The following is a 137,626-nucleotide window of genomic DNA, read 5'->3' on the forward strand; positions in this document are numbered from 1 at the left end:
AGCACTTTGTTCCGGTTGCCGTCGTTAAATTGCTCAAGAAATTACCAGAAATAAAGTTGAGTTGCGTGGGGAAGGCTATTATCGGGTTTTCGGTGCTTTGGGCGCTCTCTAGCGGCCGATTGTGAGAACGCCAGTTCAGCCACATTTTAATTAATCCATCTTTAAAACCACAGATGCGATGTCAAGTACAGCATTGCATTATTTGTGGTCCAAATAGACCCCCCGAAAAACGAACCCCCAAACCACTGGAAATCGCCCTCAAACCGGAAACTTTTACTTTTATTCTGAAAATATTTTTTATTACGACAGTCCTTGGGAAGAAGCGTGATGTACTTCCGTCAGTTAGCTTCACAATAGCGGCGCTGCTGGTGGTTGTGGTGCTGGTGCTGCTGCTGCTGCTGAGAACGAAGTAGGAGAACCTCGTCCCCGATGGTGTTTGACTGATCCCTGCCAAAACCCGGCACCAGCACCCGCTCGGGCCACACGACAGAATGCCCCGGCGACGTGTGATGTGAAGCGTCGACGAAGCAAGAAGGCTTAGTCAAGTCGGGACTTTTTTTTTTTTTTAAATAAAGCGGCGACCTTCCCTAAAAATCAAAATTAAAAAGGCTCATGATGTTGCAAGTGTTAGCTTGTGGAGCCGTAGTTTTCCCCGGCTTGTTCTTCGCCTTCAGGAAGATCCTGCCCCGAGTTTTCAAGCATTGGAGCGATGCCGACGTGGTGCTCGTGAGCGAAAGGTAACGAGGCGAGGGGGAAAAGGGAACAGCATGCGTTTATTAGGTCGCCAAGTGTGGAGTGTTTTCTCGCTTCATTCATTGCGAGGCTTGTGGTTGTTGTCGCTGTCCAACGAGTGTTCGCAGCTAGCTTGATTCTGCTCCATTGTTTTGGGGTTAAACGGCGCCGTTATTTAATGTTGGCTTTTAAGTCTGTCCATGCGTGACAGTTGGCATAAAAAAAGTTATTTATGTGACGGTGTCTTTGCATACGTCAAAGACTTCAAAGAGGGTAAATAGACAAGTGTTAGAAGCCCGTGGGCCGTATGTGGCCCCCGATGTAATTTCGATACAATATAACTCCAGCTTAACTGTTCCACCAGAAGTGGGTGGTAATAAGAATAATTATTTTAATAAGTGAATTTGGGGGGATTTATTATTTAGATGGGGAGTCATACTTTTTGATGAGTACATTTTGTAACGGTTTTAAAAAAGTCTTGTCATTTTTTTCCCCAACTAGTGTTATTGTATTCATGTTCTTGAAACATTTAGCAGACTTGAATAAAACTGCCCCCAGTATGTTCAGTGCCCATTGTGAAAAACTTTAAAAGTAACCTTACTGTTTTTTCATTAGTTGAAGTGACCAGTTTGAAAATGTAGGGGGAAAATATATTTTAAAAAAAATATTGCACTTATTTTTCTGTTGTTACTACTATACATTTTCTTTGAATTTAGCCAACATAGTTAACATTGTGGTATACGTTTTGATAAATAATCATAGATGGTTCACATTTGCCCATGAACATTGTTTGCAAGTAAAAACATCAACAGAAGGGTTCAAGTCGCAATAAAAGTCAGTATGAAATGTTTTTGAACTGGTTTAATGTGATCCCGGATATATGCAATCAAACAGGATCTTGTCACGATCAGTCCTTTAAAGAATTATCGTCGAATGACAGGCCCTCATATTGCACACTAGTACACTTGAGTGCTCATTGGTTCACTGTCACCCCGCTTTAATCCTCTTCCGAGCCTAGCCTGGGCTGACTGCTGCTGAGTTAGCTGTGCCCTCCTCCTCCCTGAATAATGCCTCCCTATTTCCACTAATGCTCATCTGACGGGAAAAAGCTCTCTTGCCGAGCGTTGGCGCCGCGAGCCATGTCACGCTGCTTGTTTTCTCAGTCGAGAAACAAAAAAAGAGAAACGTTGCCCCACGCTGAACACATCACGTGCTGTGCTGAAACCTGCGGAAGGATTGGACTGATAAAGGTTTCCCCGGAGTCTTGATAAATGTTAACCTTAACAACCTTGCCTTGGACACATCATGTGCTTTGCGACAAATCCGACTGATGGCCCCAACGTTTTGACAACTTTACAGACTGGACAAGCCATAGGTGGTTCTTGTGTAATCCTGCTAACAAACAAGCAAACAAAAACATGGTCTCCTTGGCCTATGGAGTAAACATCTCTGATGGTGCAGTCTTGGTCTGAAATTACTCAATTGAATTACTCAAATAATGTGACTTCAAGTAAAAGTCCATGCAAAGTCTCTGCCTCAAAGATCACAGCGGTCATTATTCCCATACGGTCTAATGTTGTAGCAATACGATGCCGCAATGGCACCAAGGGAGAAAAAAAAGAAAGAGTCCATAACAAAATCAGGCTAACGAATGAACCACTAGGGTTTGTTCCCGATTGCCAACACAATGTATCGATGTTAGATACTTATGTATCGGCAATCACTGCTTGTTAAAAATTCCCTCACAAGTGCTCAAGAATAGACCCAGATACCAGTACACTTTTAATCACTTTATTGAACAAATTATTTAAAAAAAAAAATAAAATAAAATAAACAGCTAATAAGCATATTCATACATGAGCGTCTTCATCTACAATGGATGGCCAGCACTCAATACACAGACAGTTGACCGGGAAGCCAACTGCTAACTTAAGCTCAACAGCCAATTAAACTTGGTCACATTCATGGACACCCACGTCACTCACCAGCCTTGGCGATTAATTTATTTAGGTGGCTGGCCAAATAAGTGTCCAGGCCCTAACCTAATAGAGCATGCATTTCATTTTCTGAAGAGGAGAGTGCAGCGAGAACCCCCCCGAAACAATCAAGAACTGAAAGAGGCCGCAATAAAGGCCTGGAAAAGCATTTCAACCCAAGAAGGCAACAGTTAACGGTCCACTCCACTGTACTCTCATTTACTTTTTGCTTGGCTGCATTGGCCACATCAAAACGGCGGTGACGTAGCTCGCCGCTGTCAGACGTCGCGGGTGTGACGGCACGTGAAAGCAAGCGGCCTGCCGTGCGCAAACGCGCCGCGAGTGATCGCCGAGCCGAGGTTTGCGTGGCAGGAAAGAGCAAATTGCCCGACGAGGCCACGAGGAATTCTTCCCCCTTTTCCGGTTCCTCTCAACTCTCCCTCTTTCTGGTCATGCCGGCGGCCTTTCAGGAGCAGCAGGAAGGGGAGGCTGGTGGGAAGAGGGGGCGGGGGGGGGGGGGGGGGTTACTGGCGGACACACAATAAGTAGACTGTGCAAAAAGAAAAGAAAACTGGGTCTTGTGACACTCCTGGAAATGTCTGTGGCGATAAGCGTTGAGGGTTAAACTTACACCCAAATGCGTGTTAAGTTTAGGTCGAGTTATTGTGTCGATGGGTTAATCTCGCACCAGATCAGGCTTGCGGTTTCGTAGTCGGCCCATCACGTGGCCACCTTGGCCGCCATCCAACACAGTTTTAACGGGAGGTGACGGCAGGTTCACCTCGCCGTAGCGCGACAAAACTCGCTCATTGTTTCAGCATCTTGCCATCAAGCCCACAATGACTCATGAATGCAGAATTTTGTTGTTAAAACAGCACCTAGACTTTTATTTAAGTGCCGCGTTGGGTTTTCAGGTCCATGTGACCTGGAATCATGAACTTTTGTTGGGAAAACTAACAATATTGTTTGGAATGTCGAAAATCGCCTTAGCTTGGCTGCTGAGACTCTAAAGACTGTTTGGGTTGTTTTTATCATTTCATTTCATTGTTTTGTTTTGTTTTTTTGTCCGGTCCTCAGATTGGTGTCTTCCATCCATGCCGTCATGGCAACCACAGCAGGAGTCGTCGTCGTGATGTCGTGCAGGGCAAACGTCATCGATGGCAGGTTAGTTGTTGAGTCGACCGTCCCTTGTCGTGAAACGGCTGTCTGTAATGCGACGCCTGTCACATGAATACGATTGCACGCCGCTCTTGCCGTGTCTGTACTGGGATGTGCTAGCATGGCAGTCGTCGCGAATTTGCAAATATTGCACTTTGAGATTAAGGGGATGGACCTCCAAATTTTCCAAGAAGGAAAAAAAAAAAGAAAATATGTATCTTGTATAAGCAATACAATTTATGCAGTCAAATTTGTCATTGTGATGTGTGCTCACATTTACATACTTAGATGCCTTCTTGGTACCTTTTCTCAACTTGTTGTTGCCGTTCACGGCTGGAAGTCGGCGTATCTCTAGCCTCCTAGTGTTTTTTTTTTTTTTAAGAAAGTGTGAATGTAAAATAATGCTAGTCTTGTTAATCCTACTGAGTCAGCGGCCAGACCCGGGCAGTCCCAGTTTCAGGCTTCTAATCCCCACAGGGGCCCTCCCTCTCTCCTCCCCCTCCCCTGCGGGCTTAATTCCTACACAACGCTGCTCAGTTCTGCTGCCCTGTGACGTGCACAAGGCCGGCGGGGGGCGGGGGGGGGGCGTTATCAGACACATGCTCCGCAGTTAGACCTAGGAATACGCTTAATACCCGGTCACAATCTGTCGCTGCCTCCGGCCTTTGGCGTAAGACTTTCCTCCACATCACAGTGACCACCAGAAAAAAAAAATACACAAATAGACCAAAAGGATGATTGTAAATAGCACAGGAGATGCATTTAGCTCGAAGAAATTGGTTACAGCACTTTCAGGCTAAGTTTAGAACAGTAAAACCTTGTGAAGACGGGATTGTGATAAGTTTACTGTCAAGCTCCGCCGTTCAGGTCTCCGGACCCCCAACGGAACGGTGCCCAAAATAAGTGCAGAATCGGTGTCCTATTTTGGCACCCTGAAGATTTTAGCAACATTTTGAGCCACTCCGAGGTTGTTTGTAGTTTCTTGCCGTCAACTATGCGATGTTGTGCTAGTTTTGAAGATGCAGAGGCGAATCAAATAGATGGAAACGCGTCAGACGGCGACAGTCTTTTCCAAACCGTGTTGTTTGTTGTGCCTGGCTGCGCTCGTAATCTCCACCCAATGACCTTAAGAGATAAAGAACCATGGCGGAGGTCAGAGGGTGGTAGACCGGCTCACCCCCTGCGGGTTTACTCCCCTCTGTCCACGTAATTAACCGTCGCCATAATCGGCGCTCATTAGGTCATCTGAGCTGTTTATTACGCTGCACTTACGTAAGGTTGCCTTTAAAGCCGCGGCAAGGGCACAAAATGTGCACACTCGAACCCCCCGATGAAATGTCAAGTTAGCGGCCAAGCGGCACACGTTTGCTCGCGATTAAAGTCACCGCGATTGACCTTAATGATGACAAGTGCTACCGAGCGTCATTCGATGGCAAATTTGTGTTTGATGCCCTCCGCCTCCCTCCTTTCAGGCACTGGCTGGCCACCCACTTTGTCATCTGGTTCGGCGTGCCCTACATGACGTATGACCTCCTGGCCATGTACCTCAGCCACTACCACCGCTTCCGCGTCAGCGGGCACGAGGAGTACAAGCGCCACTCGCTGGCGACGGTGAACGCCTTCGTCCGTCGGGAGTTCCTGCTGGTGCTGCATCACATGGCTCTGCTCACCATCCTGCTGCCCGTCACGCTGGTGAGGAAGGCGTCCGAGTTGTTATTAAGTAAAAGGCTGGGCACGGGCATCATTCAACATTCTGGGTTTTTTTTTCTTTTTCTTTTTTTTTGCCGAAAAAAACATGCGCGAATGATGCGCCAGTAGAAATGGACGTGTGTCGCCCCCCCAAGGAACGAGTTCGAAAACAAGAAATGACCTGCAACATTCGACTCCTAATTACTGATGACATTCTTTCAGATAACAAAAGCGCCAGCCTACAATTGTACATCCCCCGAGATAGATGCATAAAGAATGAACAGGAACTTGATCATCGAGAGGAGAAGCGATGCCATTCAAGGCTCTGAAGGCGGTTAGCGCCAGAGAATCAAAGCTCAGGAAAAAACACTTGATTGAGACAATTGAATGAGCATTGACTCATTTTCGCGGAGGGAAGCTTCAAGCCGATGGAAACCCGGCTATTTGCTTGACTGCGAAACAATAGCGGATCACATTACGCTACATAATTTACTCGCAGCTGCGGTCCTACTTTTCTCTGAGCGCGTGCGCCTGTTTTCCCATTCAAACCGGTCAAACTTGATACAGCTTCATTTGAAAAGTAAAGTCAACGGTTGAAAAAAAACAAATTATGAATTATCTGTATGAAAATTAAACGGGTTCTTCCTTGATTGGTGCTGGAAATTGTTTAAGTCGGCAGGCTTGTTGGTCACACTGGCGACACAGTTTTTGTTGAGTTTGGTGTAACTAATTTTCGAGTGCAGAATCCTAAACTCATATCGTTTTTCCTCTATCGCGTCAAGTTTTTGAGCTATCAAAAATAACGCTGTCTTTTACAGGCACTGTGAAAGAAGCGCCACAAATTACATCATTTGCGATGAAGGAAATGGTTTAATAACGTCAACAACCTTCAAAAATCCTCAAAATATGCCTTGCCCAGAAAAGGTCACTACAGAATTTTCCAAGCCAAAATGGGGTGTCTCGCTGGATTATTTTGGGTTACCTTTACTTCATTCAAGCGACGAAGGATTTAACAATCATACCCCGGATACCCATAAAAGGAGACAGATATAAAAATAGGTGTGTGCTTCGGTCTCTCTTTGTGAGAGGATTAAGCATGTCACGCATCTTACTGGCACGCAGGTTAACAAGCGTGGTGGGAAACCAAACGGACAGATGGCAAGCATCGCTCCGCAAATATCTTTTTCTCCAAGACCGCAGGCAAACTAGCTCATAATTAAGGGCGGCGCGTGCTTTTTACCGCTCTTCACAATGGTTGGACTGCTTATGACTGGTGGGGGTGATGGCAGAGATGGGATGAGGTAGTCCAGCCAGGTAGCTGCGGTGTTAAGTTCCCGGCAGTCTTTTCACTGGCAGATAACAAAGTGAGCTCATCCTTTATTCATTATAAGCGAGCTAGCTAGCCTACCAAACGAAAGCTTTTGTCCCGCGTCTCCGGACGGTGTCTCTAACCGCACTGGTCAATATTTGAAAAGCCTTGTTCAATTTGCGTATTGTTGAATGTTTGAGCCCTTTTTCAGGTCTTTCGCAACCTTGAATGAGCCGAGGTACTTATTTTGCAAGAGAAAATCTCTCGCAGGCACAAAAAGTACATGTGGAGAGGGGTCAAACGCACTTTATTGCAACCCACTTTTGAAAGTATCCCTTTACATCTTTTCTCACACTATTGCCAGGTGAGTTTGCTTCAAACAACAAAAACAAACCAAGCCCGCGTGTTTACATAGAAGCAGCCTGTCTTGCATCAAAGCAAGATTGGCTTCTCACAATAGTTCCCGGTATGAGATCTTGGATGGTGTCCTAATGGCCGAAGAAAGGTTGTTATAAACCCGCGGATGTACAACCCTCGTTACAAACTGAGCAGTCTTAATGGAGCCGAGATTTATTCGCCAGGATGTTAAACGCTTGATTCGAACAGACTTCCAGAATCGGAACGGAGAGATTTATTTGCAGCAGTGTTGCGTCGTTGAAAGGCTCAATCAACCATCCGTTCTGTCGTCAATCTCCAACTCTTACCTTCCATTCCGAAGCTTGTCCTTGGATGCCAGCTGTGTTTATTTTCCACCAAGCTTGTATTTGTTCCCCCCCCCACCCCCCCCAAGCCCCCTCACCTTGACTTTTCTTTCCATTCCCCAGTTCTTCCGCAAGGACCAAGGCGATTTCTTCATCGGCTGCTTGTTTCTAACCGAGCTCAGCACGCCCTTCGTCTCTCTGGGCAAGATACTAATTCAGGTGAGGCCGGCTTTATCTTCTCACAGACGACGAGTTGGAGAATGTGGCCAGTGCATTTTGAATGGTTTGCTGTCGTTTATGAGCAAAACTTAAAGCAAGAGTAAATATGTTGCTTTGATCAAACAATTGGTTGGCGGTTTCTGCCACACATTTCCAGCATGGTTAAATGTTCGAAGCACATTGTAGAAGGAGTCATGAGTTTTCACAACTATCGTCTTGAGTCTCAGTAGGCCGGAGAGCTATGGCCAAGTAAGGCAGACCGACGGCATGATCTTTGCTGACACCTACCGTTCATTTCTTTCACTGCCCTAAACATGTGAAAACAGAAAACATGACCGTGTGAGGTTTTCAGCAAATAGTTTGGAATGAGTTGAGAATAGTGACCCGCGAATATCAGCAGGAATACTGTCCTATTTTGAAGTGAGCGGCGAAAAAAACTGAATCGCTTTTCTCATCCACCAGTTGGGTCTCCAGGATGGTTGGCTGCACAAGTACAACGGCGGCATGGTGCTCCTCACCTTCTTCACATGCCGCATCGCCCTCTTCCCCTACATGTACTGGGCTTACGGCCGCCACTATGGCATCCCGCTCTACACCGTGCCCTTCCACCTGTCGCTCGCCGCTAACCTGGGCAACTTCTGCATCCTGGCGCCGCAGGTCTACTGGTTCGTCCTGCTGTGCCGAAAGGGCTACCGCCTGTACCAGCGCAGTCGGCGGCCGCCCGCGCCGCCGGTTAAGGACCAGTGATCACTGGTTGTCTTACGACGCGCCCTAACATAACTACTGTACTTCTCATAATCCGACCTCCCGCCATTGTACTGTAGTCCAGGAGGACCGCTGGTGTCTACCCCACCCCAACCACTGCACAATTTCACCCTACCAGTTTGGAATTTGATGCTAACGGCGGACCTCTCCCAAGAAACTACTACTGATTTTTGGCATTTTGAGCCTGGTCCGGCTGTGGATCTTACCGAGTGTTGACACCAACAGGAAGTGTAGAAAACGCGTGGTGGACACAATCATTCTCATTTTGCTGTGAAGGTCTTTGAGGGTGCGAGCAAGTGGCCGCTACTACAGGTATTTATTTGTGTTGTTTTGTATTTTAGTGGTGGTTCTGAGTCACTCATTTGATCAATATGTGTATCAATCGTTGGTTTTATTTTCAATTGGCTTTCCAAAAATGAAAAAGTGACTCATTAGTTTTTTATTCTGACTCAAAAAATAAAAATAAACTATTACAGATTTTTCAGATAGGCTTTGATCAAAAATACAAACCTGAATAGAAAATGAATCAAATATATAATATATAACACAAGATATGCGGCGTAGGAAATTAATGGCTGCAAGATATGTTAGCTTGTTCAACGCCCCAATCATTCAACTGACGCACAGAAGCAGTTCCTGTATTACTATGCAACAGTTGAAAAAAAAGAATGAAAATATTCTCGTTAATACATAATAAATACAAATACATAATGCTATATTATTGGTGGATCCCGGTCTTGTTCCGAACTGATTGTGGCGGCTAACAAAGTAATGCAAGCTAACGTAATTTGTATAGTTCATTGCCATCAAACAGTCTGGGGGCCCGATTTTGATATGTGATCTGAGCCTGAAACTTAATGATGAAAAATCTGTAATTTTTATTATTTTATTTTTCTAATTTAAAATACAAAAATATACAGTTTAATCGCACAGAAAAGAGGTTCTCTGAACAGTGCTAGGCAGGCAGTATTAACCGGAGACGACGACGTGCGAACATCCAGCGTACGGTATTAGCTCTGTATGCTAAGCACCTCCGTCGTCCATAGATTGTTACATAAAGGATAGTCGAATTTTAACGTGAATGATCCACTGGAAAGAAAGACAAGTTTTCACTCTACGGTCAGCTGGTGCCTCAAGAGACGAGCAATAAGGTGAGCTAGCGTTAGCCGGTTAGTACAAGTGACCGGCGAGATTTTGAGGGCTTTATACACTTTCAGGTTTTTAGAGATTTACATCATCGCAAATACATCTTAACATATAAACTACTTGACACAAGAGGAATTTTATTATTCTCAATCATTAGCCCCTTTTACCCGCGCCTCTACAATTCTGCGTTTTCCCGCCTTTTCACCCCCATCCAAGATGTTCTTCTGGAACTAGACGGTGATGAAGTTGACTCGGCAATGTTCCCACCTTCAAGGTACAATCGGAGCCATAAGAGAGCAATATCCTACTGGGTTGTGCAAAGGCAGATTATGTTCAAGAGGCTAGTAGCTACTGCTAACCATCGTAGATTAGAACTTTGACTTTCATAAGAATGCTGCACTGTTTATTTGTAACATGACCAAGACTCCGAGTCTGTTGTACACTGTAAAGCTTTATAGATGACAAACTGACTCAGAATACATTAGCGTGCTTTGTATTTCACTTAATTCCCTCGGAAAACTGGAATCTATGCAAAAAGATGGCCACGCTGCATGTTTACAAGACCGACGTCACGTTAAATTGGTTTTAAGTCCTGCCCCAGTGTGTGTAGTTTAGTGGTTTATTTGTTGACATATTTCCACTCCTCTTATCACATTGCATTCCAGGTGAAACATTTGAAATTGTTCTTAATGGAATCTGTTTGCGATCGCTAAGAAGATGGTTCAAGTAGCCATAGCCTTATTAACCGTAATATATGTATTTGTTGTAGGTTTAAATATTGCTGAAAAACATTTTTGCTTTGTACTTTTTTGTCGGTATTTAAAGCACGTGGAAAAGCAGAGCTGGATTAGTCAAATAAGTGGTGCTAACATGAAAATATAGATGAAATCGCAAATGAGGCTAATTTTTTTCCCTTCCACCTGCGTGACGATAATGGTGCACAGCAGTTTGACATTTTTATTTAACACATCAGGCCCTTTGGATTAATATTCCGAGTAGCCGTGCTCGGTGGGTATTACATTTCTATACTATGCACGTTTTTAATGTTACCTGGAACCCTTGTTTTGGTTTTTGTCCATCCTTTGACGGCATCGTTCTCATTGTAATAGTATTTCTTGATCTGTCGTTGTTTAGAGCATTATTTGCGGTTCACTTTTTTGGTGTACTGTCTGGATTTACACTGCGGGTCCCATTGCAAACTTCCAATTTAATGCCTAAACTCAATGGGGTTTTTTTCGTTTGTTTTTTTTGCAATGGTTATGTTGGCAGAACACACACACACACACAGACATAACATGCGCAGATGCCCAAATTATCTTGTAAATAAGTTCACAAATTATCTAAACATCAACAATTAACAATAGTACATCCATCATGAGAATATGCAATGTTAACATGGCGTAACCTTGGTTGGCACTTCACCCCATTTTATTTAATTTAGGGTAACCCCCACATCACTCCATTGTCCGCCATTGCGATTATTTTGCATATTTTAATGATGGACATGACCTTAATGTAGCACATAGAATTTTCTATGCTTTTGCTTTGCTTCAGATTTACAGCTGCACTTTTTCGTGAGTATTGGATGCTAAATTAAAATAAGCCACAAATAAGCTAATTCATGAATGCTGGACCACAAATATGCAGAGTTTCAATGTACAGGTGTATAAAACACAGAATCACAATATTTTACAGTTAATACACAAACACACACATACACACTTGAGACCGAACAAAATGGTAATTTTTCATATACTTGTCCCCCCCTGCAGCGTAAATCCAGCCTTGAGTTAAGATTGTCCGATTGATTCAACATAGCACGTGCAGATATTTGTATGAATTAGTCTAATCACTGACTTTAAATCAACAATTTGAATTGTGAAAGGCCCACAAACGATCATTTTGATCGTCTTAAGTTGATCCTATCTGCTCAGGGTTTGATGACGATTATTAGGAAGACGATGGTGTGTATCATGCCACTGTGACACAATGGCAACACATATTCTAAACTATCATCACACGATCTATCTTCAACTTCTTCCTAATATCTTTCTACTGGTTGGCAAACCAAAGACTGTCAGGCACTTTAGTTCATCCTAGCACGTCAGTAATGTGGAGACCATTGTCATATTTATAACAGTTGTAGTTTTTGTAATATCAGTAAACCATCTCTTCAAAAAGCTGCTAAACACACAAATGTTATTCTTCCCAAATTTAGGTGACTTTTATTTTCTAGATTCTTCCAATAATAGTTTGTGCGTGTGTTATTTATGTAAAAATTACCAGAAAAGGATGTCATTGGCTTTAGGGCAGCTACAGCACTATAATGGGTATGGCGAAGCTAGGTGTTAGCATTAGCATGTTGTGAAAATACTAGCTAATTACACATGACCTTTAGCTGATACGAGACTAGCCTAGCCTTGTCAGCTATCGACTAATCCTAACACCCTGATTCTGGGGATTTTAATTGTCAAGCCCTTTTGGTTCTCAATTATCCCCCCAGCACACGTTCTCGCGTCGCAGTCGTCTCCGAGCTAAAATGTTTGTATTGCTGCCCATGTGAGCGTGGCTACCTTCCAGTAACAAAAATTACAGAATGTGTTCATTTTCTGATTTTTTTCACTACGTTTGAGGGTAAAATGGCAACTGCGACTGTAGACTAACTGATGTTGAGCACTTTGTCGATTTAGCGAGGACCAGATAGACATATGGAGATGCTGCCACATGCTAACGCTCAAATCAATCAGGAGAGAGTACTCGGTTGTTGTGATTCTGTGGCCGAAAAAAAAAGTTTTCTTTCTTTTTTTTTTCTTTCTGCTAATTTACCAACTGAGGTAACCGTTCTGCTCATGTGTAGCATCTATTTTGAAGGTGAAAATAATCAAAGCACTTTTATTGAACTCGAACTCCCACATCTGAGGAGAACAAACCATCCATTTCAGTTTCATACTTTGATAATGCAGCGATGTAACACTTTTTTCTTTCTGATGTGAATGCAGATTTTTTCTTGAAAGACATGCACAACTATTTGAGCTGAGATGTGATGCTAGGGTGATTTTAATCAATGGACAGCGAACCAAATTGGGTTCCCGGTGCCTTGTGAAAAAGAAAATTCAGTAGGCGGTGTTTACAGGTTGTGGCTCTGTTTATCATCACCAGCATATCACGGAAGACCCATGAAGTTGGTAATCATTTTGAAAACATTTCAAAAACATATGTATCATTATTTGATTTTATTTGTATTTACCGCTTGAGCATCAATACAACTGATTCCGGTTAATTTATGCAACTTTAAGTTAAAATGACCTTTTGATGCATCTATTTTAAATGATGGGAATGATACATTCATACGCGATATGTTAAAGGCTTACATTTGGTTGCTGTGCTCCTGTTGGTGGTTTAGACTATTTTCAGCTTTCTCAGATTTGGCTCATGTCTCCCATACGCCTTTGCGGCTAGTCAATGCACCGCAGCACAATCTTTTTATCACTCCCCTTGCTTTATTCTTGATAGTGTCGTAATATTTTCATGGGTAAATAGCAGACTTTGATGGCTTAGGCCTTGTAGCTTGATATTTTTGGGGACTGGATTCTTTATGACAAAATATGCAGAAGACAAAAACCGATGTGAGAAAGTTTAAACTTGGGCACCCCTTTAAAAAAAAAATAAACTTGATTTGATAGTCTTTTGAACTTGTGTGTCTGTGTCATTTGTAATTCAAAAATCAATCCAGAAATCCCCAAAATTAAAAAAAAAGCAATATATTTAAGGATGTCCAGCTTTTGAAGTGAATTTAAATGTTCTGCTTACAAGTTTTGTTTTTCACTGTCTCCTTAAATTGTAGTTTGGCACCCCTGCCACTCAGAGGCGCTGTTGATTCAAAGTGAAGCTGTTGAGTAGTCATCCCTCAAAGCAGAATCAGAAATGCTGGACACACGTCTCGTTATTTAGTACACATCACATTATGTCTTTGGACAAATATATGACTTTTTTTCCCTGTTTCCACGTTGTAAAACAAAATCCAGGAATGCACATGAACTTCAGTGGAGATGGTGAGTAATCGTCAATCATGGTGAGCAGGAAGAAAACTGGGGGAAATGTTCCCATTTTTCACCTTTTGTAAGTATAACTACTAAAGTCCAAATACTTTTGTCCAAGTATCTTATCACTGGTTGCCAAGGGAGGCCCACAAACAAATAATTCAAGCCCCTCCTAACTATCCCCCCCACCCCCTTTATGTCCCAAAATACATAGACAAGCCTGTTGCTCTCAAACCCATATGGGACACTGAGTGTCCAGGGGTACGGTAGTGAAAGACTCGCCGGAAAAGATTCGAAGAGGATGGGACAAGAACCAGATCCTTTTGGAAGGTTTGTTTAATGTCTATCCCCGTTTACAAACTTGATCTGATTGCCAAACCTTGTCCTCCTGCCCGCTAACAGAATGTATGTATGTGCAGATTTTCCATTAGATGAACCAAGACGCAAGATCAAGTTCGAAGGGAAAGAGAAGACGCATGTTGAAAGAAGTCCAAGTTCCTTGATGGGACTTTAATGAGCAGCTGGTAAGGGCGCCTTGCGATTCCATTTAAAGCATCCATGCTGGATTATTAGTCTGGACATGCAAGGTATCTGTTGAGAGTTTCCATTGGGAAAGAAAAGACGTCAGTGAGAGAACTTTTTGTTTCTGGACTCGACCCTGGTACTTACTAGACAGCCATGGACCAAGGCGCAAAGGGTGCCGAAGAGAAAATGGTCAGCAAGGCCCTGGTGGAATTCAATGCCACCTTGCAGGCGGCCGTGAGGGAGGTCCACATAGACGTGAGCGCTTTCAAGCAGCGCATCGAGCAGCGCATCGAAGAGATGAGCGCCTCCAGCGGGCCTCTTGCCGAGGCAGTGGGCAGGCTGCAGGAGGAGAACCTGCAGCTCCATTCCAAGCTGGAGGCCCTCAGCCGCCTGGTCGAGTCTCTCGCTGGGGTGCAAATCGACAGGAACTTCCCCAGCACCGTGTCCAAGGGCAAGAATAAAGAGCAGGGTGCGGAGAACGGGCTTCTAGAGATGCAGTCTCGGAACCAGGAAGGCCAGAGATGCCCGGTGGGTCTGGCTACATCCGGATCCCTACCACCATGGAAAACAAAAGAAATTAACGTAAGCATTCAAAGGAGATCACTCTCACTCATTCACATCACCCTGAAATAACTAAAAAGACAAAATACTTGAAGATTTTGATGCAAAAAAAAAAAAAAAAAAATTCACTCCTACTTGAAATTAAGTGAAAGTCCTGATCGTTTCCCCCTGGTACTTGCTTTCTAAAGTGTATTTTGAGTTACAGTTCAAGGGTTTGCCAGTGCTGTGACGGGTTGTGAAAAGACAGCGGCTTCTGCCTTTTTAGGTATTGTTTAAAGCAGAAACTGTGATTTTTAGGCATGGTTCCGCAAAACCAGGGATAAGAATGAGGGTGCAGCCATTCTCTAGGGTTGCGAGGAACTATTGGGTACATTAAAGAGTGCCCAAAGCCAGACCTACCCAAAAGAAAAACTTTTCGGGTGCGACACTGTCTAACACACGACTCCGATGGGTTGCAAAATGTCTGCTTTAGTGCGAACAGCCCCGAATCGGAATCCCATTATTGCCAATTGTCAAAGCGGAAAGTCGGAGTGATCACGTAGAAATAATCTGGCCTCCCTTAAAAATCATCGTTACTGGAAATAATCCAAATGATCTTGATCCTAAACCCCTTGCAGTCATTTGAACCTGCCGTCCAGTCTGAATCCTGATCATCTGCCTTAGCTAACGTTTGTTTTCAAGAGTGGTTTCTGCAAAATCAAGGCTCAGGGACAACGGCGGTGAAGCTAGCGACCGTATTCTGTGGTTGCGACGACCTGACGATTCACCTCCTTAAGTGCGTTCATTGACGGTAACCTCTCATCACGAATATCATGTCACGCGATTATATCCTCACACACTCGCTCCCTTCCCTAACACCACTTTCCCCTCGTGGCCCCGCGATTTATTGCCACAACTATCACCGCCAAAAGGTCACGACTATTATTGGCGCCACGTTTTGCAGTCCGAAGCGGCCTCGTTGGTCCGGGCGGACATGTGCTCCATATCGGCTTTCGTCGTATTCCTTCCGAAACGCCGCCCATGCGTACGAATGCCAGGGTAGTGGGACTAACAGAGTAATTGATAGCTCATCATCAAGGAGCTCTGAAAGGGACCCATGCGTTTATAACAAGAGTAAAACAGTTCTTGTATCATGCCATGATGTAGTCACGCGGCAAAAATAAACCTCAAATCAACTCTCAAATCTCTTAATGGAAATTTGAATTACGTTGATTGGCGAGCTAACAATAAATAACGCCAGGAAGAAGTGTGATGATATCTAGAGAGTCCGAAATAGAACTTCTTGTGCCATAGACAAGTGTCTGGGGGTTTTCGTCTTATTTTCAATTTAAGGCGGAATTTTTTTTTTGGGGGTTGGGGGGTTGCCTTACCTCAGGTGGATGCTTGAGGACCCCGCCCCGTCGGCCCAACTCTTTGCACGCCCCTGACAGGATGCCCGAAAAAGACTCTAGGACCCCTGCTCGATCTTGAACAAGAAGACAGCCACTTTGGCATCGTCTTTCGAAGTCATCTACCAATGTGACTTGACCAATCGGAGATTCTACTGTAAGAGAAGGACAGTATTGCTGTAATCTTTAGGCCGATCTGTAAGAGGGGGCATGCTGGCCTTTGCGTGGTTCCAAGATGTTCCCGGAGGTGGACGGGGCTTCGGGTTTTAAATGGATTACGGGGGTCAGATGGAGTCGGACTGCGATATCCTACTGCGGCTATCGCGGCAGCTCCACAGATCACGCAGGCGCTAATCTCCCATCCCCGGTGGCGAGTTGACAGATTGGGAGTCTGGCTGTAAGAGTTGCCAGTCCCCCAGTGGAAATCAAAAGCGGTTTGGGGTGTTTGCAGCACTGTGGGGGTTTGGGGCAAATAAAGGCCAGGTTTCAGGGTGATATACTTAGGCGCTTCCCCCCTGATTTTGCTAAGCATCCATTTGGGGCTATATTGGGACAGAAGAACAGAAGGGAAACTTGCAAACGGGGCCCATTGCGACGTCTAAAATAGCCTCTTAGTGGGAACACACATGGCCTGAGCTGTCAATGAGGACAATCGTTCAACTGCTAAGCGACATTAGCCTGTAATTGAATGGGACACATTGGATTCGTTGGCCTTTGTATTCGCCATTTGTTGTTGTTGTTGTTTACAGCAGCATCCGGTAGCTCGATGAGCCAAAAACTCATCCTTTTAACGAGTAATAAGGTCAGTAAGTCACATCCTGATCTCCGACCAAGTTCCGTGGTAAATAGCGTAGTTTTACGCAACACGAACGTTCCATGACAGGCGATTGCGGGATGTCCGGCGGGCTACATTGCTACGAGTTTATTTTAGCGCAAGTCGGCTTAAAATGTCACTGTGGAATCATCGTCCACGATGACAGGGGATACACCCTGGAACGTACACAGTCAACAGGAGTCGCGACGTTGCGTTGCTAAGGCCGACACAAATAGACAGGACAACAGCTGCGCGGCTTTTACATCACCTCAGCCAGCTAACGGTAATATTGATCATGATCGTCCCTCCCATCATTTGGCCCGTTTGACGGCCCGACGGCCTTATGTGAAACACCTCAAAAATTTGACATGTCGTACTCTGCTGAAATAGGGAATGGGGGCCCAGGCAGAGAAGCACATTGGCTTCGTGGAACACCAGAGCAGGAAGCAAGGTGAGCAGACTTTTTGTTTATGTTTCCCGTGCCGTGATTTCGAAGTTTGTCATCGATTCATTTTGTCTTTTAATGCGTTCAGTCCAGGAGAAGTTTGACAGTCCGACTGAACATCATCTTCCCATCACCGCAATGACGAGAGTCAGCTCGGAAACCGATTCTGCCCATTCTGCAGCTCCCGTGGCCAAAGCGGCTACAGAAACCGCAATGAAATCATTCAAAAATATCAGCGGTGAGTAGTTGATTGTCACAATAAACTGCGGACAATCCAAATCATTTGTGATTCATTTGAAAAGTTTGCACCGGAAGTGAAAATGTTACCAAGCTTGAGGTTGTTGTTTGTAACAGATGAGTTAATTTTGGCTGTGTATTAGATAGAAAATTCTTAAAGACGTGAAAATAGTGCCATCTGGTGGGCCAGGTTGCTTCGATCGAGTTAACGCCAAGAGTTAGCGTTGAAACTTAGTTTTGAGACTCAATTCAGAACAAGGCTTGTAGGAGATCAGCTCAAGCAAGTCTAGACCAAGTCCTGTTATGTCCAAGAAATGGCCGAGACTTAGAAGAGTTCAGACAAGCCAAGTTGATACCAAGACTCGAAAGAGTTGAGACCAAGTGGCAACTTACGTTAAGACCAAAACATTGAGGAGTGAAGACGCAGTCAAGACGAAGACCTTGATGGGTTGATACGAAGTCAAGTCCAAAGCGTGAGGAGATATTCAAAACCAAAACTTTGAGGGACTCAAGACTGACTCCAGCGAGTCTTTAAGCAGTTGGGATGAAGTCACGACTGAAACTTTGAGGAGTTGAGTCCAAGTCCAGAAAAGTATTTCCTCTCGAAGGTGTACCTGGATCCAAGGACCTTGCATCCCAGGATCAATCGGCTTCTTTGGCACATCTTCCCCTCACAGATGTGAGCAGAAGCAACCCCGACGCTTCTCCGGCACCTCAATCTGTTCAGACTCAATCTTTGCCAGAATCCCACAACGTAAAACCAGGAGAGTATCCATTTCGACGCGGTGAGTCCTTTCGACACCAAATCAACGGCCCTATTCATTCGTTCTTGGGTTACCTTCTAAAATGGATCTCCTGATTAGATGTCACCGATGCCAAGCCGCAATCGGGTCTCTCGACCTCGGACAAAACCGCCGCCATGTCAACACCAATTGCTTCACCGGCATCCCCTCTTAAACCCGGTGAATACCCCTTTAAACGAGGTACTGTCCGTGCCAACCCGAGGTAGAGCGACGGTCTTCAAAGAAGGTCTGTCGTCATGCATACTTGAAACATGTTTTGGTTCCTCACTGCAGCTCCAGTTCTCAAGACGCCAAGTCCGATTCTAAAAAGAAGTGTCAGCTTTCCTCAACCGGCAGGTAAAAACAAGTCAATTCTTCTCTGATGTTTTCGATGGACATACATGTACATGCAGTTCTGCTCCAGTCTTGAGAACTCGGCCTTCTGGATCCATCTTGGCCGAGATACAAACGGACTGCATCCGTATCTCTTCGATTGTTTCTAATCTGAACAGTAAAGTATATACATTTTTTTATATCGACAGAAAAGTTACTTCCTTCCAAATCAGTCATAAAACCAGGTTTCTCATCTGGTTTTGAAAAGTAAGTCAACCGCGGGCCCTGATGTACATTTTCCTACGCTGGTCATTGTACCTGCGGTCGGTTTGAGCTGTTTTCCTCTCCCCAGGAAAGCCAACTCCCCTCCTGTGGAGTGCAAGCAAGAGCCGACCAAGTCCAACACTCTTCCTCGTGCTGGCGGAGCTCAGGCCAAACGTGCCCTCTTTGAGAGGATGAACTCCGACCCCGTCAAGTTCGTACCACTGAAGCAAACACGGCAATCAATGAAATTAATTTGAGCTTTTTTTTTCCTCTTTGTTTTTACCCCAGCAAAGGCTGTATTGTCGGTTGGCTCTGAAAATGTTTCGTGCCTGACTGATTTCCAGACACTAATGGGCATTTCTATTCAAAAGGCCGAAGGATTCCAAGCCCAAGCTGAAGCGCTCCCAGAGCTTTGGAGTTACCAGCGCCAGTGGTATCAAACATATCCTGTTGGAGTGGTGCCGCTCGAAAACCGTCGGCTACCAGGTACAAAAATTTGGCGTACTCCGGACTGGAACTTAAGGATCATTTGAAAGGGGAAATTTTATGGACTGATGACTGCTTAATGGCTTGTAGCCGAAAGGAATAGTTGGGTCTCTGCAACCCAATAAAAGCCCAATCGGTGATCCATTTTAGGACTCCACAAACCTCCGTTTCTTGGGAAACCTTGACATCATTTGTTTCATAAACGGATCAAATGCTTCCTCCCGCAGAACATTGACATCCAGAACTTCTCCTCGAGTTGGAGTGACGGAATGGCCTTTTGCGCTCTGGTCCATTCCTTCTTCCCGCTGGAGTTCGACTACAACACGCTAAAGCCCGCTAACCGAAAGCAAAACCTGCAGCTGGCATTCTCAACGGCCGAGTAAGTTTTTTATTTTATTTTTTTTGCATTAGGGAGAAGCGTTTTGCTTTCGATTTCGGAACGTGTCTGCCACCGTTCAAACCAATGGAGGCCTGGTCTTTATTTACTCAACTGCAGATGATCCGAGATCCTGCCCATTTAGTTTTTTCTGCTGGAGAATATTAGGAGTTGGTTGAACTTTTTCCTATTCTTCTTGAATGTGAATAATCTATTTGAAAAAGGTGGTTTATTTATTTTCAGTCAGAATTGATTCATGCACAGCATCTAATTAGAGGGATGGAAATGGAAAGTATTTCAGGAAATATGGCTTTTGCATCGGGGGGTGGTGAACTTTTATATTCGACAAACCTCTATTTGATGGGATACACGATTAATTTGCGACAACTTCCCCCGGTTGCCCTCCCGTGTCAGAACCCAGGCCGACTGTCTCCGTCTGATCGAAGTGGACGACATGCTGGAGATGGGCGACAAACCGGACCCCATGTGCGTTTTCACCTATGTCCAGTCCCTCTATAACCACCTGAAGACATTCGAGTAACTAACTGTCACTCTGCATCAAAGAAGAGTGCAAAGATGCACATTTTTGTTGTCATATAACCAGACCTTGAAGAAGAATTGTGACGCGAGTGTTCGTGCTTCGTGTGTCTCTTATGCTGTTGCGGTGTTTACAAAAGTGACTTTGGAGCTAAACCCCACGATTTAATAATATGGTTGTCACAACTGCTGATGTGGATGTGCAAAAACTACGTGTGCATGCTCCAGAATAGCCTGAGATGCATTTAGCAATGTGTCAGAATAAAGCCATTTTCTAATGTTTTCCATTCTAATAAATGTTTTCACCCATCTATCCATTTTCTATCGCGCTTAGCGTTTCAGTTGTGGAAGCGCTGGAGCCTATCCTTAAAAGATTCAAACCCAGAACTTAATCACCGTGAGGCAGACGTTGTTCCGTTGGAAGGGAATGTATTGTACAGGAAATATGCGGCCGATGACAGCGTGCATATCGTCACCTACTGGCCAAATTAAAACATTGCAATTTATACGAGTGCGTCTGACAGTGTTTGGAGTTGACAGTAGTGTCGAACTGTTTGCTATATTTTCTTTTACTATGGCAAAATATTCTTTGTTCGTTATTAGTACACATTTGTCGATGAAAATTTAGATGATCACATTTGTGGAACCACAAAAAAATCATGTATGCGTTATTGTGGTTGCAGCAGTGTTTCTTTTTTCCTTTTTTTAAACACTTTTTTGGTATTCATAAATTGGGCTAAGTAGTGAATATAGGGCAAATTATTAACCACCTTTCTCCATGACAAACAGATTTTCACATTTTTGACAGACAACAGCATTTATTGTGGTTATCATTTACAGTGGTGTAGTGTATAACTTTTTAAAATGTATTTGTTTTACCTTGTTGAGCCACATAAATGGAACGTGAAAACACTGAACATTGTTCGCATGAATTGGAGCAGATTTTTTACAGTTTTTAAAATAATTTTTAAAACACGTTTTTTCATTAAAATGTGATTATTGATTACATTTTTGTTGCTTGTCTCAATTAGAAGATGTAATTTATTTCCCAAAATATGTGTATTACAATTTTTTAAAATATCTTATTTTAAACAATTCTAAACAAAGATCAATTTGAACGCCGTATTTGTTGTTCCCCAACATTTCTCGAGGCTCATGAATGCACCTCTTCCCATTGACCAGGCATCCCTTCCGGTAGATGAGGTCAACTTTTCCCTAGATCCGCCATTTCAGTCCGGGAGTTTTCTCGTTGCTCACTTGTTTTGGGGTTTCTTGGCTTATTTGATCATATAAAACACTCGTCTGGAAGTCTTTCGTCTCTCTACGAAACGCAGAAACCCTCCCGGCGGCAACGTTGCTCGCGAGAACCCGCCTCAAGTCGTGATAGCACACCTTTTTTTTCCCAATGCCGGGGAGCGTCCCTGACCCAAAGTTTTTTGTATGAGTTGCGGATAAAAAAAAAGAGGCGAAGGGGGGGAACAGGGCCTCGAGCCTCGGGGCGTTCATTGTTCAGTCATGGCCGGTAATTTTGACGCCGAAGACCGCGCGAGTTGGTACTGGGGCAGGCTGAGCCGCCAGGAAGCCGTTTCTCTCTTGCAGGGACAGAGGCACGGCGTTTTCCTGGTGAGGGACTCCATAACCAGCCCTGGGGACTACGTGCTGTCCGTTTCCGAGAACTCCAAAGTGTCCCATTATATCATCAACAGCATCAGTAATAACCGTCTATCCGGCTCAGGTAAGGAATTATGTTTGTGTTTTGTGCTCCCAGTTCCCTGTTTTCTTGATCGTCTGTAACTATTTTAAAAATGCCGTCCGACTTGCTAAGGCTGTGGCCCCCGTCGCTCCACCTTCGGAACAAAACAGGCACAGTGGACGCTCCAATTTGACGCGTTTGACCTCATAATACCACTGGACTTCCGCAATACATTCGAGGCACTTGTGTATTATGTTTTCTAAGTGTGTGTTTTAGAATTCGGCTCCTGTAAATAGGCGTTCAAGCTACTGTATTTTAAAATAAAATAAGACGGTGTTGGTGGAAGGCTATGGTGCGTTTGGGACCTAGCTCGTAGGCTAAATAGCATGGCAGAAAAGAAGTGTTAATTGTACAAAATGTAACAAAAAAAATACAATAAATTGATATTGTGATCACCCGTACGTTTGAATTTGATATGAAAAACTGAAATCATGAGTCATATTTGTGAAATTTTGGTTTGAATCACGCTAAGGTTAAACTTCGTACTAATGTGGTCCCTTTCGATATGCAGTTTGGCGACTCTGGGCTTAACACCCCAGGAATCAATCAAGACTTTCTTATAAAATTGGCAGTAACCGTACACTTAAATGGAAGCTAAATAAAGGCAAATCACAAGTCTATTTCTACTATTATGTTTAGAATCGTTGTGTTAAAGTTAGACTACGTGCTAACGTGGGACATAAACACAGACACATGTAATCTGGTATCTTTGGACTCAGCACCCCACCTCGCAGCGTTTTCTAATTGTGATGACCTGTTTACTTGGGAAAAATAAGTCATAAAAAGTTAAACATTTGTCATACTAATGGGATTCTGTTTAGATTTATATTAAATTAAACTAGGTCCTAAATTTACTCATAAATACAGTTTTGCTTTCTTCCGAGCTGAACGCCCCTGCAACTAATCAAAAATTGAGTTTTAAATTGTGATCACCCATACACTTGAACCTGAAAAAAAAAAGCTAATCAAAAGTCCATCAATCCATTATTTGAAGCACTCAATCCTCACGAGGGGAGCAGGCATGATGGAGCCTATCCCAGCTGTCTTCGGGCAGTAGGCGGGGGACACCCTGAACTAATGCCAGCCAATCGCAGGGCGCGCATAGACAAACAGCCATTCACGCTCACAATCACAACTTCAGACAATTTAGAGTGATCAGTGATGATTGGCTGTTTATTAGGCAAGCAGCATTGGTGGTGTGGGCTGGTTTGCCTGCTCTGCTAAGTACTGTAAGCTTCCTCTTTCTTTTTTTTTTTTGAATGGAACTGGGCAGGCTGTGCTGTCACAATCGGGGGTGGGGTATGGGGGCGATGACTGGTCACATCGGCCTTCGTGGAATGTCTGTCATCCGGCCTGTTCGCGCGCAATGCACAGTCCGGCTTCTGCCTCTTTATTGCACAACCTTTGCCCTTTTTCTTGGCCGTCTTTTGCTTTGATCTGCTTTTACCACCTTGTTTCCTGTATGGCGTTTATGGCAAAGTAACAGGGAGAGTCAATGGGGTGTTCGCAAAATGTCTTTATGTTGCCTTTTCTGCTTCATGGTACAGACTCAGCCTGACACTGCTCAACTTGCAGTTGATGGTTTTCCACTGGCAAAACCTAGTGATGTAAACCTGTTGCAGTTGCAAAAAAAATGCAAGTACTGTAGTTGATTTCCCCTTAAAAATGTTTCTAATTTTAAACGGTAAATATGACACAAACTTTGATTTAAAAAGAACCTCACTCCCAACTACTCTAAAAATTGTCTTATGATTAATATGACATTGAAGAATATGAATTAAGCAGAAACATCTGCCTGTTTTTATTCATTTTAGGCAGCTACCATTTTGTTCCATACTACCACCTGCTGTCAACTGAAATCGACTTCACAGTGCCCACGGGCTCAGTTTGCTTACGTCACAGCTCAGCTTTTTTCCGGGTTTGGTCACGTCACGTTATGTTCTCAAGATGAGACGTCAGTGTCAGTTGGCAGCAAAAAGAGAGCAACAGTCATTGAATGGGACAGACGGTCAAGCACCCAAATACAAAATGAAAACACTTGCAAGAGGCAGAGAAAAGACGAATTATATGAGCTGAACTCGATAGTAAATGGACAATCAAGAGGCCCTACATCACTCATTATGCCATGGCCATAAGATAAGATCCGATATCCTTTATTTGTCCCACACTGGGGAAATTTACAATGAAACCATGAAAGATTCGTGAATGCGAATACTACTTTTGGCTTAACCACATCTTATAAAATGTTTTTTTTTTTTTTTTTGAAGAACGAATTAATGGCATCTCATTTCAAGACATCCTTGTCTAAATTAGTCCTTGTTTGAGATAATCAAGCCTCCGGTCTACGTTTTTCTGTTCCTTGTGTTTAACCAAGCATTCATTGATTTGCCAGGCGTGGCTCCTCCGCGGTTTCGCATCGGTGATCAGGAGTTCGAGGCCCTGCCGGCCTTGCTGGAGTTCTACAAGATCCACTACCTGGACACTACCACACTCATCGAGCCCATCGCCAAATCCAAGCACATGGGATTCATCAGCTCTGTCGGCGCGCCCCCGCAGCAGACCGAGGAGGCCGAGTTTGTCCGGGCACTCTTTGACTTCCTCGGCAACGACGATGAGGACCTCCCGTTCCGCAAGGGTGACATCCTTCGTGTGCTGGAGAAGCCGGAGGAGCAGTGGTGGAATGCCGCCAACCAGGAGGGGCGCGCCGGAATGATCCCCGTCCCATATGTGGAGAAGTACCGGCCCGCCTCGCCCACGGCGGCCGGCCCGGGTGCCACCATGGCGAGCACGGGACAAGGGGGTCAGGCTGGGGGCGCGGCAGCTGGCACCGACGGAACAGGGCCGCCCCAGGCCCTGGGTGACCCGGGCCAGTACGCCCAACCGGTAGTCGCCACCCAGCTTCCTAACCTACAGAACGGACCAGTGTACGCCCGGGCCATTCAGAAGAGGGTGCCCAACGCCTACGACAAGACGGCACTGGCCCTGGAGGTAGTGTTTTTCTTGTTGTTTTTCCCCACCCCACACCCTCCCCGCCGGGCCATCCCCGACATTCGCCGCTGTCCTCATTTGCTTCAGCCGAGAACGCGTCGTCCGCTAAATGGCCTCGTCACGCCTCTGCGCACTTGCACAAAAGTAGCTTTACAAATGTGAGCTGACGGCGTGCACGGATGAGCGTATGAATGCAACACTCTGTACATTGTAACGGGAGCGTCTCATTGTGCGGCCTAGCAAAGCATTGTGGGAGCTGATAGTTCAGCAAATTGACCAGTGATTCTCAACCACTGTTAATCTGCTTTTATGTTTACCCCATACAAATGTTTGCAATAAATACAATTGAACAAAAGAAATTCGGATACGTCGCCACCATAGGAATGAAACTGTCGTAAAACAGAGTACAGTACCCCCTGTCTGATTCTATTCCTGTACCTGCTTTGCATAATCCTCTCAATTCCTCATGTTGCACCGGCGCTTTATGAGCTCCGCGGTTGATATGATTTGAAGTCCCATGGCAGACTGACAAGTCAGATCATTAAATTGCCACTCGGTGACGTGTACTGTGGATTAAACTGCCCACAGATCGAGAGCGTAACTCACTCGGGTGGCATAATGGTGAAATCAAACACTGCTAAGTGTGCGTGGTCTGCGACTTAAATGTATTTAGGCTGCTGGTGAAATGATGCCAGCATGGCAATAATGTAGATTGACTGCAACCCGTCTCTGAGATCAGATTTATTTGTAAAAGAGTAGCATCAGCAGCACGAAAGCAGATGTTAAGACAGTTGCCTCGCAGTAATGTTGCTTGGTGCACGCTTTGCTTACAGTATTTGAAAAGCTATCACACTATGAGAATAATTATAATATTACAAGAATAGTCATGCCGAAATGAAAAAAAAGTTTCTCTCCAGTGTGACCCTACACGTAGCCAAACTGACTATTTTCGATCTGTCTACCTTTCTTGATATTTTCCACGTCTTTTTTTTTTTTTTTTGTATGGTTTCCCCAGGTGGGCGACATGGTGAAAGTGACCAAGATCAATGTGAACGGCCAGTGGGAGGGCGAATGCAAAGGCAAGCGCGGCCACTTCCCTTTCACCCACGTGCGACTGCTGGAACAACATCACCCGGACGATGAGAGCTGAGAAAAAGCTTGTCGCCGGCAACCCGCCTCTTGAGCATTTTCGTGTCAGGAAAGTGGAACAAAAAAACAAAAACAAAACAAAAAGATAATGACAGAAGCACACACACACAAAGCAAATTTACAAGCTAAACAAGTTGCAGGGACAAGCTTAGATTGAACGCCTTCTTTTTTTGATGGACGCCGGAGCTCATATGAACGACAACACTGAAAATATTCCAGATTATTCTGGTTGTCGCGGTTAACACTCAAACCCAAAACGAGATAACACCTTAATTTTTGTACAAGTTTTTTTTTAAATTGATAAGGTATATGAATGAATCTAGTTTATTTTTAGCTTGCGTTCTCCCGTGATGAATTTTTAACCCCAACGGCAACTTTGTTGTGCCTCTTATTTCATGTGCAAACCAAAAAGTGAATGTTTACACGTCCATCTTAGGGATGGGTGATCGATTACGTATTACTCGCCAATCAATTGTGTCTTGAAGCAATGGATGTGAACTGGATGCCTACACAGATTGAGAGAAATAGGCTGCGCTGCATCCATGCTTTCAAACAACGATGTTTGCTGCATTATTTTGCTTAATGCAACTCTGGCATTGAAAGAGCAATTCCGAACAGTCATACACATTTGTACAATTGTTACAGTAGTCAAGGAAACGTACTCAAGCTCGTGCTTCGTTGAGCTAAAACCCAGAGCATTAGCTCACGTTGCTAACATGAACAATTGGACAGTTTTCGACATTTCCTCATCTTTGTGATACAAAATATAAATCGTCTAGCCAAACTTCAGTCTTCTGTTTTACAATACGGTTAGCACCCAAACGGGCGCTTGCGACTTGTTAGCTAAAATGAAAGATGCGCAACAGACCTTGGCATTCGACGTTCCTTGTACATCAACCAAACAGTCTATTCCAATACCCATACTCAGTCTGGCCAGAACCCAAACAAACTACAATACAGTTAACTATCATAGCTAAACAAGCATTACCTCATTACGCTAATGTTAAAGGAAAAAAAAAATCCACTTTTCGACACCAAATACAAAAATCGGCAGCCAAACTTCAGGTGAAGATGAAAGCTGCGTGAACCAAACCTAAGTGTCTCCTGGCTTTGACTCGTATTTGATCAATAAAGTGTAGTTAAATACCCTTCCCCGAGTCAGCCCAGAACTCAAACAAGTCTGATTAAATATCCGAATGACCTGGCGTTGCCTCACTACGTTAAACGGATTGAACAAAAACCTGGCGGTTGATGCGTTGAAATGTAACATTTTGAAACTCATCCAAATGTCAGTCTTTCCTCTTTCAGCTGCTGTCTTCCACCATTTTTAATCATAGAAATGGAACGGCCATGCTTAGTCTAGCTAAAACTCAAACATTACAGTCATGATCCTAGCTTTAGCTTGCTACCCTAAAAAAAAAATCTGTTAAATATTGGTGGTTCATTGAGGGATGTAAAATGTATCTTCTTTGTGACACAAAATACGACACCAAACTTCAGTCCGCGTTGATTTGTATTTAACACCCAAATGTTGCTAGTGACGATGAGATGTGCGATCCCAAACAAGGAAAGGAAGTAGAATGCCAATCCCTTAATTGGCCAGAACCCAAACGTCGCGTTAACATAACCCAAAGTCGAGTTAACTATTCTAGCTACCTAGCGTTAGCTCCGTCAGCTAAAATGAACAAAAATAAAAATTGGGAACAATTTCCAAATGGTTCCTCATGGTTTGGTAGCAACGGTCAAACAAGCAAACTCGACCTCAGCGTCTGAGGCTACAACACTTAGTTTACTTCCTACCCAGTATTGTTCTGTATTCCTCACAGCTGATTTTCCTCAAGGGATTTTTTGTTTCAGTATGCGCGCGGACTATTTTTCACCCAACTATCAGAATTAAATCCACTCGAAACTGGCACAGCACTGCAGTTTTACACACTTTGTAGTGTCAGTTATTTTTAAGTCGCAAGCCTCTCATGAAAGTCACACTAAAAAAAGAAGTGCAAGATGTTTTCTGTCGATGGAACAATGCGATGTTTGCTTCCAGGCTGTGCTGAGAGGTTTATTCGAGCAAACTTTGTTAGCCTGTTTGAGATTTAGACTTATTTGCATAAGAACCAACGAAATGAGCGAGCGACCTTAATGACCAGCTGCTAGTCAGTATTTCTTTAAGAGCTTACCTGTTTGTTTAAATAAATGACCAGCCAATCTTATAAACCCAAACCTTTTTTTTCTGAATTAATTTTCATTCAGTGCCAATCACTGAAAATTATTTTTAATTAGGCCAACTTGTCCTAGGTCTGTATTTGTATTACTTCTGAAAATAAGTCTTCCGAGAATTAAGTTAAAATACTACAAAAGCAATTTTAGGAGAAAAAAATAATGAGAATGCGATGACAAAATTAGAGTGATCTTTCTCTTTTTAAGAGAAAAATCAGAATCTTAGAAAAATACAAAAAAAAAACCCCTATGAAAACAGTTTAACAATTACATGAATAAAAACACTCTTGTATGAGGAAAAAGGGTGCCAGTACTAAAATAGTCAAAATATTTCAAAAAAGAAAAAAAAATACTTTTACTTGAATAAAGTCAGAAAAATTCTGAGGTAAAATATGTCCTGAGTCATTTCTTGGCACAAAAGACGGTGCGAAAACAGTCACAATTTTTACGAGAATAAAAATAAAATTTGAATCTTTGTGCATTTAGTCTCATGACTCTTGGCCCCCGTGTTTTCCAATATAGAAAAAAATTGACTTGAAAAATGTTATAAATATTACATTTGTAATCTATGCTGAAAGTCTTCCTTTTACATGAAATAAGCCATATTGCGAGGATATACCCAATATTGGAAGAGTGAACACAGAATTTTAAACCGAAAGGCGTAACATTGTGTAATGGTCATTTTACAAGGGAAAGAGGCATTTCAATATTTGTTTTAAATTTCAACATTCTTTCTCTTTTTTTTTTTGTTACTTTTCTGAAAAAGTTATCCCTCGTGTGGCCTTATTACTGCTTTGTATATTTTAGACCAGAGGTAAACATGCTGCTAATTGCTGAAAGCGTTTTTTTTAAACTCATATGAATGCTTAAAAAAAAAAAGATGATTCCTAAACTCTTATCGTAGCCTTGGGTAGAACATCTTCAATGGGATTATCGTAACTCATGTGAATGCTGAAGAAACCATTTAGGAATCTGCTAACATGCACCTTAATCCCTTCACTCCTTCCAAGTATTTCAACCAAAAAGAAAACCCAAAACATTTCCTTCAGAGAGCTACATATTTGTGCCATTCCACACCACTGTTAAAGGACCACAAACAAGCAAAATGTAAGATTTTCCGTTTTATTTTGTACATTATGTCAAAGTGTTAAAATATATTTCAAGTTTTGATTTATTTTTCTGTATGGTGTTGTGTTAATAATATACCTAGTCAATAAAAATGTACCAATATATGGACAGTTTGAATTCGTTCTCCAAAACCCACTTGTGATGTGAAACTAGCTCTAACCCTTAACCCAGGAGAGAAACCCAAACTGCAAATTTGGCTAGAAACACTGACCTTGAAACCTACACTCTTGTTTAAAATCCTAACCCTGATTTAAAATCCTACTTTGTAATTCCGAAAAGGTGGCCTTGAAACACTTAACCCCATCTTCAAAATCGTACCCCTACCTTGAAATCCGAACTCTGGCTACAAAAGTAGAAACCCCCTTTAAAAAAAACGATTTGTGACGTCATAACTTGAGCAGGTTAATTGCGTCACGAAAACGTTTTCGCCGCAAGGAAGTGATTTTTACGAATGTTTACAATTTACTTTTTTAGTCTGACGCATTTAATGGCCGCTTTAAGGTCCGGTGTCTCTTAGAAATTGCCACAAATTGACGTCAAGAATTGTCAACTTCTTCCATGTCACCCCCATATTTCTGTGAAGTACGAAAGCCAAATTTTAGAGTTGCTTTGAATTCATAAGATGCATTCACTCATTGCGGTCTTTCGCCATTAAAACGACATTTGTCGCTTGATAGCGCATTTTTGTAACGCAGTCTGGTCATGTGGATGGCGGAGAGTGTCGCACTCGTTTCATGCCGAGGAGGGTGGAGACGCGCCGGGTTCCCGGATGCTGCTCCGACGCCATATTTACCGTGGGACCGTGGTGCTTGTTGCTACTCCACCGCCAGAAACCACCCAGTGGCCCGACAAGTCCTCTCTTTTTTTTCCTCTCTCTCCCCCTTCCGGGACTTTTCCTTTTTTCGAAAAGCACCCCCGCCCTCCACCACCACCACCACCACCGCTTTTGCCGAGCACCATGGCGGACAGAGGGGACGCAGTGTACCAGGCGAAACTCGCCGAGCAAGCGGAGCGATACGATGGTAAGTTTTTTATTCTTTCTGTATGGGGCTCAGGCCCCGCTAGAGACACGAACTCACCGGCTTCCCTCCCCCCAGGCCCCGGGTAGGTGCCTCTGTTCACATGGATCTGCGGGGCTCGGTGGAAACAAAATGGCGGACATATATTCATTGGAATGGGATATTTAAACGGTGAAAATGAATAGTTTGCGACTTGTAGGAGAACAACGTCACTGTCACATAAGCACCACACTCTTGGGTTGCCATTTAACGTAGTTAATCATTTCAAGCGATAAATAAAATGCCCTTTCCCTAGTCTGTAGCAAGCAGATTAGCCGCTAACCTAGCTATCTAATTAGCCTGCTAGCCTTTCTTCGTCCTCGTCACGCTGAACGCAGCTCACGAAATACGGCCACACGTTTCACCTCTACTGCGTCAAAAATACCGCACGCGTATCAAATGACGAGGCTGGGTTGATGGTGTTTTTTTTCTGAAAACGTGACCCATTTTGCCAGTAAAACGCACCGTAAGCCGTACCGCCCCCCATCAAGTGGTTGATCAGGGAGGGGAGGCTTCTTTTCGTGCCGCATTTTTTCGGGTTCGACGCGTTTCAACCAACAGAAGAAAAGAAATAACATTTTTAGGCGACTTCGAGTTCCAAATGAATGGTCTAGGCCGCTTTGTAACGTAGACTCTGCATGCTTTGAGCTAAACTGGAGACCTAGCATTGACATGCTAATTGGTGCCCGAATTTTTTTGGGGGGGGGGGTCTTTGATTCACAGCTCATTATTCGCATTTGATTGGACCCATAAACGTTTGCAGTCTCAGTTGTTGGGCAGCCCCCCAAAAGCCCCATAGTGGACCAAAAATCACGGAAATGCTTGATGACTTTAATTTTTACGAAAGCCTTACTTTGATACTTTCAAACCATAAACCTTCAAACAAATCCAATTCATTGACACCCTATTTTGTCAACTGTTACTTCATACTACAATAACTGAAAAGCTTACCCCTTGCTACAAATGACGTTGTCCTTTATTATGCCCTTTTTTCCCAACCCAAGTGTGTGTCAATGTCCTAAATGACTGTAATGTTAGTTAAAAACAAGTACAGTCATGTGCAGGTAGTTGACAATAAAGCGGTAGTCTGTTTAAAAAAAGAAATGACACTGGCTGCTGGCGGCCCATCAAAGAGCTCCTCTGAAGAGGAGAAAACTTAAATTAAAAAAAATCTGATGCCAGGTCCCAAAAGATGTCCAGCAGTGTTGAGTGTTGTTAATCGTGCCACTCCATCTCTGGATTGTGCAGCCATTTGTTGCAGTGAATCACCTTGAGGCAGTGAAACCGAATCTGGCTCGCTTCCCAGCGCCCCGTCAAATCCGTGGACGGCCGATGCGAGTGTAGGAGCAACTCGGCAGCTCCATTAATAAAATGCCCGCGTCGGCAAAAATAAAATTGCTGGGTTTGTAAACTCGCTGTTAACGGGAACGCCTCTGGCGCCTTTCCAGATCGCCGTGATCATGTTTGTGTTTGCGCGGCGCTTGATGTTATTTCTTGGATGAAATGGCCAAAACGGGCGCTAACGTGAGCATCAGCGAGTCTAGTTTGAGAGGCAAATGGACTGCCCTGACTATCTCAATGTGCGAAGCGGCAATGGCTGTCTTAAAGGCGTGGTTTGATCCTCGCGCCTTCGATGTGTCGGTTTACAAAGAGCGCCGTAAAACGGATTCTCCCGAAGCCGTTGCGGCTGGCGCTGAAGTCGCCGCCTGCAGCCGCGATGGCTGTGCGAATTCCTAAGGGTCGTCTGAAAGGGATTGTTGAATAACCGCTTGGTCTACCGCCTTCAATTAATTCCTTCATGTTCCTCCTCGCCACCTTCTGTTACCCCCTCGCTTGCCTTCGCTTTTCTCCTCGCTGCTTGTGCTTACCTCCTCCCTATCTTGGCTTACCTTCCAATAATCTCTATCTTCACCTGCCTCCTTAACTTAGTGACCTCGCTGCCTTCGCTTAGCACCTCACTCAACTCCTTCCTACGTGCTGTTCCCTCCGTTGTCTGTCTGCTTTCTCGCCACTTTCACTTGCCTTCTTGCTACCTTTGCGTAACTCCTTTCTATCTTTGCTTATCCTTATTTTCTATTAGCTCTTTGCTTCCTCCTTACTAACTTTGTTTGCCTCCTCGCTATATTTGCTTGGGGCTTTGCTTACATCTTTGATACCTTGGCGTATAGCCCATATTTCTTTAGCTTGGCTTGCTTCCTTGCGACCTTCTTTTGCCTCCATGTTACCTTTTATGGCCGGGCTTTGGTCACATACCTCTCTACCTTCACTTATCCTGAAACCCCTCTTCGCTTACCTCCTCATTACGCTCGCTAACGTCCTCGCTACCCATATCCTTCTCTTGTCTCCCGACTTAAGTTCCGCACCTCCTTGTCGTCACTCGAGGCGCATACGCCCCTGCCGTAACTGGTCCCCCGTCGTGTGCCGACAGAAATGGTGGAGTCGATGAAGCAGGTGGCGAGCTTGGACACGGAGCTGACGGTGGAGGAGCGGAACCTCCTGTCGGTGGCCTACAAGAACGTGATTGGCGCGCGGAGAGCCTCGTGGCGGATCATCAGCAGCCTGGAGCAGAAGGAGGAGAGCAAAGCCAGCGAGGAGAAACTGACGATGTACAAGGACTACCGGAAGCTGGTCAGCCCGCACGTTGAACGCTCGTCCCCCCCGACCCCTGTTGATGTTCGGTTTGCTTCGGCAGATTGACATGCTCTTTGTGTGTGCAGGTAGAGAAAGAGCTGAAATCAATCTGCAAAGACATCCTGGAAGTACTGGACCAGCACCTCATCCCAGCCTCCATCTCGGGCGAGTCCAAGGTTTTCTATTACAAAATGTACGTCAATTTTGTCACACAGCTCCGTCTGTTTCTGTGTATCTAATGAAACTCCTTAACTCACGTCAACATAGTCCCGTTGCAATAAGAGAAATGTCGGGCTCCAGTGTACTCCTGCCACATTTTGAGCAATTGCTCTGCATTGCCCCCTCCAGGAAGGGAGACTACCACAGGTACCTGGCGGAGTTCGCCACGGGCAACGACAGGAAGGAGGCGGCCGAGAACAGCCTGGTGGCATACAAAGCCGCCAGCGACATCTCTCTCAACGAGCTCCCACCCACGCACCCCATCCGCCTCGGACTGGCCCTCAACTTCTCCGTTTTCTACTACGAAATCCTCAACTCGCCGGACCGCGCCTGCAGGTACCTATGCCCCCCCCAAATGCCTCGGAGGAGGGTGTGACCGGCGTACTGACCCGCTTGCTAATGTCGGGGCAGGTTGGCGAAGGAGGCGTTTGACCATGCCATTGCCGAACTGGACGCTCTGAGCGAGGAGAGCTACAAGGACTCCACGCTTATCATGCAGCTGCTACGCGACAACTTGACACTTTGGACCTCAGACTTGCAGGGAGATGGTGAGATGCGCTTCCGCTGACCCCCCACCCCTCACCCCGCAATCCACTGATGGCGCAGGATCCACTTCATGTCTGTCCTTCTGGCCCCACCCCTTTCTAACCTATCATCTCTTCCTCGTAGATTCTTAAAGGGGACACGTCCTCATTCTCGCTCCCTCCTTAATAAACGTTGTGTTGTAAGTCTTTTCTCCTCTGCGTCGCTTCGACTAGCACTTCTCACCATCTTGACCGGTCGTCACGTAACACTAACTTGCCTCCTTCACTTCCTTCACCTCCTGCTTTTCTCTTGTCTCCTTGACTTTCTTCACTTGACTCCTCTTTTCCTGAACTTGTCTCCTTGCTACCGTCACGTAATGAAAAGGAATGACATGCCCTCTCTCTCGCTCAAATGTTTATCTTGCTATTTGTCCTTCACCCCCAATCCATTTACGAAGAGAAAAATGTTATGCACGCGTAGGAAGTTGTGACGTCACATCCCCCACTACCTACTGGGCCTCACACCAAACCAATGAAAGTGTCTTTGCTGTGTTTTACACAAAATGGCGAGAGCTGTGCGTGTGCCTTTGCGTGTGAGCGCGTGCAGCGGACATCAGCGCTAACGAGCTCCTGGATTTGTTCGTGCCAACCAATAATTTCTATTTTTTTTTTAAAATGCTGTCTCCATGGCAACCCTTTCCAAGCGTGTATGCATTACCCTGCTGATTAATGTCACAATGAGAACCTTCCACCAGTAGCACACGGTTGTTTATGGCACATTCACGCGTCACTCTGCACTGTGTGTCTGTCTCGCCTTTTGTCTGTTTTTGTTTTTCCTGTCAGTCTGTGTGTTTGAATTATCTCTTTCTTTTTCCCCAATAGGAGAAGTGTGATGTTTGCCCATTTTACCTTTCAGGTGACGAACAGAATACAGAAGCACCACCGGAAGCAGAGGGAGAGGCCCAATGAGACGCCACGAGCCCACAATCCTCGTTCAACGCCCTCCCTGCCTCCCTCCTCCCAACACTCCCTCCACTTCTCCATCCTTCGACTATTTCTCTTCCATTTCTCCCCTTCACTCCCACCGCCCTCATCAAAAGACCCCGGCGCGGGGGTTTAACCGTTCACGGCTAATTTTTATTTGAATTTTTTTTTTCCTCAGATGACTCTTGTTTGCAAGATTGTGCCCTTTAAGGTCCACGTCCTCTTTTTGTTTTAGTTGTATGCTTCATGTTGTTGCCAACTATGCTTGCCTGTCTTCGTAACACACACACATACAAACACACATGTAAGAGTTTATTTAAAAGGTGAGTGTGTGTGGTGTCGCCGAGCGCTTTGTTTTGCAAAGAGACAACAAAGGGAAGCGCAGAACAACTCAAGTGCCCTCTTTATAGAACCACCTCCGACAGGTCTCATTGCTCATTTTTTTTTCTTTTCTATTGAGGTTCTAATCATGACAAACGGCAGAATGTCGCCTCTCTGCTCTTGTCCGCTTGGACCAACTCGCGTACCAGGCAGGATTCTGTAGTTGCGCTAACTAGGTAATAATGTCTGTAGTAGTAATGTGGGAGGCCCAACACTCTTGATTGTATCATAAAACAGTTTTGCATGGGCACAGCGTCGAACAGGGATTAAAAAAAAAAAGTTTGGGAAATGGAGGCCTGCTGTATCTTAACTCCCCGCTGACCTCTTGAGGTTGACTTGTCTTTCTTCTTTCGCCTCCTTGTCATTTATCTCCTCTCTTCCTCCCGGTCGGTGTGTGTGTTACGTGAATCTGATTTGTACTACTGGATGTTGTCACCAGAGCCACAAGTACCATCTGTATTCTTACTGAAAACACGGCATGGAATTAACATTAAACTTCAAACTGAAAGAATGTCATGCTGACCTGTGCTCAATAGGGGGCGTCAGTCTGTCACTGTTGGATGCCTGTTTTGCTGGTGAATGAGCATGTATTGTATTGTAAAAAAGTCAAACTATGCGCTGACACAAGTTCGTTTTAGTCACTAAACGGGTCAAGTGCCAACAGGCGCTCTTCGTCCAGCACCCTTTTCGCTTACCACCGACAGAAACACGCTCCGCCTGTCTTGGTGTTTGTTCGCGAGGTGAGTGCAGCAGGGTTGCCAGATTGGACTGCATTGACAATGTATGGTAACGCTATGTGCTTTCTGTACAGTAGGTGGCAGTGTGCACAGAAGAGCTGTAACCGCCAACCAACGCCGTAGGAGGAGAAGCAGCAATGGTAGTGATGGCGAGTTGTTTCCACAAACATTTACGAGGAACGTTGATCCGCCAGGATTGTCCCCTTGACTACAATGTGACACTATAAGGTAAGCCATTTTAAACAAAACTTTGGACGTTTTCGGATTTCTAACAGCGGCAGACGACCACCAGCGTGCTCTCCTTGCACTTAACATTTCAATCGATTAATTGGCAAATTGCGGCTTGTAAAGCTCAAGTCAGTGTATCTCACTGTATGATGGAGATACACTGATACATCATGCACTCCATTTACCATTTAATTCAAATTGGAGTTGGTCGTTGTTTTGATGGACAATTTGTATTGTAGTTGCTGGTCACCGAGCATTTAACTCAGTCAGTACTAGCCAATTCTAGACCAAGTCTGAAAAGACGTTTGGGAGTGAATGAGTTAAAATACAAATCGTTTCGTACAGTAACGACAATACACGGCTTAGAATGATTTTTTTTTTTACTGAAAAAAGATTCCCCCCCCCCAAATGTACAATTGAAACCAGAAGACGTCATCAGATTTGAAGATGGGCGCAAGGACAAAAATGCAATGAGATTGAAAACGAAAAACACTGATCACCCCCCCAAGTAAATGTTCCAATACACACTTGAACAAAAGAATCGTAAACCACATTTAAGAGAGTACATGGCGATCTGTTGGCGTTATTGTTTGGACTCTCCACATAAAAACGTGACTAAAAGATCTACGAGGTTAATACGTCACCTTTTTTCCTGTTCATTTTTGGTAGAAAAAATAGATTAAAGAATGGAAAAAAAGTTATATTCCCACCTCACAGTTTATCTTTAAACTCAACACAGTGATGATTTAAGGAGAAGAGGGTGGACATTCATCTTTGAAACTGATCAATTAAAACGAGGCAGCTACCTTTTTGTCATGATTATTATTGCCGTTAGAAAAAAAAACATGGCCACTACACAATCCTTGTACATGGTTTAAAAAGCAAGCACAGTCGTCTTATGTACATCTAACTCAATATACATATTTACTTATGTTCACAGTTTCCTATATTTTTTGTCAAGTTTTGTTTTATATATTTTTTTTATTTGTAGTACGGATACAAATCTGAAATCGGGTGACGTTCCCACCTGTTGATATCAAGAGTCTTTGGAACGTCTCCCTCTTGGGAAAACGATCCAAAAAGCAGTTTTCATTATCATAAATACTGATATTTCCACATGTCCCCCTCCCCACCCCCGATTGCTTCCAGGCCTCATTGGGAGTTCAACAGTGTTGCTGCTTGTTTGAAGCAAAAAAAACCCCAAAACCCTTGGACAGTGTTCCCGGCTGGTCATGAGGGAACCCCCCCGCCTCCCCCCACCACCTGCTCCTGGAAATCTAAGGCACTTGAGAGGTTTTTGGCTTTCACGGGAGCTCCGAGGAGACCAGGGCGAGGCCTGAGCTCTGGCGGATTGGCGGCCCCGTGTGCACGGCCTTGGGGCAGTCCGGCGTCAGCACGCGGCCGTTCTCGCCCACGCTGCCCGTGATGGACAGTCGTGCCTTGTTCCTCATGGCTTCGGTAAACGTCAGCTGTGAAGAAAAAAAACCAAAAAAAGATTTGATAGGTGCAGATTGAAGTTGAAAGAAATAATCTTGAAAAGTAAAAATAAAAATCAGTTATTCTACATTAAAAAAAATGTCATTCTCAAAGTACACTACTCGTGATGTTTAGATATCGACCTTCCATTGCTGAGTTGCTGATAGTGTAGTGGTAAACACACCGGCTTTGTGTGCGAGCCTATAAACGCTTTCAACACTGTCTTAGTTCTGAATAATGGAGGACGGTAATGATCAAAATTAAGCAGTTACGTTTTTTGGGGGGCCATAATCGATATTGACCGACAGGGGGCAGCACACCACCGCGAAAGCGAACTACAAAGACCCACAGTTCTATGAAAAGGCCCCAAGAACAAAGCAATCTGAAATCTCAGCCATGTCGGTTAGAGAAGATGAACACATTTCAATGTAAAACTCCAATCTGCTTTCGGCATGAAATAAACAGTCTTCAGTTTTCAGAAATGAGAGGGTTTCTGGAACATTGGCATGTACGCATCATTGCACAGTTACAGACTGGGGAGGCAAAATTGGGAAGCTGACTTGGCGACAGTGAGGCTAATGAAGACGCCTTTCGGCTGCTCGATGAGGGACACAAAGACACACGCGGGACAAATAAACAGCAATTTGAAGAGTCTAACGTCCAATGAGAAGCACACGTCCAACCAATTTGTCACAATATAAACAAGGTTAAACTCAATGACATAACGAGTCCTTGCCTGTGACTTTGCTTAGGTTCCTATTAAAGTATTTAAAGGAGACAATTTATTCACCCCGCCCCCATTATTTCAAACAGTTCCCAGGCGCACAGACAAGTCAGACAAGAGTAGGGGGGGGGGGCACCACTAGTGCACCCTTGTTTGACTCATGCGCAGAAATGTCTTCCAGTAAAAGAGACATTTGTTCTTGTGCGCCCTCATCAGTCAATTCGTCTGGTAGGATATAATTAATAATATAATAAATGCTGAAACGAGATGCCACAGAAGCACACGGTGGACAAAGCCACTGGTCACCACAGGCACGTAGCGTAGCATAACATAGCTAGCGCAGGGTCAGGTTGTGTACAGGCAGGTGTCACTTACAGTCGCCTTGAAAGGGAGCGAGTGGGGATCAAAAGAGGTGAGAGGGGATGGGGCGTCTTCGACAAGAAAGCAGACTACTCGTTATTTGTGGCGGAGCCGCCGAACGCCTCGCTAAATTGGGCTAAGTCTGGGACGCTGGGCCTTGGGGTGGCGGGGCTCGGGGCGGGACTGTCGGAGGGGTGCAACGGGAGATCCACCTTCATTCTCTTGGCCTCGTTGCGGGACTTGTAGCAGAACTCGATGAGGGCCACCAGCATGGCCAGGCCCAGGCCCCCCACCAGGATGTAGAAGACCCCAGCCACGTTGCTCAGGCTGAGGGCCTGTGACGACTTGTCCTTGTAGTGGGACCGTCAGGTGGGGTGAAGAAGAAGAAGCACAGCTGTTAGCGTAGAAGCAGGGGTGGGCGGTCACGTCATGCAAACACAAACACGCACAGACATGAGAACACTTCAACACGCTAACCTTAACTGCATGTAGCCATGCTAGCAAGAAACATTCACACATCCAGAAATCCAAAGATCTGGCATGTCAATTTCGGGTCCAGAATGTAAAATCCCTGTCACAGTTTGGTTTCAGCCATAAGTGCTACTAATCAACCAAGAGGTAAACAAGTTGACGGAAGCTTGGTAGCTAGCTAATTGTTTTCAGGCCACCGTTTTTAAGTGACGAAACAAACATTATTACTGACATCTGCTTTTAGTGATTTGTTGTCAAAGTTTATACAGACCCCCCCCCCCCCCCCCCCCCGCAATGCAAAGACTTTGCTTACTGTTTTATACGCTAATGTTTTAAGTGTCTAGATGTAACAACTTCTTGCAGACTTAAGTCTTTTTGACATAAATATTTTGTAGGCTACCTTTTCAGTGTTTGATTCACTGCTTATTCCCACCTCTGCAATATTACCAGACTTCGCCCTTCCCTCACCACTGCTATTCTTGTCACATCCCGTCTTGATGACTGCAACGCTCTCCTCTTCGGCCTATCTCAAAAGTCCCTCAATAAAATCCAGCTGGTTCAAAACGCCTCTGCTCGCATCATCACAAAAACATCCCAGCAGCACATCACCCCCGTTCTCCAACAGCTCCACTGGCTCCCCGTTCAACATCGCATCAACTACAAACTGCTCCTATATTAATATATGGCCATCCACAACCTGGCCCCTCCCTACCTGTCCGACCTTCTCCAGTTGCATATCCCCACTCGCTCCCTCAGATCCTCGTCCTCCCTTCGCCTGTCAGTGCCCCCCTGCCCGCCTGAGCACCATGGGAGCCAAAGCCTTCAGTCGCGCTGCTCCAAAGCTTTGGAACAACCTACCTCCGGACCTCCAAAACCTTCTAAAAGTCCCGTCTAAAAACACACCTGTTCAGGATTGCCTACAACACATAGCTCTTCCATTTCCTATGTTTTTATGATGTTATGTCCTGTTTTTAGATAATATCTCGCTTACCAATTTTTACATTGTATTTTCTTATTGTCTGTACAGTGTCCTTGGGTGGCATGAAAGACGCTTTTAAATAAAATGCATTATTAATATGGTTACGCTAATTATTTACATTTCCCCCCCCATAGATTTATAAGAAAAATTCAAAAAGCTACAACAATATTTCCAGTTTACCTTCAAATATCGTGGCCCAGCGTTACACAATCCTATTGTTTACTGTGCGCTGCCGTCACTCAAACAGAGCACATAAATGCATTTGTCTCCAATAGCTCCAGGAGAGCGAGGTCAACGACAACAAATGGAGGAATTACAGACTACAAAAAAAAACCCTAGCCTGGAAAAAGAAGTGCACCCCAAATGTGAGCCCAACTTAAATCCAAGCCTGTTAACGTTGCACGAGTGCGCCCTGCTGCTAACGCTGCGCCATGCTTTGGATGCATCATGCTGCCATGACGTGTTAAGCGCGCCATTGCGAGCATCTTTCCCTCTCATGCATCAACCCCGACACAAAGAACCGCCTGCCATGCTGGCTGAGATTTTGATTTTACTTGCTAGCATGCGTCCAGCGTGCGTGACAAAACTTGTTTTATACTGTATGTACTACTCTTGGTAGCATTTAAACGTAAATATTTTTATGGACCTTATCGTCTCGTTTGACATACCACAAGTTGGTATTATATATTTTCGCGTGATCATTCACCACCCCAAAAGCGAGTTCAATCACTTATTTAAAAGCCAAAGAAATCAAAACAGCTCTAATACTTGACAAGTCAAACTATGGTGACTTTTTCAAAGGCCTTTGAGCCATGCGTGTTGCAAGAGCAAAAACGATTAGCTGACCGAGCTGTTTCATAGGCAGAAAAAAAAAATCTGGATGCATTTCCTTTTGCACTGAAGCATTACATCAATCCAGTTTTGGAAATTTGGATTGAATGTATTTCTGTTTTGTTTTTTTATTCAGCGATGAATCAAAAACGGATTAAACTATGATTACAACAATCGTTTCGTGAGCAGCTCTAAAATTGAAAAAATGTGCGGCTAATCCGTTGGATCGATATCGGAATTGGTATCGGCCGATCCGACTAATGGATGACCCTTGATCGGAACACCCCAATGTAGTGATTGTGTCACATATGTTACACGTCACTCAAGTTTCCATGCATGCCGAGCGGGGGGCAGGGGGAGTGTTTTTAAGCTTCGCACATGCCCCGCCGGTGGCATTCAGTCAGCTGTGCCATGCTTCATATCCATCATGCCCCGTCACGCTTCTCATTTTGAAAGTGCGTCGCGTCGTCGTGAACACAACTACGCCACCGGTGGCCGCTGTGCGAGAGGGTAGACAAAGACAAGACACAAACATGTGGAGGCTCCCCTGCTGGACTGACCTTACTTCCCGAGTCCTTGGGTCCACACTCCCCTTTATCGTACCACCATTTGTTTTTCAGTTTGTCTAAGACGCCCGCTTCGCTCAGTTTCAATACGGCAAGGTTTACCGGCGTTCTTCAAATCAAAGGGTCGGAGGAGGAAGGGGAAATAACATAAATAACATCATAGGACATGTTATTTTATGTTATTCAATCAAAACGTTGGCCCCCCCCACCGCATGTTGAGGGGCACCTCATGACGCTGCCGGGAAGGGGCCCCACTGGTGCTACATGTCTGCTATTGTGGCCAAGTAGGCAGGGGGTCGGGGGGGGGGGGGCTAACAGACATATACGTCTCGTTGTGGGGCCCCGGCCGCATCGCTTATCTGGAACGGGCGTACGCTGCTGGGACCCTTTTGGAATGTGACAACAACAACAAAAAAAAAAAACGATTCGGCACGCTGAGCATTTGTAGGCTTACGTCAGAGGTGGGCAACAGATGGGCCAGGTTAATTTGTAGATGAGGTATTTAAAAAACTGCTAAGTGACGGTAAAATATATTAAAACGATGGTTAAGTCTTAAATTATGAATAGTGAATCTACTTAAAATATGCCTGTGAGTACTGCTCTTTTGTCTGTCCCCACATGTTGCTGCACCATTTGTGTTCATTTGAGCACGGCTCGTATCGCAAGGCACCACTGTACATTTTTCAAGTGCCATTCAGTTGTACTTAATCAACATTTAGTACAATACAATTTTTACCTGGTGTTGTCATTTATAACCATGATGCTAAAAAAACAAAACAAAAAAAACATGCAATACGTTTTAATGAAGCAATTCTATGGGAAATAATAGGTATTAAATTAAAGCTCGGTAGATTTGGCCCAACCCTGACGGTTAGGATGTAAATGCTCTGGCGGGCCAGGAATGACCCAAATGCTTTAGGTCTGCCCCCCCCCAACCCAAATGCTTTAGGTCTGCCCCCCCACCCCCAAAAAATCCAGATGTGGTCCCGACAGATGCGCCCGTTTTCCAGCAACAACACATCACAAGAAAACATGTGAGCGTGTGGCCCACGTGAGCGGCTAACCTTCTCGCCGCCGCCGCCGCTGCCACACTCTCCTTTGTCGTACCACCACTTGTTTTTCAATTTGTCCAAGAGGCCCTGCTCATTGAGCTTTAACACGGCCAGGTTAACAGCGCTTCTTCAGAACCATACAGAGAAATTGGGTGAAAAGGGTGAGTGTGTACTCCCAAGTGGGCAGAGAGAGCGAGAGAGAGAGAAAGAGAGAGAGAGAGAAAAGGGAAGGGAGGAAAAGCAATAGAGAGGAAGACAATGGTGTGCAAATAATTCCGTTTTCGGACCAGAACACAACGGAAAGCCAAATCCCGCTTTTAAAAAAATATTTTAAATTTGCGTAGTCAAAACGGATGCCACGCCAGGAGATTTCTTTTGAAATATGAAGCAAATGGAATACATTCATTCTTGTCCGTTTCAGGTGGCGGCCATTTTGCCAAGCTGCTGTCGACTGAAAATCAGCGATCCCGGCTCACCTTTTTTCTGGGTTTGAGCCGTGATTGGTTGTCATCGAACCTTGAGCAGCGGCTGTGATGTCACGACGGGGCTTCGTGGGGAATCGAGCCACTGGACGCGGCATGTGCCTCTGAGAAAGAAACTACTGCCACCAACAGGACTGGAGGTGAAGAGTAATTGACGCCATGATGGCCATTTTTCACGATTGTGGATTTGGCTTAGTGTGTGCTTTGATCCAGTCAGGCACGGAGCCACAAAACCCGTTGATGAAGTCGAAGCCTTGAACGACAACGCCGTCTGCTCACCGAGTCGCCGTTTTGATTTTGTCACATGGGGACAAGTGACTGGCAGAAGACGATAATCCCTTGAAATAACAAGATGGGAACCTTGGAGAGGGACTACGGTGATCTGTCAGGGACTCTCTTCCCCCCCAAGGCGAGAAAGTGGCTGCGCAAAAAAACAACGCAGCAGCTGCTGCTGCACGCCACGGGAGTACTTTACAACAGTTGGAAGAGGACGCAAACAATTACGCAGCTGACTGCCAATGAATGAGGACTGCGTTGTGGAGTGATTTCCACATCTGTAAATTCCTCGCGGCCTTTGGCAAGGAGGCAGGCGTTGGCGTTGGGAGTCAGGGCTTCGCCTCGGCGTGACACCCCAGAAAAAGTCTCCAAATCACTTTGGGTCAAAGAAATGACCAAACACTAAGTATCCCAAATGTCTGCCATTTGCACGTGCCGATGAATTTAAAGAAGACATATTATGCAGTCGGTTGCAAAACGTATCTTTTCAATCCTTTTGTTGAGTTCAGTCGTATTTAACTTTTAAGTACATTTGCATGAGATCTTTTGACTGTTTTCAATATCTGATTCGGGTTGAAATGATTTATTACAACCTATGTGCAATACAATTTCGTTGAAATATGAAGTCGTTTCCCCCTCCATATTTTAGCAGAGTTAATGTTCGAACGGCACAGTCAAAGAGCTTCAACCCCCCCCCCCCCCCACCCCCGGTAGAGTCCATTGGATACATACCATTCACTTGTATTTAACTTTGCAGTATAAATACCACATTTAATCTTGAACTGTTTATGTTTCAACATTTTTCTTTGGAGCTGATGAATGGATTTCAATGTGGTTCATCATAGTGTTTTTTTTTTTCATGTGGTACTTTGTAAAGTTAAAAAAAAAAACTAATCTTGAGGACTGTTCATTTAATCATCAGCACCTGTGGAGAGTATGATGTATTTTCAGTGCTTGATGTTGTTGTCGAGTTATATATAACTCATGATTGCAAACGGCATGTGTCAACCGGGCCAAGAGTGATTCGAGCCAGTGCTGAACGTCTTTGATCCTTTGTATATTTTGACCACAGAGTGACAGCAATGCAAAGGCTGCACAATATGTCTCTTTCAAAAGCTGTCACCTGCTGAGTGACGCATGCCATGCAAACACACAATTTACCTGAACGGGATCACCTGTGGAGAAAATACCCTTTTTTCCCCCTTATATAGTGGTTGGTGTCGTTTCTTTGTAGCTTTCAGAATGACTTTTTTTATTTTTCAGATGAGGAGTGAGCTCTCACACGGAAGGTAGTCGCGAAAGTGTAGCAGTCTGTGCCGTAGACAATTACAATGCGGCTCGCCCTCTGGTCGAGTCGCAGTTCAGGCAAAGTCGTTGATTCAATTGAAACGGCGACGCCAAAGAGAAAATAGTGTTGACGGAGGTGCGCAACTAGTGGAATTTTTTTTGTTGCAAAAAAAAACAATGTGTCGCCACAAATAAAAAGCTTAAAAATTATCTTTAGTCAGTGCTGCTGTTTTGGTTAGCAAGCCAGTTCAAACGTGCTCAACATTTAACAGTAAAATCTCCGTGTGGGAATCGATCATTTTTCCCCTCCGAGGAGTCATTTGAGAGAACCTGTGACAGATTAATTAGCAATTAGTGTCATAAGAGTTTGGGATTTTTCATTATGGTTAGTATGTTTTATTTTGGAGGGGCAGATTTGTTCGTTTTTATTTTGGAGAAAATGCTTTGTTTGAAGTTGGTTTTAGTATTAAGAATATATATATATTTTTAAGTCGTGTCATTAGTTCTCATTCGCTATTAATAATAAGCTTGGTCGGGACCACTATTGGAGGAAATATGGTAGATAAGATCACAATGAAAAAGCTGCATGCAGCAAACACAGATGTGACATTCACACACGCAAAAGGCCCCGCCCACCCAAACATAAGCAGGAAGTGGTGAAAAAAAGGCGGCACACCAGGGAAGGTGGAATACCATAACAACACGTCGGCCATATTGTTACACTATTCCACCCACCTTAACTGTGAACCCTTGGGCGTGGCTACGCCATAGCCTTTGGAGTCCAGGTTCCCGCCCACTTTCATGGTGTCGCAGGGCTTGCGCTGCTCCGTGTATTCGTTCATGGTGGACTCCAGCAGGAAGGCGTACTTCCCCTTGGACTTGCGCACACGCGCAACACCCTCCGCCGTGGTCTTGGTGAACACAGTGGGCTCGGCCGACTTCATGTAGCCCCACATCTTCTCGTAGACGGCGATCTTAGAGCGCTTTTGGAGATTCAAAGCAGATGGAATTCACGAGCAGGTGGCGGAAACACAGGTGAAACTTGAACTGATTCTCGGATTTGATAAAGTGGGAAACGGAACAGTAAACTAAGTTGTTTACCCCTTAAAAATTCTGCCTTTTTTGTATATACTGTAAGGCGTTTTTAGGCCGAAAAAAACGACAGTATAGTAAGGAGTTTTTAGCTGAAAAAAACGACATGGTATAGTAAGGCGTTTTTAGCTTAAAAAAACGACATAGTATAGTAAGGCGTTTTTAGGCCGAAAAAAACGACATAGTATAGTAAGGCGTTTTTAGGCAGAAAAAACTACATAGTATAGTAAGGCGTTTTTAGCTGAAAAAAACGACATAGTATTGTAAGGCGTTTTTAAGCCGTAAAAAAACGACATAGTATAGTAAGGCGTTTTTAGGCCGAAAAAAAACGACATAGTATAGTAAGGCGTTTTTAGGCCGAAAAAAACGACATAGTATAGTAAGGCGTTTTTAAGCCGAAAAAACGACATAGTATAGTAAGGCGTTTTTAGCTTTAAAAAACGACATAGTATCATAAGGCGTTTTTAGCTTTAAAAAACGACATAGTATCATAAGGCGTTTTTAGCCCGAAAAAAACGACATAGTATAGTAAGGCGTTTTTAAGCCGTAAAAAAACGACATAGTATAGTAAGGCGTTTTTAGGCCGAAAAAAAAACGACATAGTATAGTAAGGCGTTTTTAGGCCGAAAAAAACGACATAGTATAGTAAGGCGTTTTTAAGCCGAAAAAAACGACATAGTATAGTAAGGCGTTTTTAGCTGAAAAAAACGACATAGTATAGTAAGGCATTTTTACCCAGAAAAAAAACGACATAGTATAGTAAGGCGTTTTTAGCTGAAAAAATCGACATAGTATAGTAAGGCGTTTTTAAGCCGAAAAAAACCACATAGTATAGTAAGGTGTTTTTAAGCCGAAAAAAACCACATAGTATAGTAAGGCGTTTTTAGCTTTAAAAAACGACATAGTATCATAAGGCGTTTTTAGGCCGAAAAAAACGACATAGTATAGTAAGGCGTTTTTAGCCCGAAAAAAACGACATAGTATAGTAAGGCGTTTTTAAGCCGAAAAAAAAACGACACAGTATAGTAAGGCGTTTTTAGCCCGAAAAAAACGACATAGTATAGTAAGGCGTTTTTAAGCCGAAAAAACGACATAGTATAGTAAGGCGTTTTTAGCTTTAAAAAACGACATAGTATCATAAGGCGTTTTTAGCTTTAAAAAACGACATAGTATCATAAGGCGTTTTTAGCTTTAAAAAACGACATAGTATCATAAGGCGTTTTTAGCCCGAAAAAAACGACATAGTATAGTAAGGCGTTTTTAAGCCGAAAAAAAACGACATAGTATAATAAGGCGTTTTTAGCTTAAAAAAAACGACATAGTATAGTAAGGTGTTTTTAGGCCGAAAAAAATGACATAGTATAGTAAGGCGTTTTCAGGCCGAAAAAAACGACATAGTATAGTAAGGCGTTTTTAGCTTAAAAAAAACGACATAATATAGTAAGGCGTTTTTAGCCCGAAAAAAACGACATAGTATAGTAAGGCGTTTTAAAGCCGAAAAAAACGACATAGTATAGTAAGGCGTTTTTAGGCCGAAGAAAACGACATAGTATAGTAAGGCGTTTTTAAGCCGAAAAAAACGACATAGTATAGTAAGGCGTTTTTAAGCCGAAAAAAACGACATAGTATAGTAAGGCGTTTTTAAGCCGAAGAAAACGACATAGTATAGTAAGGCGTTTTTAAGCCGAAAAAAACGACATAGTATAGTAAGGCGTTTTTAGCTTAAATAAACGACATAGTATAGTAAGGCGTTTTTAAGCCGAAAAAAACCCCGACACAGTATAGTAAGGCGTTTTTAGCCCGAAAAAAACGACATAGTATAGTAAGGCGTTTTTAGCTGAAAAAAACGACATAGTATAGTAAGGCGTTTTTAAGCCGAAAAAAACGACATAGTATAGTAAGGCGTTTTTAGGCCGAAAAAAATGACATAGTATAGTAAGGCGTTTTTAAGCCGAAAAAAACGACATAGTATAGTAAGGCGTTTTTAGCTTAAAAAAAACGACATAGTATAGTAAGGTGTTTTTAGGCCGAAAAAAATGACAGTATAGTAAGGCGTTTTTAAGCCGAAAAAAAACGACATAGTATAGTAAGGCGTTTTTAGGCAGAAAAAACTACATAGTATAGTAAGGCGTTTTTAGCTGAAAAAAACGACATAGTATAGTAAGGCGTTTTTAAGCCGAAAAAAACGACATAGTATTGTAAGGCGTTTTTAAGCCGTAAAAAAACGACATAGTATAGTAAGGCGTTTTTAGGCCAAAAAAAACGACATAGTATAGTAAGGCGTTTTTAGGCCGAAAAAAACGACATAGTATAGTAAGGCGTTTTTAAGCCGAAAAAAACGACATAGTATAGTAAGGCGTTTTTAGCCCGAAAAAAACGACATAGTATAGTAAGGCGTTTTTAGCTGAAAAAAACGACATAGTATAGCAAGGCGTTTTTAAGCCGAAAAAAACGACATAGTATAGTAAGGCGTTTTTAAGCCGAAAAAAACGACATAGTATAGTAAGCCGTTTTTAAGCCGAAAAAAACGACATAGTATAGTAAGGCGTTTTTAAGCCGAAAAAAACGACATAGTATAGTAAGGCGTTTTTAAGCCGAAAAAAACGACATAGTATAGTAAGGCGTTTTTAAGCCGAAAAAAACGACATAGTATAGTAAGCCGTTTTTAAGCCGAAAAAAACGACATAGTATAGTAAGGCGTTTTTAAGCCGAAAAAAACGACATAGTATAGTAAGGCGTTTTTAGCCCGAAAAAAACGACATAGTATAGTAAGGCGTTTTTAAGCCGAAAAAAAACGACATAGTATAGTAAGGCGTTTTTAGCTTAAAAAAAACGACATAGTATAGTAAGGCGTTTTTAAGCCGAAGAAAACGACATAGTATAGTAAGGCGTTTTTAGCTTAAATAAACGACATAGTATAGTAAGGCGTTTTTAAGCCGAAAAAAAACCCGACACAGTATAGTAAGGCGTTTTTAGCCCGAAAAAAACGACATAGTATAGTAAGGCGTTTTTAGCTGAAAAAAACGACATAGTATAGTAAGGCGTTTTTAAGCCGAAAAAAACGACATAGTATAGTAAGGCGTTTTTAGGCCGAAAAAAATGACATAGTATAGTAAGGCGTTTTTAAGCCGAAAAAAACGACATAGTATAGTAAGGCGTTTTTAGCTTAAAAAAAACGACATAGTATAGTAAGGTGTTTTTAGGCCGAAAAAAATGACATAGTATAGTAAGGCGTTTTTAAGCCGAAAAAAAAACGACACAGTATAGTAAGGCGTTTTTAGCCTGAAAAAAACGACATAGTATAGTAAGGCGTTTTAAGCTGAAAAAAAACGACATAGTATCATAAGGCGTTTTTAGCTTTAAAAAACGACATAGTATCATAAGGCGTTTTTAGCCCGAAAAAAACGACATAGTATAGTAAGGCGTTTTTAAGCCGAAAAAAAACGACATAGTATAGTAAGGCGTTTTTAGCTTAAAAAAAACGACATAGTATAGTAAGGTGTTTTTAGGCCGAAAAAAATGACATAGTATAGTAAGGCGTTTTCAGGCCGAAAAAAACGACATAGTATAGTAAGGCGTTTTTAGCTTAAAAAAAACGACATAATATAGTAAGGCGTTTTTAGCCCGAAAAAAACGACATAGTATAGTAAGGCGTTTTAAAGCCGAAAAAAACGACATAGTATAGTAAGGCGTTTTTAGGCCGAAGAAAACGACATAGTATAGTAAGGCGTTTTTAAGCCGAAAAAAACGACATAGTATAGTAAGGCGTTTTTAAGCCGAAAAAAACGACATAGTATAGTAAGGCGTTTTTAAGCCGAAGAAAACGACATAGTATAGTAAGGCGTTTTTAAGCCGAAAAAAACGACATAGTATAGTAAGGCGTTTTTAGCTTAAATAAACGACATAGTATAGTAAGGCGTTTTTAAGCCGAAAAAAACCCCGACACAGTATAGTAAGGCGTTTTTAGCTGAAAAAAACGACATAGTATAGTAAGGCGTTTTTAAGCCGAAAAAAACGACATAGTATAGTAAGGCGTTTTTAGGCCGAAAAAAATGACATAGTATAGTAAGGCGTTTTTAAGCCGAAAAAAACGACATAGTATAGTAAGGCGTTTTTAGCTTAAAAAAAACGACATAGTATAGTAAGGTGTTTTTAGGCCGAAAAAAATGACATAGTATAGTAAGGCGTTTTTAAGCCGAAAAAAAACGACATAGTATAGTAAGGCGTTTTTAGGCAGAAAAAACTACATAGTATAGTAAGGCGTTTTTAGCTGAAAAAAACGACATAGTATAGTAAGGCGTTTTTAAGCCGAAAAAAACGACATAGTATTGTAAGGCGTTTTTAAGCCGTAAAAAAACGACATAGTATAGTAAGGCGTTTTTAGGCCGAAAAAAACGACATAGTATAGTAAGGCGTTTTTAGGCCGAAAAAAACGACATAGTATAGTAAGGCGTTTTTAAGCCGAAAAAAACGACATAGTATAGTAAGGCGTTTTTAGCCCGAAAAAAACGACATAGTATAGTAAGGCGTTTTTAGCTGAAAAAAACGACATAGTATAGCAAGGCGTTTTTAAGCCGAAAAAAACGACATAGTATAGTAAGGCGTTTTTAAGCCGAAAAAAACGACATAGTATAGTAAGCCGTTTTTAAGCCGAAAAAAAACGACATAGTATAGTAAGGCGTTTTTAGGCCGAAAAAAATGACATAGTATAGTAAGGCGTTTTTAAGCCGAAAAAAACGACATAGTATAGTAAGGCGTTTTTAAGCCGAAAAAAACGACATAGTATAGTAAGCCGTTTTTAAGCCGAAAAAAAACGACATAGTATAGTAAGGCGTTTTTAGCTTAAAAAAAACGACACAGTATAGTAAGGTGTTTTTAGGCCGAAAAAAATGACATAGTATAGTAAGGCGTTTTCAGGCCGAAAAAAACGACATAGTATAGTAAGGCGTTTTTAGCTTAAAAAAAACGACATAATATAGTAAGGCGTTTTTAGCCCGAAAAAAACGACATAGTATAGTAAGGCGTTTTAAAGCCGAAAAAAACGACATAGTATAGTAAGGCGTTTTTAGGCCGAAGAAAACGACATAGTATAGTAAGGCGTTTTTAAGCCGAAAAAAACGACATAGTATAGTAAGGCGTTTTTAAGCCGAAAAAAACGACATAGTATAGTAAGGCGTTTTTAAGCCGAAGAAAACGACATAGTATAGTAAGGCGTTTTTAAGCCGAAAAAAACGACATAGTATAGTAAGGCGTTTTTAGCTTAAATAAACGACATAGTATAGTAAGGCGTTTTTAAGCCGAAAAAAAACCCGACACAGTATAGTAAGGCGTTTTTAGCCCGAAAAAAACGACATAGTATAGTAAGGCGTTTTTAGCTGAAAAAAACGACATAGTATAGTAAGGCGTTTTTAAGCCGAAAAAAACGACATAGTATAGTAAGGCGTTTTTAGGCCGAAAAAAATGACATAGTATAGTAAGGCGTTTTTAAGCCGAAAAAAACGACATAGTATAGTAAGGCGTTTTTAGCTTAAAAAAAACGACATAGTATAGTAAGGTGTTTTTAGGCCGAAAAAAATGACATAGTATAGTAAGGCGTTTTTAAGCCGAAAAAAAACCCGACACAGTATAGTAAGAAGTTTTTAAGCCGAAAAAAACGACATAATATAGTAAGGCGTTTTTAGCCCGAAAAAAAACGACATAGTATAGTAAGGCGTTTTTAAGCCGAAAAAAACGACATAGTATAGTAAGGCGTTTTTAGCTTAAATAAACGACATAGTATAGTAAGGCATTTTTAAGCCGAAAAAAACGACATAGTATAGTAAGGCGTTTTTAGCTGAAAAAAACGACATAGTATAGTAAGGCGTTTTTAAGCCGAAAAAAACGGCATAGTATAGTAAGGCGTTTTTAGGCCGAAAAAAACGACATAGTATATAGTAAGGCGTTTTTAGCTGAAAAAAAACGACATAGTATAGTAAGGCGTTTTTAGCTTAAAAAAACGACATAGTATAGTAAGGTGTTTTTAGGCCGAAAAAAATGACATAGTATATAGTAAGGCGTTTTTAGCTTAAAAAAACGACATAGTAAAGTAAGGCGTTTTTAGGCGGAAAAAAACGACATAGTATAGTAAGGCGTTTTTAAGCCGAAAAAAACAACATAGTATAGTAAGGCGTTTTTAGCTGAAAAAACAACATAGTATAGTAAGGCGTTTTTAAGCCGAAAAAAACGACATAGTATAGTAAGGCGTTTTTAGCTTAAAAAAACGACATAGTATAGTAAGGCGTTTTTAAGCCGAAAAAAACTACATAGAATAGTAAGGCGTTTTTAGGCCGAAAAAAACGACATAGTATAGTAAGGTGTTTTTAGGGCGAAAAAAACGACATAGTATAGTAAGGCGTTTTTAGCTGAAAAAAAAGACACAGTATAGTAAGGTGTTTTTAAGCCGAAAAAAACGACATAGTATAGTAAGGCGTTTTTAGCCCGAAAAAAACGACATAGTATAGTAAGGCGTTTTTAAGCCGAAAAAAACGACATCGTATAGTAAGGCGTTTTTAGCTGAAAAAAAACGACATAGTATAGTAAGGCGTTTTTAGGCCGAAAAAAACGACATAGTATAGTAAGGCTTTTTTAGCCTGAAAAAACCCACATAGTATAGTAAGGCGTTTTTAACTCTATATTTAACTCTACTCTCAACGCCTTACTATACATGGTGGTTTTTTTCGTCAAAAAACATCTTACTATATATACATGGTCGTTCTTTTTGGGCTAAAAACATCTTCCTATACACGGTCGTTTTTTTTCGTCAAAAAACATCTTACTATATATGCATGGTCATTTTTTTTCGGGCTTAAAACACCTTATTATACATGGTCGGTTTTTTCGTCAAAAAACGTCTTACTATACATGGTCGTTTTTTTCACCAAAAAACGCCTTACTATCCATGGTCGTTTTTTTCGGGCTAAAACGCCTGACTATACATGGTCGTTTTTTTCGGCTAAAAACACCTTACTATACATGGTCGGTTTTTTCGTCAAAAAACACCTTACTATACATGGTCGTTTTTTTCGGCGAAAAACGCCTTCCTATACATGGTCGTTTTTTTCGGGCTAAAAACGCCTTACTATATACATGGTCGTTTTTTTTCGGCCTAAAAACGCCTTACTATACTATGTCGGGTTTTTTTCAGCTAAAAACGCCTTACTATACTATGTCGCTTTTTTCGGCTTAAAAACGCCTTACTATACTATGTCGTTTTTTTCGGGCTAAAAACGCCTTACTATACTATGTCGTTTTTTTCGGCCTAAAACGCCTTACTATATACTATGTCATTTTTTTCGGCTTAAAAACGCCTTACTATACTATGTCGTTTTTTTCGGGCTAAAAACGCCTTACTATACTATGTCGTTTTTTTCGGCCTAAAACGCCTTACTATATACTATGTCATTTTTTTTGGCTTACAAACGCCTTACTATACTATGTCGTTTTTTTCGGCCTGAAAACGCCTTACTATACTGTCGTTTTTTTAAGCTAAAAACGCCTTACTACACTATGTCGTTTTTTTCGGCTTAAAAACGCCTTACTATACTATGTCGTTTTTTTTTTTTTTTTAGCTAAAAACGCCTTACTATACATGGTCGTTTTTTTGGGCTAAAAACGCCTTACTATACTGTCGTTTTTTTGGAAAAAAAACGCCTAACTATACATGGTCGTTTTTTTCGGGCTAAAAACGCCTTACTATACTATGTCGTTTTTTTTGGTCAAAAACGCCTTACTATACATGGTCGTTATTTTCGTCAAAAAACTTCTTACAAAAGATGGTCGTTTTTTTCGGGCTAAAAACGCCTGACTATACATGGTCGTTTTTTTCGGCTAAAAACACCTTACTATACATGGTCGGTTTTTTCAAAAAACGCCTTACTATACATGGTCGTTTTTTTCGGCGAAAAACGCCTTCCTATACATGGTCGTTTTTTTCGGGCTAAAAATGCCTTACTATACATGGTGGTTTTTTTCGGGCTAAAAACGCTTTACTATACATGGTCGTATTTTTTGTCAAAAAACGCCTTACTATACTATGTCGTTTTTTTCGGGCTAAAAACGCCTTACTATATACATGGTCGTTCTTTTCGCCAAAAAACGCCTTACTATATACATGGTCGTTTTTTTCGTCAAAAAACGTTTTACTATAGATGGTCATTTTTTTCGTCAAAAAACGTCTTACTATACATGGTCGTTTTTTTCGTCAAAAAACGCCTTACTATACATGGTGGTTTTTTTCGGGCTAAAAACGCTTTACTATACATGGTCGTATTTTTTGTCAAAAAACGCCTTATTATAGATGGTCGTTATTTTCGTCAAAAAACGTCTTACTATACATGGTCGTTTTTTTTCGGGCTAAAAACGCCTTACTATAAATGGTCGTTTTTTTTTTTGTCAAAAAACGCCTTCCTATACATGGTCGCTTTTTTCGTCAAAAAACGCTTTACTATCCATGGTTGTTTTTTTTTTCGGGCTAAAAACACCTTACTATATACATGGTCGTTTTTTTCGGCTAAAAACGCCTTACTATACATGGTTGTTTTTTTCGGCGAAAAACACCTTACTATACATGGTCGTATTTTTCGTCAAAAAACGTCTTAATATACATGGTCGTTTTTTTCGTCAAAAAACGCCTTACTATACATGGTCGTTTTTTTCGTCAAAAAACATCCTACTGTATATCCATGGTCATTTTTTTTTCGGGCTTAAAACACCTTAATATACATGGTCGTTTTTTTCGCCAAAAAACGCCTTACTATCCATGGTCGTTTTTTTCGGGCTAAAAACGCCTGACTATACATGGTCGTTTTTTTCGGCTAAAAACACCTTACTATACATGGTCGGTTTTTTCGTCAAAAAACGCCTTAATATACATGGTCGTTTTTTTCGGCGAAAAACGCCTTCCTATACATGGTCGTTTTCTTCGGGCTAAAAACGCCTTACTATATACATGGTCGTTTTTTTCGGGCTAAAAACGCCTTACTATATACATGGTCGTTCTTTTCGCCAAAAAACGCCTTACTATACATGATTGTTTTTTCGGCTAAAAACGCCTTACTATACATGGTCGTTTTTTTCGGCGAAAAACGCCTTATTATACATGGTCGTTTTTTTCGGGCTAAAAACGCTTTACTATACATGGTCGTATTTTTTGTTAAAAAACGCCTTATTATAGATGGTCGTTTTTTTCGTCAAAAAACGTCTTACTATACATGGTCGTTCTTTTCGCCCAAAAACGCCTTACTATACAAGGTCTGATTTCCCTAAAAGGGCTATTTCAATTATTAAGCAGGCACAACTTAACAAAATAAAAGAGTTCCTGTGCCTCAACACAATACCTCTCATTATTTGCTGTGTACTGGCAAAGTGAATAATTGTTATTTTCATGCACCCCATTATTGGTTGGTTGTGAGGTGTGTTGATTTGTACAAGCTTGGCTTTACCATACTAAATGGGCATATAGCCCTGCTCCCCATGACCGCCGTGCATGGGATCGGACCTTGGTCTTATTAAAAAAAAAAAAGTGGACCTACAGCATTTCTAGTTGAGGACCACTGCTCTACGTTGTCCTTTTTTTGGGCTAAAAATGCCTTGCATCAATGATACCCGAGAGAAGATTATACCTCAACCTTTACCCAAGTCCAACCTTAACCCAATCAGCCTTAGTCACTGGAAAAACATGGAAGAGCCATGTCAAGCTGAATAGTGCAGTAGAAAAAGGCCTTTCATTTCTTAAGACTGGATCAGAGGACGAGAACAAAATCTTTAGCACCAAACAAAACACTTCCTCCAAGACAATATATAGTCAGAACATAAAGAGCTCAATCACCACTCCCCAAGGAACAAGCAACTCACCCTGAAGAACTCCTTGGTGGAGCCCGAGTCCAAAGTGCCATAGGCGATGTCGGTCTGCTTGGCGAGGTCCTCGGCGCTCTCAATGGGCGACACCATCCTCTCCACCGTGAGGAAGGCGGCCAGGTTGGCCGTGTAGGACGAGATGATGATGAGAGTGAAGAACCACCACACCCCGCCCACGATGCGACCGGATAACGACCTTGGGGAGGGAGACCCAAGGGAGAGGGATCGATAAGCAACAGCTGAGGCGAAGAATGAAACACTAAGACTTCTTGACTGTACTTAAGTCGATTCTTTGTCACATTTGCTCCCTACACGTGAAGAGCTGGACCAAGGGTCAGCATGAAAAGGGAAATCTGGACTGCCACTCCGAAAGCCCCAACCTGGATAAGGGGGAGAACACGGCCAAGTACTCGGGACCATTTCCATTCATTATCGGTGATCAGGCTGCACAAACTAAGCGGTTTTATCCGATATGAAAGAGCTGCAAGACCCCCACCGGCGGCGCTACCCAGCTTCGCACACTCGGGGGAAGACAGATAGCAGGGCGGCGCGTGAGGAGAATCTTAAAGCATAAATGCTGCATTGAGGAGAACAAACAAGACCTCCCCTCGGTGCAAATCAAACAGCGGCGGATACAAAACCCCTACAGGCCCCCCCGCATGTCAGATGGAGCGAGCGCGGGGAGACGGCCGAGTGAGAGGAGAGAGACATCCGCAGAGTCGCCTGCACTTTTGCTCGGACCGCTCCCCGCAATGTGACTGACTGACTGCCATCTGGCCTGAAAACAGCGCTCCTGCGAGGCTCCGAAGCCGGTCGTTAATGTCTTGCGATCCGCATCCGTGAACGCACACGCGTTAAGAAGCAGATGCTTACACTTCATCGATCGCTTCCGCAGACTTAGAGTCCTTTTTTTTTTTTTTTTTTCAAACAAGCTCCTCCGCAGCCGAAAGCGTGTCGCGAACCGACAGCGCTCATGTTAACTTGAGCCCCGCACGACACGTTGGAAACGTTTGCGCGGCAGCGTGGGAAGACGACGGCGCCCCGGTGCCAGCGTTGCCCCTTATTTGGAAGTGCTGACGTCGCAGCCCTACCTAAGAAGTGTCATCGTTGCAAAACAAAACTCGGGACACCGATCCGCCGCATTCATGACGGCCATTTTGTCCCTTTTAAATACATTCCACTGTGAAAGAAAGTGGATGCTTCACAGTTTTGGTCATTTTTCAACAAGGGATACCAAAAACCTCTAGTCACCTGGTCAACGCTGTAATTTCGCCCACTGAATTTGAAAACGGATTTCTGTACTCTGTACTTTGTCCAAATCAGAAGTGTATTTTTTTTTTCTCATATGACAACCTGTTGTATAAAAGATGAAGCTGAAGTCAACCGCCTTTGAGCTCTTGATTGACGGATTGAGATCTTGGGGACTCGAAACAGGGACGGCAGCGAGATGGAGGAACACGGCCCAGGGTGGATTAACGACAACGACATCCAGCCATGGCCTCATTTCGGAGAATTGCTTGACGCTCTCGGAGCGACTCATGCTAAATGCGTTGTCTCGAAAAACTCAAAGGTTATCGGTCCATTATTAATAAAAGACACACATCTAAGACATACATTTTGTCAGCTGAGCACGATTAATATAAGAAACAAACTTGCGTCGTTTGTCTGTCTTTTTGTGGTCGTTGACACTGATTCAGAGGGGGAGGGGCTTGCAGGAAGGGCAGAGCGAGATGATTGGGTGGCGGGAGAGGGTCCACTTTAAGGCGTCGTACCGTTTTCATTTCTCTCTAGGCCCGCTTGGCGGAAATGCGGCATTTGAATCCTCTCGGGGGGGCACCGATACAAATCCGAAAACCCCGCTTGGGAAGTGGCGCCCGCTCATTAAATGTTCTTAACTCATTCACTCCCAACGACGTTTTTAAACGTCTTTTCAGACTTGGTCCAGAATTGGCTGGTACTGAATGAGTTAATGATGTCTTGGTGACATCTGTCGATGGCGGCGTTAATCAGATTACCGGAAAGTGATTGCGTCGCGATGAGGCCAAATGAGCGTGTGCGCACGGTCGGTTCAAAGAGTTTTGGAGCATCTCAAATGCAAAATAAAACAAACAAAAAAATGTTTTGCAGCTGGAGAACTGGAGTGGCATCATGAACCGATTTGCCTTTCACATGAGAGGAAAAAGCAAATAAGTGGAAAGTGACTCCACTCTGGGGCTGATCAGTGTTCTTTTCACCACTTGCCTCATCCAAATTAAGTCTTTTTGGTGTAAAAAAAAAAATACTGCTGCTGGTGTTGCTTGACTTAACTGCAGCTAGAGGGGAAGCTTTATTTTTGGATGACAGTGATACCTTGCATAATCACGGTTAGCCATGTTCGGCATATCGGTAAATATAACTTTGGCGCCATTTTGTCGGACACTACATTGCGGTGAGTTGAGTAGTTTCTTTTCCACCCCAAAAATAATTCTTTGCTGCCATCTTGTGGCAATCCTTTAGCAATTGTGAATGTTTGGTAAAAAAAATAAAAATTAAATCAAAGTAAAAATTTGCTGCAGAGTGATTCAATGCCTCGTGAAACTCAAAATGAAAAAGGGACGGACGGTTTCCTGAACACAGGGAACATGTTTTCCATTGTATGAAAGATTCCTCCACATTTTAATAGAACAAGACAGTTTTGGTCAGCAATGACTTCAGGCTATCTCGTTATAACTGGTTTCAGCGATAATTTGGGCTACAAATGTGGATATCGGTATTTATTTCTGAGAGTCTAACCTTACTGTCTTTATTTCCATTAACCAGGAAGCAGACCGCTAAGTAAGAAAGACAACCCCCCCCCTCCCCAGAAAAAACGTTACAGTGCTGCATTAAAATTAAGCTTAAGGTTTCTTTGCTACATTTGAGCTCATTCTTTGCCATCGTGATGTACTCTCTTCTCGTCAGAAAAAGCCGCTCATTCCAAAATGCGGTCAGACGAGCAAACAAAACGCATTTTTAGGAACTGATGTGAACAATTTATTCTGCGCTCGACTTGAATTAAAAATGACGCGAGGTGTGATGCTACTTTACATGTTTCAAAAAAACGGCGGTGAAGCGACAACGGCATCGAGGACCTAAATAAATCAGCGGGTGCTTGTTTGGCCCCCCCCCCCCCACCTGGGGGGGCTTGACTTATTCCGATCTAGTTTTGCGGCCTAAACGGCGATATCTGAGCCTTTTTCAACAATAGCTCCACAATGAAGACAAAAAAAAAAAAAAAAGGATAATCTCGCCGCAGCCGCTTGATTAAAAACATTCCAACTGGCATACGGCCCTCCGACTCGGAATTGCCTCTCGGCTTGAAAGCTATCGACGACGACTCGCGGCTCGTCGCTACGCCGGCAGCTTGCGCCACAAAAAATACTCGAGTACTGCTGATGAGAGCGAGAGAAAAACAAAAAAAACCCAAAAACGGTGCGGAAAAAGAACAGCTGTGCGGCGTTGCGGCTGGATGGGAAGAGCGAACTGGCGCCGGGGCTCGGGAATAATGGCAAGCTGAAAAGATGAGCAGAATGCTTGACAGCTTCTGTTTTGGCCAAGTGGAAACTGGCAAAATAATTGGTTGTAATATACTCCACGTGGCATAAAACTGCGGGTTTTCTTCGGAGACTTTTCTTGGATTCGCCACCTCTAAAGGGTTGAGGTCACGGTTGAGGTCTATTGAGGGCTGGAATTCTCTGTCAGGTTTTTACGGCTACACCTACGTCTTATATTTCTAATCTATTGTGGGGGTTTGTTTGTTTTTTTTCCTCTCGCGACAGGAAAAAAAAAAAAAAAAAAAATCCTAAAACCTCCATGACACATGCACACGCAGACGCCTCCGTAATTGCACGCACAAAAACATCAACATCCCCGTCAATGAAAGCGGCTATTGTGTGGACCGTTTTATTTAATCTCCCTTTTTAGGCCTGTTTCCGTGGAGACATTACCACCGGAGACCGGGATATTAATCACCAAATTCATTAATATGGGCTGCCTCGAGGCAGTGGAAGAACGGCATTAACCCTTATTAAGAAAGAGGAGGAAAGGGAGAGATGGCAGACTATTTCGAACTCCCTAAATTTCGTTGAAAAAAAAAAAAAAACAATTAATCAGGAGCGAGTTTCTCTACCCGTGACTCGGCAGCTAGGCTGGGTAGGAAGATCGCCGATTTTCAAACCCTGGCACTGAACGAAACATGATCGTGATGTTAACAACACAAGAGGGGCCGGTGTGTCCGCTGCATGCGCCACATGCGTGGATCCCGATAAAGCGTTTGAAGAGCTGCCTCCATGAGTGAAAACGTTTGATTCTCTTTTCGTGGCTCTCTTCCCCCATCTGGGCTCCAGGCTCATTTGAACTGGGATAACATTTGCACATTTTATGGCAAGTCTTTTGAGTATTTATGCGTTGCGAATCTTATTTCAACCTGTGCCGAGTAAGCGGAACGCTCTCACCTGGGCGAGATGTCGCAGCCCTGTTGCATGAAGGCGCCCAGGGAGAACCAGAGCGAGTTGAAGATGCCAAACTCATTGGGGGGCTGGTCGCTGGGCGGACCGTCGGTGCCCTCTTCGGGCTCCTCGGTGTGCCACTCGTACGGGCTGAAGCGGCTGACCAGGAAGAGCACCACGCTCACGCCGATGTAGGCGAACACGATGCACATCCAGATCTCGTAGGCCAACGGGTCCAGGAAGGAGAACACGCCCGGTTTGGATTTTTGGGGCTTTTTGATCATGATGGAAATGCCCAGAGACATGAAGGGCTTGGAGAAGTCGATCACCTCCTCCCGGACCAACGTGATAGTCAAAGGGGCCACAGCGATTTCCGCTTTCTGCGGAGGCGGGAAGGAAACGGGATTGGTCAGAAAAGGCGATGGGGATTTTACGCTTGTGGAATTTGCAGGGGATTCAAGGCAGTCTTCTTTTAACCCATGAAATTTTCAAACCTTTACGGTCGTCTTATATTGTGCAACTTTGGTGGGATTTATGCCCCCCCCCCCCATCACTTTAACCAGTGCAATTTTTTTGCAATATTAGCCTGAAGACATTTGAGAGGATTTGTCGTCGTCTTACCTTTGCGTGAGCAACAATTGGGGAGTTTTAATTGCATCCCGTGCTATGGATGAGCTCGAATTAAAGACAACTCAACCGGACATGTTGGGTTGGACCGTGGCCGTTAAAGTCCACAGTGCACATAAATCTCCTCCTCGCAACACTCCAACTCGATTACACTCGGACCTTCCCGTAATTGCGGCCGGCGCCTTGAATCACCGAAACTAATTTGTATGAGTGGGGGGGGGGGGGGGGGGGGGCAGGAATTTAACGATGGCGCGACGCGCTGCTTAATTTTGCATGAGCTCTGATGGAAACTCAAAGCGCTTCATGACACAAAGACACAGAGAGAGTGATGGATTAACGCAATTAGTCCAAAGGCGGCGGAACAAACATTGATTTCACTTTGCTCCTTATTTAAGCAAAAAGCTTTGAGAGCGAGGACGGGAGTCATTTGTACGAATAAACATCAAATACGGTGGAACCAGTGAATTGCTGCGACGAGAGCCGTATCTGCTTTTTCATTTTATTGACTGTAGTTATGTACAGCTGAACCTTTATTCATCCGCCCAACGGACCCCCGGATTTAGCGGACGTAAAATTAGTGTCCGGTCGACTCAAAACGTCACTTTGTACACTAGCTTTCAAAGTCTGTTCGTTCCGCAATTGGAATCAATCGTCCAATTACCATCGAAGGATTTCGAGTAGACTAGAGCAGGCTAAAAAGTGTGACAATGTGGCGGCCATGTTGGAAGGGGCAACGTTCCCATTAAAAGCATCGCATGGACATACCGAGGCTATTATCGTTCAATAGTATAGTATAAAGTAATAAAAGATTCCGCCTCACCCCGTACACCAGCTCCCCGACCATGCCGTTCCAGATCTTGGTCTCTGGGTCCCGGGCACCGTACTTGCCGTCAGGCACGATGGAGATCTTGTACTTGATGCCGATGTGCTTGGCGATCTCGGAGGCCAGGTCCACGCAGTAGCCTTCGTACTGGTCGTTGCCCTCGTACATCTCCCAATTCTTCTTGAGCATCACATAGGGACCCTCCTAAACAAGGGTGGGGGTGGGGGGGGGGGGACCACAACCAATGAAGCGCACCGTCAGACGGACAGACGTACGAATGGGTGTCACACGGCAGCAGACGACAGAATGGCACAAATGGGAGACGACATCCTTGAGTGTTGAACAAGTACATCTTTATTTTGCAAAAGAGCCATCCAGAACATTTAGGTGAGGGTAAGCAGTGTCGGGTGAGGGTGTGGAACAAAATATCGCCGTAGAAGTTGTAGCGATCACGTCATGGCCCGTGGACCGGTACAGGACCGGTGACCGGTGGTTGGGGACCCCTGATTTACATATCTGTACGAGCATGTTCGCTTATTTCTGTCCACTCCAACCACTACGGGGGGCATGTTTCAAATGTGTGCGACGTCGTCGGACACCAGCCGGGTTTATTTAAAGCTGCGCATCAAGCAAACAATTCCCGAAATGAACACCGACACAGAATGCGATTCGGCTTTACATCTTAACGTCTTTATACCTTCACGTCCTGCTGGGAGATGCACTTCCCCCCTCCGGTGAGATACAAGAAAAAGAAAAAGCCCCGCACGAGTAATCCTTCCGATGGCCTCATGCTGCATATGTGCAGCACATTCTGGGGGTTTGGGGGGTTGGGGGGGAGTCATCAAAATGGTAATGCCGATGGATGATACACAGAATCAAAGAGACAGGAGGGAGGGAAGCATGACTAAGCGGAAAGCGGAGGTAAAGCTGATGGTAAATTAAAAAACAAACCAAAAAAAAGAGCTGCCGTCAGACAGAGTGACTGCAGACAAACACGAGTCAGACTTTCAGTGAGGGAGGATTGGGAAGAGGTGAAAGTTCTGGATCGACACAATCCAAAAGTCGTCCAAACGCAAGGCTGTGGCTTTGCTTTGTGACCGCGTCTTGCCAAACTAATTACTTTTGTCATACAAGGCGGCCGTCTACCCTCGTCGAAGAAAAAAAAAAGGGAAGTTCTGCAATTTCAGGGTACTTTCAAGAGCCTCGATGGCACGGTTATCCGAACTCGGAACATTCGCTTTATGATTTACAAATGTCGCTTTATGTATGCGGGAGAACAATCTCAACGTGATCGGCAAAACGCTGGAAGACAAACAGAGAATCCGTTTGATTTCACGGGGGGGGGGGGGGATTTCAAGACAAAGACCAAAAAAATGCAAAGACCGCTTTCGTTGCAGAGATTCTTCCCCGCTCCGCTCATAATCGCCTTAAATGAATCACGGCTCGGTTTTTCCTCTTCCTTGTTTTCCGTTTGGTACAAACGGCAAAGAATTCACCGCGCGATGACTGAAGACTTTGATTTTAAGCCGATTGATAGCCGCGGCTGACAGTTCTTCGAGTAACACGTCGCATGCGCACGTTGGTCTGATCTCTGCGACTTGGGTTTCTATTTTGGTTCTTTGGCCACGCATGGGCCAACTGGATTGTCATTGGCTGCTCTTAATGTCATTGGACAAAAGAGGTGTCGGTCATGACAGCTGCGCCTCTGAGACCGGGATCTTTTTTTATACTGTATTTATGAACACAAAAATGAACCGTTTTCCGAACTATCCATCCATTTTCCGATGCGCTTATCCTCACAAGGGTCGCAGGAGGGAGGTGTGGTGGGGCGGGGTGGAGCCTATCCCAGCTGTCTTCGGGCAGTAGGCGGGGGACACCCTGAAGCGGTTACCAACCAATCGCAGGGCACACAGAGACGAACAACCATCCAAGCTCACACTCACACCGAGGGACAATTTAGAGCATTCAATCAGCCTGCCATGCCTGTTTTTGGAATGTGGGAGGAAACCGGAATACCCGGAGAAAACCCACGCAGGCCCGGGAAGAATATGCAAACTCCACACAATTTTTGCCTCCATTAAAAACTCAAATTACTTTTACTACCACTACTCATCCGTTGAATAAATAACTTCAATAAAACACCTTAGCTCAAATAAAAAGTAACCGCAAATAAGCAACCTTTTTCAAATCACCACCTCACTTCGGAGAAACAAATCATCACTCCATTTTGCCTCCGTCGCTTCCAAAATCAAGTGGCAAAACAAATGAATGAATTCATGTTGTTGTGTGGGATCTGTTGACGTTAGCGTGAAGCTAACGGACGGGCTACGTAGACAACTTGACACGAGTGAACTCAATCAAACGGGAAGCGAGAGAGACGCATCCATGCGATCAGGGCACCGTTTGCCCGTGTCATCCATCATGAGTGGCAACGTAACCGAGCAACGCGGAAGGTAGTCCGCGCCTTTGATTTACAGCAAAACAGGAAATCACAAAATCACAGTCCGCTCGGCGGAGAGGTTCCGCAAGAAAAAAAAAAAAAAACACAACAAAATCCCAAATCGAAGGATGCTGTGATCACAACACGTAGCGTGAAATGCGTGACACACAAGGACAAAGAGAGCGGCGTGTTTATCCTCTTTTCCTCCCGTTTGCATTTCATTCTCCTCTCAAGCGGCTCCGATTCCTTTCTAAACGGGGGCGTCCATTTACACGGCCGCTGTGTCGTTAGGGCTTGTCTTCTCGTGTCTTATCCCGCTTGCTGTCCAGCTGGGGGCTCAGTTTCTTAAAATGGGCTTCCTCACCGGGGGCTGAAAAGAGGGGAGGATTGTGCTGAGCAGTTGACCCCCAAATCTCCACGCCCGCGCTTCCCGCTCGGCCGCTACGTTTACACCCCAGCCGCCGTGCAAAAAGCCAGGCCGGCTTTTCCAACCGCACTGCAACCACTGAGTTGAAATTATATTAGTTTTGATTTGAAACAAGTTGGGTTTTTTTGTTTTGTTGTTGTTGTTGCTCTTTTTTCCCTTCACATTTTTACAATGAACAGTGCCAACGCTCTTAGCGTAGTACCACACTGTGCCACATCACCGGGGGCAGCACTGAGGTCTACTGGAGGAGATGCATCGCCATTAAGAGCAAGAACAAGGCGAGAGAGGCTCTCCAGTTTACCTTTATGCTCCGTTTGATTGTGCCGCCGCTTAAAGGATTAGATTCCGCGTTAGCATTGAGCTAACAGAATGTTTGTCATTATTTGGTTTGGTTGAACTTTTTGGTGCATTAAATATACACGGTTGAATTTTGTTGTGTCATGAGTCAGTTTTATAGCAAGCTTCAACTGGGCGTGACAAAATTCAACAAAATGGGTGTTTTTTCATCAGTTTAAGTGTGTTTATAGCATTTGTTGGACAATGACGGCAAAAGTACAATGAGTAACCCATTTGAGTTGATTCGGGCATTCGGGGGCTTAAAAGGAATAGCAAGTCCGGCCGGGCTCAAAATAAGTAAATACAAAGACTTGTTACTATTGGTTACTGAGTTGTTTTTAATTTTTAAGGGAGAACACAAAGACACAAACAGCGTGTGGCGAAATTTGAAGCTCATGTCGGTTGTTGCCGTGTAAATACCGAGTGCACATTACCAAGAATGAGCGACACGACAGAATCGCAGCTGGCATCATAATTTACCACCCGTGTCGGGTCCCCTGCAGTTCTCCTTCAGGTTTTATTAAGATCGGTGCCGTTTTGGCAGCAGCTTGTGATTTCGAAAGACTGTTGGCGGTACAACTCGTCGATTCTCCTACAAGTGGCTCATGCAGACGGGCTGTTGTCTTACCATAATGGTGGTGACCACCACGGTGCGGTTTTCCATGCCAGACGTGTCGTTGGGGAGGAGCGGCGAGTCCTGGATCAGCACCAGTTTGTCGGCGTCGTTCCAGTAGCCGATCTGGAGGGAAGGCGCAGTCGAAGATTACATCGGCGAAGGCTAATAATCCTCGTGTGCATCTACACTAGTTGTCTTGATTGACACAACAGCACAGATTACCGACTGTTTATTTCAAGTCAGGCATAAATACTTGAAGGGAGGCATTTATTTAAGAAAGGGTTTAATTTGGAGCCGGGTGTTTATTTGAAGACAGACTTTTGCAGAAAGGCATTTATTTGAAGCATGGCGTTAATTTGAAATGAGGGTTCTTTTAAGTAAGGCATGAAAGTGAGACTTTTTTAATAGGGGTGTTTATTTGAAGTAAGGTATTTATTTTTAGGGAGATGTTTTCAAAGAAAAGCTTTAATTCCAAGTAAGGTGTTTATTTAAAAAGAGAACGATATCTACAGCAAGGAGTTTATGGTAGGTTCACTGAGACACTTATCTGAAATAAGGTATTTATTTTCAGTCAATTGTTCATTTGCTGTCAAGTGTTTGAATGACAGTGTTGATATTAAGCAAGTTAGGGGTGTTTATTTGACGTCGGACATTCATTTGAAATAAGGCTTTTATTTCAAGTACGGTGTTTATTCGGAGTATTTAAAAGGGATGATTCTTTGGTAGCTCTTTGTTTACTTCAATTTTGCTACATGAAGTAATGCTAGAATAAGGCCTTACTTGAAGTATGTGAAGTGAATTGTTTATTTGAAGCAAGGCATTTATTTGGAGTGTGCTAAAGAGTTTCTGGAAATAAAGTGTTGGTTTAAAGTAAGCCATTGATTTGATATTAGACATTTATGGAAGCAAGACATTTATTTGAAGTCAGGTATTTAATTCCAGTGAGGTGTTCATTCGAATTAAGACAGCTATTGATACAGGGCAGTTCCTCAAAGTAAGATGTTTAATGCCTCAAGATGGGTGGAGCCAGACACAAAACTGTTCGATTAAGAATTCCGACTTGCGTGTGGCAACGGCAATGGAATGTTTGATGGATGCTCGCTCAACATGCAAAGATGGCAAAACGGCGACAGCTGTTCTCCTTTTATTGGCGGGCTAAAAGATGGCCTCCATTTAAGGTGATTTTTTTTTCTCTCTCTCTCTGTTAAAGCCACGCATAGAAGGCAAAAAATTCCACTCGTTTGGAGCATGAGTCCAATTTGAACGTTTTGGAGTCTCTTCGGACGTCGTTAGCCAAAACAAGCATCTGTTTCACGGACAAAGAGCGCAAAGGGCTGTGACTGCCCGCCACCTCCAGCGTGGATGATTGAGGAACACGTCAAACGGGGAGGGAGACCAACACGTGCACACTGTGTGTGTCCTAACGGGACCTTCCCTGTGTGAGGGAAGACGGGCCAAAGCGGCGCTTGATAGATGGCAGTTCCCCCGCCTTCCCCACCACTTCCATCGCACCCTATTTCACCGCATCAGCTCACCATCGCTCTCCCTCGTTTGACTATTTCCCCCAAAATGCCATTCTCACTTCTGGCGCCCATTCATCCTCTCTTACTCAAAGAAAAATGGCTGACAGCTCATTTGGAAGGAAGGCGTTTGTTTGAAATCGGCTGTTTATTCGAAGCGAGGTATTTATTTGTCATCAGCATCAAGTCAAACGTTTAAAGGGATCATCCGGCGGGGGATGGTCCATTTTTCACTAACAATCTCAATTTACGTTTTGTTTGGATTTTGAATCCGAAAATTCGATTCGCTTGCAAAAGAGCGGGAAACGAGCAGCCCGAAATCCAATTGAAAGTGTAGATTTGAGCTAAGGTGTGGATTTGTCGTGAGGTGTTGCTACGTCTTGTAAATTCCCCTCAGCGGCGAGTATGCAAGTGTTAGGCGAGAAACACAGCGAGTGAGTAAAAGATGGCGGATGTGATGTTGGAATTGAAGGAAGCGTGCGCGAAATGATGCTTTACCCGTCTGGGTCCATTATTCTTCAGCTCAAAAACGTCCATTGTGTAGTTGACCCTGCGGCCATAGTGGTCGAACTGGACATTACCTGTTAATCCCTGCAGCCGCACCTGAAGGGAAATGAATTCACGTGGCTGAGTTATTTCCTATTGGGGGGGGGGGATTATTTCCAAATGAGAACAACTTGGAAGTCAACCTGTTTGAGAGTACGCTCCATGTCGATTCCCTGGTTCCACGGGGCGGCGGGGTTGGCCAGGCAGTCGCCGGCGTTCCCCCGTCGGGAAATGTCCACTTTCTGCCTGCGCAGGTTCCTGAAGGCCTCGGCCATCACCATCACCCCGTCGTACGTCAACGCCGAAGTGTACTGGAAGGTACGAAGAACGCGGGCTTCAGGTTTGCCATTTGGGGAGCGACTCCAACTGAGTTTTTGTTCTTTAGCCAACAGAAAGCTCAAATAGTTGAGAGAACCAACTAGCGTGCTGCTGAGACGGGAAGCACAAACTACAAAATAAAGCAAAAATCAAAACAAGATCCTCAAATTCACGCTGATGCAAAGGACATTTGAATTTATTTTGGGGGCTGTGATGCCACTTTGCAAGCGTAAATTAGTTGATTACCTCGACGGGCTGCATAAGAAGCGGAAGCAGGTGTTGCGCAGAAAGCAACAAATCGGCCTCCCCTTATTTATCCTTGACCCGAAGGCAGTGCGTCTATTTGAGTTTACCGCTCTTATAAGCCATCCATTACTCCCCGACTAATTGAGGGGACTGAGGAAATGGTGCAAAGATGAAGAGTGAGTGTTTAACCCAAATGGGGGGGGGGGGGGGGACAAAAAGCTCGGCTTTAATCATCCCGACTAGCGGGAGTTCATCAGCTTGGCTTTCGGCTGGCGCCGACTCTTTTTCCATTAGCCCGCAGCTAGCCGCCACATGATTGTTCTCTCAGCACTGCCGTCGTCCTCGTCCTCTTCTTCACTCTTGACAAGAAGCCCGCAGCATCGACTTTTATATACACCTCACGCAGGCATTTTTATTTGTACACTTTTTTTTTCTTTTCTTTTTTTTGCAACAGCAGCAGTTGCATTCAAAAAAAATCACCAGCGTGTTACGATTCATGCTAAACCGAGTATAATTTGTATTTATTATTGAGTCTATATATTAAGTTTCACATCATACATGCTGTAATTTATATCAAATGTGATTATTTTTTATGAAACAAGATTTTTACATAAACAATGTGAAACATCCATTTGACTTTTATTGACATATTTTATTTATTATACATACATACGTTATATATGAGGGTTATAGTGCTGCTTTGGCATGGACTTGACAGCCAGGAAAAAAAAAAATTGATAGTGCATTTATCGATCTCAGAGTGCTAAACTACCTTGTTAAAAGAAAAAAAAAAACAGCCATCTGCACTAATCTGAGTGGATTTCCAGGAGTGAGAGCAATTTACCGGGAAACTGCAGAGATAACACACACACACACAGACAGAGTCGTGCGATATTGCTCCATGGTGTAAACTTATTGAAGGGGTCCTATCCATCACACACACATAAATTTGACTCGTGCGCTTTCCGGGCTGCCGCAGCAGCTTCATAAATATATAAAAGAAAAAGAAAAAAGAAAAAAAAAAAGACTTGCTGGAGGCGGGCGTTTTCTGACCGCCTTCTTGCCCCACTGCCATTTGCTATCCGTGCGACAAATAGCAAAGTGGGTCATTCTGTCACACCGCAGCAGATGATGGGCTGGATGAGGCCAAGCCGACCGTGGCGGAATGAACGGGCTCATGATTGCTTTTCTGGCTTTAAGCCTTTACATTTAATTTGTTGCATCACAGTCAAAATGCCGTTTGGATACAAATACGTAAAAATACAAAACATTTTGATGCTAATGTCTCCATGGCTAAAATCTTGATTCTAGTATCTACTTTATAGTTATCACAGTGAAATATCTAGCAAACTGTCACCGTGCTATTGTCATCGATGGAAAACGATTGTAATACTTTTGTTAGCGGAGTGAAATATCGGAATATCGTAAAGGCGCTTATGGCTAATTATCGCAATACTGTTGTGATCCGGACCAAATATATCGACTGTTATCATACACAAAATACTCCAGACGGTTTTGTTCTCAACTGCCAAGCAAAATGTTGTGATATTTTTATCGAGGGGAAAAATGATCATGATACTTCCTGTATACATACTATTCATATTGTATGGCGGTAATTGTGATTGTTATTGAGGGAAAACTACTGCGAGAGACTATCGTTAATGGAGTCAAGTGTCACTACTCTATTGTTCACATGAGCTAAATATCTCATTTTTTTGCGGCGGTACGGTTCGATACCGACAGCTAGCCTTTCATCAGTGCATGCTTTACCTTGGGCGGCGCATCGGATCCCGGGTACTCCCGTTGGTCCAGCTTGTTCCAGCGCTGCATGAGTTTGATGACCATGGGATTGCTGAAGTCCACCAGCTGGAAGCCCGTCACGTTGGCACCGCCGTGCATGAAGCGCTCCAGATTGATGTCCTTGAAGCCCTTGAGGGGAAGACGAGCACAAAGACTCGTCACGGGAGAAATCCTCCATGGAGAGCTTGCACCGATTGCCGAGGCCTTTTTGCCTTTTAAACATCACCGTGATGGAATATCGCACAAAATTAGACTTGGGCTCCACTATTGTGACTGAAATAACTTGGAATAATAAATACAAATGGAATGACATTGATGTGACATTTCATTATATCCTGCACAAATTCGGGAACCTATGCGCAGGGTGGAGTCAAGGGACCCCAGAAAATAAACCAAGAGTGCTGCACGTTCACAGCAGGTGAGCTCAAATAAATCCAGACTGTGATGTGCTTACCCAATTTACTCCACGTCTAAACGGTAACGTTTTTCAGTGTACGGGGCTGCTAGCGAGATTTGAATCTAGCCTCACGTCACTCCTCCCTCCCTCCCTCTTTTGTCTGTGCCCAAAGAAAAGAAGCTACATTGTTGGCAAGACTTGTTCATGTCGGAGTCTTGCCAAAAATGAAAAGTTACTGGTCTCCAATTCCTTCTTTTTAGCTATTGCGGCTAACCAGAGTTAAATAACTGGACAAGAAACAGCCTCCGTGTGCCCCCCCCCCCCCCCACTAGCCTCCGTCAGTGGTGAGGAGCTCGAGCAAATCGACACAACCCTCGGTCAGATCTTGTATCGCTTAAGCGTGACCTTAGTTGCGTATTTCCTGCACACAATTTTCACCTGTCTTCCGGTCAGACTTCAAAGACAAGTCATGCAGTGCATTCTTTTGTCCTCACCAGGTTCGCCATGATGTAGTGGTAGCCTTTGACGTGTTTCCCCACGCTGACGATCTGCAAAGAGACATGGAGGGGGGTGGGGGGGGGGGCATTAAAATTGACAGTGTGACATCATCGCGCGTTAATTGCGTTAGGCCGTGCGCTTGACGGTTGCGCTAGCGTGTCCAGACGTAAATACTTTCAGACAATGCTCCGTTGTGACACACACACACACACACACACACACACACACACACACACACACACACACACACACACACACACACACACACACACACACACACACACACACACACAGAAGCTGCGTGTTGATAAAAACTGATTTTGAAAGCTGACATCTGCCGGAAAATCCCACTGGACAACCACTTACTGAGAGTGTGAACTAAGCAGTGGGGGGGGGGGGGGGAATGAAACAATTTCGATCTCTCTGGAGAGCTTGTAAGGATAAAAGTAATACGATAAAATAAGAAAATGACTGCAGTCAAAACAGCTTCAAAGGGTGACTTTGGAAGAAAGTAGAGTGCTGAGCTGAAATGTGTTAGCTCAGAAATCTCACATTCATAGTTAATATTCAAAAGACTATCTGGTTAGGGAACATTACCATTAAACTACTACATAACGACTAAAATTTTGAAAGTATCCACGTAAAAAATGTGATACCGATTTTTTTTTTTGTCACACTATCAGAGCAAAATATTGCAACATGAGCATTAGCGTGGGCACAGATTTGGTGTTACGCTGTCGCCGTATGAACATTTCCCAAAATATTGTGACACTACAACGCTACCAGAGCTCAATATCGTGATATGACTGGTAGATATTGTGATACGGTCGAATCAAAATCGAATCTATCCGTAGCCCTTTTTTCAGTCAGTTATGCTCACAAATGTGTAAAGAAACACATCAGACAGTTATTGAACGCCAGGGTGTTAAGTGTGACATATGCTGCAACCCCCCCCCCCCCCCCCCCCCCCGCCATGTGTGCACAACGTAAATGGTTTGGCAGATGTCAAGAGCGGAGATTCGGTGAATAATTCAACAGACACCAGTTGCCCCCCGCGGAAAGATGTGAGGAAGACAAGCGCAGAGGGAGAGGAAGGTGAGCGTGTTTACGGCAAAGTAGAACATCGCTCGAGATCAGAACAGGCTGCTCTCCGCTGGCAATCTTTTCCTCTTAGCCCGCTCAAAGACTGCGAGACAAACATCGATGAACTGATTAAAGGCTACCACATGGGATAAATGGAATGAGAAAGGCATGAATGTGTCCTCTCCATTAGCGGTTAAAAGCACCATATTCGATTTAAGGATTTTTTTTTTTTTTTAGACAGAACTATGAATTAGTCTTCTGATGTTTTTCTCGCCTCCAAAAAAAAATATCCTAGCAATACAATGAATATGGGTTGAAATACAGGATAATACTAGCGCTATCTATCCGTGGCAAAATGGCAATCACAATTACTAAAACTATCGTGATATCATCATTATCGCCACCGCACGTGAAATATCGTGATGCTACCATTATTGTGGGCATAATATTCTGATACAATCTTTATTTATGGCGATACCAAGTCGGCAGAATATCGTGATACTCTCCATAGAACAGGAAACTATCATGATGCTAACATCACGATGTCCAAAATATTGTGATGTTACTTTCAACGTGAGACTATCTGACAAAATATCGTTATTATCACGTGCCAATATTGTGATTTTCCCATTATCGAGGGCATAATAATATGATATACTGTGTAATGTCAGCAAACGATATCAATATTAAATGTTTTATCATTATCAAAGGCAGAAACCTGAATTGTGATACTAACTTTACACTATCAAGATACTATCATCGTCAAGGGAAAATATACTATCATCATCATGAGGAATAAAAAGATAATGATAGGAGCTTTATCCAAAGGGCAGGATTGTGACACTATTGCCACTGTGTGAGCAAAATATCGCCATACTCAAACTATAACTTGTTGTGGTTTCAAGTACCACGCTGGAGGCCCATGCGGGGGGCATCACCTGTTCCAGCATGTTCTGCAGCCTCTCGGCCTCGAGATCGATCACAAACTTCTTCTCCTGCCGCCGGTCCAGGTCTTCCAGGAGCCGTCGGTAGTCGGCGTCATTGAAGTTTTCCACGCAGATGGCGCTCACCTGCCAGTTGTTCTGCCCCGCCCTCTCCATGATGGCCTGCAGAATGGCGTACCCTGATGCGATTGGACGGGACATAAAAGGTTTCATTTGACATCACATCATCAGCAGCAGCAATGGAATAAAATGAAACCTCTTTTTTTGATGGCAAATCTTTGAAACCGTGTCGAAGTTTGCCAAAGCACGGCTTACGTAATTTGCCGGAAACCTAAAACCAAAATGGCCGACCTCCTGTTCGATTTCAGGAACGGGTCCTTGAGACCTTTTTGTGCATCTTGTTATGATAGGTATCGAGGTCCCCAAAAAGGCAGCCCTCTTGTCGAAAGGATATTAAATTGTGATTCCGAGAGGGCCCAATAAGGAATGGCAATTCTAATGATGCATCAGGATAACAACTTATTGGCCTACTGTGCAATGGTTTTCATGCACGTGCCGCCGTCGGGGTGGGGTGGCGGGGGGGGGGGCACGTTGTCAGGTTGGTGTGAAAAGAAGACGAGTGACTGCGGCGAGCTGCGAGGGAGCGGCTGTTCACCGGCAGGAACAGATGTCCCCTTTAAACGGCCCCTCCTGGTGGCCATCACAATCTGGCAACCCGTGTCCCTTTGCTACCAATTAGTGGCTTAACCTGCTCTCTGGCAACCCGGCCCCGCACCTCTTCAAAACCACCTGGGAGAAGATGGAGCAAAGGGAGATTGCACACCTACTGTGTACAAACAGGTCACAACATTAGGTACACCTGCACCCGTCTACATATGCCCTGTTGCGCCACTTGAACAGACAGCGAGCAAAGCTCGCTCTCGGTGCAGCGGTACCGGCTGAGTACCGGCAGATAAATGAACAAACCTCGAGGCGGGAAATCGGCGCCAGTGGGCCACAGGCGAACGAATGCACAGATTCGCTGAGCTGCGATTTCAAATGTGCTTGGGCTGCATGTGTTTGTGTCGCCTCCTTTGAGCATTGAGTGCTTTTAGATGGCAGATAAGGAATATTATGTTTTCAAAAAAAAAAAAAGAGTCATCCATCACAACATGAACAAGCAGGCGCTGGCCGGAGAAGAAATATCGTCTTGTTTACAGCCCGACTTGCCTGTCCTCATTTTTCACACGCTCGTTTCTTCACATTTTTTTTAACACCCTGTATATAAAATGTTTAAGGGAATATGAATATATATATATATATATATATATATATATATATATATATATATATATATATATATATATATATATCTCTCTCTCTCTCTCTCTCTGTGGGCGGCCCGGTAGTCCAGTGGTTAGCACGTCGGCTTCACAGTGCAGAGGTACCGGGTTCAATTCCAGCTCCGGCCTCCCTGTGTGGAGTTTGCATGTTCTCCCCGGGCCTGCGTGGGTTTTCTCCGGGTGCTCCGGTTTCCTCCCACGTTCCAAAAACATGCATGGCAGGCTGTTTGAACACTCTAAATTGTCCCTAGGTGTGAGTGTGCGCGTGCATGGTTGTTCGTCTCTGTGTGCCCTGCGATTGGCTGGCAACTGGTTCAGGGTGTCCCCCGCCTACTGCCCGAAGACGGCTGGGATAGGCTCCAGCACCCCCCGCGAGAAGGGGCGGCCCGGTAGTCCAGTGGTTAGCACGTCGGCTTCACAGTGCAGAGGTACCGGGTTCGATTCCAGCTCCGGCCTCCCTGTGTGGAGTTTGCATGTTCTCCCCGGGCCTGCGTGGGTTTTCTCCGGGTGCTCCGGTTTCCTCCCACATTCCAAAAACATGCATGTCAGGCTGATTGGACGCTCTAAATTGTCCCTAGGTGTGAGTGTGGGCGTGGATGGTTGTTCGTCTCTGTGTGCCCTGCGATTGGCTGGCAACTGATTCAGGGTGTCCCCCGCCTACTGCCCGAAGACGGCTGGGATAGGCTCCAGCACCCCCCGCGACCCTAGTGAGGATCAAGCGGTTCGGAAAATGGATGGATGGATATATATCTGTATATAAAAAAAATATGTAAGGGAGTATGGAAATGAAATGTCTGTCCAGTTGTGATGGACAGCACAGACTCATTAAAAGGGTCAAGATGAATGGAAAAGGAGCACTTTGGACATCAGTCAGTGACGCTGCATGTCCAGCCACTCTCACGTACCCTTCTTCCGTTGCACTCCGGTGTCTTTTGGAAACCCGAAACGCCACCAAACGTAGCCTGTGGATCGATCGAAGGTTCGCGGTGTCAGGGCCGCATCAATTCCTTACTACTTGCAAGGACGGCTTATAATCAATACTGAGCGTTTGGCTCAGTGAGCATCTAAAGCAACGGTTCTCAAACTTTTTACGGCAAGCAGTATCAGAAAAAATTCTGCTCTCAAAGTACTGCCGTAATGGCCAACACTGAAATAAAGTGATGTGGTAGGCCGGAAAAAAAAATTAATAAAAACTGCAGAGGTTTCTCATCGAGACACTGCGTGACATCAATATTTGGTTTGGAATCTTTCTTGTGCTTGCCCATCTTTGTCGAGCAGGTTGAATGCTGAACACACACAAGAAAAAGAAAAAAAAAAAAACGAAGGAGAGAGCTTGCTGTTCAAATGCGAATACATTCTGACACTGTCCATACGCCTGCAGAGGGAATGAAAAAGGTCTGAATGCCTTCTGGAAAAGTGAGATGTGGAGATATGATCCAGCCTTGTAATGGAAATGTGACACAATTGACTCTCTGGTGTACATGAAGTGCAGGAGAGGCAAAAGGTGGGATGTGAGACAATCAAAAGGGAAAGAAACGTCCCCGATAGGCAAGATAGGAAACGGCTGAAGTGGCTTCGGGTGTCGGAGCGTTTAACACCGGCGGCGACATTTAGGCCAGGAGCCGCACTATGATATTGATTGGCTTTCTCCACCCCGCGGCATGCTGCGGACAAAGCGCCGCCATTATTTTACGCCGCGGTGTGTGCAATTTCAGTGGCAGCAGCCGTACAGGAAATGAGCAAGCATTAATCAAATGGCCCTCCACGACAGCGATAACGCCATTTACAGCAATCCCGTTCAATTGTTTGGCATACAATGACTCCTTTTCAAATGGAGAGGCATCCTTTTTTTGATCAACTTCTCCCATCCATTCCAATACAGACGTGTGTGAAAAGAGTTTAAAAAGTTGATCAATTCCCTTTTACCACGAAAATAAAAAAATCCTGCTAACTCATCAAAGGTGCCTGCATGTAGAACGTATGGGCAAACTTTTGAAATGACTCATCCACATATAATGAGGAAAACGAGTGTTTTGCAATTTAGGGTTTTGCATCCCTCTAGTATGGATAGTTCTCATTCATTTGCAATCGGGAAAAAATCTCCAGGATAAGTTTGCCTTTGCAGGACACCTGGAAATGGCCAAACTGACCCTAATATGGCCGCTTCAAACCAAAACGACAGACTTCCAGAAAAAGGTTCTTGAGACTTTTTTGTGGGTCTCCTCGTGATTGATAGGCCCATTAAATTCGTCAGATTTCATGTTGCCACATGAGTCCTTTCAAGAACAACTCCTTGATAAGGTCCAAATGACCAACAATGGATGCTTAAAAGCAAAATGGCAGACATGGGTTCTTGAGACTTTTTTTGTGGGTCTACTCATGATAGACATGGCTATTACATATTGTTTGAAACTTAACTCAGCCAATTTATAGCACGTTGTTTTTCCTAATAGTCCGTTTAAATCAATGAAAGTAAATACACAAATTGCATGGGATCTGAACACTTTTTTGTGAGTCTGTTCGTGACAGACGTTGCCATTTTCATGTTGCTGACCGAGTAGTGAACCTATCATGTGGAATTTGTTTCTCCCAGGGGGAATATATAAATTGTCCAATCCATTCAAAACGGAAGGTTTGCTCTTTCTTTTCGGCTATGGGTCCTTGAGACATTTCGGTGGGTCAACTCATTATAAACTCGGGACCCCTAAATATTATCTTCATTAGGATACGAATACCTGCCACCAAAACAAAGGGCTGGCAAAAACCGTAAGAAATCCCACTGCAAAACTCACCCCGATCGGTGTCGTAGAGAAAGACAAACTTGTTCCAATCGTAGTGGTCCAGCAGGGACAAGAGCGCCCCCCGGATGGATGGCCGTAGTTGCAGGGTGAACTGGCTCTCGCCCTCGGTGGGGAAACTTGGCGTGATGAGGGAGATGTGCAGCGCACTGCAGAAGGACGTCAACGTGTGTACCGAGCGCTTGTCGTAGAGGCCGAAGATGGCGAAGACACCTCGGGAGTACTGGGAGCAAACTGTGGGGCAACAGAATGATGTCTTACTAGCGAAAGCACAAGAATTCAAGTTGGTCAAATTTGAACTTCCACTAAAAATTGTCATCGTATCACACAGCCAAGCAGCGCACCTCTGCAGACCCGATTTCAGCCCACGGTCAAGGATAAATTTGGATCAGAAATCCTACATTGGATCAATTCTTGATCACGATCTTGAGCAAAACATTTTACGCAAATCCACTAAAGTTGTTGACACATTACAACGTAACAGAACAACAAAAACAAACAGTTTTTTTTCCCGCAGAGGATAAAGAATATATTCCCGTGAGCATTGATGTACTGTATGCTCTGCCTGCTTGTGTCACAAACGCGAGTGTTAAAATAAAAATTGTATAAACATTTATGTTCAAATGACATCAATGCTAGTTTCGTTTGCCCATCTGAAGTGTTTTTCATTGTGTGTTAGCATTTAGCTAGTCCACTTTCATCAGCCTAAGTGAGGATAGTTTAGTTAAACAAACGACACAGAAATCTCTTTATGTTTACTTTTCCACTAAATTCCAATTCAGAGTGGCCTCTTTTTGAAGATTTATTCACAAACTGCCAGCGCAGCAAATTTATAAGAGACCTCCTATTTAGCTTGCAGCAAAGCTGTGTCCAGTGATTATTATTTATCTCAGTCGAGCGCTTTGTAAGTAAATAAAAGACTATTTTGTGGGAGTACTTTTGCCCTCCGTGATTATATGTCTAGAATTGTTAGCAATTGCTCGCATTTATCCTGCTCACACAAAACCAAAACAAACAAAGAACAGCAATAAGGGGCCAACACAAAAACAAAGCAGTACTTGAATTCCTTTAAAGGACAGCACCACATGGTAAACAAAGATCAGTACCCCTTTCAAAAAAACCTACAATCCTTCCTCTCACTTTCATCTGTGAAGCGGTGCGCTACCCAAGAAGTTTTCACCCCATTAGTAAAACACACGAAAAAGGCACAAAAGGACGCACGAGGCGTTGTGCTGGCCACAGTTTGAATTCGGGTAAGAAAAAACAACTACCGGACTGCTTAAGGGAGATCTCATTATGGAAAGACTGTGCCTGTCTACTATAATTGCCCAACACAGAACACAAAACAACGGGAAGATAATGAGCAGCGTCCTCCTCAGCCAACCTACTGAAAGAAGCTCCAGAGGCTCCTTGCTATAAACAAGAGGGAAGTCAAGCACGATGGCAGCAAATCCCGTGCTTTACTTTGATTACACATGCGGCAAAAGTGTTTTGGTGTTCCTCTTGCAAATGTGAGTTCATATCTAGCAGACACAACATGTTTTGCATATTGCATGCCAATGCCGAGGTTCGACTGTATTCATTTCCAATGTTCAAATGAAGACAACGAACATTTCATTTCATCAACTGCACTAACAAGAGGCTCCAAGTTTTCAGAGGTTGACTGCGGAGTGCCGCAAGGCTCTGCCCTTGAGCCAATTTCATTGGCACTGTATGTGCTCCCCTAGGATCTACATTATTTTTTTTTAAAACATGATATGTCCTTCCAATGTTGTGCAGATGACAGTCTACTCTGCCTTTGACTTCGTAAAACCGTTGTTTGCCAAAATTGAAGTCATGGCCTCCGTCTCCCGCTCACAGTTGGTCCAGAACGCTACCGCTCGTTTGCTAACCGGTACTTGTAAGCAAGATCACATCACCCCTGTTCACTGACCTCCTGTGCCTTTTAGTATTGACTTGAACATTTCACTATTTGTTTTGAAGTGCCTAGATGGCTTGGCAACCGGCTATCGTTCCGACTTATTGGAACCGTATTTTCTTTCAAGGTCCCTCAGGTACTCCGATCAGCTTCCCCTGGCCGTACCGAAATCCCGATTGAAGCTTAGCGGAGACCGGGCTTTTAAATTGGCAGCTCCAAAGCTGTGGAATGAGCTGCCTTTGAATGTTCGGCAAGCTCCCACTCTGCAGGAGTTTAAAAACACACGCCAAAAGGCAGATTTTTATATTTTTGATGTTATTTCTTTGTTCTGTCCTTTAAGCTGTATAGCACCTTCGTTCAACTTTGTTGTTTTAAATGTGCTATTGAAACAAAGTGATACGGTATGATTTCTGGATGACGACCTGAATATTTGAGATGCACTATTTACCTTTTCAAGACGAAAAGATTGCTGCGATTAGCGCCCCAAAGACATAGTAACATATATCTCACACCCATCATGCGTGTCTGACTTTTTGTGCACGCGTCCACAAGGATGACGGCCCTCGGCAGCAGTGGCGTCGCGGTCGAGAGCAGGTCCAGTCGAGCAAGAAAGAAGGTTGAAAATGCTCACAGCCCACTGATGTCCTCTCTCGAGGCTTCACACGCAAACATGCGCACACGCGAGTGCGAATGGCCGCCTCGATAACAACGCATCAGCATGCATGTATGGTAAGCTGCTGGTGGCCGATCCAAACCTGATAAACTTGGCCTCCCTCCCGCAGTGCTTGCCTCTTAATTGCCGCCTGTTTGTTTTATTTTCCACACCGGCAGGCTGTTGTACAGTTAAGACACACGACTGGCAGGGAACGGGCGTCATTCATTTTCGAACACTGCCACTGCTTATAACGCGGAGTCGCGTGTGGCCATGTATACTCGCAGCATGAGGCTGTTTCCTGCAGCAGCAACTCCAGCAGGGACAAGTAATGAAACTGCAATAAATCAAGTTGGTGAAATTGACGTTGGGGGGTTTGGGGTGGGGTTTTTTTTTCCTTACTTGGTGTTCCCCAAAGTACGAGTCTTGAATTAAAAAGAAATGGCCCGTTCTAACTAAAATGGCCAGCTTCCTGTTTGATTCTGGCCACGGGTTCTTTTTGGGCATCCAGCTATGATATAAGTTCACGCAATTTGGTGTTAAAAACTAGCACCAAAGCTCTTTGATTGTACAATTGAAACATCAGGGGTGGACTTGTAATCATTTTGAGAGGTGACATTTGAGATGTACCCCCCTCCCGCCACCGCGACAAAGGGGACAGAAGCCCATAACAGGCCGGCCATCGGTGTCATGGCGGCTCACATGCTGTGCACCGTTGTGACCTGGTAGGCGGTCCCACGGAATCCCGGACCGGTCCATTTAGTCCCACACCATCGGTGACCCTGAAAGCGCATCCGCTAACTTTACACTTCACTGCACAAACAGGTCACACACACACGCACACACACGCACACATTGTGCAGCAGCTGATCAATGCTTCAGACTTGCACGCGTTTGACACAAAACTGGACTTTTCTGCTAGGTTTAGAAAAAAGACAACTATTTTTATTTTTTTTGTCTTCATCAGGCGTCTATAAAAACCATCCTGCTAAGCCATGCTAATCTACTACTGAAGTGAGATAAAAGCGAGATAATCTTTTTTTTCTTTCTCCGCTCGCCCGTGTTGCCCGGCGGGACTTTGGAGGGCTTAACTGCTTTGTTGTCATGTGCTCGAGGTGTAATTGTGAAGACCTGGGCTAAAATGTACCAAATAAGCCGATCATTTAAAGTAAGAAAACAAACAAACCAAACAAACTGCTAATCCATGGTCGACAGCAAATAACAGAGCACACGTCGACAACAACTCACGTTCACACCTTCGGGCAGTTAAGTCTTCAAAGAACCTCACATACGTTTTTTGGGAATACGGGACGAAGCCAGCATACCGGGAGAACGGGGATTCGAATTTGCCGCCCTTTCCGGGGTGTCTATTGGCCGTAGGCATGCATTTATTCAAGCGGAAGACTAATTGAGGTGTCCGTTGGAGTCAGGGCCACCATTTAAGGGAGAATGCTATTAAGATTAAAATGACAGTTTCCTGATTTCGATAAAATGAGACGTTCATTTGAGTGGAGATGTTTATTTTTTCCAGCGAACGGCCCCGGTGACTAACTGAGACGAATGAGGAGGCATAATAGACGCGTGGCCGCGATGAACATGTCGCGTCTTATTATTATTGAAATCCAACACCAATGCGACGGAAAGAACGACCCAGACAAAAGACTCAACCTTGTGACAAGTGACAAGCAAACGGCAAGCAAGATGCTAACAAAGCAACATAGCTCCTTTTCACGTCGAATGCATCACCCGTCAAAGTTCTTTGTTCAGAAATATTTGGTCAATACCAGCTGGCAAGAGAACAAAAACTAGAGGTCGAAAACTAAAACTCAACATAAGCGCATGAACCGTTGATGCTCTTTATTGTAAAACCAGGTGGACTCAACATGCACCACACCAGTTTCCCACCCCCGCGGCCATGACACACTTTTCGTGGCACGCCAGGTGTCAGGACCCCAACGACGCCCCCACCCGACCCTACCGCGCCTCACTCATCTCCATGGCAACGCCGAAACACAACAACATTTTGACTCGCAGGGTGAGGAAAGGACTCTCAAACGCATATTTGGACAGACACAAATGAAAAAGGACAGCAAACAAAAAGGGTTTGAGCAAAATTCTTTCTCATCTCAATCAACCCGATTGGCAGAAAACATCACGAGCTTTCACCGTACTGTGTTTGTTCCATAATCCTGTTTGAAAACACAGCAGCCGACACACATACAGTACGACCGTCAGTGTACAAACATGTTCAACATGGCGCTCGTCTGCGACCATTTGCCCATCCAAATTGATAAAAGGGCCACGGCGGCGGGCGAGCGCTCTCACAAGTGGATGCTCTGCCATGTCCAAACAAAACTGCGGCTGTGTTAACAAACAACAACCAGCATGAAAATCTGTGTAACCAACCATCTCCCCCCCCCCCCCACACACACACACTGCTTAACCCTTTCATGCCTGACCCATCAAGGAATAGCCAGAAAAATCTGATTTTTGGGAACCGAGATGTTCATTAAGCTTTTTCACTAAGCTATACGTTTTCCAGCTGACTTTTGGCAGCGAGAGGCAGGGTCACGCCGGTGATTTTTTTTTCTGTCTGTATATAAGATCTAATGGTTAGAAATGGGTGTTTTCATAACACCATTTGACATCGCAAGATCAACTGCAGAAAAACGTCTCCATCAACTTATCGAGAATGGAGCGGCGTGAGGGGAAAGGGAAGCACAGAAAGGAAAACAATGGAGTCTTTGCGGGGTTGAAGATCAATTTCCCACCCTCCGTCTGGGAGCCGTGAAAGGGGATTTTTAATTAACTCATTCAGTACCAGCCAATTCTAGACCAAGTCTGAAAAGACGTTTAAAAACGTCTTTGGGAGTGAATGAGTTAATTTTTTTTTCTCTTCAGTTTTTGGGAATAATTTTATTTTTGTATATTTATTCATTTAAATCTCTCTCTCTCTCTCTCTCTCTCTCTCTCAAAAGTAGCATATATTCAGTTTTAAGTGTTAAGTGTTGGGACCTCTGACTTCCCATTGGATGTTACTGAAGCAACAGTACACGTCCTTATGGAAACACTACAGCTGGTTGAGTCAAGCCTCCGGACTCAAAGTGTATGATACATCTCCATATGCGCACGCATGTGCGTGCGTGTCAGATTGAATAAAGCACTCGAAGCGCACGCATGTCCGCATTTGTGCACATTCATTTACCTTGGGCAACTCACGTAGAGGAAAAATAAAGACGATCCAAGAGACCAGTGGGGGAGCGGGAGGGAAGTCCCACTGGACATCATGGCAACACATTTTTCCCATAATGCATGAGGGCCACTGAGAGAGCATGACTGCACGCACGCACACACACACACATCGTATGAACACATGCACACGTGTATGGTGCACTTCTGTCAGCTTGATTTTGTCTCCCAGCGTGCCTTGGCGTTCAAAGTGATGGCTCGGGGAGAAGGGGGAGGGTGGTGGGGGTGCTGAGGGGGGAGCGCACTCATCATTTCCACACGAGGCCGTCTTCGGATCAGGCAGCCTGACACTGCATGTTGAAAAGCATTAGCGGGCGCCTTTTACATGGTGCGTTGCCATCATATAACAAGGCCTCACTCCTCTCTAATTAAAAGACGCTTCTCCATAAGAGTCGTGTTGAAACGACAGCAAAATGAAGAAGGCAGAAACGGCGAAGGCCGCCGCCTCGCATATAAGTTGCCGCAGGCGTCGATTTACTCAACTATAGAAGAGGGGGAGGCAGCTATTGCGCAGTCAGTATGGGGTATAATATTAAACGTTATTCGTATATTAATTACAATTTGTGTCAAGTTAAATGGTGAGTTGAACACAAAATAACGATTACAGAGAAATGACTTATCTTTCAAGGGGATATAGTGAGTAAATTGGACTTTGGAAGGCAGCGCTATGGCCACGTGTTGCGTTCCGCTAACCTTTACTGATGAGGCCAGGCAGATATTTGGCATGACAAAAAATTTCAAGGCGCAGCGTTGTACAAAAATGGCGCAGAAAGTATACGCAGTGCGACCTCTCATTACACGTCGGTAAAATATTTCCACGAACTAGCCGTTGCTTTTGCGATCTACGGCGGCAAGTGAATTTCACAACGAACCTCGGATTGGCAGAAACTGTGAGGCGGACGTGCCCCCCCCCCCAGGTGGAATCCTTGTACTTCCAAAATAGCATATTTGTTTTACCATTAAAATGACATCATCAAGAAGCGAAGAACATCTTAGATTGGTCAAAGGTTTGTAATATATAATCTATGTATAGATTCATGCTACCCAGTGAGCTGCTTTTAAAATATTAAACGTATGCCCTACAGTGACAATATATGTGAAGTGACATTTCCATTTCCCGTGACAAAGCCGTCTAATAAACAACTGTTTCATGCCGTGTGTTTCGGAATGAAATACTCCGCTGTAAAACCATTTTTCTCCTCCTTGAAAGAAAAAAAAAAAAAGGGGGGAACGCATCATATACAACACGGCCTACTGCCTAATGAGTCAATACTTCATCATCGCTCGCTATCAGCCCGATCCAGGAGTACGATCCTCTTCCGTAAACGCGTTCAGACTATTTACACAAATGGCAAAAGGGATGCTTGAATACACTCGCGTAGTTGGGTAAATAGATTCAATATCAAATAAAACGCCCGGCATCCATCATACGGGGGGAGACTATTGGCAAAGTGTTGCATAAAATCAGAAGTGAAGTGGAGCGACACAATTACACTAAGTGCCGAGCCTACAGCCTATATGAGCCCGTTTGGGGATGGGAGGGGGGGGGGGGCGGTGGGATGGGTGGCGGGCAAATGAGAGAAGAGTAAAATATAGTTATGGCTGCAAGCAGAGACCAGCAGCGCCTGAAGCCCCCACCAATCGCGCGGGGGGGGGTCCATTCGAGCTGAAACGCATTTACGTCGCCAGACATCAAAACACAACAAATACAAGCGCTAATAACGTAGCGGAGAAGCTCGCAGGAGAATCGCCGGGAGCGCCTTAAAAATGAATATTTTAAGTGCCGGTGCCTTGGGACGCGTGAAGCAAACTCCTTGTAACCACTTTGCATCCATAAAACATGAGATAACCAGAGCGGGGACGAGAGTACGGGGACATTTATTGGGAGGCGACGTACACATTATCGGAGCGCGCTCGCAGACGCGCCGCTTAAATATCTTGACAGCGGACAGCCGCGGGAAACGGTAGCAGTCAAATCAGAATTACAAATACAAACACTTCATTGTTGCACTCAGGGTGCAGTAGATTTTTCAAGTATCTGTTGTTCACTTGGATTTTTTTTTTTTTGAGATGACATTTGAAATCTGCTTCTTGTTTGATCAAATTAGGTTCATTGTCTTTTCAACTTCCCGAGGATAAGCAACATTTTGAAAAAATTGTAAAATAGAGCAAGGTCAATGTCGACTGCAGCAGTTACTGTGTATTTCAAATATTTTCAGAATAGAGTATTGAACAGATTATCCCCTCTATTAATGGGAATGGGATGTAAATGGATTTTGCATCATTATTTGTTTAGTAATATTTTTGTCCACTTGGGTTCGTCACCCTGTTGTTCTACTGTAGTATCCGTGTCGTTCAGTGTGTGTGGTTTTTAAAAAATTTGGGGGTCTGGTCAAAATGCTACCAAAGCCTTTAATCTTAGCAAAGCTACCAAATCCTCCCATGACTTAACATTACTAAAGTCTTCAGTCTCATCAAACACGACCAAAACATCGGACCTCGCATAACCTTTAAAAAAAATCAAATAAATCACCCTAACCCTCGGTCTCACCCGACGCCTTCCGTCCAACCTAACGTTATTAAAACGGTCCTTTCGGCCTTGAAAAGAGCTGCAGAAGGAGCCCGTTGCTTTCTATCCATTGAAAAAGCGCTCTTGATAAGACACAACAATGTCAAGGGACGCACATGAGCGAGCACATATTACGTGCACACTTGTGCACGCACGCACGCACGCGTTGAGTCATCTCGGGACAGGATGTTGGGAAGGATAAAGCGCACTCTGCTTCACTGATTTTTCAGACAGCGCGTCCACCCAGCCACACTTAAACCGTAGCCGAGCTCGGAGGACTTTTGGTCCGAGGACAACAGTTTTTTTTTTTTTTTTTGCCCGATGCTGTCAGATCGGCTCATCGTCACACTTGCACTGAGCAAAACACTCGGGCTTGCACTGGGCCTTCCTCAAGCGTCTGTCTCCAGATCATCGGGGAGGAGCAAACGGGCAGATGTATCCTCCTTACTCAAGTGCTCCTGTCAACTTGGGCGGAGACGAGGTGAATCAAAGCCCGGGGTTCGGAAAACTACGATAAGAGGGCGGGACAGGTCGAGGGCAAAACGAGGACACGTGAAAAGAGCCCCGGCAAGCCTTCACATCCAAGAGCGAGCCCGAATGAAAATGCCTCATATCCGCTCACTCCATCGCTTCGTAGCCGCCCGTCGCCGCATGAGTCAACCCTTCCTCCGTTTCCCGTCCGATGACGTCACGCGCTTCCATTCATGAAAGCCTCGCCGGTGTTAATCTGTTTTTTGTCAACGACGGAGTCACGTGACAAAGCTGCGATGTCAGACGATAACCCGGCGGAAGACGCTCTTAGAATATGGTGCACTTGGTAAAACATCACAGAGACGTCTCACAAATGTCACAAAGCCACTTTTTTTTTTTAGGCAACATCTCAGCCCGGGACAGAGAGAGACTGGACCGAGTGGTCAGGAGAGCCAGCTCTGTCCTGGGCTGCTCCCTGGACACTCTGGAGGGGGTGGGCAACAGGCGCATGCTAGCTAAGCTAACAGCTATGGTGGACAGACCCTCCTGCGCCCTCCAGGCCACCCTAACGGCACTCGGCAGCTCCTTCAGCCGGAGACTGAGGAGAAGGAGAGGTACCGCCGCTCGTTCCCGCCGATTGCTGTCAAGCTATTGAATAGATGGTCCTGAAAACCTGGACTCACCCCCATTCACCCATTTTTAACATGCCTGTATTTATATTTGATATTTATTTATATACTTTTTGTCTTCTTCGTTCTCCCTTTCATAATTTTGCTGCTGTAAATTGGGAATTTCTCCATTGTGAAGCAAATAATATTTTCTTATCTTATTTATAGCTCATCTCTCATTTTGGAAGGATCTACTGTACTGAATAGGAATACGAAAAAAGAATACTCTTACACGGTTGTCCAAATGCAGACTCTCAACACTGTGAGAATTTAATGGTTTTCATGAGACAAGAACAACATTAACGTCCATTATATTTCAGCACATCCAGGCCTCCACAACACACATTTCACAACAAATAAATGCCACCTTGACACACTGTAAAATCGAATATGGCCCCTCGCTAGATATCATCCGGGATATAATACACAACGACCAACCGCAGCTGACATGCTCTGCTCTGCTACCTTGCGCCGACCACCGCGAAGACGTTTGCGCCTATTTTTAGAAAGCGCTGAAAGCCGCTCGGACGGCCAGAAAACATCCAAAGGCGCAAACGATATATATGACGCAGATGGCGGCCAAGCGTTACGTTAGACAGAAGAGAGGATGTCAATTCTTTCCATTTTCAACAGGAATCTGTTGAGCACGTATGGATTTTCACGAGAAGAAATAAGATGGCGAAAAGCAATGGCTGGGGACAACCACTTCTTGGTCAGAACGCAATTCTACGCCACGTGTGAGCACGGATTGTTTTGTACCACAGCCAACAACCGTGAAGGTCTGCTCCCATAAGGCCCGGCCGGCCAAGCGACGAAATGATCCAAAAAGGGGAGCTCCTACTTTCACTCCGACCCGGTTCACTCCTGGCGATTTGGAAACAAGCGGCAAGTGTTCCCACGCCGACGCGGCGCAGTTGTGATTGTGGAACGCGCGCCGTCGGTGAAGGTAAACACTCTGCATTATTCAACGTGGACATGAATAATCCAGAAGGCGTGTTACGTTCGCAGGCCCGGTGTGGCAAAGCGAGTTCTATCCCCCCCGGCGTAAAAACAACTGTGACAGCTTAAGACGAGAGAGCTTGTTTACTCTTATTGGTGTGAACTTTTACAAGTACAGCAAACCGCCGCTATTAGTGAGAGATCGGGACCAAGCATTGCCATTAATACTGAAAATATTTAGAATTGGTTCTTTTGATGATTAGCGTCGACCGAAAGGCTTCGTAATTCCGCAGGCTACGTTACATAAGAGCATCTTTAGACCAAATTTCTCCACCCGTGCCTTGGCATCAGCGGACAAATTAGTCGCAGGGCACATAATAGACAAACTGAGAGGGAAGTGAACTCATGCTTCCAAACAGAAAGACGTCAACTCGCTTTGCAGTAACTTCCGTGAGGCGATAAAAGCAAAAGACACACACGGAGCTCATCCTTCGGTGCCAAGTCAAATTAGCTCTTGTGAGTTGCGCATTATAACAAGACTGAAATTTGTCTGACAGTCAAGGTTAACCTTGCCCAAAATCCAAATTTGACAACTTTCGACTTTGGTGGTTCCACGACACAAAAACAGATTTGTCTGACATGGTCCCTTGCACGCGCTCATTAATTATTGGAGCAGGCGGCTCCTCGTCCCTTTGGTTTTGCTCGCCCTCCTCCTCCTCCTCTTCCTGCGAGGTTGCTACTTCAAGCAAAAGCGCACCGCCAAGAATTGGCTCATCCGGCGCGTTTAATTACTCGACGCTTCCAAGAAGCCTCTCCGCCGGCGCGGACGGCGAGAAATTCGTACATCCGGTGAAGCGGGCCGAGCACAATCGTGCGATGCCCACGTGCGACCGTTTTCAGTGAAGGCAATGCAAAAATTGGTGCGCCCGAGGACGATTAATTCATCGGGTGCGTAATAACAAACAGCGACTCAAAGAGGGTCCTCATTATTTATTCTTTCTAAATTGGAACAAATTGGACATCAACCAGCATCTGTTCGCGTCAAACCAAGGGGATTAACTGACAAATAGCGTAATTCCTCAAACAGTGGCACCGACTAGACGAGAGGAAATAAACGCCTTCCCCAAACGCCGACACCCCGCAAACAGACCTCGGAACGGGTAGCAACTGACTTGACGTGTCGGGAATCCTGTTCCGCGCCAGTACAGCGGACTTCATTCATCACAGCGCCATCTAGTGGATCTTGCGGTCACTTCCGAGGCTGCGACAAAACTGAAATGGATTCTCCACGTCGCTACAACGTTAGCAAGATAGCTAACCCTGGTCAACTCACTCAGTGAGAACGCAAAGGGGCCAACCAATTGCATTCGATCCAAAAGTTGCGCTCACGGCGAAGCCAGCCAGGCCAGTCCAGCAATCTCCACCTTCCATCCACCACTCCGCTAAGCCGGCGGATGGTACATGCATCTTCCTGGCGGGGGTACGCGAAGACAGCTGGACCTCTTCATCTCTATATAAATCTCCACCGGCGCGAGACAGCGCTAACTCTGACCTCATTACAGCCGCTAACAAGTGCGCGCAACACCGCTTGGGCCCGGGATTTATCTTCTTCAAGGCGAACCACCGGGCCTTATTTGGACTCCAGCGCCGGCGCTCTTGAGCGGATGCACTCGTGGGGCGACAGGGTGACAACGAGATAGAACGAGATGGACTTGGATTTAATGGTTTAACGCGCTCCTGGGTTAGCTATTTCAAACAAATTTGGGTTACTTTGAACCCAGCAGTTTTGAGAGTGTATTTATAACGGTTACTTCATGTCATATGTCGTGGTTGAGTAATTGAGATTTGCGTAATCCACATATCAAACACCCTTGCTGACGTTTCTGTTAAGACGTCACACTTGCTCGACATTCCGTGCTCAAAATCAAGACGATACTTGAAGTGGGTTTCGATTCATTTCTTCCGCAAAGGGGCAGGGGAGGGGGGGGGGGGGGCTTGCATAATGCACGTTAGGGGCTTGAATGTTCTTCACCGAGGAGAAGAATCATCTGGCCTGTCTGCCTCATTAACCCACCTCAGCTTCCCTGGGGAGATAGGAAATAACTCCAGGAGCGAGGGAGGGGGTGTTCAGGGTGAGCCGCAAGACTCGGCGTCAGTGGTGGTTGTTTGCAGCATTTCAAAGAAAACCCGGAGAGTGACGCAAGGAGAGATGAGTCGACTTAATAACAAACGCGCCGTTTCTGACACTTACTGCTTGCGCGAGCAAAGTGGATTTAATGTCAAAGCGCTCATAAAACAAACCCGCCTGTCAACGCGGTAGCAATTTTTACTTAAACTGACACAAAGAGCTATGGTGTGACCTTATTATTCACCGGAAAAGACAGCAAAACGGCAGCTCCTTAAATTGCCGGGGAACTTTCAAAATCAAACGCCCTCAAAATTGGAATAAATCAAAGTCCAAACTCCAGAAATGCCTCAAAAGTCCAACGGAACTTGCTTTGTTTTGAAATGTTATCATCCAAATTTTACGGGTCAATAGAATAGCCAAAAACTGAACTCAAGTTAAAGTACTGGTACACTTGAATAACGTCACTCTAGGAAAAGTAAAAAAGTAGCCCTCCAAAAAAAAAATTACTTGTAAGTTAAAAAAAAATAAGATTTTCCATCATTTCCAATGGGAAAAAAAATGGTGTTGCACAACAGATAGCATTCAACTTTGGAGCGTCTGTCCAACTGTATCTTAATAAAAAGCATCCGTCTGTTTGGAACCATTTGTAAAGCTGATAATATGAAAAATCACATCATTTTCTCCTCGTTTCTCCGGCAGAATCAAGCATCTCATCAGTCCGCCTCGCAAAATGTGTTTTCTCTGTGGGCCGTTAATGTGCATCATCATGGAGTCTGTTCCCACAGGATCCTGCAAAGTCAGCGGATTTACTCAAATAGAATCGGAGAAGCGGTAGGGTTGGGGGGAGGAGGCGGGGAGGTGGGGGGTCTTTTTCGCAAAGGTTTCAAGGACAATTCATTATCACTTGCGACGGGATGAAGGCGGGATATTGTGGCGGCTGGATAGTCGACAAGCCGCTGTGTTGAGTCTCTTACTGGGCCTGGGAAACGTCAAGGGCAATGTGGGGGGCCCCCCCCCCCTCTCTAAATCCTCTGCGGCACTCAGAAAATAAGCCCTGACATCAGCTGTGTGCAAATGTGCCCAAAAAGGCAACGTACGATGCAGCCGCTTTGTCGTTTGCCGCAAAGCAAAGCTCAAGACTTTTGTCCCGCCTCCACGTGAGAAAACGCGTCCATTGTCACACTTGCTTCATCAAACCAAACGCCAACATTCTTTGTCTTTTACCGTTTCAAAAGGAAATCAATCGCATTATACGGGGGCGCTTAATATGGAACACAATTATTTCACATTAGTTACACATTTACCAGTGCCGAGGTTTTTTTCAAAAATCCGATTTTTAAAAACTATTTCATAGATTTTTTTTTTTTGGTACATTTTGAATAATGATTGATAATAAAGGAGAACAGCAAACGGGGGAAATGGATACAAGTACAGAGAAAAAAAACTGCTCTATGAGGGTATTTTGGGAGGGGCGTATTCTACGCGGGTGTGGATTTTACGATAAACGTATGATATGGACAATCAACATACAATTTTGCACAAAGCCACTTTGAGATGCCGCAATAACCCTCTCAATCATTTGATCCCGTCCCTTCCCTTTGGACCCCGACACACACACACACACACACACACGCACACACAAACAGGCCCGCCTCAGTCCACAGACCACCGCTGAGGAAATCTTATCCGCGCGCCCGATAAAAAGTGCAATAATTGGCCAATCAACTTACAATCAGGCCGCTCGACTCCGGCGGCCCGCCGGAGAGAGTTGAAACGGCGAGGCCGTCCAAGGCCGGCTTTGTGGAGATAACGCTGGCACACGCACAAACATGCTCACACACAAACAACACAGAGTGACACAAAGGCTGAATGGTGTGCATGGGAAGAGGTAAGTGCAGTCATCATTCGATGGAGGAGTAGCATAAGGTCAAAGGTTAAAGTGTGCATGTGTGTCATAGCGATACAGAGATCCTCATAAGGGTCGCTGGAAGTGCTGGAGCCTATCCCAGCCATCTCCGGGCAGAAGGCGGGGACACCCTGAACCGATTGCCAGCCAACCGCAGGGCACACAGAGACTAACAACCATCCACTCTCACACTCACACCTAGGGACAATTTCGAGTGTTCAGTCAGCCTGCCGTGCATGTTTTTGGAATGTGGGAGGAAACCGGAATACCCGGAGAAAACCTACGCAGGCCCGGGAGAACATGCAAACTCCACACAGGGAGGCCGGAGCTGGAATTGAACCCGGTACCTCTGCACTGGGAGGTCGACGCGCTAACCACTGGACCACCGGGCCGCCCTGCTTCTAACGTAACACTTAAAAATGGCAGGCGTTCATTAAAACGGGTTTCTTATACTGTACAAAATAGCGGCAAAATCAGCGAAACCGCATGCGCCGTCTGCAAAAATAGAGCCCTTGGAGTGGTGGAAAATGAAAAGCAGCTAATTGCTCTTAAAGTCTCTCAGACGTCAGATGGCCAGTAGGCTCCACGCTCGCCTGGAGACAAAGAAATCATCTGTGTTGAACGTGCGAGTGTGTCCAAACAATTAGCTCGCTGATTACACGCTTGTTAAATCTCTAGCTTTGATGGAGAAAGCTGTCACGGACGCTCTTAATTATGTGCGCTGTTCATTAGTTCCACGTCAATGTGGCCTCAAGAGGGAAAAACCTACCTGACGTGGTTCATCCCCCCCCCCCCCCCTCCTTGTGACCTTTCGCGCCGTCCCAATGGATGGAAGAGGAGAGCTTGCCAGAAGAATGGCTTTTTCTCGTGTTTAATGCGAGAGGAAAACATTCCTTGACCTCTTTGGCAGCTCCGCCGGGACGCTACCAATGTTCTCTGCCCTCATGACACCGCGCTGTCGGCTTATACGGCTTCTTTAAGACAGGTGTGGTTTGTGGTGAGGATTGCACTGGTCATTACTGCCTCGGGTGAATAACGAGCATGCGGCAAAATGCCAATAGACTTTGTTCTGGGATACAAAATTAGGCTTGGGGCCGGGGGGCGCTCTATGGGCTCTATTTTCATGACCTGTACCAGTCTGACGCGAGGTACGGTCTAAATATATGCAGGGGCAGGCCAGACTGGGATTCGGTATTTTCGCAGATGGACCCGGTTCGGCGCTAATGCTGAACGGCATCTATGTTGCAGCGGGACCTTTAATTGAAGCAACGTAATGGCAACATGTCGACAGACAATTTAATAGCATTCATAGTAATAATCCTTATAAACTGCAAAGAACGACGAATATTAGTGCCGTACTGAGGAGCTCTGAGTACAGTCAACAATGTTTTGAAAAAGTACAATTTTATGGAGTTCTATTTCTCCTAATCAAATTAGACATTACAACACTATTTGGTGTTTTTGGGCAAAGTCTTGAGCAGAATGTCGGCATTTGTAATCATTTCAGTAAGGCGTGTAAAATTCAGGACAATAGGCTGAATGGACCCAGCATGTCACTTTGCAGTCGTGAGCTTTTTGATTCGTCTAGTGTCCTTCTTCAAATATTCCGGGGCGTCTCTGTGTGCCAAAATTATTCCACCCAATTCGTTCGGCTTTCATTAGCGTTAATGTTGCGTGAACAATATCGATTTTAGCGGCCGGATGAGATGCGGCGGTTTTAAGGTCAACGCGGACACGGGCGGCTTTTTTGGTTCACTTTGTTAGTGACTCGCGCATCGCTTCCAGGTATTTAATAAGTTTTAAAAAAAATCTCATTATCTGAACACGTCGCGTGTCAAATGGATTGATTTCAAAATAATAGGAGAGTTGGAATTTGAATGCCGCTCATACAATCAACACAAAGAGTTTGGCATGGCTTCCTTTTCTGTCCTAGTTTAAGAGAAGGAAAATCTTTCCGAACATCCTCACATCGCTCCCCAAAATAGACCTTTTTTTTGTTTGTTTGTTGTTTTAATTGAGTGAAGCAGGAAGCTGCGCAGACGTTAGAAGCGGTTAAATAATCGTCGCCCTCATCAAACATTCCGCGGCCCGCCGCGGCCTCGGCGCCACGTTCCATCAGTCGGGAGCGAATTAGTTGACTTCGGCGAGTATTTTGGGGCGCCGTATTCAAAGAGCGATCCACAGTGAGTAAGGAAATAATGGACATACACGAAGATATCATCCATTCGACATTCAGATTAGTGCCATAAAAGAGCTAATTAACTTTATAGGCAACGTGTAAAGTCTGGCTAATAATTAAACGAGCGTGAGCCTGTTTGATGATTCATCACCGCATCACCGTGGGATATTTAGCATCACAGAGAAAATAAATCCATACATACATACACGCAAAATGCTGCATGTGACGTCACGAAGAACATGTTGGTAGCCTGAGATTTAGCCAAAGAAGGAGCAAAACTCATGCAGGTGTAACAAAAAAAAAAAAAAGGTTTTCTTCTTTTGTTTTAGGAAACAAATATTTACATGTGTCACCATCATAGGTAAAGATGACAATCATCTTTCGGATAACCATGGCCTAAGAAGGCAAAGAAAACGGTACAGTGTTGACTTTAAATCTTATATACGGTGCGCAGAGGTGATTTCATTCATCAAACAGCATCGGTGGGCTCAACGGTTGATTGTTGTTTGGTGCAAATTGCCTCCCCAGAGTTCTTGCCCGAACTGTGTGACCTGAACACACACACACACACACACACACACACACACACGGATGCCGACACAAGCCTCGGGGGGCACTTACATAACTAGCACACAGATGGGGAGGGGGAGGAACGGGGGGAGAGGCGTGCCGGGGAAGAAAGGGGACGAGTCAAAGTTGAACAAGGGGTAGCTCATTTGAGATAGTTTGCCAATCTTTTTGTGTCAAAGCTTCATTCCATTCTTCCATTCAGCTTCATTGGAATTTGACTTGAGAAAAATTCTCGTGGCGCACCACTGAACAAAAACGTGGCAAAAGGTACAAATGGCGATATGATCTTGTCTCAAGTGACTCACAAGCGGACTGACTAACTAACAATAATTTCATAATATAAATGAAAATAATAAAAGATACTTTGGATACTTTATATATTTTAAAACATAAGTCATAAGTTTAAATTTTTTTTAGAATAACATTGCTCTTGTAAATAATCCAACTTGAATAATAAGAACAATAACTTGGATTGAATCTGATTCGAGCGTGCAGGTGAACCTAATTTTACTCCGTTTGTATTTCTTTATTTAAAGCACGGCTCCAATTTGACTGTATTAGCCTCATCGTTGTTTGACCAGGGGGGGACTGTTACTTATTTTGCATCTGACCTTAGCAAGCAAACAAAACAAAAGCGCCATCGCTCGCTACATTCGGCACAGGAATGAAGTTGAATCGAGTGGAGACCTATAAAGTCAAACACTTTAAAGCTATTTTGTACTTCAAGTTTGGATGGGCAAACATTTCAGGGGTAAACATGTCTTTGTCATTCTCACTATGAGTGGACGTTTTTGTGATATAAAACCCCAATAATGAAAATGTGTTTTTGACGGCAGAAATAATGTATTTATAATAAATGCCCAGTGTAGCAATTGTACAATTTTATCCTTGACAATCTATTTGTACTCTACTTAATAGTAGTAGTAGTATTTAGTAGTGTGTGAGGGCCAGTGCCAGCATCTCCTGGATTAACGATCAAACCGCAGTTAGCAGAGACATTTCTCTGCTCAAAAAACAAACAAAAAAAAAAAAAAGTAGCTGGCAGCTGAGGTTGGCGGAGCTCCCCGGCATTTAACTCATTCATTCCCAAAGACGTTTTTAAACGTCTTTTCAGACTTGGTCCAGAATTGGCTGGTACTGAATGAGTTAATGTCAGCGGCACTCAAGCAGTTAAAGTGACCAATAACGTGTATAATTCAACTGGAAAAAAAAAAAACGGGAACACGTATGAAAACAGCTGAACTTTCTATGGTTATCAGGGCGCACTCAAAATGGTGGCGAGCGTGTCCTAATAGCAATTTAACAAGCGTTTGAGGGCGGGTGGTTTTTGTAGTGAGCCAAAAAATGAACATCTTAACTTTATTTGGTATGACCCAGGAGCAACTGAACGGTCGTAGAACAAATGAATAGTATGAAAGCTTGCAAATGATTTATCTTGGCCTCACTTTCTTATGGCACAAAAAAAAATTGGCATTTCACCTGGGTAGTGTAAGCTTTTATTATATCCGCTGTATACTTGGTAGAGTGTATTCCCATTATCCCCGTCCCTTCTTTCACATCATCTTCCTCCCTGCTTCACCACATTAATCTCTCATTAACCCCCCCCCCCCCCCTCCACTGCCCTCCTCCCTATTTCCCTTTTCTTTCTTTTCGCCAGCCATTTGCCCAAACAGGCAGCAAAAGGGCCCTTACATATTTTCCCAGAAGAATCCTCAGACAAATGACGAACCTGTATAGGGAAGAGTCCTCGGAATGAAAAGCCCGTGCAGGAGATAACAGACTTAAATAAGACCAACATGCACACATAGAATGTTTTGTCATTCAAGGACACACAAAGGAGCGTCGCCTATGCCGCACGAGCGCCTATAAGGATACGGGCGGCGCGAGCCAGACGGCGCATATAAATGGCTCGACGCAGACCGAGATGTTTCCACGAAAGCGGGAGGCCGGGTCAAATTAATGGGTGGTGCACGAGCATTCGTGCCCCAATCTATGCGCTTGGGGGGGGGGGGGGGGGGGGGGGATCAGCTGGATGACTGACATGAAAAATAGGCAAGGCGCATGCTCATATGGTTGCCCATATGATTTTTAAGTGATTTGCCTCGATTCGTCTCTGTCGGAAATGGCGACAACATTGTAATCCTGTTGTGGGATGCTGCGGTACTTAAAGTTGCTGTGAAATGAAAAGAAATGTGACATCATTTTGACGCACCGCAGAGAAGACAACACATTTAAAGGATTTTTAAAAGAAATATATAAACTGAGGCTAGAATATATACCACTGGGTTTAAACAAAGCCCCAGGTCAGTCGCCCTGATAACGAAAAAGCCCCACTAATCATTGGCCGTCACCCCAAAGCGGCATCATTTTAACCAGAGTGCTACAAGCGGAGGTGAAGTGAGTTATTACCGAGCGGACACTTAATGCATAAAAAGTATGCTGCCAAGTAACTAGCACGATAAACACCGGAGAAGCGCTTGCCGACATTCCGTTTTCAGTGCGGGGAACACTTGACACCACAACTGGACCACATCTCCGGCTCAGGCGTCATTTGCTCATGGTAATTATGCAGCGGTGTCCCAATTAATTTTAATGCTTTATTGCTTTTATTGCGATGCTCCTCCAGCAGGAGGCCGGATACCCCTTTTATTATACCTCTCAGTGCAATGGAAATAAGGCCGTATATATCTTCAAATAGTGGCCTCAGCTCTAATAAATGCCTCGACTGGGTTCGCATTTCCGCCACGGCTACGTAGCTCATGGCGGATTAGCATAGCAGATAGCAAACGCACCAACCGTGCATCCCAAGCACATCAGTGCCTCAGCGGATCAACGCTTTGGATGTGCGTCAGTGGCGGCTGACCTCCGCTACTACTTACTTAGCCGTAGCTACATGCTAGTCCGGAACATTTTGCCTGACACAAAAGACCACGGCGGCAACACAGTATTCACAAATTCGCCGACGTATTTGCAATTACAATGAATAGAAATGACTTCAAGAACATGTCCATCATCCAAGTGAGCTACGAGCACATTTTATCGGGTGCTTGACGCATTTAACGGCATTAGAAATGATGAGAGCGCTAAAAGATGCATAGCGATTTGCTACTTAAGAGCTATGTTGTTTAAATTGTTTCACCCATAGATACATCACACTGGTGTTTATTGTCCACTAAAAAAACATTAGAGTCCATTTACCATGTTTTATAAGAGCCCGTTATCGCATTCTTCAATTAAACAACACCAGGAGAGGACAATGTTCTCTGTGTTACTTGCCATTTATCTTCTAGCGGAGCTTGAATGTGACACATTGAGAGGCAAAATCTGTAAATTACACTAAAGTCCATGGAGGGGAAAAAAAAAGGTGTTTTGGGGGAACGGATAAATCAGTCTTTAAAATATGGCCTCCCTTGAAAAGCAAGAGGAAAGGAAGAAAAGCATCCAAGGTAGCTACTAGCTAACTCGGCTTTGAGTGATGTTCAAGGACCATCTTTAAATTGTTCAACTGTAGCCTAAAGGTAGAAAGTGATTTTTCCTCATAAAATCTCATCGGCATAACACAATTAAGGCTTTGAATGCCACTGAAGGAGAAAAAAAATTGGACATAAATGGTCCACAGAAGTAAAACATAAGCGCAATGATCAATCCCCCTATCGGGATACGCGGCATGCATTTGATCGGGAACTTAAAAATCACAATCATGGAGCCAAACAGCAGGGAAGAAGCAGAAAAAGGAATAAAAGAGTATAAAATGAGTGGCGAAATAAGCGTTGCGGTTCGATAGTAGATTCTTCCCCCCCGGCTCCTGAGCTATCACAGCCATTGATTGGCTCATGTAATTCTGCTCTGATTTGCCTCGTCCAATCAATGGGCCGCAGACCGGCTTCCTGTGAGTGTGCGGCCATCAGAGCCGCGGTGGACAACCCCCCCCCGTTTTACCGGGGAAAACATATAAGGGACAGTGTTCATAGCCCCTGAGCGTCCGCTTTTGGGCACCCCCCCCCCCCCCCTCTTCATGAGCGTTTGGTCATGAAGAGGAGCTTGTAGCAGCCATTTCCTGTCCGGCTTTCGTTCTGCCTCCGTACCGAACGCACACCGCATGTTTCAAGGATGCCGTAACCTTGCGGGCATTGAAGAAAAAGAAAAGAAAAAGTCATCGGCGGATTACCGGGATTAACGGTGACCTAGCAGAAAAGCTACTTTTTGGCCGGAGCACCACCTTGGAAGCAGATAGACGTTTTATTATTGACCGATCTTTGCATCTTATTTCGTATTTGACGCGGTTTCACTTGCTTGCAAGCGGTATGATGCAAGCAGTCACTTTCTTTTGGACTATTGGCCTATTACATTTGTGTACGAGGGATACGGACTCCCACAGGCATGATGGGGATTCTGCACGTTGCGTTGATATAAATAACAATACGCTTATTGTCATGAAGCAAATACATAATCAATAAATGAATCAATGACAATCATAATAGGAAAGTGAACGCTTACTTGCAATCCGTGTGTGTATATATATATATATATATGTGTACGCATGAAAATATGTCTGCACAAATGTATTCATTTGTTGACAGGGGATTTGTGGCAATTCGCTCATTCGGTAATTCTGTGTCCACTGACTCGCCCAACAACTAAAACAGTCATTGAAGCACTTTTTGTGTTTTTCATTTTTTTAAAAAGTATTTATATAGCGTTCAACATCGCTGATGCACAGTAATTGTTGATACGAAATAAACGAAATAAAATGAGCAGGGCATTTAATGAGCAGGGCATTTAATGAGCGGGGGTCACATGAGCCGTCTTTGCGCATTTATACACACGGTCGGCTAGTTTTGGACTGAGAGGGGCAATATGATATTTTTTGCCTCCCGTCTGGAAAAGCAGACATATCGAATAGATACGAGGAGCGTCTTCTTATCACATATTTGAAATCTGTCACGCACGCACACACAAATATCAAAGTCGCACACGAACACGACACAACCTTCGACCGGCAAACCGAGCTCACAGCGCTTCATTCTCTGCTTCATGTACAAATCGATTTTTCTAACAGCGAATCACACTGCACACGGCGCAAGACATTGGGCAGCCATGCTGGCAGGACCCCCACCCTCCAAATGGTGCCCACCACCTGACACGCACAGACATTTAAACCAGGTTCTCTTGCATCACAGGTCAGCGTCCTCATCTCAATTAAAATGTAAAGTAGTTACCCTGCTAGCCAATTTGGGAAAAAAATAAAATAAATGCTTCCCTCAAATCGACTACAATGGAAAAAGAAAAAAAAAAAAGGAAACGAATGATTTGTTATTGAAGCGCAAAGCCCGTTTGACGGCCGCCGCTAACCAAAACAGCAGCACCTACGGCAAGGTCGCCGCACACCGTTCCAAGATGACCTCACGTTGTTTGACGTCTTCAACGCCGATTAACGTTGTGGCAAACGCACAAGTTCAATAGAGAACCGCTGAGTGGATTCTGTTGCTAATCAAAACGGCAGCACCCAGCGAGCCCTTTTCAGGCTCCCCGATGAATTCAAGCGAGGAGCGTTTAAGATGATTTTGCGCTGTGCAAGGCCGTCTTTAGCCCGGAATTGCATTCCGGTAGGCGCGCGGGCTGAATCGTTTCGAGTTCACGGCGGAACCCACTTGAACGCGAAAGCACACTTACAGGCGTTGGTGACGGCGAAGCTGTTTGCCGTCTCGATGTTGTCCACATGAGGCACCAGGTTGAAGGGCGCTTCCGAGGCATTCGGGCTGGTGTTGTGCAGAAAGATGGCCAAGCGAAAGGCAGTGTACTCCTGATCCGTGTTTCGGATGAACAAGCCGCCTGAGGAGAGGGGGGGAATGAAAACAGTGTTGGATGAGCAGGCTCGGGGAAGACTCTGTTTTATCAACGCGGCGGCTTTTTGTGTTTTAGCCCGAACACGTAAGCTGGAGATCACGAGGGCACGGAAAATCCTCCTGGATCCCCCGCACCCTGCCCACCACCTTTTCCAGCTACTCCCCTCAGGCAGACGCTACAGATCCATGCGCACCAAATCCAGTAGACACTTAAACAGCTTCTTCCCTCTAGCCATTAACTCCTTAAACAGTCACTGACGTAGTCACTCTTCTTGTACTACAAATACTGCGACTGGTTACTCTAAAATGGTTCAATGATTTGTTGTTTACGATGATACTAATGCAGCGTGTTATACCGGAGACAAATTGCTCGTGTGTTCTACATACTTGGCCAATAAAGATGATTCCGATTCCGATTCTGATTCTGATGACTCGGCAGGCTTTTGGTCTCTTTGGCGAGATTGGTTAAAAGAGTTTCCCCATAATGTGAGTTGATGATTGCATCAAATCAGGAATCGCAACACTTACGTCATGTTCACATCCTGAACCGGGCTACTGACGGCATGATCGCAAGTCACGGTTCCGCATAGGTGGCAAACTCAAGTCGTGGAGGGCCGCCGTCCTGCATGTTTTCCGAGTCTCCCTGTTGCAACGCACCTGATTCAAATGAACAGGTTCAATGTCAGGCTTCTGCAGAACTTGCTGATGATCTGATCATTTGAATCAGGTGCGTTGCAACAGGGAGACTTGGAAAACATGCAGGACGAGTTTGACACCTATGGTTCCGCTCACGCAAAAGTAGCATATCGAGCCAAACTAAGCGGCACTAACGATCAAAACAAAAGAAACCCCAACCCGAACATCAGGACGGCGGTGACGACCGCATCTTAAAAGAGCGATCCAAAATGCTAGTGCCTCCGGGAGCTCTGCTTCTTCCTTCCAAAACCACAAAGCCTCCATTACACGGACTTTTCAGGACTGCGGACTATTTCGTCCGGTCAACGACGGCGAGACCCTCCGCTACTCTTCCATCCTTAACCACAAAAACGAATGACATCCACATGACGTGCGGTTCCTAGCTCGGGGTTTTATTCATCGAGTATTTTTTGATTTGGCCGTTGCGTTCAGGGGGATCACCAGAGCACCCGAAGGTACGCGTGAACATCTGTGCCAGATGTCAGAGCAATTCATCCCACTCTGCGTTGTCCATTCAGCGGGAATGATGAATGTCAAACCACCGGCAGGACCCGGCGGGGGAATAACAGGGGAACACCAAAGTCATGGGCCAATGCGTCATCAAGGGGAGAGGGATGAATGCTCTTGTCGAGTATGCTAATCCACGCGCCGGAAACAGCAAATAGTTTGTGCCAGAGATGTTCAAAATTTGGTCGCTATATCTCGAAGATTTTCCCACGTAGAGTCACCGACGGTGACTGTAGCGAGCGCGGCTCGTGATAGCAGCACGACGGGCTACGGCAGACGCCCGGACGTGCGGCGCTAATAAAGAGGCAAGCTAGGCTAGGCTAGCGCTCATCGCGCGACGAGCTTAGCGTCAAATTCAACTATTTGGTTCCTCTCGGCCTTTTTGGCATCACAACTGAATTCCGGTTCAAAGCTCCTCATTACGGACGGTCGCGCGTGTGCAAATGTCAGATTTATTTTACGTCGGAGGCAGTTTGTTTCACATTTCAAAAGCGGGCCTTCGGGCCGTATTTCTTCGGTGCAAATGTCCTTTAAAGCAAAATGTCAATGTGCAATTATTATTATTTGTTTGTTTGTTTTTAACGGTTGACCTGACTGGACCGAAATTTGTGAGCAAATGCACGCAGTCTGTGTTCATTCAAGACGAGACAACAATCCAAGTACGATTGGTTGTGTGTGACGAAAATAAAAGTTTGGTGAAAAGTGCCTGAAGGGTTGCCTTATTGATGACTGCCATCTTTCAAGGCATAAAGTTTAGTCATGGTAAACAGGATCTATATCCTATTTTTTTTTTTGATGTTCAATCGACAGATACTCGAGGCTTTTGTGGATGTGACGGATTGATTTCTGTCGCCAATGTGAGCACTCACCGTTAGGTTTACATTTCGGTTGCTAAAACGATGTAGTAGCTGTCATCGTCTTTTTTTTTTTTTAACTTTTGTATTTAATTTCCTTAATGCCGCATGCGATAGAAAATGTTTTACTTTCTTTCGTTTCATGACCGCGCGATCGTCTTACGGTCAATCAATCACATAACGTTCACGCCATAGCAACATGGCGAAGACGTCATCGTTCGTCATCCCGGGCGGCAGTCACGTTTCATTCAATGAAAAGGCCGCGCATACGCAGAACCTTCATCGACAATTCAGAATTGCAAAGAATGAAGAGAGATGTTTGTGTCATTGTGCACGCACTACACGTGCATCCACTTAATTGGGACCGAAAGTGGGCTGAGCCATTCAACTCCAGGGCTGAAAATCAGTCCCATTGCCCCCCCCCCCCCTCCATTGACTAAAATGAGTGCAACCTCCTCCACAATATTACTGACTGCTCTGTCTCAGAATTGTGTCCCTTCAACCATGTCATGGGCATCAGGAGTAAGACTTCTGTTAAAAAAATATATATATTTTTTAAATCCACAACTGCAGTCCTGGCTGAGATGCCGAAGCACGGCTACCGTCAATTCTACATGAGCTTGGAATGGTTCCGGATCCATCCACTCGGCTACTTTTATTTGCACTAACAGCGCGATGGCACGTCGCCGCCGGTCCAGCAGCGCGCTTTCATAACAGAAGCCGACCTCTGAACTCCCTGGGGGCACGATAGCGTATCACATAATACAGAGAGACAAGCACAATCATTGGACCGGCCTGTCATTTTGCATCAGAATGGAGGCTGCGCGAGATGTCAACGCTGTAAAATAAAAAATCCATTCATCCATTTTTCTATAGCGGTTGTCCACTTTTCAGGTCATGGGTGAGCTAGAGTCTATCTCAGCTGACTTTGGGTGAGAGAGACCGGGTATGCCCTGGACTGGTGAGCAGCCAATCACGGAAACACATCACAAAAAAAAAAAACAATCACGCTTAATTGGGAATTTATCCATTGTGAGACGAATAAAGGTTTTTTTATTCTTATGTCAATCTAGTCTTCAACGAATCCTGACTGTGAGCTGAATGTACTGACCAATAAAGCAACATGCTGTCAACTATGAAAACCATCTCTTCATTTCCTCGACGGCTGAAATATTTGTTGTCTTACTGCATCAATTAAAACGCCATTTGGGGTGCTCCTCCGGGGGTTTGCCATCCTTGGCCTGCTGGGGGCAGTATAACACACACGGCAACATTATAATAACAACAATAATAATACATTTCATTTATTGTATATTGTCTGTTGAGCGTTTCGACTCTTCTCTCAGCTCATCAATATGACGCTATTCGTCATTCTACACAGAGGATAAAGAATATGACTGACTACTGTTGTATTGACCAACTCCTTACGTTAAAGTAAAAGAAGTAAAACAATATATCAAGCCACCACTGTGCAAAAGAACGCAGGATGTCAGAGTACCGGACCAAACCGCGACTGGCCCACCACCCGTTGGTTTCCCACCCTTGCTTGAAAGGAACGCTCGTCATTGGACGAATCCTGCCGAAGGGAGTTTAATTGCTATGCACACACGCACACTCTGTGCACATGCAAGCTGCATGGAGAAAAGCAGTCACTTTGCTGCAGTGCGCTGATGGGATGCACACACTCCAGCCTCTACTCTCTCTCTCGCGCACACACACGCACACACGCACACGCGGAGTAAGCGTGCGCGACATGCACATTACCAGGATTTGCGCGCACACATCCGAGAAAATGTGTTGGAATTAAAACGTAAGAGTCTGACCGCTAGGACATCCGCGCGCATTCGTTCATTCACTGTTCATTCTTGGAATTAATAAAGAAACATTTTTTGAAAAAAGCACTCGAGTATTCCTCGCACTTACCAATCTGGACGCTGCTGGGGAAAGCAGCCAGCGACAGTCCCCACAAGCCCCAAAATATCAACAAAAACCAACGGCGAGAAGAAATCCTCATCTTGGGAAGCGCTTATAAACTGATTGGAGACATTTGAAGCAGCGGCTTGTCGTTTAACAGCCCGCGGGGCAAGACCAACATCTACGTGGAAAGAGAGAAATCATCACTCAAAAAAAAGAAAAAGAAAACAGAGTGATGCGTGGAACGCATTTAAAGATCCATATCTAGTTCTTCCTTTTTTTTCTTTTCTTTTCTTTTATCTCTCCCCCTTCTTCTTGTTCCTTTGGAAATCTCCAGCAGCGTTTTGGACCGTCAAAACTGCATCCAGTCCGGCGCTGGAGCTTTGCGCACCGCGCCACCAAAATGAGGAAGAGGAGGGAGCGGAGGAAGAGGATGGAGGGGGGGGGGGGGGGGGGGGGGGGGGCGGTGAACATCAGCCAGAGGCGGCCACTGAGTCTGGATGCGGCTGCAGTCGCATCCAGACTCCCGTAAATTAATGTGTGCGTGTGTATATATATGTGTGTGTGTATATATATATATATATATATATATATATATATATACATACATACATACACACACGCACACACACATATACAGTATATATATATGTGTGTGTGTGTGTCCCTTGTGATTGGGCGAGGCGACCAGTCCCTGGATGTCGCTCCCAGGGATCGGCAGCCGGAGGATGTGCGCTATGAGATGGATACCGATGCACATTGCTTCTTTCAGCCGGTTCCAATTCATATTTCATGAATGTAATGAGAATAGTCCAGCTACTTTTAGCAACGGCGTTGCTTTGATGTGGGTGAAATTAATGGAATACATTTCAAAAGAAATGTCTGGAGCCTCCCAACTGAAACCATTGCAAAGTTTTGTGCCCAAAAAAAAAAAAAAAAAAAAAAAAAAAAATCATTTGCAGTCTCCGGTAGCAAGATTTGGTATGGCATCAGGATCAATAAAGTTGCTGACCTATCAAGCAGCCAAGATAAGAATGTCTATAATTTATCAGGAAACATGAATAATCCGAGCCTCTTGCAGCTTCTTAAAATATTTTTCGAAAATGTGCCAAATTTCATATTTGGGCTTTTCTAAAATCACACTCAACACAAACCTAAATTTCTTTCCACTTTTTTTTTTAATTGCTAAAAGATTGAGTATGAATTTTTTTTTTTCAGGGCGCAATTGCTTGTCAAACTTAGCTTTTGTACGTTTTGTTTTTTCTTCCCCTGAATGAGTTTTGTGTGTTTTTGCATCACGGCGCGCAGTCATTACTCGGCTGCCGAACAGATGGGAATCCCACGCAGGTTTCCCAGCTCGCATCGGGGCCGACCGTCGCGTTGTTCAGCCGCTCTTTGGAAGGAATCCCGTACACGCACGTACACAAAGACGCCTTGCGAGTGGATAAATCTTTGAGCTCAAAAGCCGCAAGAAGGAACGACTTCAGCAAAAATAAATAAAAATAAAGAAAAAACGGGGCCGCTTGGAGTACGCTTGCAATTGTATTTGACGTCTTATTAAAACCGTACGATGACAGATACTGTACATGGCCTCATGATGTAACGATTTTAAAGCATTTAGAGTGAAACCGGGTTGAAGGAAAAAAGGAGATGTGAATAGATCGAACGCCAGCTAATGCGCACTTAAGGCCACGTGATGGCCTTCCTTCTCTTGATGGGTTTGCACCCAACGCTGGAAGGAAGCTTCGATGTCCTCCCGTCATGGCCGAAAGCCAGGGGCCTTCCTCTGGCTGCCAGCCGGATAGCGGCAGTTGAAGCTTTTGCCAGGAGTGAGTTGCCCCGTAAGAAAGTGCTGGAAAATTAGGTTTTAAGGAAAGCGGGGAAAAGACAAAAAAGGGTCATTTCTGCCTTTTTTTTTTTTTAATCCCAAGTGATGTTCCAGACACAATTTCATTTCGCGCCACTCCACTTCTGACGCCGTATTCGAACTGCTAATCTGATTGCCAGATTACGCTTACAACGCTCGTGACACACAGAAAAAAAAAAATCAAATCAAATTTTAAAAAAAACTCCATCTCACTTGGGCATTTGTCACACAAGTCTGAGAAGAAGTACCCACAAAGTACTTTGAGCCCAAATTTACACAACCGCGGTGATGGCGCGTAGCATCCTACGCATTCAAGAAGCGGCGTAACAGCGAAGCCGACCCCACTTCTGACACGGAAATCAGAGAAGCGCGACGCTCAACTTGGATTTCAACAAAAAAAAGCCTTTTGGCAAGGTAGTCGGATTCCACACGCAACACGCATGATGCCGCATTCCAACTCAGACGCTACCCGGGTTCCTTCGACCACTTTCGCCAAGTAAAAGAGATCCCAAAGCCCGGTTTAGACCATAAATGAGGAGTTAGGGAAAGCAGACCGCTTGGATCATCTCCGCCCACATCAATAACCAATGACTAAATCAAATGTCAAATCAGGTCTGGGGAAAAGTGGCGAGGAGGACGTTCCGGGACGATAAGCAGCGCCGGGGCAAGGAATGATAGCGAGAGCGATCGAGGGCGAAGTGGGGGGGGCGAAATGAGAAAAATGAGAAAAATGCAAAGTGACAGAGGAGATCCGAACCCCCGCGGAGGGCCCTGAGAGACGCTCAGCCGGGCAACTCTCAGGACAAGCATTCCTGAGGGAGGCAGACACTCTTCATCTGTTGCCGCCGGGGGAGGCGCTGCCCTGACGCCCTCTAAACAATTGACAGAATTCAAGTCGCCGGCTCCCGTAGACATGCGTGATGACAGGCTCTCCCGTTTGACCTCCGCGGTGTTTGCGGGAGCTAATTAAGGACACGAGGATTCGCCCGGTGATTGTTCACGATGCAATTAGACCAAAGCGAGCCGGTAATCAAAAGTCCCGACGCGCTTTAGCAGGCACGTCCTCTGAAATTGGGAGGGAAATGAGTCTAACGCCGATGACTTCTGGTTTCATTTTACCGCAAACGGTCAAGTCAATACATTGAAATTCACGACTTTTTTTCCGCCATGATGATGGTGAAGCCAAAATGTATGCATTTTTCGGGCGTGTTGATACCCACAGAAAGGTAATTCCACGTTCGGGCAAATTTCCCGGTTGGAGTTCATCTAAATACGAGCCTTGTATGGCCCAAAACGGCTGACTTCCCGTTCAATTTTAAGAAATAAAGCTCACGACCGTAATCCGGCTGAGCTGTAATGAAGGCATGCTTCTGAATGCTAACTTTCCATGTCGGAGACGGCTAAAATACATTACCACGTATAAGAATATTATCTTGATGAAGGTCGTATCACTCATCTGCTCTCTTGAACGCTCCTGTAGCATCATCACCTTATGCGCAAGTGGAACAAACACCCCTCAGGATGGAGTGCATGCGTGTCGACTGGATGCGCATGTGCTATACGTCTACGTGTGTGTGCGCGCGCGCGCGGCATCACTCGAATGGCGTTGTGCTCCCGTGCGCCGTTTGTGATGTCGCTCGACGCCGCCGGCGGGATTACTCGGGAGATGGAAGCGGCAAACCGTGCTGCCGTTTGCTGATAAATATGCTTTTCTTCTTCTTGCCGCCAACCAGCCGTCCCTGTTCCCACACCCCACCCTGCACCATATTATATCGTCGCACGCACACTTGGGCTTCACGCGGGACCGCAATCCGTTCGCCGGCCACCCGACGCCTCCCATTCGCCAGCCTCAAGATGTTATCATGTCCGACGTGTACTCGTGGTTGAATGGTTTAGTCTACCTAACACCTAAAAGCAGGGATGGCAATGGCTAGTGATGAAAAAAAACGGAAAGGGGCGTGGCCTGGACCTGGGCGACCAATCACAACAAGTAAGACATCATACATGTCCAATTGCAAGGCTGTTTACAATCGGAAGATGGAAAGACTGATCGGGAGAGCTCGTGAAAACTCGACGATAAAGTACCTGACCCCCCCCCCCCCTAAAATGTTCTCAACGGATTTGGACGATTCACAAAAATGATCCAATTTAAGAAATAAAATGGCGGATTTCCGCGGAAAATTGCCATCCCTGAAAAGTCAATTCAATCGTGAATATTGTGTTGCTAGCGACTAGCTTTCCAATCGGCCAATTCGCACGTCAGTGACATATAGTCACAAGTGACTAGCTTGTGACTATTAGCTACCGCCGCTAACTGCTGCGCTCGTCCGACAACAGCTTGTTTTTATTTTGGCGCTTAAGATGGAGTTTCACTTCGCGCCGCTACCTTCGTTCTTGTCCGCCAATCCATATTTTCCGCTGGTATGAATCTTTTAAAAGTTAGCAGGAATCTGAATAGCCGAGAAGCTAGCGCTCACTTATTTATCGCCCTCCTCCTACCAGCCATCTACCGCTCAATCAAGAATATTAAATGCCTTGTCACCTCTGCGCATGCCGCCGTACTCACAGCGGAGGTGAGGAGGAGCGTTTAAAGGAAGAAAAAGAAAGGAAAGAAAGCGCCAGCGGTTATCAGCTGAATCGCAGCGCTGAGTCATCAAGTCGACGCACACACGCTGACCACCGAGAAGAACAACAGTCGCTGGTGACTTTTACAAATGGGTCAATTACTTGCATGCTGGCACCTTTTTTGACAACCTAACCTCGCCGCTGCAGCTCATACGCACTCATGCTCATTTGAATTTTTTTTTTTTCACGATTGCAGCATTTGTGCTTTAAATAGTGTCCAAAAAAAGCGAGTCCACCTCAAAGTGAAGACGCCCAAACTGGGTCCAAACTGCCACCCACCCCCCCAAAAAAAAAAATGTGACGTGTGTCTCTTTGGTGAGATACAGAATATACGCATAGTAGTCACGTCAATCAAAAGTGCAGAGCAGCGTTTCTCACCCACTATAGTCGTATGCAGTCTAGTGCTCACACTCCATACGCTCTTCCCCCGTGACTCTCCTTTGTGCTGAGAGCACAAATGGCTGTCGTGATTAAAGGCGCCGTCACGTGCCTGTCAAGAGACGCCGCTTCCTCTCCTCTCACCCTCGTCTAATTTCTCTCTTCTGGCACGCGCTGACGCCACAAGGAGCCGAATGCGGCCCCAAAGTAGGCGGAGGAGGCCGGTCGGATGCGACTGGGAGCCGAGTGATGCCGTGACATCATCTGTCGTACGAGGTGATGATCGCAGATGATTTGGCACTGACAAATCTCTTCCCAATGTCAAAAGAGTCCTTGTTGGGTACCGTTCCAAATGTGTACGGCTTTACGGTTATCGTGTGTCCTTTGACCATTTATTTACTTTGTAGGACTACCCCCCCCCCCCCAAAAGAGTTTTTAATGCAAGGCGGTTCTGTCTGGACGGACAGCCGAGTGAGTGTTCCTTCTGGCGAGCTCTCTAATTTTAGCGTACGTTCATTCACATTAACTCATGCCAATTAGACCATTTCACACGTCGCAAAGTGATTTTCCTCGTTTTACGAAGGCTACTTCCTGCAGCGGCGCATTCAAATAACAGCGGCCAACAGGCACTAAATCAAGAGTCGGGCCATTTTCCTCTAATTAAACACTGCCTTTTCTTTTTCTTTTTAATCCGGTGCGACTTCGACCAACGCGGCACACAAAGGTAAGGAGTCAAATAAACAAGCAGGGAACAATCGTGAATACAAAAAAAAGAAAAAAAATTCTATCAGCCGACTAATGCAATAACACAAAACATAAACAGCCATCCACGAGCGGATTTGTTAGATCTTGTCGAGGGAAAATGTATTTGCAAGTGCCTCTTTCACAGCCAATTGTTTGAAATGAATCAGTCGGGAGCCACGGGGTGATTATTTGTATATAGAAAGTGTGTGTGTGTGTATATATATAAATAGGTCAACAATTGAGTCTACAGTAAGGACATTCTAGCCAATCAGAGGCGTGAAGAAAGTTGTTTCCGGAAAAGGCGCTTTACACTCACAAATGTGAATGGCGGTGGGTAACGGTTAGCATGGTGATGCTAACGCTAGTGGCAATTCCGCACACATTCGATCTGGCAAAAGACTAGAAACAATGTATCGTTTGGAATTTTTTTTTTTAGGTGCGGCCCGGTACCAGAACGCGATGGTTGGGGACCACGAGGCGAAATAAACATCTGCAATGCGTCCTCTTTTGAAGGTGTTTAATATTTCTAAGTAGCCGATTTTACACTTCAGCTTCACCGTGACACATTTCAACGCACGGAATAAAATAATACACAGAGGTTTGTTCACGTTTCAGTTCAGAAGAGGATAGTAGCCAAGAAAACGATTTTTCTGTCATGCTCTCATTTGATAATAGCGGTCGAAAAAAAGCGCGACTTGAACAGTATTTTCTAGGAAATTAAAAGTGCAGCGCCATCTCCCACGGCACTGTTCTCCTGTTCGGATGAGAGTGTTTGAACAGTGCCCTGTCATTTTCTAAATCATTACCTCACCAGTGGAGGCTCCAACAGATATCAGGTCGCTTTCCAGCACATTCTCCCCACTGGCAGACACGCTAACGCTGCAATTCAAAACTCTTCTCACTTGGAGGAGAAAATCAACTCAAAGGTGCTCTGCTGTGACGGTGGAACCTCCAAAATCAGATGCAAGTCTGTTTTGGGTTGTGGTTTGGGGGTTTTTTTGGGGGGGGGGGGGGTTGCGATCACAGAATAATAGCTAAGCATGGCAAAGAAGGAAATTGTAAACAGGAAATGGAACATGAGCAATATCTATAAAACGCCACTTGGCGACCTTTGCATTCCCTCTGACATTGCTTTGTTTTGTCAGGGTGAGTACGGTGCCGTGAATAGCAAAAGTCTGTGAGTAATTGATGTTCAACATCCAGTGGTTCATTGGCACCAAGATGCCGTCAAAGCACTACGTTTGTCTAAATGAAGCTCCCGAGCTCACGTCAACCTAGTTGCTTGGCGCTGACAGGCCACGCGGCAGATGAGCGCATATTTTGTCAGAATGAAATGCCTCAACTCACTTCAGCAAAGCACTTCTTTTGTCTCAATAAAACCCCTGAACTCACTTCAACATAGTTCACCGGCCACAAGAGGGTAGCAAAGCACTACTTTGTCAATAAAGCTCTTTAACACCATTCGACATAGTTCCTCGACACTAAAACACAATCTTTGTCTAAATGAGGTTCCTCAACTCGCTTTAACAAAGTCACTTGCTATCAAGATGACATTTACTTCTTCATTTGATCACAGGTTAACTTTTACTTGAGTGGTAGTGAAGTTAAAATGTCTCCCAAAAAGGTTTTGTGATGGTGACGTTTGCTCCAGTCAGAGAAAATTGTTGAATTTAGAACAACTTGCAAGTCACCGAAGAAAACTTCCACGTGCCCGCCTGAGCACTCAGGAGAAGTTGTTGAATGAAAATGACTGCATGATTTCTATTCCGCGGTGGCCACTTGTAGTTGAAGGGACGTCCGCCAGTTAAAACCCAAATGCTTTAATTAGCAAAACGGGACAGGAAACGCCTAACTGAGTTGTGTTTTTTTAATAATGCACAATGAGGCTATCAAATATTAAGTGGCATTTTATTAAGTGCTTATTTATCGAGCAGAGGAGAACCTGGGCATTAATGTTTAAACAGAGCGCCTACAGCATTGCAGGAGTGATGGAGGGGGATAAAGTTAACGGGAAAAAAAATAAGATTTGGGGGGGGGGGGGATAGCAAGGAGTCACCCGCTCGCCAGCCAACTGACTCACTCCGTGGCACTATTAATAGCCACGGGAAAATGCCATTGCCGTCAAAATTGCTCAGATCAGAGCACCTTTTTCCATGACGTCACCTGCGAGCTGTTTTGACGCATCGCCCCATCCTGTCTGCCCAACTGGCGTCTAATTGGTCGACGTGCGCGCTGGCCTGTTGCGATTGGCGGATGCAACGCTACAGGCGGCGGGCGGCCGTGATTTGACAGCCACCCGCATGATTCTGAATGCAAGTCCCTGAAATGGCCAATTATTGATTTAAAGGCATTCAAACAAACAAAACTGGGCTACATGAGAAAAAAAAAAAAAAAAAACAATTCGAATTGTTTCACTTCAACGGGTATGAAGACCAACTAGGGCAGCCAAAACTAGAGAACCAAAAGTGCCAATTTGCTTTCATCTGGAGATCGCGCTGAATGACCAAATCAATTACACGTAGGAGGAGCTAATGCACAATTAATTTTGAGTCGCTACAGCAGAATTTCTCCCAAAAGCGGGCCAAGGCACAATTGAATGCCTGCGAGCAAGACGGAGCTGTAGTTTATGCGACTCCAGCCATAAATAGCAACACGCCACCCCCTGAAGGCCAGCATTCACAGCCCACCCCCCTCCCTCATTTCCCCCCCCCCACCACCACCATCTCGTTTTTAAATTCACGGCTTGGTCTAATCCATCGCCGAGCTCAGCTGAAGCTTGCAACCGGGCATGTTGCGAGCGAGCGAGGGGCAGCGGCCAACGTTTTGATCCACCGTGACAAGAGCGACTAAACGACAAATGCGACACACTTTGGAAAGGCCGCTCGTTCTTTTTTTTTCTTAACCAATTTTCATTTTTGTAAACAATTGGAAGCGAAAGGCCAATGAAAACCCAAACAGGTCATTTTTGTGTTTTTTTTGGAACAAAAATAAATTTGAGTGTTATGTTATGTTTTTTTATTCCTTTTTCACTTTTTTTTTTATATTAAAAAGAGACATAGGAATGCAATGAAATCTCCTAATCTTGTGGTGTTTGGTTTGCTTTACCATAGCTATTTTACATGAATTTTTAAAGAAAAGGATATGCATATTAAAACTACTCCCCCCCCTCTTCACACTTAATTTTTTTTGTTGTTCTTACAACAAAGATACTGTATATAAATAAATATTTTAAATAGGGGGGGCGTTTATTTTACAATAATTTTATGAATGTGTTGTTTCTTCTTCATAAACAAACGGGAGAGCAACACCAACAGTGCCAATTTTTTTTTCTTTCTTACAAAATGTAAAAAAAAAATTTTTTTAAAATACAACAACAAAATATACATGGTAGACAAATGCGTTATGCGTTTTGACTTTTTTTTTCTTTTTTTGCAATGCCGCCACAGTTGGAAGCAAAAGCGGGACGCCAATTGGCAATTTGGTCTCTCGCATCTCAAGGCACTTTTCTGTCTCTTAGTTTGATTTCGCACTGGTTAACTTCTCTTCATGGAGACAAATGATGTTGATTATTAATACGACACTGAAATGAATGAAACAGATGGACGAAAAAAAAAAAAAGCGGCAAACCTGATGGATCACGGGCGGTTGTCACAGCTCTGCTTAGAATCGGGATGTTTTGAAGAGGGGGGGGGAAATGGCAGATGTCGTCATGTGCGCTCTCAACTCCAGCCACCTGGAAGACAGAAGAGGCACCTGATCCCTCGAGAGCCTTTGCCAAGACCTTGCAACCAAGGACGACTTTCATGTGTGCCAAACACCTTCACAAACACTCACCATCACCCCCCCCCCCTCCCCCCACTCGCCCAACCTCCTCCTCAGCTAGCCAAAATACGATGCCATTTTCCCCGAAAAGTTGTCCTTTTGACAGTACGACGATTCCGCCCGACGGCCATGATTGTATTCCGGCGCTCGTATTGAAATCTGAAGTGACGCAATAGACGGCTCTTTGGTTTTCATGTTGGCCGCGCCTCCGACACGTCTAAATGTACTCCGACCAATCATCCGTTTTCACCGTGGCCCGACAATGGCAAAGGGAAGCCTCAATTACGGCAGCAAGGTGAGAGGATGAGACAGGCTCATCCGTCACCGTCGGGGGAGGAGCAGCGAGGTGAGGCGAGGCCCCCGGAATTGGCAGCTGCCTGTTCCGAGAAAAAAAAAAAAACTCTGAAGTGTTATCAAGAATTATGATGCAAAGCTGCTGCGGCTGCCAACTTTTCAATGACACGCTGTTCCGTTGTGGTCAAATGCACAAAGAGGCCGACCCCCCCCCCCCCCCCGCGACACAAACGGCAACTGTTGTTCAGCCTCTTATTTTAACTTCTTGTTCATTCTCTTGCGAAGGGTCAAATCTATTTATTAGTATTTGCTAAATACGCATTTGCGGGTTTCAAAATGTGCGAGAAAATCTTATGCAATGAGCCACAATTTGCTCAACCGAGTCTGACGCCAATCTGATGGCATGCAGTAACCTGCTCTAGTCAAATTTATGTTTCCGAAAATGACAGGCTTTCTGACTTTTTTCCCCCCTAGGCTTCTAATTGGCTAAAACTAACCAAATGGTTCGGGGTTGGAACACCATCTGATGTTTTGGCATGACGGAGCATTTTTTTTTTTTGTGGGGCGTTTACAAATCCATCGCTGCGGATGGCGATCTTTTCCGCGGGGAAAAAAAAATCTGTTACTTGAACGGTTGGGAGCCGCTCACGGTGAATTTATTCGGTCTCTTCAAACACGAGTTGCGCAGAATGCAAAGTGCGTTTGCGTGTCCACACAGCATATGGCTTTGTTGAATGGAAGCCTTCCGTGTTTGAAATGGCCAGACGGAGAGCTGCAACCCCTCGAAAACAAAGCCAACTCCTCCGAGGCAGGAAAAATGTGGGTCACCCCCAATGCTGAAAAGGCTCCGAGAACCCACGAGTCACCCTCTTCCCCTTCCCTCCGACATTAGATCCTTCCATTTAAAATTTCCAACCTCATTTTCAGTATGATTAGGAGGCATGCTCGTGCGGAAATATCAAATCTGCGGCAGTAATTGCCCCGGCAGGCTACAGATGCGCTTTAAAGTGCTAATGCAAGAAGTGGCGACGAGCAGTACGAAGCCAGAGTCAGCACTTTCGTGGGCCGAGGGAGCGCTGATAACAAGGCCGCTGCAAAGTCACTTAGAAGTCAATCAATGTTTAGGAAAAAGTCGGGAGCAGAGCGCATTCCCACTTCGCCCAGTAAAATGTCGACTTCAATTGCTTTGAAACTATTTTGGCAGCCCCGATGGTCTCGGGGAAACCTTTGCCAGATCCCCCTAGAGTTTTGATCTTTTTGAAGTGTTGACCAAAAAAATAAAAAATAAAATCGGCCTACAGCCCCTACCGAACCTCATGCCGGGCTTATTTATCAGCTGTCCCAAGTTGGGCACCTCGTATGTGTATTGATTGGCGGCCGGGAGAAGCATGAAAGCCGCGGCTTTAATGATCCGCCGGAGAAACGGAGCTCGTTTTGTGGCTAATTGTGTTTGTGTACATACGCTTCGGAGTGCGGCTGTGTTGTAGCCTATTGATATGCACACCAGCCGAGGACTGCGGCTTCTCCGGTCATTGCGCTGCTGAGCCGAGCTGCAACGCGCATATGGAGAAATACATTATGATTAGCAAACGCACTAACAAGGAAATAGCTCGAGGCTAACCGGGAAGATTAGTCGAGGGCAGGGGGGGGGGGACTTGTGTCGCATCAGTCTCTGAAGGCATTGTTTGACTCAGTGCTCACCGAATACTGCCGCAGTAGCGCGGGAACATGTTTTAACCATGTTAACGCATGGGATATGGCAGATTTCAATTTTTTTCATAAACAACTCAAGAAATAAACTGCTTATTTGTTTTTTAAAAAAATCTGGTATCACACCTATGAAAACAACAATTTAAAATGTTTTCCCTTAAAGGAATTTGAATTAAGCAATGCTACTTTTGTGCCATTTATTAATCAACTTTCCGTTTACATTCCTGTGAAGAATAAGAGAAGGTAGTGACGTCACGTGGTTTGTTCCAGTGCATTTTGGTAGGCTTGGAATTGTTTTGCCGTGGGGAAAAAAAAAACTAAACTCATCTCCGTTGAGCCGTTTGCTCTAGGGAGGGTGCATTCTAATTAGTATCTAATTAGCTCAAAGCGCTGGAAACAAACTGTCAACAGCCAGCGCGTTGACTCGCATCACGAAGACGACCGCTAAATTCTCACGCTAACCGCCTCTCAAAGTCATCCAATTTGTCCCTCGTGCGGTGTGGCATTTGGGATCGGATTAACGATCGACTGAATTTATGAGGAAAATGTATGGATAATGTTTACCTATAAATCATTCATAGCGGCCTACTCCATTCGCACAGCCCTGGAAATTACAGGCTTACCTCGAGATCATAAATTATCCAACAGTTTTCAATCAGTTGCCGCTGAAGCGCCCCGAGTGCGGTGTCGATGGCCAAAAGGAAGATCTCCAATCCAAAAAGTACGATGGCAAAGAAACAGTGATTATACATACCTTATCGTCAACTTCTTAAAATCATTGCACAAGTCTTTTTTTCTGAAAACACAAAAGAAATACAATTTGATTATATTCTATGTATTATTAAGAAGAAGACGAATGACTATAGTGTATAATTCTAACTCTAATTCTGCTGCGTATTCGGCCGCACGATGTCACTTCCGGCGCGACTCGACCGCACGCGGCGTCCAAAGTTCCAATAAACTCGTCCAAATACGCCACGGTTTATGCGGTTCACAGAGTTTTCCAGGCGTTGAAGGGTCCAGCCTGAAAAACTGTCTTTCGAGGATTTGGCAATCGCTTGCGATCGAGTCGCAACAATAGTGACGTCAGGCGGCCAATAAATAAAAATACGGTAATCAACTGTAAAAAATAAAAATGTATTTTCAATATAATACTATCATTTAGTTTATATTCATTTTCATTGATTTAGGTGGTCAAGAAGCACAATACATTTCCGTGTGAACTGGTCTTGATTCTGTCACTGTGTACAACAGCCAAATTCATAACAAAAGGCTAGTGACAGTGTTCTGTGTTCCACAACTGCCCTGCCCTGCCCCAGTTTTCTGGAGCAAGATCTAAAAGTGTCTGTTAAAAGTGTACCTTATTATCTTTGTTTTTGTCAAAGGCTGTAAATGCTCCACGCGTGAATGATTTTTGTATCGTATGATGGGGACAGTGGAGTGGAAAATAAAAAATGTATTTGGCAGCGTTCCTGCCGTCATTGTTTTTAACCAAACTGCATTTGTCACCTGAGTTGGCCCGGAGTTAAAATAAATATATATATATATATATATATATATATATATATATATATATATATATATAAACGAGGGGGACCGAGTGAGTTGCATTTGGGTTGAAGAAGAAAAAAAAAATCCTTGGACTGTACTGGCAGCATTATAATTAGTTTCAGGGGAGCAGTGTGTTTAAGGATGATAAGCGAGTGCCGGTTTGGGTGAAGAGGAGTCAGCAGCAGCTTGTTATCTGTGTAGAGCAGAGGGGCGGGGGAGCAGCAAAACACTCTAATAACTTTGAGAGACAGAGGTTAGGGGGTTGTGTTGATGCTGCCACTGGCAAAAGATTAATAAAAAAAAAAAGTACACAGACTCAGATCAACCATCTGCATATTCTTGAAAATCACCTCTTTTTGCATCATTCCTAATGACGTCCAAGGCCATGTTCCTCCTAAAGCCGTCAAGCTCACGCCGCCCGCTCCCGGCCAGTCGTCGCTTCACGTCGCCGGTCCGGACCTGCGTGCTTGCGCCTGTTAGCGTGGTCAATACGCGCTCAATCATCATTCACGCTGTGTTGCAGCTGCAGAGAAGAAAGATGCAGGGCATGTCAGGATGCACCTGTCAGTGACATCCCCCTCCCCCCCCTCACTTCTTCCTCTACCTCCCCACACCCGTATGATGTGAGGAGGCAGAACAGGATTGGAAAAGCTGAAGTGGCTTCTGGGAAATTGCACGACATAATGATTTTCAACACAGCGGTACTGATATGGCTGATTGAGCGCAGCCTATTATTGTTATCGGGTGTAAATTGAAAGTAAAGTGCATGTTTAGGTTCTTCGGAAGGTAAACACACTGGGGGCGGGTGGGGGGGGGGGGCCTGTTGTTTACTTGTTCTAAAAAGTTGAACACTGCAGTATTCAATTCCAAGGAGAGGGGGAACTACTTGGACCTAGAATAAGATCTGGAATATTCTCAGGGGACTGGATTTCAAAGTAAAGCTTTTATAAAATACACACTAAATGGCTTACTGGTAAACCCTGTCAGTTTTGTCGTTGGGATGTGGCCTGAGCTTGTCAAACAAGAGTTTTGAAATGTTTTCTTAAGAGTTAAGTCGCCTTGTCACAATTAATCTTCTCCTCGCCAGCAGAGGGCAGAACAAAGGTTAGTGGGTGACTGAGAGGCATTGCTCACGGAGAAGCAGAAAACCTTTCAATTCGGCCTTCACCCGTCTGTCTTCGAACTTTTCTCTTTTTTTTTTTTTCTCAATCGTGCATGTCGAGTTTTTACTATCGTGCGTTGCATGAAGGATAGCATAAAAATTCATTTTTGTCAGGGCCACATTGTAGTTATGGTTTCCTTCGGAGGGCCATTATGACTGTGAAACCAAATGAAGTGTAGGACCACCTGTTCAAATATTACAGATATTTTCGAGGAGGGATTGGGAACAAAAACTGCTTCAGATATCTCCTAGGTTTTTAAAATGGAAAACAATTTTGGCATTTTAGCAATAATCATGAAGTCAATTCACAAATGTTGAGTTCGCGGGCCACCTGAAATTATGTGACGGGCCAGATCTGGTCCGCGGGCCTTGACTTAGACACCTGTGCCATACAGAAAAAATGAAATGCCCAGTTTGAGATACCAAAGCAGGGGCAGGAAGCAGAAGTGCACCAATGGGTGATTTAAGCTGCGCTGCAGTAAATGAGTCATCAGGAGTGCAGCCACTTTGCGCGCGCAGCAGTTCATTTAAGTTGGACGCCTTGTGTGTACATCGTGTTCATCTATCATTGGCGGGACGGCCTGTTTTTTCCTGCTATGGATCTTCTGGCCATTAATCTCAATTTTATCCGCTCCGTCCAATTTAAACACACTTGTTCCGTCTTTATGGTCCATTGGTGTGAAAGACGTCACTGAAGGTTTGCAGTCAGCAACTTGTTCGAAATTTCAAGTCAAAATATTGTCCGTTAGTTGGGTGCGGTGGAAGGTGGGCGTGTTACTTGGTTGTCGCTAACTCACAAGCTAGCGAGCTAACTAACGATGGGTGGCGTTAGGGTTTGTGGTTTGTCACTTTGTTAATTGGAATTTAGGACGCAGGTTCAGAGGAAGGTTGGAGGTTGAGTTACAAAGGTAACTTGTCTGTCACCCAGCTAGTCAGTCACGGGGGATCCTCAGTTTACGCTAACATTTCAAAGATAAGGAACAGCGTCAAATGAACTACTTATTAGTACTAGTTATGATACTAACATGATAAAATTCAGAATTGGAATGCACCTAAGGTTGGACAGTTCTGAATTTAACAACAAGTCTTGGTTAAAAAAAAAAAAAAATGCCTTGAAAGTTGTCATGCTCTGTTTTGTTTCGCGTCCCACTTCCAGCTGGAGTGGAGGGCGTGATGTCACGCATCACAATCATCAGACGATTTAAGGACTTTCAACCAGACGACGCAATGTCGGATTATTCGCCTTGTTCATGACTCCGTCTCCAAGTGTTCGAATTTTCCAGACGTCCCTTGTTCTTGTCGCATTTTTGTCTCGCCGCTTTTTTTTTCCCCCAGAATTTGAATGCCCCAAAAATCTTACAATTAGGATGACGACCAACATTTTCAACGTGGTCTATGGAAGTGACGGAGCACATCCATAAACCAACAACTACCTGTTGCTAGTTAGCGAGTGCGAATGTGCAGTCAGGGGATTTTAAAAATAAATCAATTTTACCGCGTCTTTCTTCCACATGCACGTCTTTGATGATCATCAGCAGTTGTCCCCGGTTGGCAGGTGATGTCATCACTTCTGTCAGCCGTCAGCCAGTCTGTCACCTTCATGCCTTCGCGGCCGAATCATGCCATTTTAAACGCTTGCGTTCAGCCCTCGCACGTGCCATCCGAGCTAAAGGAAACTGGAAAAGTTTGGAATCAAATATGAAGAGTCACCAAAACGTAGCAGGCATTAAAATGCATCCTTCCATCCATTATTCGAGCCGCTTACCCTCACGAGGGTCGCCGGTGTGCTGCGGCTGATCCCGGCTGTCTTCGGGCAGTAGGCGGGACACACCCTGAACTGGTTGCCACCCAATCGCAGGGCGCACATTGACAAACAACCATTCGCGCTCACAATCACACATTCAGACAATTTAGAGTGAGCAATTTTCCGACTGTGCGTGTTTTTGGAATGTGGGAGGAACCCCCGAGTACCCAGAGAAAACCCACGCAGACATGGGGAGAACATGCAAACTTCCTGTGTGAAGTTTGCATGCCCGGAATCGAACCCATGAACTCTGCACTGTGAGACGGATGTCGAACCAGTTTTTTTCCCACCGTGCCACAGGCTTTGGGTTCCAACGTGGTCGAGCTATCGCGCCAATTTTTGTTTGTTTGTTTTTTTTGTCAAGTTTGTAATTTTATTCTGCCTCTAGTTTGGTTTGTATTGTAATTCCACTCTTGGCCACAGCATACTATTTCTAACGTTCATCTTGGGGCATAATTATTGATGGATATTGTGACACGTGATGTTTGTAGTGTGGCAGGGGGGGGAAAAGTGGCATTTGTTTACTGTTAAGATAGGGATTGGTTTTGGGTGGTCTGTCTCGTCATATCTGTATCTCATTAGACTGACTTAATAAATTAGCCAGTGAGTGAATGAGCGAGCAGGTCACTGCGCGTTTATCGTGTCAATCCGATAAAACATTCCGTTTCGTTGTCGGGCCCATGCTATTGACTAAAAGGCGCCCTTCATGTACCGTTCCCGATTTATTGTTTACATCCCTCGTCTTGTTTGTTTTTCCCCTGAAAAAGGTGCACATGAGAGTTTGATTAGTATGCCCGGAGGACAAACAAAATGTCTGCCTCTCACCATCGAAAATGAAGCGAAAAGGTAGCGGCGAACCATAGGCTCCCTCACACGTGGATGTTTAATGCCGAGAGAAATCCCGTTCCCGAGCGCTTTAGTTCGGCGCTCTTAATTAACTGCGGCAAGATAACAAGCAGGGAGTTGCAAATGCGGCCTGGGAGCGCCCGGCGAACCAAATAAGACGCTGCGGAATAATTCCCCCTTTCATAGGAGTGACATGTTTGCACTGATTTCCTTTGCGTCGGCAAGTCTTCGTTATTCGCGGCGTTTTAAATGAGAACGCGGTCGTAAAGTCAGACAGAGTGCAGAGTGCAAGCGGACCTCTTCAATTGCTGACATGCGACGCGTGTATTCACGCCCACGTGAAAATTTGTCCATCGAGCATTCTCTGCACGTCATCTCGACCCATTGACAAAATCCTAAACAAACATGAAGTCACAACTGTCATTTCGCGCCATGTTGTTTCTTTGTAAAAGGCGTCATTTCATGTGATTTATGTCTTTTTTTTTTTCTTAATATGACCCTCATTTTGACTTCGGAACATTTTTATCCCTCAAGAAATGATGGAAATAATGCCAACTTTGGAGATTAATTTTTAATTTTGAAAATCCCCCCAAAAAATAAATACCAAAATATTATATATTACATATATAGAGTTTTATATGTATCATTATGGGTAATACCACCTCAGAGGTCTTTTTAGTCATTTTGTTTTTTGTATATGACTCGGATGTTCAGCAAGCATATGCCTAATTGTCATGCATCGGCATCAATGAACAGAGCTTTCAAACGCCTTCCTCGTCCATTATGCAAATCTTTGTGTATTTTTAAACACAAGACCTGGTCCTCATCACTTGCCACGTGTGCGTGCAATCGGGGTTTAGGTTTTTTTTTTTTTTCTGTTTTTGATTAGCTGACACATTGCGCAGATGGCAGAGACAAACCTGGCAGAATTTCAACATGAGAAGTTGCAGGACAAAGTTGATTTTGTGTCAACAACAAGGAGAGACGCTGATGAGATGCGATCAAAGGATGAGGAAAGCGCATGTTGTGCCTTCGTTAATTAGCAGCAAAGAATATGGAGCGCTAGCGATGCTAATGAGTACTCGTGGAGCTTCCTGCTTCAGTACGGTTTGATAATTTGTGTACAAAGAATGTTGGGAAAAGATTTTTAAAGACATTTTAAAAATAGGCCAAAAGGCTGCACCCAAGAAATTGAACTTTAAACAAGCACAAATTTTACGAAGGAATATGACCATCGGGCATCCCCGCACTTGCCCCCCCCCCCCCCAAACCCCACCACCACCACCACCATCTCGGTCTCACTTTGCCACGAGAACAAGATTCCAAGCGCATCTTCTATTAAAACGCCTTTGATTTTTCCATTTACTTTCCGCACTCTCACTCAACGACTTGAATCGGAAAATCAAACTGAACGCGCCGGGATTTTTTTTTTTCCTCCATTCCTCGAGCCCATTGTTTTGCTAATTGCAGGGTTTAATTGAATATAATGTGAAATCTCTCGCCGTGCGCCTTCACCGCCACAATGGAGTAATCCATTCGCCCGCCCGCTTATTTGGAGGCTCTGACAGGAAGCGACGTTTCTCGGCCCAGCAGTCTGTGCGGAATCAATTGGCTGTGGCTGGAGGAGGAAAAGAAAAGATCACGCTGACGGATTGGGAACAGGCCACTCCACACGCACAAACGCACGCTCTAATCATGATGTATAGTCAGAAACACAGTTAACATTCATACTGTTAACGATTAAACATCACGGCGATCGGAAACATCTTACTTGACCTCGGAGCCTCGATCTGGGCTTAAAAAGAAGCCCATTAAAAAATGTATGGGCCATTTTTCATGGTGGAACATAATTTCTGTAACTTTAATATAACTAATAATATTTTCACCGGAATGATGCACCCCACCTTGGTCCTATCTATTGCATTGAGGTCAATGGGGAAAGAAATCAACACAAGAAATGCCCATCGCTAATTGCACACAATTTAAACTGCCCATCCATCCGTCCATTTTCCGATCGGCTTTATCCTCATAAGGGTCGCGGGGCGTGCTAGAGCCTGTCCCAGCCGTCTTCGGGCAGTAAGCGAGGGACACCCTGAACCGATTGCTAGCCAATCGCAGGGCACACAGAGACGAACAACCATCCGCGCTCACACTCACACCAAGGGACAATTGAGAGTGTCCAATCAGCCTGCCGTGCATATTTTTGTAATGTCGAAGGAAACCGGAGTACCCGGAGAAAACCCACGCAGGCACAGGAAGAACATGCAAACTCCACACAGGAAAACCAGATTTCGTAGAAGTGTGTTCTAATTCTGTATTTGGACTTTATTACCAGAAGACCAGAAATGAAATTATGAAAACATCCTTGAAATTAGTTTTTCGGAAAACTCCTCTTAAAAATATTTTTTTTTTTAAAAAGGAATAAAAATCTGATAAATAAGCGGTTCCGAAAATGGATGGGTGGATTTCACGGATCAACTACGTGTAAAATGAACTAATTCGTGATTAAATTGATTGAATGGATGTCTTTTCAATTGACTCTGGATGAAAGGCGAGTGAATTTAACCTGAACCGAGAGCGCTTCTGCTGGTTGCAACCCAAATGTTGTGCTTAAGCACCGTGAGCAGGATCCCGCTAACTTTGTGCCCGCACGCTGAGCAGGCAGCGAGACGGAGGTGGGCCGGCGAATTTAAACAGTGTCAATCGCTGCGTTCATCGGAAGCTCGGATAACAGGAACACAGCTGCGTCCGCCTCAACGCCCGCCGACGCGAGAAGAGGCCGAGTGAGACGAGACCCTGACAAATCAGCTGCCAGCGGCGAGACTGATTTGATTTCTCATGTTTTGGCCGTGGGAGTGGAGCACATTTTCACTCGGCGACATCCATTCTAACTTTGAGAGACAAGAGGTCCAACGCGAGTTAACTGCTGAATCAATTTGGTCCGGGGGGGGTTTTTTTCCCCATTTAAAAGTCACTATTTTGGAGATGCTAGTGTAAGTTGAGGGGTTCGTTGTTTTTAGTGGATGGCTCTACTTTACGAACAGGGGGGGATACGTCTGCACCGCTGCCCATTCCATAGCACAACTCCTTCCGGCTACTAAAACACTTCCTGTTTCCTTCAGCCAATCAGACGCTCTCAACGTAAACATGTTTAAGAAATTATCAAAGAGAATAAAACGTAGGTAACTTTAACATCAAAGACAATACTGTAATGTTCAAACATAAAACGATAATAATTAGCAATTTAACAAAAGCTTACGCTAGGATTCCGCCCGACAGTGAAAATATGTGACGTGAGCAAACCTCTGCTAACCGCTAAAGCTAACTTAGCTGTAAATAGAAAATCAGGGATGAAGGGATACGCTTTACCAGTTGAATTGCAACCTCAACCGTGGCTTCAGTGGACCTTGTTTCAAATCTTAAACTGATGATGTTTGTTCATGTGGTCACGACTTTTGCAGCTGAAACACTCCGGCAAAGACGTTGCCTCAAGGTCGGGGATAATCACCCATTAAGTGGATAACTGGATTACAAGCAGCCATATTTGAACGGTCATGGAGAGTAACCACCCCACCAGCCTCCTCTCGAGTTTTTTTTTTTTTGTCTCTTCAGAACAACAAGCCTCATTTCCTCGGAAGTGGAAGCAGTCTGTATGATGTATTCCACTCCAATAGCCGCTATTCCTACTTTTCCCTGACAGTGCCATAATACCGGCGGACACATTTGTCAGGGAATTACCTTCACTACAAAGCATACTTCGCAATTCTTTATTTTTATTTTTAAAATAAATGTCTTTATAATCGACCCCGAGCAACGCAGACAGAAGAGAGAGAACAAAGAAAGAGCCCGGCTGGCGGGCTTTTCTAGAAGGAAGGCTTACGTAACGCCTTGGCACAGGATTGTCGGGAATGGTGGCATTCTGTTTCAGTGCTCTGGTGACTTACGGTGAGGAGCACTGACATGTGCTTCCGACATGTCCAGGACTGACATCCATGAGAGTGGGGAGCGAAGAACATTTCGCTTTGCTCTGTCTTGGAAATCGCCTTGAGATTCAGGACTCAAATTTCATTGCTTTGTGTCCTGAAGCTTTTTCTCCAAAGTGTCTTTGCCTAATTCTACGAGACATCTTCATGACATGGGTATGAACACCTGAGAGGACATGGTCATTCACACCAATAGAATTTCGTTGAGTTATGAGCCACTGACGCTTTTATAACTCAAAACAAAACAATGAATAGATGTTTGGTTGTCGGACAATGAGAAAGTGGCGCATCATAATTCAGCCTCCTGCTTGGAAAGCATTAAAAAAAAAAAAAAGGGTGGCGGGGGGAGGGCGAGGGTGCACTGAATATGCGGCACAAATAATGAGATGACTCATGGGACACATTTGAACAAAGCTGTCCACATGAGCGCTTTTAGCAGGACACACCAGGGGTGTTTTGCGTGTTTAGCGCAGGAAATACACACAATGGGCTGACTAAGAGAGAGTGCTATCGTATGGGATACGTCACATGGCAGCCTCCGGGCCTCCACCAGGTCCAGGCAACGGGACGTCTCCGAGTGATTCACGGAGGACACGGCGCTAATGCCCTTTAGCGACTTCTCTCCCCAGAGAAGAGCTGTCGAGGATAACAAGCTCCTCAGCGGGAGGGTTGCTTCTATCCCAGGGAAAAACATGCAGAGTGAGACCGACACTGCTCGCACGTGGGAAGGACCCCGAGCGCGTCCATTTGGCTTTATGTGATCGTCAAAATGGAGGTTCGGAAGGAAGTATTTGTACATTGTGACTTCCATCCATCCATTTTCCGATTATCCTCACAAAGGTCGCGGGGGGTGCTGGAGCCTATCCCAGCTGTCTTCGGGCAGTAGGCGGGGGACACCCTGAACCGGTTGCCAGCCAATCGCAGGGCACACAGAGACGAACGACCATCCAAGCTCACGCTCACACTTAGGGACAAATCAGCCTTCCATGCATGTTTTTGCAAACCGGAGTACCCGGAGAAAACCCACGCAAGCTTTTTTCGTCATGGAGTCAGGAGCACACCCGAAAGGGAGAGTTTTGCAACAATATGCTACATACAGCATTTTTTTCCTAAAATGCAGCGCTGTCATTGTTTCGCCCCAAAAGGAAAATGAAAGGCGTCGTTACGACGTCATACAAAGAGTAAGGAAACCATTTACATCCGAGTGCATTTATTATTAACGCAGCGAGGAGGGCGAGGAGTTCCCCTGATCATTCATTGCTTATCGCATAAGCAAAGACAGACCCATCAACTCGGATGTTATTAGTCTGTCAGGGAAACGGCTTTAATTAATCACCCCCAAAAAAAAAAATCCGCCGGGAGAGTTTCTCTCTGTCGACGACCTACAACTTTTTATATCATTAATTTAAAGCTGCAGCGATACAGCAGATGGTACAACTAGCCGCAGCTGATTAGCATTAAGCAGCACAGGCTTCAAACAATGACAGGTACAGACCGAAAATTTCATACAGGAGGTCCATGGGTTAGAATTCTTTCCTTCAGCGGAGAAAGAAGCCCCCATTTGAGTTTTGACATTTATGTAGAGTGGACCTAGTATCCAGCCTTGTGGAACGCCACAGATTTTCTACTGTAACGCCAGGCAATTTTCACATTCATATAGCTTGTATTGTAAAAGTCTGCGGATTGAGTGGTAAACCTTGTAGAACACCGCCCATATCCATCGATCGGTTATCGTCCTCTGTTCCTGTGATAGAAACGTAACTAGACGGAGCCCTTCAGAGTCTATCACCACCCGACACTAACACAGTGGTAGTCATTTCAATTAAAAAAAAAAAAAAAGAAGGAAAAATCCGTTTCTACTTTGCCACGTAGCCTGCTTCATTTTGTCCAATTTGTGTCATGTTGGAATTCAATCACCCTATTTCGGAAGCCTGTTTTTCATGTGAACAAAATGATTAGCGTCCATATGAATTTATCACGACATTCGTCGTCTTCCTTCCTCCTTCTCTTCCTTTTCCTTCATCCGTTTCATCCGCTTTCTTTCTCCCCCGTGTTTCTTCATCATCCACCACTTTTTCTTCTTCTTCTTTTGCATCTCCGCTCCTCTGTCTAACCTTGCCAGTTTGCCTTTAATATTCATGGCGACCGAACCCGAAGGGGATTCTTTGCCGTGTCTCTTTAATTTAAGACAGATAAGCTTCATCATTCATGCGCTGATTTAATATGCGTCATGTGACCGCCTGGTGACCGCGTAAAAGGAATGATGGCGCAGCATCAATGGGGTCTAATTTGAGGCGGGGTCCCGTCCATGGGCAAACGGTAATGGACCCTTTTTTGTTACCCCCCCCTCCCTACTCTTGTTCAATTTATAACTTCTTTTATTTTCCTGACAAAATTCATTCCTTCAATTCTAGGATTACACTTAACCTCGGGGCCCTGCACTACCTTAATCCGGCCCTGCTAATACGGTACTGCATATATAATATAGAGGAGAGAAAATGACACATGATGACAAAAATAATTAGAGTCTAGTTCAGGGGTCAGCAACATGGTGCCCATGACCACAACAAAAAAATATATAATCACACTTACTGTGTTAAACTGCAAACATTTGTCTTGAAAGGTAGTGTGTAAAATAACTCGAAACCAAATTAAACTTGAAATAATAACTCGAGAATGAAGTATACATCTACAATCTCGAGACTGAAACAGCGTGTGAAATATTAACCGGAGAATGAAACGTGCGCTGAGAAGCTATCGAGTGAATGAAATCAAACGGGGACGGTTCGCACTTGTCTCTTCTTTGAGCGCATCTCTCAAATTGGTTGACACTGCAGTGGCGTGGACGTGGATTTCCTTATCTAGACTTTATGCACGCTCTCATCTCAGCCCGTTATCGTTCCCTTTTTCACCTCGCTTTGCAAAGGAGGCCATTTTGTATTCCGGACACATGAAGCCAACGTGCTCTTATCTTCGCCGTTGCCTTTGAAAAGGTTCTGTTTCTGCATTTAAAGTACGAAAAAAAAAAAAAAAAAAGATATTCCAAAGGCGAGTGAGGTGACTTGTGTCGCTATGCTAACAGAGCGAGAGGGCCAAGTGCACCGAGGCTGACAGCCAATTCATCTTGGTTATGAACGCAGATGACAAGCGATATCCTTGGGTACACATCAGCCGATGGCGCGGGCCTTTTAAGGGATTTTGTTATTTTATTAACAATCTTTCAGGGATTTATTTTAAGAATACCACAAATAAATTTGTTTTGACTCTTGGACAGTGAGTCTGTCTTTCTATACATCCAATTACGCGAGTGACTTAAGATACAGGTGACCCGACGTAGTGGTTTTAGGAGTTAGTCGTCATCCCGTCATCCCGTATGCCGATTGACGAACCCGTCGGTCGATGGATTTGTCCTTTATGTTTATGTCTGGCCATCACTCCATCTCGCTATCATTCCATATAAAACCCCCATCGTTAGATCGACTGAGTAATTCATTTGTCCGTCCGCTGTCCTCCCGCTTATGACTTTTATCGATCTATCGCTCCCATCCGTCAGTTGGCTGGTCCACCGGTTTGTCCGGTATCGGTCCGTCATTCTGTCCATCGGTGCCCTCATCCATCTCTCTAGTCTATCTGTTTTTCTTATTATACTTCCATTGACATTGCTTGGTTAGTTATCCGGGAGGTCTGTCCATGTGTCCGTCCTGCAGAATGTACTTCAATCCACGTATCGGTCAGTCAATCCATATATCTGTCTCCCAAACAGTCAAGCCATTGGACTTTTCCGATTAAACGTGTTGGTCATGTCCATCTTTAAATCCATCCATCCATCCATCATTCCAATTATACTTCCATCAATCGGATAGTGTTTCCATCTATCCATCTGGCTCGCTATTCATCTAGCTATTCTATTTCCATTGATCAGATAGACGGTACCTTCTTATTTTTCTCAATTATATTCCAGTTCAAATCATCCTTTTAGGAACTTCAATTCTGGCTGTAGGGAAACATTAATTAAAAAAATCAAAAAACAAAAAACATGTTGAGCATCATGTTCGCCCAAACCCCCACCATCCGCCTCACACACCCCTCCTAAAATGTCAGCACTGCTGTTCTTCCTGCATATAAAACAAGCCCCCCCCCCCCCGCTCCGGCCTCCTTCCTGCCTTATGACAGCGCTTGTCAAGCCGACAGGCGCTAGCGGGAGGCAAAGCTGGCCGTTTAATCAGATGAAAGGTGTGAAAGCGGTGCCAAGAAAGTGTCACGGCTGCTAGAGATGCCACGAAAACCCCTGTCGCCGCATGCAAACACCAGCTACTAGTCCCTGTCAGTAGGACGGTCAACCACTCACAAAAACTTCACTCAGCCTTTCGATGAAATTTTTGGATGAACTATCATCGTTACGAGTGGACTTACAGTTCTGTCTCTAAACTGTTGAAGGCACGTGTCCACCTGTCCAGTGTTTCAGTAACTGGTGTTAGGATTACAATAAGGTTCCTTGGAAATATTTCCCCCTGTAAAAGGTCCCTGGACCCAAGAGGTTTTGAGAACCACTGCACTTCGGTTTTCTGTGACCGTTCTTTACCGGAGTTATTTATACCAGTCACCATGGATAAAGGAGAAACCAACAGAAGACAGAACAATCAATCAGCATTTCATGTTTTAATGGTGTGGCTAGTGATAACCTAATTGCATTCCGTTTTTTTTTAATTATTTTGTTTCCCTCAAACACGACGTGCAGCAAACATCACCTGTTTTTCTCCCATTACACTTTTCCCATAAAATGTCAATCGTGACGGAGTGCAGCTCTGAGTGCGTTTGTTTGTCCTGAATGCTAATGGGCTCCCAGTGGGCAGATCCATCCATTTAATTTTCCAGCCTTCCAAATTAAGTCAACTGCATACATCAATAACATTGTCCAACATGGAGGAATGAAGGTTTTGGAATTACATTCCAAGAAAATACTCTACAATGTGGGAATTGGCCCGACTTATTGTTGCCCATAAGCGGCTAGCGTCAGCTAGCATTGTGAAGTTATTTTGAGTTACTCCAGTTGAGCTTTCAGCATGTTCAGTTATCAGAGATCCGAAACTCTGAACTGAAATGTGTCCTGAAGCAAAACACTTTGCGCCTACAGCTACGCCCACAGCAAATGTGACGCTTTGAGCCGAATGCTAATGCTAATCGAATGGAAGCAGGCAGACTGGATTGAAAAGGCTTGAAATACCTGTATATACAATACCACAACAGCCTTCGGGGTTACACATTTGTTATATATTTTTTCTTGGTTTTGTTATGGTTTTCTCACAGTACTAGCGACTTATCAATTGAGATGTGCTTTAAAATGACAAGAGAACGAAATCAACCGAAAACGTAACGAGAATGAAACACTGTGTTCAAATATACAGTAGCTAAATAGAGAAAGACAGAGTTTCGCGATGACCTGTTAGCATCCTACTGTTTCCCATTTGGCATTATGCTAATTCAAACATACTTTATATTCAAATCCAGTTTGCAAGCAGTGGATTGGGGAGTCATACGGCGCACAGCCATAATCCAATTCATGATCTAAATTACCACCTAAACGCGACTCAACTTTTTCAAAATACATGACTCTTATTTTTGTGCCTGTCAGTTTTTGGTCTCATCAGCGAAGCAAACATCACGAGCAATCAAGTCAGAAATGAGTTGGTCACAAAATGGCCGCCGTGGGAGCTGACTGCTGAATTATGAAATAAAATGGGACTAATTATAGATTTACAGCTGCTATGAGAGCATATGCAGCAGATTGCGCGGATAACGCACAAAACCGCTATTAGCATATTGCACGTGCTAATCACAATTTTAAAAAAAGAAAGGGGAGTGGATATCAGATGGTCCACAGGGATATGGATTGGACGCCACTGGATTATGACGCCAATGCGTGCTAGCTCATCCGACGGGATTATGTAAATGAGCCAATTCAGGAGGAGGCGGGTGATTTTTTTTCCATGCCAGTCGACTTCAAAGCGGCCGGCACTGCGCATTGAATTAGTGCTGCGCCTAATCCCGCTGAAAGTGGAGGGATGCGGGGTGGGGGTTATACCTTTATTAATATATGACGGTACAGTCGGTAAGAAAGGTGACAAACTGTCTGAGCACGGGGAAAGTTTTCAGCAGGAAAAATGGTGACTCACAACACAGTAGCCAACATGGAGAAGTGAATGTGTAAGTGTGTGTTGGAAAAATAAATCGGTGTGCAGGAGCAAGAACTGGAGGGAGACCAAGAACGAAAGGATCAAAGTGAATTTTTTTCTAGAAGTGTGCCACCATCGCAGTGAAGAGCAAGGAAGTTTTTCGTTCTTTCTGAGCTTCACATGTTCCCGTGCAAACAAAAATTGCACGTACTGCAAATTCCACAAGGATCAAAGGTCACTAATACAGCTGAGAACACCGGAGAAGGAGGATGTTCGGAATTTGAGTAAAGGAGGAGGGAGGTTGGAAATGACTGTAAACTTACTTCATGTGTTCCTGTTCCTGTCCAAATAATAACTACACCTTACGCACGAAAACACAAGGATCATGAGCAGGGCTATGTAGACTTCATATTCACTCTACTTAGTGTTCCCTGTTCTATGGCTGTCCTCTTTGTGAACCTTATGCAGCACTGTCACCAAAACAAAACAAAATAGGCAAGAACCTTTGGGGTATTTCACTTGAAACGTGACGGGAAAAAAATGTAATTGCCATCAGGGACAAATGAATCTTATTAACTGATAACAGCAGAGCAAAATGACAAGCTGTGACTGACTGTGTGACATGAAATGACAGCCTACCTTTTTTTTCCTTCCTCTCTTTCACCGGATGACATCATGTTAGTCACTAGTGCCACCACGTGGCCATCCTTAGAATTACAAAATAAAAAATACATACAAGGGAGCGAGCAGACAGTTTTGCTTCTTACCCTAGCCATCCGAATAAATTTGTTGTAAATATTTATTTTACAGACAGGACATCTTAAAAGCGCTGACTCAACGCGTGGAGCTTTTCACAGTCGTGATTCCGCGTTGGTTATTTAGCACGTTTGTCTGCAGCTAATCCGCACTAATCCGGATGCTTCTCAAGCTTTGATGTTCATATTGCTCCACTTGCACCCTCGTCAGCGCCCGTCGCTTCTTATCATGCTGCAAAACCTCAAAAGCGTTGGCTCTAAAAAGTCCACACACCCTTGTTCAAATGCTACTTTTCTGCTATTGTGATTTTTAAAAAATGTAACCTTTACAGCTCAATTGAAAACATCAATTGCTCAGTATTTGTACAGGAAAAAAAAAGAATAAAAATGAAAAGCGATGATTCAAATCCACCAGTTGAGAATCACCGATTACGTCATCTTAAAGGAGCCATTTTCAGTCCTTAGGATTTCCAACGAAACAGAGCAGTCCTTAAACTGTCTGTTTTTTTTTTTATTATTGATTTGTGTTGCACATCACAGACAAATGAAGCACAGTGTTACAATACCTACTCAGAACATTTAGAAGGATATCATCAATAAAGCAGTGAGACTCCACTTAAGAGTACAGGCAAGAAAACGTCAAAAGGCAAACAATGCTGCTGAACGGGGTCGTAAACAAAGCAAATGGTTGATATCACAGAACCGTCTCTTGGTGAAGCAGCGTGTGGCTCAAAGCTCGCAGTGACAGTACAACGTTCATTGTTTCTTTTCTTTTTCTTTTTTTATTTTGTCCTTCCGCTCCATCGACTGACTGCTCATCGCTGCAGTTTTATTTTGCTTCCCACCGTCAGTTATCACGTAATATTTTCTAAATGTAGCTAAGCTGTAAACGGAGCACTACTAAAGCCATAAGCGAATTCAAGAAAAAAAAACAAGCACATTGCAACTTGTCTACATCGAAGTAGTCGGAATTATTGCTTTGGCTGATGGCGGACATTAAAAGTGTCAACATTCCGTGGATGGAAACAGAAACAATCCTGTGTGAGAAACATTCATGATAGAAAGTGTTGTTTTCATTGTGTAAATCAAGGCGAACGAGAAGCATTCTAATGCTATAAAGACACCACTTCAAACATATACATTCAAAATATTGGCAATGAGGTGATGGACTCGTACAGAAATTTGACAGCTTGCAGTGTCGTCTTGTATGTACATGTCATTTATTTTTACTACCACAAAATGTCGGCAACTCTTTCTGTCTCAGTGAAACTCCTCAAGTCACTTCAAATTACCGGAGTCGCTTGGTAGCAGGATGCCACGAGAGGGCAGCAAAGCACTATTACTGTCCAAATTACATGCTTCAATTTACTTCATCATAGAGTACTTCCTTGACACTAAGTTGGCGGCAAATCACTACCGTCGCCTAAATTAAATGCTTCGATTCACTTGACACCAAAGCAATAGTTTTAGTGCGTTGGCCTATGCACAAAAATAGCGTAAACGTTTTTTTCAGCAAACGACAGATGAACGAAAATGCCAGATTGTGAATATGCGGGGGTTCGCGGCAGTTTAGGACAAGTCAAGTCTCATGAACACCAAGTCAAAGTCAAGAGTTTTAGCCAATCGGCGAGTCAAGACTGAGTCGATTTAGGTCATGTGACCTAATAACAGCAGAGCACCACCTCTGGTAAGGAGTGCCAAACAATCATTAAAGTACAAGTGACACGACGACGGTGCGACAATCACAAGGGTGATATCTGACGCTGGTGGTGTGTGTGTGTGGGGGGGGATAGAGAGAGAGAGCGCGAGTCTCAAACATGTTAAGAGGGCAACACATTCGAGTTAGTAACTCTTGATAATGCATAATTGTGAACTAAAAGTCATTCCAAGTCATGAAGGATCTCCACATCAGAAAGCTGACTGAGAAAATACCAAGATGTGTAAAACCGTAATCTGGGTAATGGGGGGCCGTATTATGATAAAACATTCAGTTTTCTTTTTTTTTAACATCCCATCAACACAGTATTTCTTCATAATGTCGATAACTGAAGTATTAATCATCAAATCAAGAATAAGCCACCGGCAGTGACGCATCCATGTCATTCGCCCGAGCATTTTTTACACACAGGCCTACCGGGACATCCGATGGTGGGGTGCGGTGGGGTTGCCGTCGGAAGTGGGGGGGGGGTGGAGCTGCGCCTAGAGGTTGACCAAGTGGAGGTCGGAGGCAGAGAAGCGGGGGCACAGCGCCGCATCGGGGTCCCGCAGCTGCCTCACGACTCGCCGGTGGAACTTGGCACGCACGCGGTTGAACTCCATGATGTCGCTGGGGTCCTCTTCGATCCAGAAGCGATGGAACTCCTGCATCAGGTAACCTGACAAAACACGCACGCGTATGTCAATAAAAACTAACGTGGCAACAGTCGGGTGTTCCGAGTGGAGTTGACTGACAGAAGGTCTGCTGGAGGTGCAGCAGGGTGGCCATTTCGGGGGCCACGTTGTACAGGTGTGTCTTCAGGGCGCCGCTCACCAGCAGCGAGTAGGCCAGGTCTGTGATGTTGATGCCCACGATGGCAAAGGAATAACTGCAGGGAGGGAGGTCATCGAGTTTGTCAAAAAAGTTCGGGTACGATTTTTGCGGGGACTGTGGCGAGCCTTACCCGATGGCTTTGTCAACGTTCGTGGGTTCACATTCTGATGCGTTTGCCTCGCTGTGACACACACACACACACACACGCACACACACCAGTCAAGGGTTACAGCAGAGGTGTTCATGTTTCACTTGCAACCGGTTCACTCAGTAAGATCATTATGTATGGGATTACTGGATATGAGGGTAAAGTTTTTTCTTGTACTGTATCTGATTAAATTGTATACCTAATGAAGTGGCAATAAGGCATATATATTAAAAAAAAAAAAAAAAAAGATAAATAACAAGTACTTTAAAAAACGCTTTAAAACAGGGTTACGGCAACTTGCAGCACGTGGCCCATCATGCAGCCACCGGATGTTGCCATACACCTATTTAGTTTGAAAAAGCGGTTTCCCAGCCCTGTTTCAAATAGACTCGACTGCATGGAGTAGTAACAATGGCGCACAGCATGTGGCTGATAAAGCGGATGAGTGAGGGTGAAAATGGGAGTACCTGCGACTCCCTTGCGCACTCCTGCGGCGGGCGTGGGAGCGACACAGAGGAGGCAAGCGTGTGTCGAAACAGACAGAAGAAGCTCACTGAGATGCTGATGGCAAAGCAATACAAAGGCAGCGATGCAATCAACACAAGACGGGGAGGTGGTGAGTGACCGGGTCGAGCTGTGAACAATGGTGAAGAGAGCACACTATATGGACAAAAATATACCGACACACCTTTTTAGCCAACAGTTTTGTGAGAGCTTCCTGGAGTTTCCCCGGGAATTGTTTTGAGTCCTTTCATTATTTTATTAAATCTCCCCTGCACACGTCAAAATTCTTAAAGGTCTTACATTGGAGTAAGCAACGTCAGTTACTTCTGCGCATCTATCCTGAGTGCCAAGGAGTTGGACACAATTTGGAGCGGTGTTCCTCCTGGAAGTGTTACGTGTTCCATCCTTTTCACACAAAAGTCAAACCCTTCTTATCCTTGTTGCAAACCCTCAAGTAACAATCAGTGTGACGAAGTTTGGAGAGGAGATCCTCATGGAAGTGTTTTAGGTCCCGTCATTTTTCAAAGAAACCTGAACGTGTCGCATGCTTTTGTCCATATGTCATGAAACAGTGTGTGTGTTTTTTTGAGCAGAATGATGCACAGATGACGGTCACTTGTGTTATAGTTGAAATAATACGGATGCAACAAATCGTGCTTTGAGATTCAACAGGAAGTCTTCTAATCATACTTGTGCTTGGGCAGCAGGGAGTCATGGAGCATCTGCAGAGCTGCAGCCTTGTCATGTTCAGCAAAGTACCTGTAGATAAAAGTGAAATTAGCTTCGCATCTTCTCTTAGAACTCTGTACAGAACCCGTGTGCAAGGAGTTTATCTCACAGCAGATTGTAGAGACCCAGCAGGCCCATCCCTCGGAAGTCTGTCTTGGGGTCGCTGCCTTGGAATCCAATCTCACACCACTGCTTGGAAATACGTCCGGTCAGCGGGGTGTCGGGACGCAGCTCCTTCCACAACTGCGGCAAAAATCAACAGGAGTGAATTCGTCAAAAGCACCCAGGCGGCAAGTGTATGAGATGGGATTTCGTAGATGGATGAACCGCACACCTTCATCAGCATGTCCTCGTGTTGTGCGTTGTCACAGTCGTAAGGCTCCCGTCGAAGCTTCTCCACGTCGGCCACTAAGTTCCTGTAGCCTACAATTTGTAACAGACTGGCCTGAAGGGAGATGCCCAACCTCGAGGTAACATGGGGGAAGAAGGTCAAGAGTCATATTCGCTTTCAGCTTGGCTAGCAATTTCCTTCAAGTGGCAGAGATGTGTCGTGTGGTCTTACTGAGGATTGGTATCGGGGTTGATCTTCTTCAGAGCCATGATGTCGTCAATGATTTTCTCTACTTTGTCAGGATGAGCGCTTAGGGCAGACTGCAACAGCTGCAAAGAGAATACGGTATAGGCTGTACATTTTCCCGAAACTATTTGAATCATGTCATTAATTTGTTAAACTTGGACATTTACTTCATTTTTGGAGTACTTCAAAGATGACTCTGGAAAAAAAATATTAAAAAATTAGAAATCACTTGACAACTAATCAATTAATCCACCACTAATTGATGATCAAATTAATTGACAACTATTTGGATGATCGATCATTCATTCCCAGACCTTGTTCAAATTAAATATTGTCAAAAGGCTCTTACCAATCTTGAGCGTCCTGCGGGCACCATGTTTGTTGTTGTAGCAAATCCGCTGTAGCTCGCAGCGTCCCGTAAACTTACGTGCCACAAACTTGAGGCCTCGCCACAGACATTTGCAGTAGAGGAACACAAAGAACTGGGTCAACATCCTGCAGGGGGGGGAGAAGACAAAGAACAAATGGAAATTATTCCGTGTTCACACTCATTTTGTCATAGTAAATCATGGACATTGTACTGAGGAATTCACATTTTGTGGTGAATCAATCCTCCATTATATGCTGAATTAATTGTATTTTATTTCTTGAGTACCAGTCAGCCATAGTTTGGAGTGGCGTTCCTCAGGGAAGCGTTTTCAGCCCTGTCATTGTTTTTTTTTTTGGGTGATCTATGGATGAAAGGACAACTTTATGTCCCAAAACGTTTGCCCATATGTCGCAAAGGAGCATGTGCTTGTTAATTGTCAGTGAGCTGAAATCGCAGGTGTTGTTTGGCATGTTTTTCTCTAACTCTCCGACATTTCTAAAAATTTCTTATATTTTGTATCTAACTCTCCGACATTTCTAAAACATGTATCGCGCAATTAACAGAAATTAAGAGAAAGGTGGATCATAAAGTAGCATATGAGACTTGGTGCTCATAAGATGCTATTTTTGTCAGCGACAGAAACTTAGAAAGGAGACATGCCTTGTGGGAAACGAATGCTGACCTATTTAGGCACTATGTGGGACATTAGCTGCTTTACTTTGGCAAAGGTGGCAGGGTGGCAAATCTACCAAGGATGGATTTTGTTTTGACCGTTTGCGACATAGAGAGAAAATGAAGGACCGATAAACTG

General features: G+C 44.5%; 6 protein-coding genes and 1 long non-coding RNA gene across 13 annotated transcripts in view; 4 read left to right on the forward strand and 3 right to left on the reverse strand.

The window, feature by feature from the left end:
- The first annotated feature begins 306 nt into the window (after window positions 1–306).
- Window positions 307–13,387, forward strand: tlcd3a (TLC domain containing 3A). Its single transcript, XM_086130814.1, has 5 exons — window positions 307–737; window positions 3,786–3,872; window positions 5,339–5,558; window positions 7,689–7,784; window positions 8,247–13,387. The coding sequence occupies exons 1-5, from the start codon at window positions 613–615 to the stop codon at window positions 8,529–8,531; spliced, it is 813 nt and encodes a 270-aa protein (XP_085986940.1). The 5' UTR covers window positions 307–612; the 3' UTR covers window positions 8,532–13,387.
- A 650-nt stretch (window positions 13,388–14,037) lies between these two features.
- On the reverse strand, window positions 14,038–16,436 carry LOC147194002 (uncharacterized). 2 transcript variants are annotated; one of them, XR_015103053.1, is made up of 2 exons: window positions 16,192–16,436; window positions 14,038–14,812 (listed from the first exon to the last, which is right to left on the reverse strand). It is a non-coding gene; the product is annotated as an uncharacterized LOC147194002 (long non-coding RNA). The 2 variants fall into 2 exon arrangements; XR_015103054.1 differs by lacking the exon at window positions 16,192–16,436 and adding an exon at window positions 15,221–15,291.
- On the forward strand, window positions 14,414–20,989 carry LOC147194003 (smoothelin-like protein 2). 3 transcript variants are annotated; one of them, XM_086130811.1, is made up of 11 exons: window positions 14,414–14,842; window positions 17,414–17,474; window positions 17,557–17,706; window positions 18,314–18,490; window positions 18,569–18,688; window positions 18,782–18,844; window positions 19,030–19,087; window positions 19,173–19,295; window positions 19,456–19,570; window positions 19,798–19,949; window positions 20,361–20,989. In XM_086130811.1, exons 1-11 carry the CDS (start codon window positions 14,414–14,416, stop codon window positions 20,485–20,487), a joined length of 1,575 nt encoding a protein of 524 aa, XP_085986937.1. In that variant the 3' UTR covers window positions 20,488–20,989. The 3 variants fall into 3 exon arrangements, with proteins under 3 accessions (XP_085986937.1, XP_085986938.1, XP_085986939.1); XM_086130812.1 differs by having other exon boundaries at window positions 18,383–18,490; XM_086130813.1 differs by lacking the exons at window positions 18,314–18,490; window positions 18,569–18,688.
- Window positions 20,990–21,684: 695 nt separating this feature from the next.
- Window positions 21,685–29,822, forward strand: LOC147194004 (adapter molecule crk-like). Its single transcript, XM_086131449.1, has 3 exons — window positions 21,685–22,218; window positions 24,629–25,224; window positions 26,240–29,822. The coding sequence occupies exons 1-3, from the start codon at window positions 21,999–22,001 to the stop codon at window positions 26,372–26,374; spliced, it is 951 nt and encodes a 316-aa protein (XP_085987575.1). The 5' UTR covers window positions 21,685–21,998; the 3' UTR covers window positions 26,375–29,822.
- A 673-nt stretch (window positions 29,823–30,495) lies between these two features.
- On the forward strand, window positions 30,496–36,026 carry LOC147194005 (14-3-3 protein epsilon-like). Its single transcript, XM_086130903.1, has 6 exons — window positions 30,496–30,740; window positions 33,205–33,404; window positions 33,494–33,600; window positions 33,756–33,962; window positions 34,038–34,174; window positions 35,067–36,026. Exons 1-6 carry the CDS (start codon window positions 30,677–30,679, stop codon window positions 35,117–35,119), a joined length of 768 nt encoding a protein of 255 aa, XP_085987029.1. The 5' UTR covers window positions 30,496–30,676; the 3' UTR covers window positions 35,120–36,026.
- Window positions 36,027–36,848: 822 nt separating this feature from the next.
- On the reverse strand, window positions 36,849–115,592 carry LOC147194006 (glutamate receptor 4). 3 transcript variants are annotated; one of them, XM_086130901.1, is made up of 18 exons: window positions 115,436–115,592; window positions 113,485–113,590; window positions 104,253–104,424; window positions 100,100–100,258; window positions 77,172–77,411; window positions 73,052–73,236; window positions 71,027–71,080; window positions 70,106–70,264; window positions 67,915–68,082; window positions 67,724–67,828; window positions 65,718–65,828; window positions 61,884–62,090; window positions 60,443–60,816; window positions 55,968–56,166; window positions 45,720–45,967; window positions 42,952–43,066; window positions 39,253–39,390; window positions 36,849–37,949 (listed from the first exon to the last, which is right to left on the reverse strand). In XM_086130901.1, the coding sequence occupies exons 3-18, from the start codon at window positions 104,341–104,343 to the stop codon at window positions 37,785–37,787; spliced, it is 2,718 nt and encodes a 905-aa protein (XP_085987027.1). In that variant the 5' UTR covers window positions 104,344–104,424; window positions 113,485–113,590; window positions 115,436–115,592; the 3' UTR covers window positions 36,849–37,784. The 3 variants fall into 3 exon arrangements, with proteins under 3 accessions (XP_085987027.1, XP_085987028.1, XP_085987026.1); XM_086130902.1 differs by lacking the exons at window positions 42,952–43,066; window positions 113,485–113,590; window positions 115,436–115,592 and adding an exon at window positions 41,882–41,996 and having other exon boundaries at window positions 104,253–104,642; XM_086130900.1 differs by lacking the exons at window positions 113,485–113,590; window positions 115,436–115,592 and having other exon boundaries at window positions 104,253–104,642.
- Window positions 115,593–132,418: 16,826 nt separating this feature from the next.
- elmod1 (ELMO/CED-12 domain containing 1) overlaps window positions 132,419–137,626 on the reverse strand; it is a 6,513-nt gene continuing 1,305 nt past the window's right edge. The window contains exons 3-12 of one of the 2 annotated variants that reach the window (XM_086131270.1): window positions 136,795–136,940; window positions 136,613–136,641; window positions 136,431–136,528; window positions 136,203–136,332; window positions 135,978–136,111; window positions 135,830–135,898; window positions 135,103–135,123; window positions 134,618–134,668; window positions 134,409–134,542; window positions 132,419–134,332 (exon numbers count right to left, since the gene is read on the reverse strand). In XM_086131270.1, the coding sequence (XP_085987396.1) occupies window positions 134,157–134,332; window positions 134,409–134,542; window positions 134,618–134,668; window positions 135,103–135,123; window positions 135,830–135,898; window positions 135,978–136,111; window positions 136,203–136,332; window positions 136,431–136,528; window positions 136,613–136,641; window positions 136,795–136,940 (988 nt within the window). In that variant the 3' untranslated portion in view covers window positions 132,419–134,156. The remainder of the gene's footprint in view (window positions 134,333–134,408; window positions 134,543–134,617; window positions 134,669–135,102; window positions 135,124–135,829; window positions 135,899–135,977; window positions 136,112–136,202; window positions 136,333–136,430; window positions 136,529–136,612; window positions 136,642–136,794; window positions 136,941–137,626) is intronic. The other variant, XM_086131271.1, reaches the window with a different exon arrangement.

Source organism: Hippocampus guttulatus, chromosome 15 (genome assembly GCF_054856545.1).
Source record: "Hippocampus guttulatus isolate MCC_2025c chromosome 15, RoL_Hgut_1.0, whole genome shotgun sequence".
Taxonomy (NCBI): domain Eukaryota; kingdom Metazoa; phylum Chordata; class Actinopteri; order Syngnathiformes; family Syngnathidae; genus Hippocampus; species Hippocampus guttulatus.

What these genes read in the sequence shown, in the direction of transcription:
- LOC147194006 (XM_086130901.1), bottom strand. Translation starts at nt 104,343, where the DNA reads ATGAGGATTTCTTCTCGCCGTTGGTTTTTGTTGATATTTTGGGGCTTG. An exon ending in CTTCGCCGTCACCAACGCCT is followed by an intron (nt 77,412 to 100,099) that starts GTAAGTGTGCTT and finishes GTTGCCCCACAG; the next exon opens with TTTGCTCCCAGTACTCCCGA. An exon ending in AGAATAATGGACCCAGACGG is followed by an intron (nt 65,829 to 67,723) that starts GTAAAGCATCAT and finishes CCTTCCCTCCAG; the next exon opens with ATCGGCTACTGGAACGACGC.
- LOC147194004 (XM_086131449.1), top strand. Translation starts at nt 21,999, where the DNA reads ATGGCCGGTAATTTTGACGCCGAAGACCGCGCGAGTTGGTACTGGGGC. An exon ending in TAACCGTCTATCCGGCTCAG is followed by an intron (nt 22,219 to 24,628) that starts GTAAGGAATTAT and finishes TTGATTTGCCAG; the next exon opens with GCGTGGCTCCTCCGCGGTTT. An exon ending in AGACGGCACTGGCCCTGGAG is followed by an intron (nt 25,225 to 26,239) that starts GTAGTGTTTTTC and finishes TGGTTTCCCCAG; the next exon opens with GTGGGCGACATGGTGAAAGT.
- LOC147194005 (XM_086130903.1), top strand. Translation starts at nt 30,677, where the DNA reads ATGGCGGACAGAGGGGACGCAGTGTACCAGGCGAAACTCGCCGAGCAA. An exon ending in AAGGTTTTCTATTACAAAAT is followed by an intron (nt 33,601 to 33,755) that starts GTACGTCAATTT and finishes TGCCCCCTCCAG; the next exon opens with GAAGGGAGACTACCACAGGT. An exon ending in CTCAGACTTGCAGGGAGATG is followed by an intron (nt 34,175 to 35,066) that starts GTGAGATGCGCT and finishes TTTACCTTTCAG; the next exon opens with GTGACGAACAGAATACAGAA.
- LOC147194003 (XM_086130811.1), top strand. Translation starts at nt 14,414, where the DNA reads ATGGACCAAGGCGCAAAGGGTGCCGAAGAGAAAATGGTCAGCAAGGCC. An exon ending in AGAGTATCCATTTCGACGCG is followed by an intron (nt 18,491 to 18,568) that starts GTGAGTCCTTTC and finishes TCTCCTGATTAG; the next exon opens with ATGTCACCGATGCCAAGCCG. An exon ending in ATGAACTCCGACCCCGTCAA is followed by an intron (nt 19,296 to 19,455) that starts GTTCGTACCACT and finishes TCTATTCAAAAG; the next exon opens with GCCGAAGGATTCCAAGCCCA.
- tlcd3a (XM_086130814.1), top strand. Translation starts at nt 613, where the DNA reads ATGATGTTGCAAGTGTTAGCTTGTGGAGCCGTAGTTTTCCCCGGCTTG. An exon ending in GTGGTGCTCGTGAGCGAAAG is followed by an intron (nt 738 to 3,785) that starts GTAACGAGGCGA and finishes TCCGGTCCTCAG; the next exon opens with ATTGGTGTCTTCCATCCATG. An exon ending in GCAAACGTCATCGATGGCAG is followed by an intron (nt 3,873 to 5,338) that starts GTTAGTTGTTGA and finishes CCCTCCTTTCAG; the next exon opens with GCACTGGCTGGCCACCCACT.